Source organism: Pteronotus mesoamericanus, unplaced genomic scaffold, assembly GCF_021234165.1.
Source record: "Pteronotus mesoamericanus isolate MK-2021 breed Mesoamerican mustached bat unplaced genomic scaffold, CSHL_Meso_final scaffold_232, whole genome shotgun sequence".
Lineage (NCBI taxonomy): Eukaryota > Metazoa > Chordata > Mammalia > Chiroptera > Mormoopidae > Pteronotus > Pteronotus mesoamericanus.
In genome coordinates, this window is record NW_026555311.1 from 447,901 (window position 1) to 592,079 (window position 144,179).

Consider the following 144,179-nt stretch of genomic DNA (forward strand, 5'->3'; position numbering starts at 1 on the left):
GCCAGGGAGTTAAAGGGTGGTGTGCTTTAAATCCATCACAGCCTGTTATTTTTTTTTATTGGACATGATTTTCTAGTCTATTGATAATAAGAAAAACTGGTAGAGTGAGTATATACTAAATGGGTAATTAAAATTAATCAGCTCATGTTAATTATGTAAGAACCATTATTCTTTCACAGCTTCTATTATTTTGAGTTCTGTGTTTCTACAGTAGGTAGCCTTTTAAAAAGAGTTTATTTCATTGAGTTTTTTGGAATGCCTTCGGCTTGTTTCTATTTACTTCATGGGTTTTGTCATTCTTTTCTTCTTTTTTCACCTTTTTTTCTTACATTATGTTGAATAGATCCTATGCTTTTTTTTTCTTTCTTATTAAATGTATCTTTTAATAGAGGACCAGCTATTGACACAAGATACAGAGAGGACCAGGTCACAGTTTCCCCTGGTTCCAAATGAAGCTCCTTATGACTTATCCCTGTGTGTGTAAAGGTGCATTTGTGTGCATGTGTATACATATGTATGCAAGAGTACTTGTGTATATGTGTGTGTGTTTGCATGTGCATTACATCTCCCCAACAGAAAATAGTGGTTGTGGGCTGCTTAGAGTCAGAAGTCTTGGTCCCTCTGGCCTCACTACAGAGGTCACTTGTTAAAGTCACATCTAAATGCTTAACATAATATCTGCCACATGGTGAATTCTCAGAGAATACAATTACTACTTTTTTCCTTTGTGCAGTATCTCCTGCTCCTGTGTGGTGCCAGGGGAAACTTCTGCAGCTCCTTCACATCAGATCCCACTCTTCCCAACAGAGACCATGCTTTCTGCCCTGAAGCTGCAGCATCATATGAGAAAACTCAGGGGCTGCTGGATCCCTGGGGTCTCAATAGAGGGCACCTGCTCTCAGGGTCATTTAGTTCCCCATTTGATCTCTCTGAGTCTGGTGCCCGTGCACATGCTCCCTGGTTCGTGGTTACACTATAAGCTTCATGGAAGATCGAATTTGCCATCTGGCTTTTGTTCGTCTTATTCTCTGGGGACAACATTATGAAGGAGAAAAAACACAGATGCCTTTACTCTGCTATCTTAAAGTGGAAACAGCATCTTGTTTTGTTTGTTGTTTTTAAGAGATAAAAAAAGACCAGCTATTATAGGACATTAATTTATTCATATATCATGCAACAAAACAATTTTATGTTTATGTCAGTAACTTCACTCAGTGTTAGGTGTACAAAAATGAAAAAGACTCTAAAGAATCGAAAGCAAGAACATGAGAAGGTAGTCTAGCTTCAGGGATCTGGCAGGGCTCACAGACAGAGCCCAGAAAAGAGAAGTGAACATCTTGGTTCAAATTGTAAAAAAAGAGGCAATCAAATTTCCAATTATAATGAGGATGGTTGAATAAATTATGATACTAAAGAAAAAAATCAGAGACTCAAACAGATATTTGCATACCCATGTTCATAGCAGCATTATTCACAGTAGCAAAAATGTGGAAACAATTCAAGTTTTCTATTCCAAATGAATGAATAAACAAAATGCATAAACACATGATGGAATATTATTCGGTCTTAAAAAAAAAAGAAGGGAACTGTAACATATGCCACAACATTGATGAACCTGGAGGACATTATAATGAGTAAAATAAGCCAGTCACAAAAGGACAAATATATGATTCCACTCACATGAGGTCCCTACAGGAGTTAAATTCATGGAGAAAGTAGAATGGTGGTTGCCAGGGGCTGGGAGTTGGGGAAAATGAAGAGTTATTGTTTAATGGGTACAGAGTTTCAGTTTGAGATGATGGAAACATTCTGGAAATGGATGGTGGTGATGTTTGCACAACAATGTGAACGTGCTAAACACCCCTGACGGTACACTTAAATATGATTAAGATGGTAAATTTTATGTTATGTATATTACCAGTGTTAAAAATAAGTAAACAAAAATAAGTAAGCATGGTTCAGTTGCAGTTCACTGGGAGGAGGCTCTTGCTCTCCAGCAGCTTATGTAGTTCAGAGATGTCACTTACCCTTCTGGAGCCCCAGGTACTCCATCACTGAAACAAACGGTGGCACTGCATCCCCAGGTTCTCTGATATTTTATGATGTTATGACCTTCCTTATATTGCACCCATAGAGAGACTGTAAGTATAACGAAGTTGTTATGGCAAAACCCAGGATTTCCCATGTACAGTTCCCAGCAAGTGCAGACAGGTTTGTGGACAGGGATGCAAATAGAGAGAGAAGGCGAAAGGGTTTGGAAATCTATGTGGCAAGTAGTCCAGTGGCACCTTCACAGCCTTGCAGCCCAGGGATGAGGGCCAGCCTCCGGCCTCAACCTCAGCAGTCACAGGGCCCTGCCATCCACATCTTGAACAAGGGGGCCCGCATTTTGATGTTGCCATCTCTGAGTGGGCCTTAACCCACAGTGGTGAAGACTACGTTAGAGTTCCAATTTCAGAGAAATCTAGCCCTTTGCTTTGCTATGAGGAAAGCTGAGCAGGTTTGAAATACCCCGAAGGGCAGCACCTCAGGAATCCATAAACATGTCAGAGAAAGACAACTGAAACCCTGCTTTATGACACTAGAACACGCAGCCCAGGACTGGAATGAAGGATGAGTCTGGGAGTTGGTTTAAAATGACCAAACTCAGCCTAATTTACATCACTTTTTGGCCTACAGTCTTGGCTCTTCATTAGATTTTAATTCTGTTCCACTTACCCCTCCCCAAAAGGCTCTTCTCTCTGATCACAAACAGGCTTTCTTTTACAAGCATTTTTGAGAAGAAAAAGGAGGAAAAGAGAGAGGTTAGGATGGTCCACATTGGTCTGGCTCCGCTTGAGATGGCCATGACTCACTGAAATTTAAAATATAGTTAATCAACTGGAAAGTGAAGAAAATAAAAAGCACAGCACTGATTCAGCATCCCTTAGATGCCGACTAGGGGCCATGCATACTCTGGGGAGCCCCTTCATAACTTGAGAATTGTGATGTGCAGAACTGAAAGATTGGGGCTATAGAGACCCTCCCAGCCCAGCCACCTCCCACCTCCCAGGTGTACAACCTGCCAGCATTCAGAATCTCCTCTGTCTGTTTCCTACTCTGCCTCCAACAAGCTGAGTGGACGTGAGGTATCTGAGATGTCTCACAGTCCCAGTTTTCCCAGTTATAAAGTAGGAATCATTCCCAGATACCCTATGTGCAGGTTAAATGGAATAACACACAAAAGAAACCACAAAGACCATACATGCCATACTTGACAAGACACTTGAAAGACACTAGAGCTTTTCATGAAGATAAAGAATAGTTGTCACCTGGGATGTGCATGTTCACAGAATTCGTGTGTTAAACTCCTCAACTAACCTTTAAGACTTAAACTCTGGCCTCAACCTACCATTGCAACCTCTTCTCCGACACCTTGGCCATTGATGAGTATTCACCTCCATGGGGACCTGTACCTTTCATGCTGTTTTCTAAGCCTGTAACTCCCTCCCTCTGACTTCCCGATGTCCTTCTCACACCTCAGGGCCTGTGCGTTTGTTTTGTATGACTGCAAAGCAAATGAGCACAAACTTAGTGTCTTTAATCAAGGCCTCTTGATTAGCTCTTGTCCTCAAGCCAGAAGTCCAGGTGGTCTTGGTTGGGTCTCTGCGTGGGGACTCCCATGGCCAAAGCCAAAGTGACAGCTGGGCTTTGGGAAAATATGCTCTCAAGCACAATGGTTGTGGATCGTGATGGTTAATTTCATGTGTGAACTTGGCCAGGACATGGTGTCAGGTATCGGGTCAAACATTATTCTGAGTTTTTTTGTGAGGGTGTTTGAGGATGAGTTTAACATTTAAGTTGGTGGACTATAAATAAAGCAGATTGTTTTCCCTAATGGGAATAGACCACATCCAATCAGTTGAAGGCTTGAAGAGAACAGAGACCTCCATGAGCAAGAGGGAATCCTCCACCAGATGCCTTTAGACTCAAACTATGCCATCAATTGTCCCTGGTCTCCAGCTTGCCAGCCCACCCTGGAGATTTTGGACTTGCCAGATTCCATAATTGCACAAGCCAATTCTTTATCCAAATCTCTTTCTATACACATGTACACATCTTATTGGCTGTTCCTCTGGAGAACTCTGCCCAGAGAGCTTCCTTCCCCCTTCCAGCATATGAGGTTACAGTAAGAAGACACCACCAATGAGCCAGAGAACAGGCTTTCACCAGGCACTTAGTCTGCTAGCACCTCAATCTTAGACTTCCAACTTCCAGAACCATGAGAATAAATGTCTACTGTTCATAAGCCCCTATATTGTAGTGTTCCATTGTAGCATCTCAAACTAACTAAGACATGGGTTACACATGTATTAAAAGGCAATGAATAAGAATGCCATGAATATATTACAGAAGACAATGCAGGGTAGGGCTGCTCTCAAAAGTTCTGCAAACTCCTGGAGCTAAAAGACACTATTAATTGTTGGCATCGTGCCACAAATAAGCATTTAAAAATTTATTAATTTTTTTATCTGATTGAAGAAACAATGTTTTCATTTTTATTTTAATATACCAAACACATATCTAGGTATCTTTGGACCATGACATGGGGCTCCAAAGTATGTTTTAATAATGATGTAACAACTTCACAAACTGGTGGGGTTGAGGTGTATACCACTCTTCATAAGCAATGCTGAGGATATTTTTTTCTCTTTAGTGTTTAAGGCAAGCATTAACTACAAGTTAATGGGACCCAAAATATCTCTATTTTATGTTATTAAAGGTAATCTTCTTTAATTAACACAACCAGAAGAAAATAATATACTTTGGAGGCCAAAAATGTGGCATATCTTAGATCAAAGTTTTTTTTCTTGGTGACTCTGATTATCTTTTAAAAACATGCATTTTTTTGCATGTAGACTGTGTACTTTCTTAACATTCTGTGAGTAGAATCATTTCCAGAATGGTAATTACTTGTTTATGAACAGCTTCATTAAGAACAGAGCCATCCACATTCCATGATGCTCACATATGTGTGCCTTGAAGAATGAGAATCCTGGACATAGGTATCATTTTGCATGTCACATGGAAGGTCTCTCAAGTGAGGTCTCTGTGTCATCTCCATCAGCCTTTCAGAGAGCCTCAACTGCCCTTGATGGACCTCATTTCTGCAGAGAATAGTGGGTGCAAAGAAGGCCCTTGTTAAAAGAAATGTTATAACATGCTTGGTGTGGGCCCTACCTGTACAGCACCCTACAGGTAGTAATATCAAGATCACACATGAACTAAGGCTCACATTTCCATGGATGGATGTCTTAGAGTAGCCATCAGTCACTCATAAGAGAACAGAGTTTGGGCAAAGTAATATATGGGGGTGAAGTATATCTTTGGGCCTGGGCATGGCTGGATGGATGCATCAGAACAGACTGGGACCCTTGAAGGGTGTGGTTACCTAGAAAAAAAATCAATTGATTAATAAGCTTATAGAGGTTGTCCCATAACCTACAAGCAATCTAGAGAAGCACTGTTATTTATAAAAGAAAATGTTCAGGACCTAAGGAAGCTTTAAGGTTTAACCTCACACTCAACCAGTTTGATCTGTTGCAGTGGCCTCATTCATGGCTTTATTGTGTGTTTTGTTGACCAGCCTGATCTAATGAGACCACATGGAAGGCTTTGATAGAACATAGAGACCCAAAAAAAATCAAGATGACAGAGAAGTGAGTGGAAGTCACACTGACCTCACCCCAAGACCAATCTGAAATTACAACAAAATTGCGAGGAAATCACCTGGAACAAACAACTGAACAATAGAGAGAGAGGAGCCTTATAACTTCTGACAGACAGAAGAATCAGCTTTAGCACAACCTAACTGGTAAGGAATGCAATAGAGACTAGAGAAGGTGGGCAGGACACCCACAGGAGGCAGCAACAGAGGGATATTTAAATGGCCGGTTGGATCCCCCTGACAAGAGCAGGGTGTAAACCATATGCAGAGATCTCCAGCCTACAGCACCAGAGCCCAAAAAGTATACAGATAACAACGAGCTGCAAAAAGAGACAGGACTGCTGTCTGCCAGAGACAGGTGGCTGGAGATGCAAAGAACCTTTTCGAGGGCCAAGGCATAAATTTTTATTTGCAGCCACTTACCCTGGTCTCTGGCAAAGGCGAGGACAGAGTGGGCTAGAGATGCCTGAGGAGAGACTGGGGAAGGAATGTTTGGGGAGAGAACTGAAGGAATAGCAGGCAAGAAACTGGTTCTGACTCCTCCCCCATATGGCACCAACCATCTTGCTCAGACAGACCACTCCCCTGAGTGGTATCAGCATGAGAGGACACAATACCCCTGCCCCCAGGAGGGACTCCACCTTGGCCTAGTGGTGGTAAAGCATGACATCTGAGTACAGAGTGGATCTCTGGCTAAAAGGGGCACAGAGTGGTCTGTAGACACTTGAGGAGAGACTAGAGACAAAGGCTTTGGGGAGAGAACAGAGGAGTAGCCAGCGGGATCCTGGTGCTGACTCCTCCCCCATACAGCAACAGCCATCTGGCTCAGGCAGACCACTCCTCGGAGTGGCGGCAGCATAAGAGGACCCAAAGACCCCACCACCAGAAGGGACTCTGCCCCTGCCTATGGTGTCTAAGCCTGAGTGCTGAGTACAGAGTGACTAGATTAACAGCTGAAGGAGACAGCCATAGACAGTAGATTCCTGGAAGTCTCTCCCAAGGTCAGACAGGGTCAACACCTGACATCATCAGAGGCAGATCCAGAAAGAAAAACAGCAGTCTTCTACCATAGAAGTTCACACCACAAAGTCAGGAAATCAAGACAGATCAATTTAAAAAGCAGAAGCAAAAAAAGAAGAGTCTCACAAACAATGAGAAGACAGAGAAACACCACCCATTCAAAGGGAAAGGAAAATCTCCAGAAAGAGAACTAAATGAAATAGAGGCAAGTAAACTATCAGATATTGAGTTCAAAACGATGGCTCTAAGGAAGCTCAATGAGCTCTGAGAGCTCAGAGAGAATTACAAAAAACTACAGGGAACTATGAGGAACTTACTTGCAAACTATATCAGCATGAAAAAGGACATAAAAACTATCAATAAGAGACAAGAGGAAATGAAGAATACAATTTCTGAATTGAAGGACACAGTAGAAGGAATCGAAAGCACACTAGATGAAGCAGAGGATCAAATCAGCGAGCTGGAAGATAAGGTAGGAAAAAAGCTCCCACGAAGAGCAAGAAAACCAAAAAAGATGCAAAAAGAATGAAGAGGCATTTAGAGAACAGCAGGACAACCTGAAATGTAATAATATCTGTATGATAGGAATACCAGAAGGAGAAGAGGAGGAAGGAGCAAAGGATAGAGATCCTGCCTGAAAAAATAATGATGGAAAACTTCCTTAATTGGAGGAGAGAAAAAAATCACACAAGTCCAGGAAGCACAGAGGATCCCATTCAAGAGGAACCCAATGAGGACCACTCCAAGACACATCATCATTAAAATGACAAATATCAAAGACAAATAGAGAATCCTAAAGGAAGCAAGGGAGAAACAGGTAGTAACATATAAGGGAGCCCCAGTATAGCTAGCAGCTGATTTCTCAACAGAAACAGTACAAGCCAGAAGGGAATGGCAAGAAATATTCCAAGTCATGAAAACCAAAGGCCTGCAACCAAGACTGCTCTATCCAGCAAGGCTCTCAATGAAAAGGAAGGCTAAATAAAGAGTTTCCCAGACAAAAAAAAGGCTAAAAGAATACACCTCCACCAAACCAGCATTGCTAGATATGCTAAAGGAACTGCTTTAAGAAGATGAAGAAAAAGAGACTATGAATATCCAGTTCCTTTCCCAGTCATCAATACTTGATATTACCAGTATTTTTAATACTTATTAATCTGATTATGACAATGATATGCTATTTTAATGGTTATTATTTGATGAAACTAAACCTGTTTTTGTATATTTCTTACCTATTTCTATTATTTTTAAAAAGCTTTAAGTGACTTTTTGGTATTCTTTATCCATTTTTTGATTAAATGTTTGTAGAATTTTTTCCCTAAAAAAAAAACTATTAACCCTTTTTTAAATGTGTTGTAAATATTTTCCTATTCTATTACTTGTCCTTTAACTTTTTAAATATGTATATTTCTGTACAGTCTTAAATGTGTAATATAGTCACATTGTCAATATTTTACTTTATAGCTTCTGTGTTTGAAGATTTTACTTCAGGGTAAGAAAAATATTATTTTGTATTTTCTCCTGAAACTCCTTAGATTTTGCATATTGATTTTTAACTCACCTGAATATTTTTTTTGTATAATGTGTGAAATAGGGCTCTATATTTGTTTTATTTCAAGTAATAATGGTCCCTGTGCCTTATTTGTTGAATAAACCTTATTTTCCCTATTGATCTGAAATATCCATTTAATCATATATTACATTGTTAGATATATACATTTGTTTCTAGAATGCTCATTTATTTCATTGATCTACTTATTTCTGTGCTGATGTCATGTTGTTTTAATTGCTGAGATTTTATAATGGATTTAAATTTTTTAATATTTTATAATGGATTTTGACATTTAAAAAATAAATAAATAAAATCAACCTGAATTTTAAAAAAAGAAGGAAAGAAAGAAAGCAGGAACTCCTACCTTTTGCAACAACATGGATGGAACTGGAGGATATTATGCTAAGTGAAATAAGCCAGTTGGTGAAAGACAAATACCATATGATCTCACCTATACGTGCAATCTATTCAATAAAATAAACTAACAAACAAAATAAACCACAGGCATGGAAACATGGAGCAGACTGAAAGTGATCAGAGGGGATGGGCAAAGAGGACAATGGTGGAAAGAAGCAGAAGAGACTAGACAAAGAACACATATGAATGACCCATGGACATGGAGAACAGAGTGGGAATTGACTGTGGGAGCGGGGATGGGAGGGTGGGATGGGTGGAGGAGGGCAAAAGGGAAAAAATTGAGACAACTGTAATAGAATAAACATGATTTTAAAAGATAAAAAAAGAACATAGATACCCAACCTTAATGTAAGAAATTAGTCCCAGCAACTGGGGCACTATGAACACTGAGGAGATGAAAACTAATTCAGTGAAGGTCTATTTTACAATAAAATTGTTAGATATATGCAAGTGCACTTACAGGACATCACTAGGGTCAATCTGCGCACCACAAGAGGCCTCACAATACTGGTGTTTCTCAATGCACATTTAAAGAACTCACAAAAAAAAAAGCAATATTTGGACAAAGTTATAATGCGGAACCTTGCCTTCAGAAGTTATGCCTAACCTTGACCGTGAAGCTTGGCGGTGTTTTCTGTTGCGGGCTGACTTAAGAGCTGCATTTTATGAACGCTGAAGCTGAATGGTTCCTCCATAGCAAACAAAGTCAATAACATGATGGACATAAAGCGTCACAGGGCAGAAGTGAAGACAGAGCAATACACCTTCTTACTCTCACATGAGGACAGGCATGTCGCTGTCCAGAGAAATACAGGGGCTCCTGCACAGCCGCATCCCAGAACAGGTAGAGCATACCTGCAGGAGCCAAGAGGTCCGGGGGAGAGAGCGAATTCCACACCAGCCTGGAAAGATAAGTGATGGGAAAACATTTGAATGAAAGCTCCAACTTGGCAACAGTATAAATTGGGTAAAGGAGGGAATTTCTGATTTAAAAGGCAATTGGAGGAATGCCTTTCTATGCCATAGAAAAATGATGAAATGCATTATCACAGATATCCTGCAGCAAAAAAGACAAATGTTCTGGAAGTGTGTTTGCGTAAGATAATGAAAGATTGCTCCACAGCAGACTGTTATCATGCAGTGTGGGATTTGGGGATGGAAGAAGAAAGGAAGCCCTGAGAACACTGGGCTGGATCCTCCATTGATCTGTTGCCATGATATTCCTCATGCTCCTTCAGATCACAGAGCAAAGCAAACCACTTTAAATGGAGCAGTGTCACAATAAGATGTGGCCAACATGTTCAAAGCAAAAAGCACAGTGTACAACCTGCATACTCCCACATACAATACAGGATGTAAAGAACTAGCTTCTAGAGCCATGTCTGATTCATATGGCAGTCACATCAATGTGGTTTCCTGATAGATTTGGAATTTATTAAACACTTCTTTCAATACCCTCATTTATCTTTGGCTTGGATATGCCTGCTTTCTTTCAAAGGAATTCTAATACGCCCTCTTCCGTTTTCATAATATTTTTATTAGACATGATCCCAGACTGGAAGGCACTGAAGAGCTAATCAACATCTGCCTTAGGTAGGAATGACTGGGAACCTCCTTGCACTGGGATTTCCAGTGACGGGGTCCACCTGAAGAAAATTCTCATCCTCTTTAGTTGGGGAAGTGTCCTGGGTCCTTGGAACAGCTCTTCACGCCCTCTCCAGCAAGGCAGCAAGGTTTCCAGGACAGGGGAATTATTCTAACAGAACACATGTAATACCTAGGACTTCAGCAACCAGAGGTTAACACACCATTCAGCTGCTGTCATTCTAGTCATCTTTGTTAGGTTATCCTAGTGAGTCATTAGAGTGCTGATTTTTGATAACAGAGACTGCGATTAAAGCTATTTGACCCTCTTCTTAGAAAAATGTGGATATAGGCACATGCAAAAAAAAAAATTGCAGCTAATTTTAGGAAGTTCAGGGTCCACTGAGGCTTGAATAATTTTTGAGATTTCCGTATTGAAATAAATTGAGTAAATAAGTTTCAAACCCCTACAAACCTTTAGGAAAATGTTTTGCTTAATAGTTTTTTGTGGATTATCAGTGGGTTACAATAAACCTTTAGCTGGTTGCTACCGACTAATTAACCCTCATGTCCACCATTGCCTGGGAGGTCTTAGAACCACCCGCTGTCAAGAATTATAGCTGTGAGCGATGCACAGTTATTGAAATATTGACCGTAGCTGCTGGAATGTGTGTGCTCTGCTGACAGCATTTATTGCACGTGAGAGCAGGTCAGCACCCCAGGGAAGTTGCCCACAAGGCTGCCGGCTTCTGCATAGTTCTTGTCTGAGTGCAGAAGGATCCTGGAAAAATGTGTTGTTTTCTGATGCCAAATCTTCTTCGTGACCACAGAGTTTTAAGTCTTCCATTTCTGCCCCTAAGATACCCTCAGGTTGAGGAGACAAAAGATTGCGAGGGAAAAAAGTGGATCACTAACTAGCTGGGGTTTCCAAGCATTTTCTAACCTAAGAAAAGAAATCATAAATGAAATTCCAGTAGATTATCTACTTACTTACTTAATTGGATCTTTATAGCGATTAGGACTTCACATGTTTTTAAGAAATGTATTTAAGACTGCGGCTTCAGTTAATAAAATATTTGTTTTTAATAAAATTCAACAAACTACATCAATTTCGGCATTTCCCTAGATTATTATTTTATATTTTGCTGCATTTGGTTTCTTTATGTTCTTCTTGTGGACTGGCAGAAAAAGCAAAATCATCTATTAGCAGAGAGAAAATTGGACAGGTAATTAGCTGACTTCTTGGAGGTTTTGTCAACAGACTGGCCTGGCCTTTGAGGACGGCCTTCTTCATTTTGTGCTTATCTCTTTTAATTATGCTGCATTAATCTTGCCTGATTTCTGTATTGCCCCTGTGGCCGTGTCTTCTCAGGGTCTGTGCTGCAGTCAGAGGCTTCCAGATATCCCGTTGTTATCACCTGAAAGAAACATTCTCATTCTTGTATCCAACTTGGGACACTGAAGAACGAAATTTTCCGAAAAGGAAGAAATCTAGGATATATTGAGCTCTCTTATCTTTCTGTTGCACTAACTTTTTAGTGACCATTCCATGAAATGAAGTCTATCCAAGTGGCAAGAATTCAAGAAGAAAAAAAAAAAAAACCTTCGGACAAGCAGATAAAAAGAGTCTTTGGCCACAGAGGGCTTGGCTGAACTGAAGCTCGGAACGTGTGTCCCCCAGGCTCACCTGTGCTGCCCGTCTCCCATCAGTGACATGCTGTTATCGGCGAGTATCCAGATCGATGCTTGCGCTGTTTACGTGAAATCTTCTGAAGACCAAAGCATAATTGCACTTCAGATTTCATGGCAAACATTTTCAAAAATGATGTGTAGGTTCACCTGTGCTTCCATATCAGATATTCTGTCCACACATTGGCTTGAAAGCTAGTCATGCCACAGCCGAATAAGGACTATGGTAAGGAATATGTTGAGACACCTGAGCAGCATCGTGAAGGCAATGCACTGCACCGTCATTGCTCCGACACTGTCTACATAGAAGGTCGCCTGTGGTTCTTTGTGTGGAACAGGGTTGGCATGGCTGGCTGTGAAGGAGCAGCTAGCAATTGCCATCATTGCTGGAATGTCGTTGTCAGCATAACTGGGAAGTTCATTATCACTGATGCTTTTTGCAGGAGTCTCAGCCTCCAGACTTCTTCCAAGTTAAACACAACCTTCTCTGCACTCCCAAAGCACTTCACACATATCTCTAATATGTTCTCAGTCAGATTCTCAATTATCATCTCATTTTACAAGGCACTTCCCCTGCCCCCACTGGAATGCAAGCTACTGCACGCCAGGAACTCACTTATTTACGTCCGTATTTCCTGCATGTGTTTGTGTTCTGATCTCCTTCTCTTATAAGGACACCAGGCCTATTGGATCAGGGCCCCACCTAAGACCTCATTTTACTTTAGTCACATCCTTAAAGTCCCCATCTTTAAATACAGCCACATTGGGGGTTAGGGTTTCAACATATGAATTGGGTGGGGGGGGGGGGGGGGTTCAATAACACGACCCTTTAGTGTTCACTGGTGTCGTGGACTGAATGCTTGTATCTCTCCAAAATCCATATACTGAACCCCTAACTCCACATTGTTGGTGCTAGGAGGTGGGGCCTTTGGGAGCTGATGAGTCTTTAAGGTAGAGCCCCCATAATGGGATTAGTGACCTTATAAGAAGAAACACCAGTGCTCTCTTTCTCTTCCAGGTGAGGACACAGCAAGAACGCTGCCTTCTGCAAACCAGGAAGCATGTCCTCCTCAAGAGCCTGACCCCGCTGGAACCCTGATCCTGGACTGCAAACTCCGGAGCTGTGAGAAATAAATGTCTGTTGTTTAAGCCCAGTCTGGGGGTATTTTGTTACAGCAGACTAAGCTGGCTGAGGCCACCAACCACTCATAAGTAATGACTTCCATGATAAAACTGGTGCTTCTTGGAGCCCAGCTGGGCCCTCGGCACATTTCATCTGAAGAACAGTTTAGTCCATTCCCAGGCAGCAGACAGTCAACTGTACTTTAGATCTTGCTTATATGCCAAAGAATAAATAAGGAAATGCAACAGCAAATGAATGAACAAAAACACAGAAAAACTCATAGACACAGATGACAGCAAGGTGGTTAACAGAAGGAAGGGGGGCCGGGAGGGTAGAAGGGTAGAGGCGTAAGGAAGGCATAAGGTGAGAGAATGAGATCTGACTTGGGGCGGTGGGCCCACAGTGGAATGCACAGACCATGTATCACAGAAATGTGCACTTGAAACCTGTATAATCTTACTAACCAATGTCACCCTGATAAACTTAATTTTAAAAAAGTAATAAGAAAATAAAGTTTGAAATATATCAATAGCCCACAAGTATCCAATTGGCTGGATTTTCATTCTCAAATAAGTATTTGGCTGCATACACATGGTGGGAACTGCAGTCTTAAGTATTCGAGAGAATTGTGAACAACTGGAGACAACTTCATGAGTCCTTTAACCAGCACCTAGTTTAAAGTCTGTGTCATATAGTCAAACAATTGGATGGACAGTGGGATGTGCCCCAGTCATGATGCCAGGAGAATGAGCTCATGCTGAAGGTTCTTCCTCCCTCTCTCCAGTGACCCCAAACACAGACCTTTCTCCCTAATAAGCCTTGTTAGGTAGCATGACTCAACTAAGAAATCACCAAGTAGGAGAATGCCTCTAAAATCACCTCACTTTTGAGAAGGAGAAATTCTGAACCACAGTTGCCCCAAAGATTAATGAAGGGTTAACCTTCGTTCTGAAGGAGGACCCAGCCCAAGCTAGCCCTATTAGATCACAGACGCCCTATCTGAGATTTTTCCGAGCATCTCTCTGCCCTCACCCTGGCCAGCAGCAGCCAGTTACCTGGGCCTCTGCTGCCACCTAGTGTCCTTTAACTGGAAGGTCTAGACAGGGGAGTCCAACCTTTTGGTGTCTCTGGGCCACACTGGAAGAAAGGCTGTCTTGGGACACACGTTAAATACATTGTGACATGTAATCACACACACACAAAAATCTCATAATGTTTTAAGTAAATTTAAAAATAAAGGTTAAATGTGTGGTCATGGGTTGGACACCCCTGGTAGAGACACCTGTTGATGGAGACCTTGGGCTGCAAGACCTGGTCAGATGTACTAGATTCTCAGGGGCAACATGCTGGGGCATCCCTAGAAGGTATGGGACTAAAACAAACCACTGTGCTCTCAACCTGTGGTTCTCCCTTCTCCCACACTTTTCTTCCTTGGTGAAACCACATGAAACGAACAACAGAAAAAACAGAACAGGGTGCTGATATCTCCAGGTTGGCCAGGGACGACATTGCAGGTCAGCACAGTCCTGGGCAAAGTGAAAAAGTAAGGCATGGTTGTCTGGGAAAAGATTATTCTGGACCAAAGGAAGATCAAGCAGAAAGCTACGAGTGTGGGGTGTGCTTGACGATAATATTGATCAACCCATACAGTTAATTTTGACGACTCTAGGCTGTCACTGAGAAGTCACAACACAGATGATGGCCTTCAGGTGTCACTAAGATGACCAAAATCAAAGGGCTAATCTGATAAACACGTGAGGCCTCAGAAAATAAGCTCCTCCACATGCAAAAGGCACGTTCTCAATCTCTCTACTCTCATTTCTCTTTATTTCCCTCCATGTTTTATGAGACATGGAGCTGTCAGGATGGTGAGAGGAAGCATTGCACGTACACACCTGGGTCAGACTGTACCCAGGGAATGGAGGTGGGCACACTCACTCCTGAGATGCCAGCAGAGCTGATTCTGTGAATCGACTAAGAAGTTGTCACTGAACACTTAGGTGCTCCATTTTGTTGCCCGGGACACACCAGGATCTTACAAACATAAGGGAGTGAAGGACAAGGAGAGGTATCATTGTTCAAAATCACAGCAAGAAACTAGTCAGAAAATCAACTAATGGATCTTGATTTTGAATCTCCAAGAGTTTTGGTTGCCATTAAAAGAAACGGGTTTACAATGTTAAAACTGTAAGAGCCATGAATGAAGGTTGTTTGGGCCTGGCTAGATGCAAGAGTATAAAGATCATCAGAGCCAGCTTCACTGAGGGAACCCGAGTCTGTCCGCTTCACCCACGTGGAGAAGGAAATATCTTTCCCTATAGTCCTCTCAAAATAGTACTAGAAAAATGAGTTTCTACTGACTTGCGTTGTTTGTTGATTCCTTTAACAGTGCCTGCCGCAGGACGGGTGAGCTGTTCTGGGGGGCCAGGCATGGGGATGGATAACCTCCACCTGCATCATGCCTGGGAGGTGTGCATCCTGAGAAGGACCAGAGCAGGTGGGTTCTTCTTTCAGACCTCAAGTCCAGGATTTTCCGTCGTGAAAAATGGGCTCTGCATGTTTCTTCACTGTAGGAGAAGATCAAAGAGCAAAGCCCAAAACAAGTTCCTGGTTTTTCCCACACTCTTTGTCACTTTTCATTGATTTGCAGGGACATTTGCTTTGTTTCACTCACCTTTTTAAAAAAAGCCAACCAAACAGAATGACATAGTTGTAAGTGTGAATAAATATCACGCAAGCAATTTCAGTACAAATAAATAAACCACGTGAAGGACAGATATACACAGAAGCCAAGGACTTTGCAGATGTTAACGGGAAAGGCGCCATCTAGTGGCATCATCTGTTTACATTGTTCTTGAAAATCGAATGAGAGGATTTGGGAATTCAGCTCGACTGGGGGGGGAAAAATCATTGTATCAGTGAAAGAGATAAAATGACTAAAGAATAGACATTATTTTGCAACTTTGAGTAAATCTGAGATGTAACAGAATAATGAGAAAAGTCACTGATATGATAGTTACACGGAAAACTATTTTCATGTCATTTCATTGTGTCTATGATAAATTAAACGCTGTCCCTGGTTTTCTACTGGAGGCTGAAATTTCCAATATGACTGGGAAAGTCTCCAACTACTACATTTAACTGATTGTAATACGTGTGTTTCTCATTCACATTCATTTAACCCAATAAAGCCACCACTGGTTTGACTTTGAAAGCTAACAAAGTGAAAAAGTCTTAGTAATATAATATTAAAAGGAGAGGGCAATTTTCCAAAATTTATCTACAATGTGATATCATTTTAAGTGATATCATCATAAAAAATAAGGTTAAAATCAGTCAAAATAAGAAATACATACGTTTTTAAATGAGTTACATATGTAATAAAAATCTATGAAAAGTAAAACAAGGGAACAGTTTTCCTGGGTCAGGGAGTGAGGGAATATTATCAGGGAACAAAATTATTGTCAGGATTTTAAAATAATAGAGGACACACAAATGTAAGTGTATGAAATATATTTGTACAATAGAAGTCTATCCATCAAGACCATTTCTCAGCAGATTCTGTGTTGTTTCTGATGTTAAACCAGGTTAAAGCTGCTTCAGGATAGATTGTGGAGATCTTTTCCTGCTGACGTGTTCAAAGATAATGGTGGTGCCTGTCTATAAGCTGGGATTCTCTCCCAGCCTAATCATGCCTGCACAACAAAGTCTTAGAATAACATAATGTTCGAACAGAAAGGGACCTTTCTGCATGAATCTCTTTATTTTGCAGAGAAGGAACTGAAGCCCAGAGAAGGCATGCACATTTCCCAGCACCACACAGGATTTGAACCAGGTGCCCAGAGCTCATAGAAGCACCCTGTGCTGCCCTCTGCCAACCACACTCCAATGTCAGAATCATGTCCATGACTCTGTTTTGTGTGACCACATCAACATTCAAATGGCCCTTAGAAAATGGCTCCCAAAAATCTGGGAGAGAAGAGTTACCTATGAAATCACAGATGGCACACATGCTATTCATGAAACAGCTCTCCTTCTTTAGGGAACTAAATTGAATTTATGGTTCATAAACAAAGTACTTTTCCTTATTAAATTTTTTGTTAAAATATTTCAAATTACACATCTATTGGTGTTAGAGTGCCTATATTAGATTTTTATATGAACTGTCGTTTACCAACTATCCCGTGGTTTATTTAAATATTCATCATTGAAACATGCCAAAACATTTCTTCAGAAGAGACAGCAAGCAGCCTATCATAAACAATATTCTTGAAAAATAAAATAAAATGTTACTGAACATAAGGAACCAGGTAATAGGTGACCACCAGCCATAGAGACCTGCCATCTATGACTTTATAAAACAGGCTGAACATTGTGTGATTGAAAGCACACAGAAATTTCATAATAGAGAATGAATTAATAATTTGCATTGCCTTTATTTTGGAAAAAGATATCTAAAACCTCCAAAACGAGGAGAGCTCCTTGTGCCCTTGACTGACTCAGAGCTGACCTTTAATAGAGTCACTCCCGCAGGATCAAATAAGGAAGGAAGTCCATCATGAGCATGCGTGAGAGGCAATAAAGAAATTGAATCTCAGAGACATATTTTAAGAATCATAAGGGGGCCAGAGCGTATAGAAGCCAACTGTGTTATAGTTCAAGGAGGACCCTGGGCCTCCACTCTATGTTAATAGAATTCAGCTCCTCTGTATACTCTAACACAATTTCTCTTACTTCCTACTGGCTTACTCTTAGGTTTTCAATATAACAATTGAGAGAGGGCTTCTGCAAGGCTCAGTTAATAACTGCCAATTAATAACCTTTGGGTAGAGCCATTAGCATGAAATCCTATCACAGACTTGAGGTGAGCCTGTGAAGGGACAGTCATTGATTCAGGAGCCCATTTCTAAATCGGAGAGCAGACCTATTGAATAAAAATAAGTCAAAATTTTGAAACCCAGTCTTATTTCACATAAAGGTTGATTATGGACAAGCAATGAAATCCTAATCAGATTTTCTCATGTAGTAAATTGATCTATAAACTTACCACATACTGATTTGGAGGCTGCCTTTAAAACGCAATCAAGAAATTGTTGGAATTCCTTTAGAAGATCCTAAGGCAATTAATTTAACCTCAATTAGTTGGTCCAAATCATTTATAAAGACAAACCAAGATAGCTCAACATGTTCACCAATAACACATACTTTCTCTGAATATTGGATTTCATATTCCTCTAAGAAGTTGGATATTCAAATGTATTTTAAAAGTCAGTTCTCTGTTTAAATAGTTTATATACAATTTATACTAAAAAAGAGAAAAACCTGAGATATATCCAGTCAATGTTTAGATTATCTACTACAAATGTTGAGTAAATAAGAATATAACAATGATCATGGGGACTCATGTAGTGATTAGTGGAGAACAATCCATGGGCTACAGATGCATTTCTAGTAGAAAACAACTTATTGAACCCGGGTGATTTTCTACATATACCTCTGTATGGTAACATAGTAACTATTGTCAGAGAATAATTCTGAAGCCTTGGTAAAGATACTCGTGGAGTGGAAACCCTCTAGAGAAGCTAAAATACTAGAAGAAAAAGATGATTACAAAAGACTTTGCAGAGTAACAAATAAAATATTATTACAACAGCTATTTGTGTGGCACTTTGGCTAGCACTTCAGATACATTATCTCCTTACATTTTAGCAAAATATGGTGAGATGAATTCTATAATGGTTAGCCCTATTACATTTTACAAAGGAGAGTAGTTGTATGCAATGAGCTTTAAAGGATTAACTATGTGCTGGAAAGGCTATAGTAACCTATTCCTTTGGGTACTGAAAATACCTCTAAAATATAAATTTCAAATTTAAATCTTTCCAAGAGAAGAAATCCAATCCTTTTTTGTCATCTATCAAAATTGTGCAGAAACAACCAATCACAAATGGTTGTGTTCTGTTTATATGAATTCTTTAAAATTTTTTAATCTTCACCTGAGGATATATTTTTTTCATTGCTTTTTTTAGAGAGAGAAGATGGGAGAGAGAGAAATATCTACGCAAGACAGAAACATTGATTCGTTGCCTCCGGTATGTGCCCAGATGGGGGATGGCACTCACACGATCACCCCCAATCTAGGAACCTTCCCTGACCAGGAATCAAACCCACAACCATTCAACTACCTGAAGACCCACCCACCAACTGAACCACATTGGCCAAGGCATTTTTGTGTATTTTAAAGTGATTTCTTGCCCTGACCGGGTAGCTCAGTTGGTTAGAGCATCACCCCAATCAGCCAAGGTTGTCAGTTCAGTCCCCCATTAGGGCATTTTATAAGGATCAACCAATAAATGCATATGTAAATGGAACAATAAATTGATATTTTTCTCTCTCAAATCAATAAATTTTATATATACATAACATATATATATAATTTGTTTATATATACATAACATATATATAAAATTATATATATACATATATATATAGTGATTTCTATACTAAGCAGTAAAGCCCATGAGAAATCTGGAATATGTCAGATTATTACAATGATGATTATCACCAATAATGGTAGTAACTGGTAATACAGGATTTAAAGTTTTTCAAGTACCGTTTATTCAGTTTTTGCTATCTAAAAGACACTATGCTAAGTAGTTTATATTTTCTATCGATATTATTGATAAAGGAGTAATTTTAATGATTAGTATGTTGAGAGGTTCTTGAAATAAATCTACTTTAATAATACATTCTATGATTTTAAAAATAATCAATTGAGAAGTAACAAAGACCGCTTTCCCCATTGAGCTGTATGCTGTATAAGCATGCTATTGTTTCTGGTTTGTTTTCACTAAAAAGACATTTCACTAATGAATATTTATTTCGCTGACACAAAACAATAATGCATAACAATGCTATATAAATGCCATCATGGGTAGTTTTTCCTTTCCTCTGTCCTCTAATCCGTACCCATTTATTTTTTCTCTGACACACATTTGTTTAAAAGCTCCAGAAAGTGTTGTCTGAAAAACCTGTTGTAATATTCATTTCCTTCTGTTTCTGGCATGTTAAAATTCCTCCTTTGTACAAGTAAACTAGAATACTGTAGAATATTTGTCAGAAAGACCAACATTTGGCAATAAAACTTCACATTGATTCTGTGAAATAGTGATTTTGACCAGTAAATGAAACTCAAGAAAGAAGCTCAGGGGAAAAACTAGAAAATATGTGTATAATGAGTGAATGTAATTAACAATAAGCCCGACAATTTTATACTAAAATATCAACAACAGATTAGCAAGACATTAATTTTATCAAGTAAATATTTTATTTTTAAAGACTCTTCTGGGATTTCATAATACAGGGAGGAGGTTTATTTTAACATTATGCTAGACAGCAGCATAATGACACCTGAATATGTCCACATCCTAATCCCTGGAACCTGAGACCATGTTATGTTACAAGACAAGTAGGAATTAAGGTAGCAGATGGAATTAAGGTTGCCAATTGGATGACTTTAAAATAAGGGAGTTATCTTAAATTATCTGTGTGGGCCCATTGTAATTATAATGATCATTAAATAGGGAAGCAGGAAGCCCAGAAATACGGCAGCGGGAGGAAGACTGGATGGAGGATGAAAGAAAGACTGATAAAGGGGCCGCAAGAAGTGTGTATAGCCTCTGGAAGTTGGAAGAGGCAAGCGCACAGAATCTCCCAAAGCTTCCAGAGAAAGTGCACTCGGGTTGATGCCTTGATTTTAGCCCAGTGAGCCCTGTGTGGGGCTTCTGACTTCTAGAACCATAAGAGAATGAATCTGTGTTATCTTAAGCTGTGACATTGATGGTGATTTTTTTCTAGCATCAACAGGAAACTCTACAGACATGGCACACTGTTATTAATTCACCATTTGGGGAAGATCTCCTTTGACTCCTTCTTCTCCAGGAAGTCTTCACAGAGCCATCTTTTTGTGACAAGATCTTCGCCTTAGTGCTCCCCTAGAGCATTGCATTAGGTGGCTCAGTAATTTTCCATTTTCTTTTCGGTAGTATATGCTATACTAAGGGTTCCATAAATGTCAGGACTACGTCTTTAATCTCTGCCTGAAGAGCTAGTTTCTAAACTTTTATGTGAAACTCAGAGGCAGCAAAATATGTAGTGTGTCCTGGAAGCTCAATACTTATTTATCCAACCAAAGAGTGATTCTGAACACATTGCAGTCCTACCTTGGAAACCAATGACAAAAGTATAAACTGTTACAAGTGTTATAAAATGTCTTGTCACATGAATGCTGTAATCCATGAGCACAGAGCAAACACAAGGTCAAACACAATAGTTCTGTGTTGTAACCAACTGAGTGAGCTGTGGATTAGTTACACCAGCTATCAAAGTATTCACAAGGAAACCGTGGCATTTGAGTTGCCATTAAAAATGTTTGAACCACACAAAATGTTTAGAATTTGAGTAATAGTTGGCCTTAGGAAAAAAATATTTGAAGCAAATGCATACTGTCTTTGGAAGTTTTCAGGTTTTATTTTTCCCTTTTCATTTTATCACTCCCACCTGGTGATGATATCCTTTTCTCATATCCTCTGATACTTGCTATCTCTTTTCTCTATCAATAATTTTCCTTACAACATTATTCAATTCACTCTCAACATAAATATAAGAAAATGAGTATTTGCATTTCAAGCATTTTTGCTCAATTTGGAACAGAATTCTTCTGTCTCCTGCTAGAGTATTTCAGCCATCAGCAAACACATGCTAAGGGTGATGTGTGGGTGCAGGTCCTCTCTGTGCCTGAATCCCAGCCCTAACATTGTGCCATGAGTTGGGGGGTCCAATTTAACGAGTTATTCTGAGGTTATTTTAACCTTGATGATTTTCTACTACAGGAAGGGAAACATATTCAAACCATGTGCAAAAAGCACAAGTAAGAAAAGTAAAACTTTCAAGCCCTAAGAAGACACATAACATTACTCTGGCCTTGGGGTAGGTGCAGAGTGATTTTTACTAGCGATTCATTTTTTTTCCCCATATAATGAGAAGAATTATTGATTCTGTATAGACACCTACTTCTAGATGTCTATTCCTGGCTTTCTCTACATTTCTTTAGCCTCTTTGCATCTCTCCGTGCTAGTACACACTGTCTCATTTGCCGTAGTTTTAGGACTTAATAAGTCTAAAAGTCCTGAATAATAAGTTTTGTCTTAATTTCTGCTAAGTTTCCCATATTGTCTTTCTTCAAAATCGTCTTGCCTGTTCTTGACTCTTTTCTCCATCAACTGTATTGTAGAACTACTTTGCGCTCCTAATCTGTTGGGATTTTTATTGAAATTGCACTGCATTTTTTAGTGACAAATGACATCTTTATCATACTGGGTTTCCTATCTATGAACATAGAATGTCTTGCTGTTTATTCAGGTCTTCCTAAATGTTTCTCACTAAAGTGCTATGTTAGGTTCATAATTAAAATCTCACTTTGGCTCATTCCACTCAAATGGGAGTATATTTTTTTACACTCAAGTGAGATCTTCAGCTTGCATCTGGTTTCCTTCCCTTTTACCAATTTATAATATATAAATATATATCATATATTTTAATGTCTGAATAGTATTTAATTATATGACAGTGTTATATTTTATTTTTTATCCTCACCTGAGGACATTTTTTCATTGTTTTTAGAGACAGAGGAAGAGGGAGAGAGAGAGGGGGAGGGAAAGAGAGAAACATCGATGTGAGAGAGAAACATTGACTGGTTGCCTCTTGTAGGCTCACCAATCAGGGATCAAACCCACAGCCTAAGTATGTACCTTGACCTGGAATCAAACACAGTAACCTTTCAGTGTACAGGACAACACTTCAACCAATTGAGCCACACTGGCCAGGACAAACATGTTGACACATGTTTGTAGACGCATCACCACTGTCTCTGCCTTCATGTTCAATGTGTCCAAATAGTCCCTTTTTATGAATACACCAGTCATATTGAATTAGGGCCCATTCTAATGACCCCGTTTTTACTTGATGACCTCTATATTAACCCTATTTCTAAATGAGGTTCTATTTGGAGGCTGTGGGAGTTAGGACTCCAACATATCTTTTTGGGGAGACATAACTCATCCCATAAGACTCCAATATTCACTTGATTGCCTAATCCCAGTCACAATCTATTCTGACCAATGCTTACTTGCTAATCTTCCTGAAGCAATGAGTTTCATTATAACACAGGATATATTTTTATAATGTAAGATACTGCATAAACAATTTTTCATTTCACATTGCAATTGTGTTAATATAAATCGAGGTTACATGGGGGTGGTAAAATGTTGGGTGCTCCTCAAAATGATCATTTATAAATTTTTATTTTGTAGGTATGTATATACATAAGTATGTGTATTTGTGTAGGTCAGCCAACCATCAATGAGGATGTATCCTGTGGGAACATATTAACAAGTGGCAATTACTGGGTTTACCAGCATCTATTCTTCAGAGAGATCAAAACAGTCTAACCTCCTACCCAGTGCCTCAGTTTCCTACACAATCACAGCAGGGTTAATAACACCCAACTGTCTCCCCCAAGATCACAGAATGGCTGTGATGAGTCAGAAACAATTATCACCCAAATTCTCACTAAAATTAAGGTTTATGCAAAGAGTATGTTTGTATCAGTAGCTTCTCATCATCACTGTTGTTCTGGTTCAGTTGGGTTGTCCTCTGACTAAAGAGGTACTTGGTTAATTGCAGAATCTGCTGCACTGTGGACAGGTTTGGGAAAACTCACTGTGGCTTTCTGTCAGGTTATGGTCCTCTACACTGCTGCCAGTGTTTATATATTCAGACCAATCATAGCTGGCTACTTAGCCTTCTTTCTTTTTGTTTTAAATAGTTTATTTTTAATGTATTTTTTTCCATCATCACTCATCCCTCTCATACCCTCTTCCACCTACACTCACCCGCTCTCACCTGGCAATCCCGCACTGTTGTCCGTGTCCATGAGTACTTTTTCCTTTTTACTCAGTCCCTCCAACCCCTAACCCTCTCCCCCGTACCTGTTGCCGGAGCTGTCATCCTGCTCTCTATCTACAAATCTGTCTCTTTTTTCTTGTTACTTCAGTTTGTTCATTAGATTCTATATATGAGTGAAATAATTTGGTATTTGTCTTTCTCTGACTGGTTAATTTCACTTAGCATAATATTCTCCACGTCCATCCATGCTGTCACAAAGGATAAAATTTTCTTTTTTTTATGGCTGAGTAGTATTCCTTTGTGTAAATGCCCATAGTGGTTTTATCCATTCACCTACTGATGGACACTTGGGCTGCTTCCAAATCTTGGCTATTGTAAGTAACACTGCAATGAACATGGGGTGCTTATATTCTTTCAAATCAGTGTTTCTGGTTTCTTCAGATAAATTCCCAGAAGTAGAATTGCTGGGTCATAAGGCAGTTCCATTTTTAATTTTTTGAGGTAATTCCATACTGTTTTCCACAGTGGCTGCACCAGTCTGCATTCCCACCAACAGTATAAAAGGGTCCCATCTTCTCCACATCCTCACCAGCACTTGTTTTTTGTTGATTTATTGATGATTGCCATTCTGACAGATGAGAGGTGATATCTCATTGTGGTTTCAATTGCATTTTTTTGACGATTAGTGATGTTTAGCATCTTTTCATATGTCTATTTGCCACCTGTATGTCCTCTTCGGAGAAGCATCTACTCAGTTCCTTTGCCCATTTTTTAATTGGATTGTTTGTTTATTTGCTGTTGAGTTTTATAAGTTCTTTATAAATTTTGGTTATTAACCCCTTATCAGAGGTATCACTGAATTTGTTCAGTGTAACCCATTCAGTGGGTTATAGCAGGATACAGGATATCCAAAAATTAGTTGCATTTTATATGCCAATAATGAACTATCAGAAAGAGAAATTAACAATCCCATTCACAAATGTTTCAAAAAGAATAAAATACCTAGGAATAAATTTAACCAAGAATGTAAAAGACCTGTACTTGGAAAATTATAAAATACCAAGGAAATAAATTGAAGAACATGTAAATAGGTGGAAGCACATACCATATTCATGGATAAGAAGAATTAACGTCATAAAAATGTTCATACTACCCAAAACATAGATTCAATGCAATTTCTATCAAGGTACCAATATGTATTTCACAGACCTAGAAGAAATATTCCAAAAATTTATGCAGAACCACAAAAGACCCTGAATAGCAACAGCAATCTTGAGAAAAAAGAACAAAGTTGGAGGAATCACGCTACCTAATATTAAACTATACTATAAGGCCATAGTAATCAAAATAGCATGGTACTGGCATAAACCTAGACACATATATTAGTGGAGAAAAGAGCTCAGAAAAAAAGAAAAAAAACCCACACCTTTAGAGTCAGTTGACAGAAAAGGCAAGCATATACAATGGGCTAAAGATACTTTATTCAATTAATGGCACTGGGAAAATTAGATACGTGCAGAAAAATGAAACTAGACCACCTTCTTTTGCCACACACAAGAATAAATTCAAAATGGATTAAATGCTTAAATGTAAGGCTCAAAACCACAAAAATCCTACAGGAAAACATAGGCAGTAAAATCTTGAACATTGCTCTTAGCAATATTTTTCTGATATTTCTCTGGCAAGGGAAACAAAAGGAAAAATAAATGAAACTACATCAAACTACAAAGTTTGTGCACAGCAAAGGAAACCAACAAAATGGGATAGCCTTCTTTCGTTAGAGCCTGGAAAATGGTGCAGGAAGATTTGAGTCCATTTGCAGCATTATGTCAGGGGAAGAAATGAGGGAGACAGACAGAGGAGGCCAAAGCTCTAAAAGCTGAAGTCAGAAGTGGGTGCTGTCTTCTTCCAAGTGCCCACCACAGCAGTGGCCACGTGTGGTTCATCCCAGATGCCCCTCAGACCCCACAGAGCAGTGCCAGCCCGCCCAATCATTCTCTGCGCTCCTTAAGCGTTTTCGTCTCTGTGAGGTTCAAGGACTCATGGGTATTTTGGAAATTTTAGAAATCATGTGTGTTGTCTTCTCAGAACAATGCAGGTGGGGAGAGTAGTGGGTTAACCTCCCTCGCCTGAGCAACCCAGTTCCTCATCTACGCAACCCCCACCCCTTATCTGCACAGGCCCGCCCCTCGCCAGAACAGGCCCGCCCCTTATCTGCACAGACACGCCCCTCGCCAGCACGGGCCCGCCCCTTATCTGCACAGGCACGCCCCTCGCCAGCACGGGCCCGCCCCTTATCTGCACAGGCACGCCCCTCACTAACAGGCGCCCGCCCTTCAGCCGCCTTTTCTTCGCCAGCCTGTGAGAGAGGGCGGCGCTCCAGGCGCCGACCAATGCGGTCGTGGCCGGCCCTGGCGTCGGGATTAAGTAGTAGGTCGCAGCGCTGACCCCACGCTGGTCACGAGCCATGTGGCGTTGCATCGGGCATTTACCGGGCGCAGTGCGGCGGCGGAACTGCGGGTGAGACGCGGGAGGAAGGAAGGAAGGAAGGAAGGAAGGAGGGGAGGTGGAGAAGAGGGGCGGCGAGGGCCCTGGGTAGCTGGCGGGCGGCGGACGCGAGCCTGGCGGCGGGGACGGGGCGGGAGGCTTCAGGGTCTTGTTCGGGCAGGAGGTGCCACACCACAACTTTCTACTCTGGGGACTCGCTCGCCCTTATACCCTAGCCTGGGACTTTTGTACCCCGAGACCGTTCTTCTGGGGCTCCTGTACCCTGCGATCTCTTGTTTGGGGCTCCAGGGCTCCTAGATTTCCGCTCATGGGGTTACCAGACTCCCAGATCCCCTCCCTCGGGGCTCTCGGATCCCAAGATCTCTCGCCTGGGGCTTCTGTATCCCAGGACCCTTTGTCTGTGCCTCCGGTACCCTGAAGCCCCTCTCCTGGGGTTCCCGCATCTCGAGACTCCCCTTCTATGGCTCTCACATCCCAAGACCCCTCTCTTGGGTCTCTCTAACCCCGAGACCACTTTCCTGGGGCTCTAGTGCCCTGAGACCCCTCACCGGCGGCTCCTGGACTTCTAGACCCCTCGAGTGACTGGAGCTCTCATACCCCGAGATTCCTTGCTGTGGACGTCAGTACCCTTAGACTCCTCATCTGGGGCTCCTGAACTCCAAGAACCAGGACCCCAGCTTGAAAACCGTTTCGGGGTCTGGCTGACAGACGCTCTTAGCCCCTCCTGATTGGGGGTGCAGCTCCCTCCTATGGCCTCCCCTACCCAGTCAAGGCCAGGCCCAGGGAATTGTTCTGTGACCCCCTTTCTCTCTGGGACCTCAGAGTGAGATTGTCAAGGCTTTAGAAGTGGAGGTGGTCATTGATGTGGATTTTAATAATGTGATAAAAGTAGCTGGTGGTTTATGGGTCTCATTAATATGTCCCCCCCCCCTTTTTTTGTGGGTGGAGAGTCCTTAAGAGACCTGAGGCTTCCACAGGAAGTACTTGGATTGAAGCTGCTATGTTTTAATAAAATTGTAGCCTCCAGGATTTGAACTTCTTAAAATGACTATAGTTATGGAAAAAGATTACATTTAGTTTTCATCCGTGAACGACTGTCATGTCCTATGAGCTTGTAAAGTGTAATGTTTTACTTACTTTAAAAAAGCAAAGTTTAGTTTCATGGGAATTCACAAAACCTTGTTTCATTTAAGGTGCTGTTAGCCCAGGAAGGGTGTGTGTGTTGGGGTGCCCGCATAGTGCTGGAGCGTCATTCATCTGGGTAGGCAGTTACCAGAAAGTGGTATGGGGAGGAGAGTCCATGCTGCCCCCGACTATTCATACACTTGGCTGTTTTACTTTTCAGGGTTGAGTTCTTGATGATAAGTCACCTCTTAAAATATCCCACAGCTCTAGAATTTGCTTAATCAATAGGGAAAATGTTGGTCGATTATAGCAATCTCCATAATATTGTCTGATATCGACTGTTTCTTTTCTGTACATATCTTTAAAAGAAAAATTTTTGTGAGATATGTTAATTAGAAAATCGTCTAAAACATGTAATAGAGCTGAGAGAAGTTTTATTTAAATACAAGTTGTGTTACCATTACCCAGTTTAAGATGACCCCTAGTCGGTCATAATTCTCCTTACCTCTTAGATGTACTCTCTCTCCTGGTTTACAGAAATTACTTCCTTGCTTTCCTTTATAGTTTTACCATGTATATACATTCCTACAAGACAGTGTCACCTGTTTGGAATAACACTGTTTATCCTTTGTATTATTGATTCATTGATTGATTGATTGATTCAGCATTACCTTACCCACACTTTTGTTACATGTAGTTGTAGCCCATTTATTCTTATAGCTGAATTTATTGATTGAATAGTGTCTGTTGGTAGACTCTTAGGAATGGTGTTGGCCTGGTTGTATATGTGTGCCAGTGCTCCGCTACTGGTTTCCGGGACATCTACAGGTTTCCCCCACGGTCCTGAAGTAGAACATTCCTGTGAAACCTTTCCTAAGCCATAATGTCATAAAGCAAAAAGGAATTTTTGAGCAGTCTTAACCCCCAAAATAACCCATCAAATCATACCACTTAACGCGTAAAGCCCAAAATAACACTAACATATAGTCAAAGCCAGAATGCACAGAATAAGTTGAGATACAGTATAGATGTTCACCGACCGGGCTCAAAGCCCTGGTGGCTTGATGCTGAGATGCTGAGTGTGGTCCCCGCGGAAGGAGCTTGGTGGAGGCCCCCTCCCCGCTCTCTGGGAGCACGCTGCCTCTGTAATGGCTCCTGAGAAACAAACGCAGGATGCTACTTCTGATTTTAGCCTTTTTTTAAAAAATAAAAGTGAAAATCCCTTCAGGATTTCTTTTGTTTAGTGAAACATACTAACGTAGGTCTCCTCTAAAGTGAAGTGGCAGAAGGCAGTCTTTGAAAAGCGTGGGATACTTGTATGTCAGGGTGAGTGAACTGCTACCTAAGTAATGCCAAGTGCTGTTCCACAGTCACTGTGCCAGTTTCACTCCCAGTAGCTGTGTGAGCTTCTGGTAACACTAGAGTCCTTAATTTTCACCATTTATTAGGTGAGTTTTGGACCTTCACTGTAGTTTGAGTTTACTGAGATACTGTGATGGAAAAGTCCATTTTGACAAGTTTTTTAAATACAACTAAGGGAAATTGGTGCCATAATTTTTTTATAGGTTATTCATGAACCTGTACAAATAAAGGTTTTCAATGTTTAATTATTAGCTGATGCTATGAAGCTTTAGCTGAGTTTAGATAAAAGTTTACTCAAATTGAAAAAACTGCTAGAAATCAGTTTTCTGGAATGTCGTTGGAAGATGCAAGGTTTACTTTTTCTCGGAATTGTCGTTATTACATGACAGTATTTTTCTTACGTTGCTGAACCATGTGAGCCCATTTTCCTGCGAATCCTCTAACTTCGATGACTCTCTGTAAATGTAGCAGTGCCAGCCTCAGAGCATGGAGGTGGAGAAGTACCAAGGCCTGTGAGAGGGCGCTGCAGTACGAAGTTGGAGAGAAGATCCATGGATTCACCGTGAGCCAGGTAAGGGCTGCTCTGACTTCTTCAGTGAGAGACTGTGAGGACCTTTGGAGTGGATCCCTGATCTGTTTTCATCTTTGTGTCCTGGGCCCTGGCTCCCTTCTGCTTCACTGTAGCTGCTCAAGTGAGTGGAGTTTGCAAATGAAAGGACTTCCTAAGTACAAGTGCCCAGTCCTTCCTCTGAACTCCTTCGGATGTTAGAAATCAAACTTATCAATGTTTCTATGCCCTGACATCTGACCGTTCACAGTGAGTGTGATATGTAAAGACTCTGGGTGCCCCACATCCATTCCGGTCAGCTTTTACCATCAAATGAGTTTGCTGCAAAGTTACACAAAAACTTGCTGGTTTTGAGCCATTTGGGCTTCTGAACTATGGAAAAGAGAGTGTGGTCCTATATTTACTTAAGTTTGTGTTAAAATGGATTTTGATTTTGTTCTTGCCTTGTTTAAACTTTCACATTGTTTTTTCTTTAATGCAATGATTGAGAAATCTGTGCTTCACGTAACTGCCTGGCTGTTGGCTTCCTGCTGTGCTTTACGCACTGACACATACAGAGGCAAGCAGCTCACATCCTACAGGACTCCTGCTGTCGTACAGGGATAGTGAGATGAACTTCATGGTGGAAGTACAGGGGGAGCGAAAGGAAGACAGGAGGAGAGGGTGGCTGCTCCCTGGCAGATAGGGAAGGTTCCTGGAGAAGGAGGTGTTTACAGAGAAGGCGGCAATTACGTTCAGAAGGATAGTCACCATCTCTCTCTAAGGCATCATAGGCAGAGCTGGGGGGCTGCTTCAAGGCAGGGTCCTAGGAGGGTGAGCCCTGACAGGGTGAGCCCCAGCGGCCATGCCAAGGGATCGGATCTCTAATACAGTATGGTGATGAGCGCCTTACTTGGAGGAGTGGATTCTTTTATTTTTCAAGGGTTTTTTTTTTTTCCAGTTTTGTTGAGAAATAATGGATATCCATCACTGTATAAATTTAAGGCATACAACATGATGGTTGGATTTATATGCGTTATGAAATGATTGTAACAATAGGTTCAGCTAACTTCCATCTTCTATTATTCAAGTTTTATGGAAACTGTGATAAACCATGATCATCTTTATCTGAGAAATAGTTACCATGAAAGTTGTTATGGGGCAGATATCTCACTGTACTACTGATTTTAACACATTGATCATCTCTTATAAAGTATAGTAAGTTCTGAGATAGAAGTAATTTAATAGCTATAAATTACAACTCAGCAACCCCTGCCCTCCGGGTTCTAAGCTCTGCCCCCCAGTAGCTTGCCATAGTCAGTGTGGACAAGCTACTGTCATGCCCTCTGAAAAGCGGGGATGATAGCAGTGTGGTTGTCACAGTGACACAGCAGGTGTTGTGACTGAAGGAGAGAGGCCCTAGCACAGTACTGAGGCTGTGGAGATTGATGTGAAAGCTGACACAGAAAGAGATGGCCGCCTTTGAGGAGAGAGTGCTCCTTTTTACTGGATCATCCTGGACTTCGCCACTAGGAACAAGTAACTGGTGATATTCCCAGCTCAGCACTGGGAACTTTTCCTGAATCAGATGAGACCGAGCATAGTCCCCCAAGCATCCTAGCTGCCTCAGGCTAAGGCCCATTTGAACATTTACCTCTTGGGAGTGTTCTTGCTGGGGTTCTTGGTTTCCCCAAGATAGAAATTGAGAGGAACCCCCAGAGAAATTTCCAGACAAATTTTATTAAGCTTATGCTCAAGCACAAAGAAGGTAGCACACAAGAAAGGAAGGTCCTCTGAACTGGTTCTGCGGCTGGCTCTGTTTGGCTGCTTTTTTAAACTGAGGACAGAGAGGGCTTGCATGAAAAGGCTGACTTTTTGGGAAAAGAGGCTGACTTGTAAAATTTTCCAGTTAGGACTTCTTCCTTTTATCAGGTTGCTTGGTAGCTATCTCCATGTCTGCACTGTAGGGGCGAATTACTCATTAACACCACCCTAGGAAGGTTGTGTAGAGGTCAAACCTTGATCAACTGGGCATGTGCCTCAGTAGTTTAAGCAGGCGAGTTAGAAGGGAGATAAAATCAGCTACCTCTGAGATTTGAGTAGGGAATGGAGGGATGGAGACATTTTTGTAGTCAGCTTATCCCAAATTACTTCTGACCACCTGATTTTAACTCAGATTCTGAGCCACCTGGTATATTCTATTCCTGGACCCAAGTCCCTATGCTGTCTCATTTTGACATCCCAAGTGAAAGCCCTCATTCCTCAGGTGGCCTGGTGTGACAGCAAGCGTCTGAGTCTTGGAAAAGTGGCTCTTGCTTAGTGTTCTCATTTTTAACAGGGGTGAGAACGTCTCCCCTCACCGGCTGACCGTGAACTGTTTAGAAAATGCCTAGCAAATACTAAACATTCTAAAAAGGAAAGGTGTGTATTATTGTCAGCCTAGCTCTTACTTTCCTCATTCGTGAGATTCAGGGTTTGGACAAGGTGGTCCCTGATGTGCCTTCAGCGCCCACGTGCCAGTGTTCCGGTATTGTCCTGGTTTAAGGCAGGTCAGCCAGCTCAGAGGATTTAACGTAACCATTCTGAAAGCCTTTCCAATAGAGTTTAGTTTCATGTTCCTGTTGTTGATTCAGGTCACATCTGTCCCTGAACTGTTCCTGACTGCTGTGAAGCTCAGCCATGATGGCACAGGAGCAAAATACTTGCACCTGGCCCGAGAAGACACAAATAACCTGTTCAGGTGAGTGGCACTCTGAGAGCACATTCTTCCCTTTTTTCCTTAGAGCAGCACCACAGTTTAAAGTAATGGTACTGACACTGCCCTGAAAATACAAGGAAAAGATTAAGTGCATTTACATTCTCAGATATGTAAAGTTTACAGTTGCAGTCAGTGGTTCTATATACTGTAGTTGACAGACATTTTCATGAGAGATTACCATGTTAAAACAATGAATTCCAGTGATCGAGGTAATGGCACATTTAGAGACTGTTGGATGGCGTGAGCTAACATGCCCCTCCGTGGCTCTTTCCTGGCTGTAGCGTGCAGTTTCGCACCACCCCCATGGACAGTACCGGGGTCCCGCACGTTCTTGAGCATACAGTCCTGTGTGGCTCGCAGAAATACCCATGCAGAGACCCTTTCTTCAAAATGTTGAACAGGTCGCTGTCCACTTTTATGAACGCCTTCACAGGTAAGACCGACATTCTGGCCCGGAACTGCGGTTGGGTCTGTTTTTAAGATGAAGGGGAGTAGTCGGGCCCTGGAGATAAGAATAAACTTACCATTCTCAGGTCTAGTTGAAAGATGTTAGAAATTTAACCCTTTAGGAAAGCTGCATCATGATTAGATTATAAAAACTGGAGTTTTGGGAAAAAGGCATCCAAGGTTTTTCTGGAAAAGGTCAGAACAGTGTTTTTTGTGGAACATAGCTGTAAACTTTAGCCTTTGTACCAGTATGTTATGTTGACAGTCATGATGTCAGAGTTTTAATTTGGGGAAATAGAGTAAATAGGCTGATGGCGTGCACAGAAGTGCTACTAACAAGCGCAGTTAAAGTGCAAAGAAACTGGGTTCCCTCACAGACAGGCCACCTTTCTAGGCCTGTGAAGTAGTAATTGGTGCTGGACCAATGGTTCCTATGGAAATCTGATGTTTTAAAATCTTCCCTTTCTTTTGCACTCAGCTAGTGACTATACTATGTACCCGTTTTCCACACAAAACCCCAAGGACTTCCAGAACCTCCTGTCTGTGTATTTGGATGCGGCCTTTTTTCCATGTTTGCGAGAACTTGATTTCTGGTATGTAATGACTAATTGATTGTAGCCTTTAGTATTAGAGGCACTATCGTTGTATAATTAATTATTCATCCTTTTTTAGGCAGGAGGGATGGCGACTGGAACACGAGAACCCGAGTGACCCCCGAACAGCCTTGGTCTTCAAAGGGGTTGTCTTCAACGAGATGAAGGGAGCGTTGGTGAGTTTTTTCCTTTTTATGTTGTGTTAATATCTTACTCTGTAAAATACTGAAATATAAGTAGGTTTGGAAGATAGTTGACATTCTTTGATGTCATTTAATATTCTCATGGTATGGGACTTACTAAATTAGCGGGGAGCCAGGCTCCTGGTCATCCCAGAACCCGCTCTTCTAAGAGCAGTTCTAACTGCGTTCTGGGGACCCTGAGTATGATCCGCGGGGGTCTGTGAGAGAACTGTCTTCATGGCCGTACCAAGACGTCCTTCCCACCCTCGTTCCTGCTGAGCACGCAGTGGGGTTTCACGCACATCATGTTACGTGGTGTGTGATGTCAGCACAGAAGCAGAGAAGCCAGCTGTGTTCTATGAAGCCCAACGTTAAAAGAGATTCATAAAATATATAAAACAGTGTCAACTTCCTCAATAACTTTTTTTCGTTACGAAAAGTATTTTTTAAAAACATACAGGTTAACACGTTAGTTTAAGTTAATGAATGAATAAGTAGTTTTGCAGAGTTTTCAGTTTTAATTTCTAATATAGAAAAATTATACACACACCCCTACAAGATCAAGAAACCCACATCACCAGAAGCTCTTTGGGGAGCTCATTAATGTTGGGGAACAGGAAGGTCTAGGCCAGACAGTTTGAGCACCTCCGTCCTGGGCCTTGTCCTCCCAGCCCCCTGACTTTGGGGACCTGCCCCTTTCCAGCCACTCCTGCAGCTGGCAGCTATTTCCCACCTTCTGTCCTCGGCTTAGGCATCATTTCTTCCCAGCATCTTAAAACTCAAATTAGCATGACTGTTTTCCCTCTGGATGCTCGTGGGACCACACCTCCCGCACAGCCTGTGGGCAGAGGGAGCGTAGGACATCTGTCCTGCGGCCCCCGCTTGTGCATTTGTTCACTACCCAGTGCATATTGCAAAGTGGATGTGCCTCCTCTTCTGAGAGAACCAGTTCCTACATCCCACACACAGATCTTGAGTGAACTGAGTGCTAACAGTATCCGTGTGGATGCCCTTGCTTACCGTTGGGATGGTTTTACTTGCAAGGTGTTAAAAGTATATGCTCCCAGAATGTGATTAACTTACTGTGCTGTAATAATGTGTGTTATGTTACATATATGTATATTTTTTTAACTTGAAGACAGACAATGAGAGGATATTCTCACAGCACCTTCAGAACCGACTCCTTCCTGACCACACGTATGCGGTGATCTCTGGCGGTGACCCGTTGTGCATCCCAGACCTCACATGGGAGCAGCTGAAACAATTCCACGCTACACATTATCACCCCAGTAATGCCAGGTGGTGTTTTGTTTTTAAAGTTTGATGCTGGGTTGATTAGGGCTTGACTTGTTTGCATATTCTTCCACTAAATGATAAGCTTCTCACATTTAGCAAGGAGATGTTTGCTTAAGAACCATGTGAATTTAGACAAGCTTCTTCACTTCATAGATTGCCTGTCTAATTTCCTTGGGCGCTCAGTCTAAAAGTGTGAAGTGACCACTCCTCCACCCCAGCACGGTGGTGACTCCACCTCCTGGAGGAGGGCCCGGGCCCCATCCTCTCACAGGGCCCCGTGACAGTGGCCTGGGAAGCTTTCTGCCCAGTCCCAGCAGTGCTCCAGGGATGGCGGCTGCAGGTATATTAAACCTTGCGTACTTACTATCTGATAAATGGCTTGTGTTAGAGAACACTAAAAATAAAACACTAACGTAAAGCCAGTTCGCAAGATTAAGTGTAAAAAATTTAAATTTTAATTAGGAAAATTTTCATTCATACAAAAAAGTAGAGACTAGAATAATGATTTTTCATACATTTATCACATGGATACCTCCTTTACCAACATAATTTAAAGGAAATTACAGACATGAGGGTTTACCCCCAATACATGGATGTGTGACCCTAGAATATAAGGTTATTATCTTACATAAGATTAATACCATTTTCATATTTAAGAAAATGAAAAAACTTGCTTAAAGCCATCTACTGCTTATCTCAAATTCAGACTTTCCAGTTGTTCCCCAAATTTGTGGTCTCTGTGAGGCCCACACATTGCCTTTTGTCAGTGTCTCTTAAGAGCCCTTTCATGTAGGACAGGGTCCTGCTTTGTTTTCACTGAAATAGAAGAGAGTAGGCAGCTTGCATCTGGATTTTGTCACCTTCTAGGGTGCACGATTGCCAATCTGTAGCATTGGTGGACGTGTTCCTGTGTTTCCTAAAAGCTGGACTCGGCTCCAAAGACTTGGTTCACATTCACTGGTGATGCCTGCATACCTGCCGCATCAGTCTTAGACCTGCTTACCCTAGTGGGGAAGCTGCAGCTGGTTTGCAGGTTCCTACATTGATGGGGACCCCTCCACTGTAAAGTTGTTTCCTAAGAGCCCCAGGCCAGTAATCAGGTAGTCCTTTAATAGATTTAAAATAAAGAGCAATTGTTGCCAAATTTACATTTAATTAATTCATTCTGTACAACTTGTGTTCTGTTTGAATCACCTGTCTTATAAAAAGAGCAAAAGCTTCTGTTCTGTGGACTTTGAGTTCCTTATCACCTGTTCATGGTTCTCATACTCATTCATGATTGTTGCCTGGAGCAGTCCCTTCAGTGGAGTTTGCAAAGATTTCTAAAGAATTCTTCTATGTATATTAGCTGGGCTTCTGCAAAGAAGAGCTTCCCCCGGAGGCAGGGCTGTGGGTTGCCCTGAGGGTAGGATTCTGATGGGAAAGGCAGGGTGCCTGCTTCCCTTGGCTCTCCAGTTTTGGGAGAACATGGTGGCAGTCGCTCCTCCAATGACAATATGCTTTTCTTTTTAGCTTTGTTTGGTTTATTTTATTTTTAATATCATTAGGACCTCATACACATATTTGGAATTCCTATATTTTGATGTATGTATCTGAGGTGAGAGACCAATTGATTTTTTGAATTTATTTTTCTATGCTCACATTGTCCCAGCTGTGGCCCAAGGGAGCTCCCTTAGGCTCATCCTGCCTTTCTGACAGTTTTTAGTCTTCGGTAGCTTCTTTATTTTCTGTCTCCCCACCCAAAATCCAGGCTCCTTTTGCTGCAGATGTGCAGGTAGTCCTTTCCCAAGGTGCTCTATGACTAACAGGGACAAGCAGTGACAGGCCAGTGTGTGCACGGCATCAGGGCGGCCACCGCTACTGGGCATCATTTTCTAAACCTTTCCATGGACATTTTCTAAGGATCTTTAAGATACTCATTCCCAAAATTTTAGCCATAGCTCAGACAACATTATATCAGAGAAGATCAACTCTGTCATTGTCACCTTTTTCCCCTGGATGAACAAATGCAATGATTTCAAAACACATGTAACCTGAAATTTATGACCTAAAATAGAACTTTGTGACATTCTTTATCTTTCAGTCTTAGATGGATTATTGTGTTGCTGTAGCCAAGGTCACAAAGCAGCTTACCATGAAATTTATTTGTGACTTATAGCAGCTTTATAATAGATTTAAAATAAAGAGCAATTATTGCCAATTTACATGTAATTAAATTCATTCTGTACAACTTGTGTTCTGTTTGAATCACCTATCTTATAAAAAGAGCAAAAACTTCTGTTTGGTGTTTATAGTTAAACTAAGTAGAAAACAAATGTATTCCTCTATAAAGTTCATTTCCACTTGAGAGTTTGCTTGTTGTCAGCCGCTGTATATATGCATACCCTCTGCTTATACAAAAAGCCATCTGTATTGATTTCTATTTTTTTGAACTAAAATAGACTAATATGTTCTGTCAAATTCTTAGGTTCTTCACTTACGGTAATTTCCCACTAGAACAGCATCTGAAACAAATTCATGAAGAGGCCCTGAGTAAATTTCAGAAAATTGAGCCAAGCACCGCAGTCCCAGCTCAGAAGCCTTGGGATAAGCCGGTGAGTGCCTGCCCAGAGGATACTCCGTGTTTTACCAACCCGTTAATAGATGGATATGAGGACTCCAACTGTGTGTTAATAACAGGATTTCAAATGTGGTTGTGAGTTCTGCTGTATCTGTAAGATATTCTCAAGCCTAAGGATGGTTATTGTTTGAAAAGAAAGTTAATTTAGTGAAAAACATTCCTTAGACCATTTTATTCCCCTAGATAATCTGTACTAGTTTAAACCCCTTCGTCCATACGCTGTGCCTACTTCACGCATTGTGTGGTTTTACAGAGGGAGTTTCAGATCACCTGCGCCCCCGACTCCCTGGCCTCAAGTTCCTCTAAACAAACAACCGTCAGTGTCAGCTTCCTCTTACCTGAGTAAGTATCCCTGTGAGAGTGGGAGAAATGCAGGTGAGCAGGGCTGGAGTGAGTTCTCCGTCAGGTATGAATGGGCAGGTGTTTAGGATTCAGGGTTCTAGCTGGTGATGGACGTCAGCAGAGTTTTTAACATCTGGGGTAGTATGAGGGGAAATCGCTTTGGGTGGTCATTCCAAAGAAAAGTAACTTACTTCCTCATTGCATTATAAAGCTCATTCCTAGAAAAAAGTTGGCTCTGAACAGCAGTTGGTACCATTGGGGTCACAGGTGCCTCTGAGTGTGAGCGCAGCACTGTGAAGGCTGCCTCAGAAAAATATGTGGCATACACAACTCCATGTAATTGTCGAGACCTGGACACCTGGAGGGTGTGTGTTGGGGGGACAGGAAGAAGCCCTGTCTCGCTCCATCCAGGAGGGCCGTCTGCCCTCAGAAGCTACACGGCTGAGGGCGTTGCACCATCTCTGCACTGTTTCTTATCTGCTGCGCAGTGTGACAGTGCGGTTAGAACTGAAGTCATAGGTCAGAGTGCTGGCACCCTCTCCTGCCGTAGCATTTGATGCGCAGTTAAACTGACTCTATGGCCTGGAATTCCCAAGAAAGCCCCAGCGTATAAAAGCGTTCAAAAAAATAAAAACTCTTTCGCTGATGTAACTATTAAAATAGAAGTCGAAATGCAAGAATTTCTAGTAGAACTTCAGCTTCTTTGGAAATAAGTGTCAATGTAGTAGTGATTTTAATAATTTCAAAAACATTTATAAAGGATATTGGTTTTCTCTTTTTCTTGCACCCCTTGACTGACCCCCTTTAAATGAAGCATCACTGACACATTTGAAGCCTTCACATTAAATCTTCTGTGTTCACTCTTGATCGGTGGGCCCAACTCGCCCTTCTACAAAGCCTTAATTGAATCTGGACTTGGCACAGACTTTTCTCCTGACGTTGGGTAAGTTTTATTGTCCGATTGGGTGAGTTGTTCACCACTGGGGGCAGTTCTGACATTTGACAATGTCTGGACACACTTTTGTCTGTCAGGACTAGAGCGAGGGTTACTGCCATCTCGTGGGTGGGGCCAGGGAGGTAGGATGCTTCACATCCCACAGCAACAGGATGGCGCCTTCCTGCCCCAGCACAGACCTGTGCATCGGCGTATGGTTTTAATAGCAGTTACTTATGTCCCCTGCAGGGGGGATTTGGAAAAAACAGCTAGTTAAAGAACGCAGAATGGCACACTGCTATCTGTTTTAAAAGTCAGGTCATTAAATATTCTTTGAAATCTTAAACTTTTGTAAAACTGAGCAGTTTCCTGTTTTTAGATTTAATTTGTCATAGCTCTGAAGTTTTAAGTTGTAGGGAGTTTAGAAATGTTAAAAAGGTGTGATGTCAGTGTAACCACTCATGTCTGAGAAGCAAGTATATGAGGATACTTTCATTAGCTTTGCCCTGGAGGACTTGGGAGTTCAGTGTTATTAGCTCTGGCCTGCAGCGTATTTGATCTGTAAATGAAGCACAAGGTAAGGTAGTGATGGAATCCATGTGGACTCTAATGCATGATCAACTTTCCTGTTCTAGATACAATGGCTACACGAGGGAGGCCTACTTCAGCGTGGGCCTGCAGGGGATCGCAGAAAAGGACATTCAGACAGTCCAAGACATAATTGACAGGACGATTGATGATGTCATCACGTATGTATGGCCTTTTGCACCAATTCGCTTGCCTTATCAGTACCTGAATACTTTAGCAAGGAGCTAGGCCTTCTCCATTGCGTAGTCATCTCTATATAATAAAACATGTATTTCTTTACAGTTGCTTTAAATATTATCTCTGCTCCCTTGCTGCAAAAACATTTATTGTAGTACTTTAGTCCATTTTATTACTAAATAATATTGTGTGCTTGAATATACCACATTGTTTATCCCTCATCACTTGATAGACATTTGGGTTGTTTCCACTGTTTTTGGAGGCTAGGATGAATAATGCTGCTGTAAACATTTATGTACAAGTTTTTGTGTGGAGACATGTTCTCTTTTCTCTTGGCTAGATAACCCAGATAACCCAGAGCGAAATTTCTGCATAATGTGGTACTGCTATATGAGGGGCGACCCCCCCGCCCCCCGCAAAAAAAGGAATTTATTTATAAAAAGTTGTGCATTTATTCTTACATGTTTAAACTTCAGTCACCTTTAAAGTACTCTCCATTTTATGTAATACACCTATTAAGATGTTTCTCCCACTCCTCAAAATACTTTTCGGACATGTCGATTTTGATGCCTTTATGGGCCTCTCCTGCTTTTTGTTTCACATCTTCCACATCAGCAAAATGTTTCCCTTTGAGGACTTTTTTCAGCTCGGGAAACATAAAAGTTGCTCAGGGCAAGATCAGGTGAACATGGAGGGTGGGGCACGGGGGTCATGCTGTTTTTTGGTCAAAAACTGCTGAACACTTAGCACGGTGTGGGCAGATGTGCTCGTAAGTCATCCACCATGAAAGGGGCAAATGTGTTGAAAGAGTCTTCAAAAACATTTCACCGAAACTGAACACAGCTTCTCACAACACCAGCTGGTAAATTGGAGGGTTCCTAGTTCACTTACCTAGTACGGTAGGCTTGTACTGCAAGGGGCCCGCCCTCCAGAAGATAATTAGGTTTTGGGGGGGTTCCCCCTATGTTTAATTTTTAGAGGAAATTTCTTAGCAAACTGTTTTGCAATGTGACTACACCATATTAAACCCCACCCAAAATGTATGAGAGCTCCAAATTGTCTAACCTTTAGGACAGTCAAGTCCTTATGGATCTAATTTTTTGGTTCAGCATTGTTATACCCATCCTGGTGGATGTGAAGTTCTGATTTGCATTTACCCAGTGATTAATGATCTTGAGCATTGTTTCATGTGCTTATTGGCCACTGTGTATCTTTGAAATAATGTACATTCATATTCCTCATCCATTTTTAAATTGGGTAATTTGTTTTTTTAGAGTAAATATTTCAGTTGTAAAAGTTATTTAAATATTTGGGATTCAAGGCCCTTATCAGATACAGGTTTGCAAATATTTTCTCCCATTATATTGTTTGTTTGGTTTTTTTGCTTTCTTGATTGTGTCCTTTGAAACACAAAAGGTTTTACTTTTGATGTTGTCCAATTTACCTGTTTTTTTCGTTAGTTACTTGTGCTTTTAGTGTCACTTAAAACCATTGCCTAACACAGGATTATGAAAAATTACTCCAATGTTTTCTTCTGAGAATTTTGAAGTTCTTTTTTTTTTAAATTAAATTTATTGGAGTGATACTGGTTAATAACATTATATAAATGTCAAGTGTACACATCCATAATATGTCATCTGTATATTATGTTGTGTGCTCACCACCCAAAGTTTAGCCTCCTCTCAAATGGGGACCATATTTGGCCCCATTTATCCCATTCATCCTCCCCTCCACCTACCTGCCCCTCTGGTAACCATTACACTGCTACCTGTGTCTGTAAGTTTGTTCACTTGTTTTCTGTTTTCTCTCCCACATGTGAGTGAGATCATGTGGTTCTTGTCCTTCTCTATCGGACTTATTCTGCTTAGCAATATACTCTTCAAGATCCATCCATGTCACAAACGTCAATATTTCATCTTTGCTTATGGCTGAGCAGCATTCCATTGTATATATGTCCCACGTCTTTATCCTATCAACCATCAAAGGACACTTTGGTTATTTCCGTGCCTTGGACACTGTGAATAACGCTGCAGTGAACATAAAGGTACATATATCCTTATGAATAAATGTTTCCACATTTTTCAGGTAGATACCTAGAAGAGGTATTGCTCACTTGGTAGCTCTATTCTTAAAATTTTTGAGCAACCTCCAAACTGTTTTCCTTGAGTCTGTACAAATTTACATGTCTTCCAGCAATGCACGAGGGTTCCCTTTTCTCCACATCCTTTCTAACACTTGTTATTCTCTTGTTAAGGATAGCTCTTCTGACAGGTGTGAGGTGGTACCTCATTGTGGTTTTGATTTGTGTTTCCCTTCTAGCTAGTGAAGTTGAACATCTTTTCATATGTCTGTTGGTTATTTGTATGTCTTCTTGGGAAAAGTGTCTGATCAGGTCCTCTGCCCATTTCTTAAATTGGACTGTTTGGGTTTTTTGTCTGTGTATTTGTGGAGTTGTATGAGTTATATGGAGTTCTTTGTATATTTTGGATATTAGCCCTATATTGAAGGTTTGCAAATATCTTCTCCTATTTGATTGGATACATTTTTGATTTGTTGATGGTTTCTTGATGTACAGAAGCTTTTTAGTTTGAGGTAGTCTCATTCATTTATTTTTGCTTTTCCCTCCCTGCCTTGGGGTCAAGTTCATAAAATCCTCTCTGAGAGCAAGGTCCATAAGTTTAGTGTCTGTGTTTTCTTCTATGTACTTTATTGTTTCAGGTCTTATATTTAGGTCTTTAATCCATTTTGAGTTAATTTATGTGCATGGTGTCAGATAGCAGTCTAGTTTCATTCTTTTGCATTGTGGCAGTCCTATTTTCCCACCACTATTTACTGGAGAGGATTTTCTTTCTCTGTTGTTAAATGTTTGGCTCCTTTGTCAAAAATTAGTTGCCCATATACATGTGGGTTTATTTCTGGGCTCTCAATTCTGTTCCATTGGGCTGTATGTCTATTTTTCTGTCCGTACCATATTGTTTTGATTATAGGAGCTTTGTAGTAAAAAAACATTTATTTCTTTTCAATGTCTTTGTTTTTAATATTTCTTTAGGAAAGGATTTGAGGATGAGCGAATTGAAGCTTTACTTCATAAAATTGAAATACAAATGAAGCATCAGTCTGCCAGCTTTGGACTCGCCCTGACATCTGTGTGTAATTTCTCAGCCATCTTATTTCTTTTATTTTGGTTACCTTTGAAATTAGTGGTTTTTAAAAATAGAGGGTGGGGCAAAAGTAGGTTTACAGTTATGAGTACACACAACACAGAGCTTATACTTACATTATTATTTATTGTATTATTTTCCATATGAACAACTGTAAACCTACTTTTTGTCCACCCTATTCCTTTAAAGTTATGCTGTTTTGCAGCTGATACAATTTACTTTTAATTGAGTTTCATATTATTTTGTCTTTTTACTAGGTTGCTTAATTGGCTTTTTGGTATCTTATAGTTGTATGTAAATTAGATTTATACAGAATACTTTAATTTGTTAGTAATTATGTTCTAAAAGTAATTTTTATACTTTTTTAGGAACAAAAAGGTTTAAAATGAGTTTAGCTTTTCTTTTTAATGAAAGAATGACTTTTCATTATAATTAGTCATGTGTGGTATTTTTAAACATAGAAACAGATTTTAATAAAATGTCATGTTGGTGATATTTAGTGAGCCGATGTAGAGTTCATTGTGTAATGTGCTTTGAGGATTTAAAATTCTCTGTTGCAGTACATAGCTTCCTGCTGGAACCACGATGGGGACCCCGTGGAGCTCCTGAAGCTGGGAAGTCAGGTGGCTCAGTTCAGGCAGTGCCTTAAGGAAAAGCCACAGTTTTTGCAAGAAAAAGTAAAACAGTATTTTAAGGTAAGAAAATTGGAGAATATACGCCTATAATTTTGAAGTTGAATTTTATAATGAAAGGAACATTAGGAATATAATCTATGTTATGTAAGTCAATTTCTGTTAGTGAATAGGGGACATGATTTCTTCATTATTAATTAATAATTTAAATGCCCTTATTAACTTAAAAATTTGGTTTTCCAGATTCACATGTGAGTTGGCTTTGGTTTATGACTGTATGTGTATTATTTTTTATGTATGAGTATTTGCGTGTGTATGTATTCGCAAAACACCTGCACATATTTTTGTTCTGTTTTGTTAATAGAACATATAGAATATGAGAACAAGTCACCTACATGTGTGAATATTCTGGTTATTTTTGTAAGGATGTTTTTGATGCTTGTTCCTTGTTTCTGTAGATTTCTGGGCATTTGTACTTGGTGTATGTTCCCTCTTAGATAGGCATCAATATGGTAGAACTTCTATAAGACCTTTACCATGGCAGGCGGTGGGGTAGGGCTGCTGTCTGTCATGAAGGGTGACTGTTGTATTCAATGCCATTGTTTTGGACATCAGGCATGATTTGATCATTTGACTTGCAATCTCTCTAAGTTATGTTATTTTTCATAACACTTTTGTTGTACTAATTCACCCACCTCTTTGTAGTATTACACATGAATATTTTGTATGTGAGTGTTTTTGGTTGTGAAATAAATAAGGGAAGCACATTAAGTCACCTAACATGTGTACGTTAGGTCCACATCTATTTTGTCCTCATAATTTATAGTATACTGAGTGAAGATTTAGCCTTTGAGAGGTTAAGAGTATAATGAGGACTAGATAAAAATAAAATTGTTTTCTATATTATCTTCAATCTAAACTGAAGTAAAAAAATGTATATTAAAAAGTACATTTTTTTGCACAACTAACGTGTGAAGAAAATGTTGAGTACTGATGCATTTATGGTTACAAAATCATAAAAATGATGCTAATAACAGGAATAACAACATGTATGAATTATGCAGTTTCTACGTAGCAAGTATGAGTGTAAGAATTGTATCTGGCTCACATGCTTTCTGCAGGGCAGCCTTTGGGGTGAGTTCTGTTGTCGTCACTGTTTGAAATGGAAGGTGGGACTCAAGACCGAGAGCACACAGGCAAAGAGAAGCTGATCGGGATGTCAGGCTTTAAAAACATCTTGTTTTAATTTGGCTTTTTCGTTTGCTGTGGTTGTTGCAGAATAATCAGCATAAGTTGATTTTGTCAATGAAACCAGATGACAAGTATTCCGAGAAACAAGCACAAATGGAAAATGAAAAACTGAGGCAAAAGGTCAGCGCCCTTTCCCTGGAGGACAAGCAGCAGATCTATGACAAAGGTCAGGCACTCAGTTTTGTTTCCAGTCATTCCCTACCCTTTGCTTAACCCTGGTGAACTTCTTACTGAGGAAATAGTTGCAGGAAAGTCTTACTTCAACCAACAAATATATTTTGGGCATCTGCCAAGTTCTGCGTTGGGTGCAATGGGTTCAGCCCCAGTAGGATGGACCTTATTCTCAGAAAGGTCACCCTATAGTTGGGCAGGAACAGCAAGAGTAGTGGAAATGAGGCAGCTTTAGAAGGTATACTCACTTACTAAATTTTAAATGTACTTCTATTTATTAGGTGCTGTAATGCACCACTAACGTGTGTGTTGTGTCGCAGTGCGTAGTAAACTGCCCCCTAGCACTGGGGACTGTGTGAGCTGTGAGATAAGAGGTGGGTCTCGTCTCAGTGCTGGGAGAGGCGTGAGCTGTGGTGAAGCCACACTCGGGTCTGTGTGGTGCAGGCGCAGGGACGACGGAAGTTCGTAGGATTTCTTACGGCACTGAACATAAACTTCCTGTGAGGCCCAGTAGTCCTACTCTTGTTTACCCAGGAGAAGTGAAAGAGTATGTCCACGCAAAACTGGAGACAACTCACATCTCCACCAACATGCTTTGTCCACAAAAAACTCCTTGGCCATAAAGTGGAACAAAATATGGATACACTCATTGTTGATAAATCTCAAAAGCCTTGGCAAAGGGAAATTGGCCAGGCACAAAGAATTCCTACTGAGGGAGTCCATTTATGTGAAACCCTACAAATGGCAAAGGGACAGTGACAGAAGGCAAGTGCGGTCTGAGTGGGGACAGGGAGTTTCCCGTAGAGAACCAAGAGGGGACTTCCTGGGATGCTAGAAATACTCTGAATCATGACATGGCACTTCCATTACTTTATACATTTGTCAAAGCTTATTGAATTACATCTTTAAAGCCATGAATTTCAACATACATAAATTATGTATTAATGAAGTTTTATTAAAATAAGCATATAATACACACACAAATACACACCCTTTCATTTTGATCAAGCTCAGTTTGAGGTGATTTAACTAGCAAAGGCAAAATTAGTGCCAACCTGCAACCTGTTATTCTTTATCTCTGAATTCTTTCGACATACTGTTATTTTAGATCTGCCCATAAATTCAACATGCCATTTGAATAATAAACACAAACTTTTGTTGTGTGAGTGCTAGTTGATAAATTTCATCTTTCATTCTTCTGATTTTTATTTGTTTTTTAATCGAGATGTATTTGACATACTAATTTTGGGTGTACACATAATGGTCTGAGGTACGTATGCACTGCAATGGCCACCACATTAAGTCTCGGTAACATTTGCCACCACACGTGGTTTTTCCTTGTGATGGGAAATTTGAAGATTGACTCACTTAGTAACTTTAAAATATGCAATATAGTATCATTAGTATTTTTTCTGTCCTCTCCCAAGGCATCCTTACTGATTTTAGAGCGAGGGGAAGGGAGGGAGATGGGGAAGGAGAGAAGCATCAGTGTGAGAGAGAAGTATCGATTGGTTGCCTCTTATACATGCCCTGACCGAGACCAAACCTGCAACCTAGGCCTGTTCTCTGACCAGGAATCGGACCCATGACCTTCTTGGTTTACCAATCGACACTCCAACCAAGTGAGCCACACTGGCCACGGCTGCAATGTAGTATTATTAACTATAATCACCATGCTGTGCATTACGTCCCCATGACATTTATTTTATAACTGGAAATTTGTACCTTTGACCCCTTTAACTCATATTTTCCACCTCTCATCCCTTCCTCTGGCAACCACCAATCTGTTCTATCTATGAGCTTGATATTCTTTGTTTCTTTTGCTTCTATTTTTTGACTCCACATATAAGTGAGATCATATGGTGTTTGTTGTTCTTTAACATTTCATTTAGAATAATGCCCTTGGTTCATCCATGTTGTCACAAATGACAAGGATTTCTTTTTTTTATGGGTGAATGATATTCCATAATGTATATATGCCACCTTTTCATTAACAATTTAAAAATATTTTTTAATTTATCTTTCAATTACAGTTGACATTCCATACTACATTAGTTTTAGGTGTCCAACACAATCGTTGGACATTTATATACCTTTCAAAGTGATCCCCTGATGAGTCTAGTAACCACTGGACACCATACATAGTTCATATAGTATTATTGACTACATTCCCTGTGCAGTACTTTACATCTCAGTGACCATTTTTATAACTGGCAATTGGTTCTACTTAAGTCCTTTCACCTTTTTCTTCCAGTCTCCAAACCCCCCTTCTATCACGCAACAAACTTTCTCTGGATCTAAGATTTTGTTTATATTTCATTTATTTATTTTGCTTTTTAAGATGAATATAGAAGTAAAGTATGGTATTAGTCTTTCTCTGACTTATTTCACTTAGCATAATATCCTCTAGGTCCATTTACGTTGCTAACAAATGGCACCTTCCATTCTTTGTTACGGCCAAGTAATATTCCATTGTATATATGTACCACATCTTTATCCATTCATCCATTGATGGATGCTTAGGTTGCTTCCATACCTTGGCTATTGTAAATAATGCTGCAGTAAATATAGGGGTGCATATATCTTTTCAAAGTAGTGTTTTTATTGTCTACAAATGAATATCCAGTAGTAGAATTGCCGGATCATATGATAGTTCTGCTTTTAATTTTTGAGGAACTTCCATACTGTTTTCCACAGCAACTGCACCAATTTACAGTCCCACCACAGTGCAGGAGACATCCTTACCAGCACTATTTTCTGTCTTTGTTTTTTTTTCCCCCCTCATAGTAGCCATCCTAATGGGTATAATGTGGTATCTCATTTCTTTAATTTGCAGTTCCCCAATGATTAGTGATCTTGTGCATCTTTTCATGTGTCTAATGGCTCTCTGTATGTCCTCTTTAGAAAAAGATCTGTCAAGTCCTCTGCCCATTTTTTCATCAGATTTTTTTACATGAATTCTTTCTTTCTATATCTTTTTATATTTTGGATGTAAAACTCTTAACAAATACACGATTTGCAAATATTTTCTCCCATTCCATAGGCTGCTTTTTCATTTAATTGATGGGGTGTTTTTGCTATGCAGGTTTTTAGTTTGATAGTCTCACATATCTTCCACTGATTGTTTGTTTTAATTTTGCTATTTCTGTAGAAGATGTTTTTTAAAAATTAAATTTATTGTGGTAACATTGGTTAAAAGCATAAATTTCAGATGTGCACCATTATAATTCCATGTCTGTGTACTCTATTTGTATTCATCGCCAAATGTCTAGTTTCCATTTGTTACCTTAAACTGGGTGGGTAAATTTTCCTATGGAAAAAGACATGCAGGTTATGATTTAATAATAATACAAAAATAAACTTTCTTATACTCACAATTGTAAACCTACTTTTGCCCACCCCTGTACTTGACCCTTTGCTCACTTTGTCCTGCCCTCACCCCTTCTCTCTTTCCCTTTTACCCATCATTCTGTTATCTGTGTCCATGACTGTCTTTTTGGGTTTTTTTGTTAGATTGTCGCTTTCTTGTTTTATATTCCACATATGAGTGAGATCATTCTCAGTCTAACTTATTTCACTTAGCATAGTACTCTCCAGATCCATCCATGTCATCACAAATGACAATTAAATTGGTGCAGCCATTGTGAGAAATAGTACAGAGATTCCTTAAAAGATTAAGAGTAGGTCTGTCATGTGATCTAGCAGTTCATCTTCTGAATATTTACCCAAAGAAAGTGAAAACACTAGTTCACACAGATATGTGCACGCCTATATTGACTACTGCATTATTTACAATGGCCAAGATATGGAAACAACCATTCTTACTTGAAGCCATTTGTTCAGGAGACAATTCCACGCCTAAGCCACAGGACAGACGCTCCCCAAATGGCCCGAGTCCTGGCCTGGCCATGGGGGTGTGTGCCGTTTTAAGGAAGCAGTTACTCCAGTCCCCATCCGTGTGTAAATAAATGGGAGCCCGTATTACAAAAGCGTGCTTTTATTTTACAGATCACTGCAGAGTTCATCAAATAGGAAACAGTGCTAGTGCACTTAGTGGTTATTTCATCTCATTAAGTCTTACATGTGTACTTCAGTGTGAGGAATCAAAGTCCAATCTATAGATAAGCACCAAGGAAAAATGGGAATGGGAGATTAATTAATTAAAAACTCTAAATAACCTTCCAGTTTGGGGTATCTATGTGTAACATATTACGTACTGTGAAGGGGCATAGGCCCTGCTGTTGGAGGGAGTTCACCGGATGAGAGAATAAGATGAGGCCAGAGGTTTCTCCGCATTCAGAGAGGAGCAGTGGGTATTTCAAAGGATGAAGGAGCTGGGTCCTTGAATGGTTGCCAGGACTGGAGAGGCAAAGAGTCAAGAGACCTCAACTTTTTCAGGCCAAGTGCACATAATTAGAGATCATCTGAGGGGCAACGGGTCAGGAGACCTGGTTCATTGGGGTGTGGGTGACAACCAGGTGAGGAGGAACTTGAACGTCCAAGAGGTTTGAGTGTGAGGTGCGTGGAGCCCTGTCCTCCGTGTGCCATGGGATGAGCTGGGAACGGAGCCGTGGAGGTGGGGTGTGGGTCAGCCTATGCTTGGACCTGGTACCCAACTTCTGCAGGGCCTGTAATAAGCTGCCCGGAAGCCCATCTCCGTCTAAGGAGCCAGTGTCATGGTCTCGGGCTCTAAGGGAACTTCGGGGAGGCAGACACACCAGGGGATCAGTTATCTTGTGAAATGAGGCATGCAGCTGTGTGTTTGAATTGTGCCGTCCGTCCACACAAGCACTAGTGAGCTCTGTCCTTAGCCATACACTGAGCCATTCGGGTCCTTCCCCTTATGGTCAGGTGGTTCTATACGGGCTCCAGAAAAGAGCCTCTCCTCTCTCATCAGATCAGTGCAAGAGCAGGCCCAGAACATGTGTTTTTAAGCATGTCTATAATTTAATCAGAGCATGTGACGGTACAAGTATTTTGCTAAGGTTATTGATATGAATCAATATAAATTTAAAATCAAATCAATCCAGCAGCAAATAGTTTGAAAGCTCTAAAAACGAGTTCTATCAGTCTATGTAGTACAAAACCTGGGGGGCCGGAACCTACCTGAGCAAAATTCCGCCCCCACCAGCACAGTTGAGAGTGAGGATTAGGAAAGAGCACCTGCCAAGCAGTGAGTGTACTCCTGTGTCTGGTTTGATTGGGGATGGTAGTGCTCATGGCCCCAGCACAGGGTGCCACTGAGTGACAGGAGAGATGAATGACATAAGACCCTTCAGTTACTATCATCCTGATGTTCACCCCCACCTCTTTTTTCCCTAGGTTTGGAATTACAGACTCAGCAGAGCAAAGCTCAGGATGCATCTTGTCTGCCTGCACTGAAGGTGTCAGACATTGAGCCCAGAATCCCATTCACGGAGCTGGCGGTGGCCCTGGCAGGTCAGTGTGAGCTCTGGCAGGCGTAGTGCCTGAGCCCATCCGTGAACCCGCAGGAACAGAGTTGGGTGTGCTTGTTTGTCATAAACCATGGGAGCCTCCCTTTAACTTTCTGGTCCTGCTCTTAATGTTTCCTTAGCTGGTTTTCCCACTCAGTGACAACAGATTTCTCTACTCAGGAGGCGGCTGTCCTTTCCTCCCAGTGTGTGTGACCAGACCAGCAGTCTAGGAGAGGTGACAGCATGTGGAGGGCCCGAAAATGCGCACGGCGCCTTGTATTGAGGCGTGGGGTGCCAAAGGGATTGCAGGCCACTAGCACCTCACAGATCATCCCGGAGTGTCCCGTCCCCCCCGGCCCCCGCCGAGTCTGCCACTCTGGCTTCTGGTTGGAAGCCCAGGAGGCGTCTCTGGAACAACATCCACCTATCAGGGTGGATGTTTAGCTTCCACAGGGCATGACTTGTCATCATTGCTCTGCCCTGAGGCAATTCTGACAGCAGTCTTGCACTTTGACTTGTCTCCTCTAGGAGTGTAGAGCAAATCCAAGCATCACGTTGACTTCTGTGAAGTATCTGTCACTTGCCTTCCGATCGTAACAGGGTCTGTCCTGTTGGCCATGTCTGAGTTATTTATGTGCATGTGCGTGCGCACACAGGGGAGGTCCTGTTCTCTGGAAAGTGGGGTTAACATCTCATTGCTCTTCTAACCCCCCACAGCTTGGGTTTATCAGTGAAGGTCATTGGGTGATTACTATAAAATTAGTGCAAACAGGTCAGTCATCATTGAGTGCCTTAGTTCCTTTGTTAGCTTAGGGTGCTAGGGATGTAAAAATAGGATGCAGTACATCCCCCTTGGGGGAATTGGGACTGTGGAAGCTGTGGGTGCCAATAGTTCACAGATAGCCTGTGGCAGGGGCTTCACGGTGTGGGCATCAGGGTCCTGGGGAGGGACGTGTTCGGGAGGGTGACCGGCATTGGGCTGGGTGAAGAGTGTTGCAGGAATGACAGTCCACTCTGAGTAAAGCGGCGAGGTGCACAGAGGCCAGCAGGGGCCAGCTTGAGTGCCAGGCGGTCGTAAAACCCAAGCCACCATGTTTCTCTCTCCTAATTCTTCGGAAAGCACAGCGCACTTTAGTACTGAAGATTGTTTAATTTTCGCCATAATAAAAGTACAATGGAGAAATATGTCTAAATTACAACCAATGAATAGTATTTCTTTAAACTTTCATCCTGGAAAAGCATTACCATTTTAAAAATATTAAACATGGTCACATGATTAAAATTGTACTGGTAAGAAATTAAAAATTAAATGCCTCTGTTTGTTGAGCAGGAGACATCCCTGTGCAGTACTGCGCCCAGCCCACCAATGGCTTGGTCTACTTCAGAGCCTTCTCCAGCCTGAACACCCTGCCCGAGGAGCTCCGGCCCTACGTGCCCCTCTTCTGCAGCGTCCTCACCAAGTAAGGCACACGTGTGTACAGTTCAGCACACACTTATATATTTTGATGGTGGATATCCTCTGTGTGTACTTACTTTGTTTAATGCATCCATAATCACTTTTCAGTGAATCATTTTTACAAAATCCATAGCATTGTTACAGTGTATATAGGCTACTATGTTTATATTTTCTTACTATAATATAGTACATTAAATATGTATAAACCTTGGGTATAAGTAATAAGCTCTTTAAGGTTGTGAAAAGAATGATGGCTTTGCATCAGAAAATCTAAGGAATTCAGTCTGACAGGTGGGCCCACAGTGGCCTTGAGAGGCCATGTCATGTGCCCTCATCCGCCAGACTGGTTTTGTGATCCCGTCATCGTGGGTGAGCAGATTCGAGAGTGCAGGCAGGACACAAGCACCAATGCGTGCCCCTGTCCTGTGTCCCCTTTCCTCTGCTGGGTTTTGAAGGTTGAGGGTGGCAGGCTGAGTGGGAGGTGATTGGAGCTGTCAGCTGGGTTCCCATCCTGTATTCCCAGAACATAGAGGGAAGGGAAACCACCTCAGCAAATGGGCTGGGCCCCGCGCCCTGTGTTTGTGGGTGCTAGATGCAGGGAGAGCTGCGCCCCCACCCCCCCACCCCCTGCCGCCGGCTGAGTGTCGGAGCACATGAGAAATGGCTTTGATCTTGCAGAGCTCTCTGCCTTTGTTTTTTTTTTTTAATATGGCTCCCACTGCTTGTCTTTTTTGTAGCTATCGTTTTAGAAAACCCTCAGTGTCACCTTTGCTTACATTACTTCTCCCATTAGGAGCAGCAGGTATGCTTCTACCAAAAGCAACATCAGTGTTGAGATTACTTCAGCTTTTCTTGAAAATGCAAAAAGGCTTAGTTTTAGATTTCACCCCCAGCACTACCAAATATTTGAGCAGATAGACTATGTCTGATATTTTGGAAAACAGAGTAGGGAAGACACATAAAACATTTGAAAGCAGCTCAGTATTTTACTGTTAGTGCTGGACAGCAGCTGCTTCCTCGTTTTGGTGGACTCGCCCTGGTTTCCCCTGGGGGGAGGGCCCATGATGACATGGCCTGCGGTGTGCATTTGAGGCATAAGAGGTTTGTGCAGGCTGTGTGCTTCGTGCTTCTTGATTGAGTTAAGCTCGTAATTCAGGATGATGGGCAGAGATCGTGTTTCTGATTTGGGAGCTCTTTCTGCTCTTCACAGGCTGGGCTGTGGCACCCTCGACTACAGGGAGCTGGCTCAGCACATAGAACTGAAAACGGGGGGGATGACCGTGTCTCCCCACGTGCTCACTGATGACTCACATCTGGACACCTATGAGCAGGTAGCTTTTGTTGCTTCATCACTGGGTGCTTGAAGTTTGGTTTTGCTGGTGTCTATTTTTTTCTTTTACATTATGTCATAACTAAATTTTTCTCTTTTCATTTCTGATTTAGGGTGTGCTTTTTTCATCCTTCTGCCTTGATAGAAACCTACCAGACATGATGCACCTGTGGAGTGAAATATTTAACAGGTAACTTGATTTGCAGAGATGTTGATCCTGGCCGCATATCACAGATCTGGTCTGAAGTGTGCTCAAAGGAGGTTTTACTCTCTGGTGGGTTTATTTCAGAGCCTAATTTTACTTATAATTCCTGTGGACTTGTAAAATTTCTGAGGGTGTATACACCATCTGAAAACTTACACTTGATAACATTTTTCATGCTATTGAAGGGGGTCTGATATGGCTCCAGGAGCTTAATATACTTTCCTTTGTCTGTAGCCCGTGCTTTGAAGAAGAAGAACACTTCAGAGTATTGGTTAAGATGACCGCCCAAGAGCTGTCCAACGGAATCCCAGATTCTGGGCACCTCTACGCATCCATCAGAGCGAGTAGGACCCTGACACCTGCGGGAGACCTGCAGGAGACCTTCAGTGGGATGGATCAGGTGACAACTGAGGGGGATATTGGTTTTTCTAGGTTAGCCAGATCTTGCAGAGTTGCTAATTTCTCTGGTACAAAATTGTTTATATCTCAGAAAAGCTAACTCTTGCCAGATTTCATGGGGAAACTTCCCTTCTCTTTCTTCCCCTCATTTTCCCCCCTCCCCAAGGCAGGCAGGTGCCTTTCACACACAAGCACAGACTCGTGGTTCTCATTATCAGGGGTGTCTGGCTTCCAGGCTGGGGAGGAGTGTCTGGTCCTGGCTCCGCCCCAGGGGCTCCCTGCTCTGCCTGGGGTGTCTGGCTCAATGTGTTGGTCCCTTTGGCTTAGGTGAGGTTGATGAAAAGAATCGCAGAAATGACAGACATCAGACCCATCCTGAGAAAGCTCCCCCGCATCAAGAAGTATTTGTTAAACTGTGACAATATGAGGTAAGCGTTCGTGGTTTGTTTCTGAGCAAAGATCTTACAATTTATTCTATTTCATTAAGTGTAGTTTGGGGATACTCTTCACATGGAGTTAAGTTTATATAAATACAACTACAGTTCAGAAAGAATACTTGATGTAGGTTATGGAATTGACCATAGGCTTCAGATCTAATTAAGAAATAATTTCATATAGAAAAAATAAAAAGAATATTTTAAGTTTAATAAATGTTAAGGGAGGTGGGGAAGAAAGCAAGCTAATCTCATCCTAGAACTCTGAGGTAGATTGACTGCATATATTTAGGTGTATTGCTCCTAAAACTGAACAGCAAATCTATAAATGAGCTATCAGTGAGACCCAGCACAGGTTAGCTTGCTCAAGACCAGAGTTACACTGCAAAGTTCTTGTAAGAATAATTATTACATAATAGTTTAAGGAAAACACCTAGTAGCTCAGCCATTCACATACAATTAGCCTTTTAAGGCCTCAAGCTTGTGCGCATGAACAAAATGTAAAAATGATGGACGATTGCATTATCAGTGACATGGATTTAGATAACTTGTAGCTCTACATGGAGAAACCCGGTACCTTACCCGTCCGCTCTAGGAATCACTGGCAGTCTCCGCCAGACCATCTGGGTGGCAGGCGGGGAGCCCTGGTTGGTTCTGGGCCTTGACCTGGGAAGAGCTGACTGCCAGTTTCAGGCCAGCACTGACATTTGTACCCATAGTGTCTCAGGCAGCTTGACCACTTGAACCTTCTGTTCCCTCGTCCATAAAACACTATTTTGCAGATGCTGATTTATGGCAAAAAAGGAAGAATAAATGCAATGCAGTTGGTATAGAGCCTGGAATGGTACTTAATATAACTGAAATAAATTTAGGATTTAGGGCCAAAAGAAGAAAAATACACTGTCAATTTACTGTATAGTTCAAGTAACTGTTAAGTATTATCTGTGATTCTGTAGAATTTAGAAGACTTATATAAAAATATTTCTTTACTTTTGGGTGGCAACTTATAATTTCCTACTTTAATGACCAGTTTACATCTTTAAACTGTTGATTTCTCTACTAGACAGGAATTACAGGTTTCAGGCTATGACAGTGTAAGTCTGAAGGTGTTGGCAGATGTATTCTCCTTGCATCTTCAGGAGAACAAAATTTAAGAGTCAGAAACACTGTCTTTTTGTCTTGACAGCTGTTTATTAGCTGTAAACCACTGAAAGACAGACAGGCTTTCTGAAACTTGAAACTGCTGTGATGAAGTATTAGCTTTGTTATTTCCATATTTATTTATACAAGATGTAAAGGTTTTCTGTGCATATGTGATTGTTTTAAACAGATGTGCAGTGAACGCGACCCCACAGCAGCTGTTTCAGACAGAACGAGCAGTAGGGGACTTCCTTAGAAGCCTTGGGCGAAGTAAGAAGGAGCGGAAGCCAGTGCGCCCACATGTGGTGGAGGTGAGAGCCCTTCCAGGGAGGCGCGGGCCTCAGACTGTCCTGTGTGCGGGCGCCATGTCCTGTCTCTGACGAGGAGACCAGGTACAGGAGTGTTCTGTACAGCCCCACACTGACCAGTTAGAAGTGAATTCAAACCCTGTAGTTTGGACTTTGGCCGGTGCTCCTATTGTCACTGGAGCCCTGCAGCGTACGGTCTCCTGATGAAGAAGGACACCGGGGTCTGGGATATGCTCTTGTCACAACGGCCCAACACAGGCACCTGAGGAGGCGGGTCTCAGTGCCATCAGGGAGGCTTTCGCCCTGACTCAGTAACGCATAATATGTCTCTAGAATAATCACATCTAGTAAGTTCTAGTCAATGTGATTAACTTACAAAGTGGGTTTAATATAGCTCACCAGGATCAGTACAGAAGCCTTGCTTCCCACATAAAAGGCTGAAAAGTTGCACATTCTACAGGGGACCAATTTCTGCTTTCTCCTTCATTATGTCCGTGGGTCCCTCATCCCTGACTGGACCTGCCTCCCTGCCTTCTCGGAGCACCGCCTGTGTTGGGGGAACCACATGGAAGGGGTGTGGTGCGTCAGCTCCCAGACCATCTGAGAATCCATAAGGAAATTCTATGTGTAGTTAAAACATTGTTACTTAAAACACTTAAGCAAATGTGTCCTAACACTTATTAGTTCTATGAATTTTCTGGAATATATCTTCTTAGCTGTTTCAAATGAGGTTAGAATTTTTCTCATTTCTCTTGGAATCATTTTCAGAAACCTGTACCTAACGGATCTGGAGGAAGCCCACACGTTAGTGGCTCCCAAGTCATCAGGAAGCTAATCACAGTGAGTTGACACAGCCCCTGTCCTTTCAGAACCAGCCATTCCCAGCTAGACCATGCCCGACTGAGTGGCTGGCAGCCTGGCCTAGATTGCCAGTCAGCTGCCTCACTCAGCCAGACTGCAGGACCAAGATGTCCTGTCCCTTGTCCTAGTGCCCATGAAGACCCTTGTCTCCCATGCGGTCTCACCAGTGTGCCTGTTGTAACATAACTGCTAAATCGGTATTGATTCCCCTCCAGTTGGTCAGTGTCGTCCTTTCCACTCAGCTTGGGTGATCTGGGCGTTACTTTGGTTCCTCACAGGGAAGTTATCTGACCATGTTCCTGAAGAAAAATGGGAAGAAAAAGAAAGCTCACACAGTGAACAAAATAGAAATGACTCAGAATGAAAATTTCATTGTACTGGTATAGAATTCGTGCCTTGCTCTCAAATATGAGACCATGGCTGGTGATGCCCACCGGAAGCGGTGCATTCCAAAGCCCACATGGCCTCTTCGTGGGTAGCACCTGTGGGCCACCTCACCATGGCGTAGCCTGACCCGACCTTCCCTCCGCAGGAGCCCACTTTCAAGCCCTGCCAGGTGAAGACGCACTTCCTGCTTCCATTCCCTGTGAACTACGTCGGTGAATGTGTGAGAACTGCCCCCTACACAGACCCTGACCATGCCAGGTACAAACGAGGCAGGCGTGAAAGCCTTGACCAAGGAGGGGAAGGGGCCGCCATGGAGAGAGGAGAGTCGGAGGGAGGGAAAGGTCGTGGGTCCGTAGAAACTCAGAAACCCGAGGCTGCCAGTGGGTTCTAGAAAAAGTTTATGTAGAAAATGTAATCACAGTATGTTGCTCAGTGTTTTTTTGGTTTATTTCCCTATTTGTAGGAAAAAGGCATTCTCTCCATGCTAAGCCATCAAGATAGGAATGTGTATTTCTACCATTAATAGAAAAATGTAGAGTTACACTATGAAAATATTACGAGAGGTACCCCAGGGTAGTATGATTATTGATATTTTTGCCTCTCTTCATATTTTATAATTTTCCAACAGTGAATGTGATCATTAGGTAACATAGAAGTAATAGAAATCTCTAAAGAAAAATACATGGAGGATAAACCCCAGTCCCTGTGGGGTGAGCAGAGCCCGCCTACCTCGGACCCTGGGCTGGGGCTCCCCTGGTGAGGACGGCACAGCCACCCCTCTCCCCATCTTTAAGACCATGTGTCCTGCTCCTCCCTTTAGTTTCTCATCTGGCTTGTGTCACCTGCTCAGGAGCAGGCGCTAGGCCGAGTGCTCACACAGAGCAGAGCAGGCCTGTGCCCCCTGCAGATGGCAGCCACACTGGGCTGTGGCCCTGCCCGCTCTGTCCTGGCAAGCTGCTTTCTGGAACCTTCCTTTTCCCTCCCAGGGCATCGCCTGTTAGCATTCCTAACGGAAGTTAGTAGGAACGTCAAAAATATATATTCCAACAGAGTGAAACCTTAGGGAAGATGCCTGTGGAAAGCTAATCAAGAGCTTTCCACGTGCACATCCACACAGAAGTTGAGAGAGGTGGAAGTATGTGAGGGAAGGTGTCCCCTCCCCCCCACCCGTCATCCAAGCCACTGCTTCTTTATTTTTGTTTTCACTCAGTTACTTGACATTCTTTAAGACTATTTTTTATTATATACTTCCCTGCCAGCCATGTTTTTAACTTGCATTTTTTAATCATTTATTTCAGTCTTAAGATCCTGGCACGTTTGATGACTGCTAAATTCTTGCACACAGAAATTCGAGAAAAAGGTGGTGCTTATGGTGGAGGCGCCAAACTCAGTCGTAATGGAATATTCACTTTCTACTCGTATAGGTGAGATTCTTTCTGATCATCTCGTGCATGTGGACACAGCCTCACGTCACTGATGGTCAAAGGCTTTGTTGAGGCATCAGTGTCATCATCTCCTGTACTGGAGTGAATTTGAGAAAAATCATTCCTACTTTTTCCCACCTCTTCAGCACTTAACGATACCCAGCCCTGTCCTTTCGGTTTTAGGGACAACAGCAGGAGAGAACAAGAAACATTTTGCCTTAAATGAATCCTGACATTTGGTGACAAGCATATTTTAGTAGAAGGTGACCTGAGCTTTCCGGCTGATGTAGTTGTAGAGGCTGGGATCCTGGGCTACACAGACTGCTTTTGCCCTTTTAATTTTCCGTGGCCCTCTGCCTGAAGACATGTATTCTAACGCTCCAGGGAAAGAACAAACTGTCTGTGGCTCTGAGGCACTCTCCTTGCTCCCAGCTGCTGCCAGTTCTGAACACTTTCTGGTGTCAGTGCTGGGAGCTGCAGGACAGAAAACAGCCCCTGAGCCCCACCCTCCACGTCTGCCAAACCATTCAGTGCTGGGTCTGTTGTATGAACAAAGGCCTCTGCAATTCTTTCCACTTAGTGAAGGCTCTTAGAAATTGGCCTAGATATGGGGGATTATTCAGCTATCCTGAGTGCATCCTTTGGAAACGAGGGTTTTCATTTAACCTTTCTTGGCGTCTCTCCACGAGTCTTCCATTCAGTCTCACTTTCCTTCACTCGCCTGACTCCCTTCTCCCCGGGAAGCCTGGTGGTGAGGCTAGGTGAATGGCCACGTCTCCAAGAAGGTCGGGTGGCCTGTGTGGCCAGGTATAAATTTCTAGAGCATTGATTTTTGGACTAAGCATTCAAATAGAGCTGTTAACAATTGTAAAGTGTTGAAGCTGTAAAGTCAGCACATGATTGTTGCCTGTTTTTTTTTCCATTGGTAAATGTGTGAGTAGCTAACTCTTCGGGTCTCCTAGGGATCCACACTCAACAGAAACACTCCAGTCTTTCGCAAAGGCCGTCGAATGGGCCAAGTCTGGGAGTTTTTCACAGCAGGACATTGATGAGGCCAAGCTCTCCGTGTTCTCTGCTGTGGACGCTCCCCTGGCTCCTTCGGACAAAGGTATTTGGAGTAAAAAACAAGCACCTTGATGAATGGCGTGACCAGGCAATTCCAGGCTGAGTTGCTGAGTTGTGTGTCCATCCCACTCCCGCTACCATCTCCTTTATGATACACAAATATCCACCTTGAGAGTGAGCATCTCAGTGTTTGCCGCGTGGAAAGGGTCACATTCCATCATCTCAGAGCTCAGTGGGCTGTGAGTGCTCTGGGCAGTGTGACCGGAGTGGGGCAGAGACTGTCCTGACTTGGCCCTCACTCATCCCCATCCTCGTCTCCAAAGGGGAGCGGGTCAGAGTCAGCACCCAAGGAACAGGCCACCACGTGCTGCCCCCGACCAGCTCCCCCAGTCACCTGTGTTTCCTTCAGGGCTGGACCACTTCTTGTACGGCCTCTCAGATGAGTTGAAGCAGGCGCACAGGGAGCAGCTCTTTGCCGTCCACCGCGAAGGTCTCATTGATGTGAGCAACAAGTGAGTACAGCTCTGGGGCCTGAAGTGTTCAGAAACTTCCTGTGACCCTGATGCCCCCTGACATGGAGACGGCCCTGATGCCCCTACCTGCCTTTTCAGGTACCTTGGCGTCGGGAGGAGCACTCACGGGCTGGCTCTGCTGGGACCAGAGAACTCCAAAATCGCCAAGGACCCGTCCTGGATAATCAGATGATGAGTAGCTCCAGCTGTGCTCAGGGACTCAGCTAACATAGGCTCACAGGCCCCTAAGAAGTAAGCCAGAGCCAAATTTAATTTGAAAGGTTAGAGAAGTGATAGTTTTCTCCAAATATCTTGATCATGTATCATCCTTAAAATTTTCCCAAAGGTACATACTTGCCTGGGAAGTCAGACTCAAACTCTTCGTTCTTAAAGAAGGAAATAGGCAATCATGAAGGAATTAATTGCAATAATTATGCATTAAGTGCCAGAGATGAACAGAATATTATTTTAAGACTCTCGAATCATGGTAGAAATGCTTATTTTACCTTATTAATCCTAGAATATTTATTTAAATGTTTAAAAATAAAAGGCAACTCTGACCTACCTGTGCATTAGTCATTTTTAAATGACATTTTGCTAAGTAGTTCTTCAGACCTTTATTAAAATACAAGTGAAATGAACAAAGGTATTCCAACATCGGCCTTGATTTATAAAACAGCCTGGTCACCAAGGACCTGGGAAAATTCTGAACAACTGCACCCTAGGCAGGGCAGCCCGATGGGGTCCCCTCCAAGGACTGATGTGTTTGGAGTTAATAAGCATTAATTTCTTCCCATATTGTCTTTACTGAAGGGCTCTATCTCATCTGTTACTGACTTTACGTTTTTCAGACGGAAAGTAAACATCTCAGAGCTAGTCCTTCCTATATCATGTGATCCTCAATTCCTAAACCTGGCCCACAGTCAGACCTGGTCCTGCTGCGTTTCGCGGGTGCTCTGTGTCTTAACAGATTGGAGATTTGTGGTCACTTTGCATCGAACAAGTCCATCAGTGCCAGTTTTCAACAGGCTTGGGTGATTTTTAGCATTTTTAAGCAATCAACTATCTTTTAATCGAGGAACATACTTTTTTCACATACAGTAGATTACAGTATAGTGTGAACATAACTTTTATATGCACTGGGAAACCAAAAATTTGTACGACCCGTTTTATTGGGACATGTTGCATGGTCTGGATCCAAGCCTGTGTATCTAAGGCCTGCGTATATTTCTCATCATCCACGCTCTCTACACACAACTCCTTCCCCTATGGCTGATTGACAGGCTAGTTCCTCTCATCTCAGACGTGAGAGCAGAGGCTGGAGAAAAGAGGTGGAAATGCTTTTCACTCCCAACACTAAGTAACATGCCTTACCTTCCTCACGGCACAAGTAGGACTGCGGTCAAGTGTGTAAGCTCGCCTTGTTCTGATGCACACGTTCAGGGTGTTTTCAGTTCTACACTTTGGAAGGAGCCCATGTGGTTGGGGTTGGGTCACTTCACCTAGCGTCCTGGTCTGGGGCCTTCTCCACACACTTGACGTGTCCCATGTCTGTGTGTCACAGCGTTGCCTTTCTCCTTTATGACTGTGCTTCTGCATGGCCTATTTCACTAATCCCTACAAAAATACGTTGCTAATACCTGCCCACAACACTGCCACACAAACCTATGGTAGCTGCCCACAGATCCTGAGGTTTCACACCTACTTAAGAAAATCAAGGAGCCTTAGCACTGTGGTTGGAATTTCAGCCAAATGTTTAATTCCACTGGAAACACACATTTGAAAGCAGGGGACAGAGTATGCGATACGGCAGACAACTCACTGGAGTCTCACGATCCACTGGAGTGTGAAGGGTACAGGACAGGTGCATCGTGATTAGGGATTAACGTCAACAGTACTCACGTAAAGTGCTGATAAATAACTTAAGTGTTACAAAACCAGGGGCAGAGTGGGTAAACAGGAAGCCCAAAGCATCACTGGCAGGCGGTGGCAACTAGATGGCTGCAGGCTCCTCATGGCCGTGGAGCACATGCTCCAGCTGGCCTGAATCGGAGACATCAAGGCTGGCCTTGTACTTGGCCAGGATCTTCATGAGGGGGCGAAGCTTCAGCCACCACTGCTGTTTGGGAATTCTGTGCCTGCAATCAGGAGGTGAGAGAGGTGAGTACAATGCCTACGACAGCAGCATCCCTCTGTCCTTGACTCCTGTCCTCCATTCCTTCTAACTGCAGTAAGGCTTAGATGTGCACTATTTTACTTACTCAAAGTCTGTTTCCTTCTTTAGCTCAGCCACAGGTTGGAAAACAAGGGTTCTTTTGCTTATTCCCAGCACACAGATAGAATCGTCAGTTACAAACTTTTTTCCTGTGAAAGACAGAACAATGACCTGAGACTGGACACTGGGTCAGGTTGAACAGTCAGGTGAAATGGCCAGTGAGACCAGGAAAGGGGAGAGAGGTTTGCTGATGGGAGGGAACAGAGTCCTCACACCCTCTCTGGGCAGGAGCCAGACTCCCAGGATCCCCTGAGACTGTGATGAGGCAGGCGGAGAACCCCCGCTGAGTCCCCTTCAGGATGAGGCAGAGGTGATAGTGCCCTCACTCCACATTCACTCTGAGAGGAGCTGTTATCTGTCCTCAGCAGTGAGACACCCCCACCCCCCTGCCACAGGGAGTAATGTGGTGAATCCATATCTCACTAAATACTGGAATAGGAAAATTGGCTTAAACTGCAGAGAGATTTCAGATACATGCTAAGAAGAACATATGCTCATGACTGCACACACTGTGAGTGGCTGGAAATTAGTGAGGTAATCCTTAGATGACCTGTGAAAATAAGGAAAACATAGGAAAAAATAAAAAAGTAGAAGTTGATGTAGAAAACAAACTCAGTAGGGAAACAAAGTCATTTTTTTGAAGTCTAAAATTAGTTTGAAAATCTACATCACTGTGTGTGTATTAGTCAAACACTGGGAATAAAATTAACTATACCTATCTGGTGGGAGGGATCAAGAAAACTGAGGGGAGTAAAATAGAGGTACCAGAACAAATAACCTAAACTTGGAATGAACGAGGACTAGAAATGCTGCCAGAATTAAAAAGGAAAGAAAATATGATGAAAAATTTTCATTTAAAATATTTTGAAAACTTAGATGCATTTGGAAATTTTCTATAAAACATAATAAAAGGGATTCAAGAAATAAACACAAGTAATTCTAGAAACAGTTAAGAAATTCAGCAAAGAGTCAGCTCTCCCTGTAGAGAAAATGGTTGCGGAGGGGCACCTTTGATGGAGGTGTTCGGCAAGTTTTATCAAATATCCATAAATTGAAACATCTTACAAATTATTTGAGGGGAAAAGCTGGACTTCTTAGAAAGTTAGAACAAGCCCACAAGCCCACCCAGCACCTGACAGGGACATAATGAGCAGGAAATGGCCAAAGCAAAAGACCCACCAGTAACTACAGAGAACAAACAGAGCTGTGGGGGTAGGGGTGGGGCTTGTCCACCAGGAAGGCAAAGTGGGCTCAGCACCAGGGAATCCATTAAAGAAGACTTAAACAGCCATCTCATTCAATGCAAAAAAAGTATATACAATCCCTTCATTACTGGCATACAGGGTCCAGAAGAAGTAAGGCTTGCTTTACTGTGGTGGTAAGGTAATAATATGGGTATAATAATTTATAGTTTTAACTTGAATATTTCACCTAAAATGTCATATGGTGTGCTTGAGTGTGATACTATGTTGTAACAGAATTACATGCTTACGATTTTGTGATAAAAGATTTTGTAATAAAAGAGAGGCTTTATATGTAATGGACATCAAATAACAAATAGAGGAAAGACAGACTTCAGTGTAATGTTATTAAGAATTCGTAGCCAGAAAACATGGGAGGCATTCCCTGTTCATTGGGGGCCAGAGAAGACGGGAGTTCTGCCATCACTACGTCTATTCAGGATGCCTCTGGAGTAATATACACAAAAAGTTAGCATGGGAAAAAAATCAAAAGCTCATACCCAGATGATAATGTTTGTGTGCATGTAAAATCCAAAAGATGAATCTACAAATAATTATTAGAATTAAAAATGTGCATAAAAAGTTGCTAATTGCAAATCAGCTTGGCAAAAATTGTGTTTTTTTAAGACTTTATTTTTAGAGAGAGGGGAAGGGAGGGAGAAAGAGAGACATTAATGTGAGAGAGAAACATTGATCAGTTGCTTCTCACACACCCCAACCAGGGTTTGAACCTACAGCTCAGGCATGTGCCCTGACTGGGACTCAAACCAGTGACCTTTCACTTCGAGGGACAACACCCAACCAACTGACCCACATTGATCAGAACAAGTAATTGTGTTTCTGTACACCAGCAATAAGAAAAAAATTAAATAGCACTTACAGTAATATATTTTTAAAGGAGTAAACTTATACCAATAAATACACAAGATCTTGAAGGAAAACAATGCTTTTTAAAGATAATAGAAGGTCCAAGTATATGGAGAGAGATTCAATGTTCATTAGAAATTTGACTTTTTAAAATGTTATTTCTTCTTCCAAATGATTTATTGATGAAATGTAATCCCCTCCAAAAAGTCCAACAGAATTCGTGGTGGACTTGGACTATCTGTTTCTACTGTGTTTATGCTGGCAAAGAAGGCTGAGAGCCGCCAAACTGGAAGGTCCAGGTAGGCTCTTTGATACCAGGTATCAGTAATTGTAAAACTGGAATACTGGCAAATAGATAATTACATGCCTCAAAATGAACCAAATAACTGAGAAATAGTCCCATATGTTTGTAGATACCTGGTTTATGATGGAGATTATACTGCAGAGTGAAGGGAAAAGAGTGACTTTCTCAATAAATGGCACCAAAGTAACTGATTACCCACATGGAAGAAAATGAAAGTAGACCTTAAATTTCACATCAATTCAAGTGAATTAAAGAACTAAATGTGAAAGGAGAATGGCAACAAAAAGCTCCAACCATAAAGGAAAAAAGTCAATTGGCTGCATTAAAATTAAGGCACTTCAGACCCTAGTTGGTGTGACTCAGTAGATTGAGCACTGGCCTGTGAAATGAACATTCAACTCCCAGTCAGGGCACATGCCTGGGTTGCAGGCCAGGTCCCCAGTTGGGGGCATGTGAGAGGCAACCAGTAGATGTTTCTCCAGCACATAGATGTTTCTCTCCCTCTTTTCCTGTCTCTCTAAAAAGTAAATAAATAAAATCTTTTTTAAAAAGTAAATAAAATTAAAAGGACTTCATTAAAAGGTGCCTTGCAGAAAGTGACAAGCTATATATAAACATAACCAAGCCTTAGGAAAACAGTCAAAATAACTTGAACAGTACACTGAAGCCACTATGTATATAAGCATGAAGAACCTGGCCTCTCAGAACTACGGTGAGATTGTAAGGTCCCCAGCATAGCATTAATTCAACATCGATGGATCAGATAGATTGTCACCCAAAGGGGAATGAGGGGCTGGAGAGTCTCACAGGTGTCGTGAGACTAGTCTGGAGAACTAGCCAGAAGCCAGTGTCTTGCCCCTGGGTCCGCGTGGCCCTGCACACTGACGCACTGCCTGTCAGCAAGACACCAGGACACTCAAGACAGGGTCAGGATTGGCAGATGTCACAGCGGATGCGTTATAGACGGCTACCTCTCAAAACCTAATACCGCATCAACGATGACAGTCCCAGGAGATGCACACTGTGCATCCATTCACATAAAGCACAAAAACAAAGCTAGACTAAGTAACATCCTGGAAGGTTTAATCAGGCAGTAAGCTCGCAGCAATGGGATGGCTTATCACAATTCCGAGGTTCTGCTGGGGCGGGGCGTGGGGTGCGGTAAGTATGGGAGAAGCACACATGTAGGTAGTAAAGGAGGAAATGGTCTAGATACCTGCAATCCTTCCTTGTTTTCTCTAAAAAAGAGAGTCATGAGTGAATCAATGAGTAGCTCTTAAAGTATCCTAGGTAAAAGCCAATCCAAAGTGTTCCATGTGGCAAAGAAATAAAACAAGGAAAGATGACATTTTAGGGTCTTTCAGAGAAGCCAATCTCCTGTTTATTAAGAATGTCACTTTTACTTGATGCTTCTCATCACTAACAAGCAAGACTAAAGCACTTTGTATTAATTAATTACCTTGTATGTTGTAAATGGCAACTGCAGAGTCTGGTAAGAGTAAAACTGTTTTGTCAGGTGTAGCTCAAGGCTGGATTTAAGCAGAGCAGAAACCAGCACCCAGCTCCCGGAGCAGAGCGCAGGCCAGCCTCCAGCCCAAGCCACCTCCCTCGCGTCACCCGATACCTTTTCCCTGAGCCTCCTTCAGTATCCAGGTGATCCACTGCATGGCTCGGGCAGAGATTTTGGTTCCAAAGTTTCTGTCAAATGGGGAAGGTGCTCCACCCTGTTGGTGGTTAGAAGTAGAAATAGAATTACTATTATTTAACAAAATCCACATCAAATTTGTAACTATGGGCTTTGGGGTTTGCTTTTTTTTTTTTTTTTTTTTTTTTGGTTTTTGTTTCCCAAATTTTATCTCCTCATGTATAGTTGGGACCAAAGAAAAATAAGCCCAGTGGCTTCTGTGGCTGGAGCTGAGCCTGTGAGGTGAACATCACAATGCTGAACCTCCTAGCAATCTTCGTTATTTTAACATTTTGTGTCAGGATTCCTTAACCTTATTTTGGGATGCGGAGGGGGTCCCAATTTTCTTTAAGAATCTGATCAACTCTGGGCTTGCTTTCACAAAATACACACCTGCCTAGCATTTCATGACAGATTCAGGAGACTCGGGGTTGCTCTGAAATGCACACTGGGCCCAAGGCCAGCAGCTCCTAAGACATGGGAGTGGTCAGTGGCGATGGGGCGAGGGTGGGCATGTGGTTAGGAGGTGGGGCCTGTGATTCTAACCCACCTCCCGCCTGTGGAGTGTATCCCAAGAGTCTTTCCACCTTGTTTTGATTCTGTGCAAATCTCAAGTATCACTTGTTTGCTATTCCAGTTTGAATGGTTATTAAGGCCCAATGCTAAATGAGATACTTAATGTAAATACATTTTTCCAATTAACTGGTATCACTATATGAAAGTTGACCATTTCCCTGAAGTACTCAACTACCCCAAATATCACAATGGAATTCCTAAAGCTGGTGATATCTGGTATGACTTCTAAATGGCACGATAACATAGTTCAGACGTTTTTAATCATCTTGGAATTTATGAGTACACATTATTTTTCCCACAACGGCTAACATAAGACACCATCTAAAAAGAAGTCACATGAATAACAGCCTCCCTTTCTGTTTTGTGGGACCCACGCATGAGGGATGAGATGTCAGGCCCCTACCTGCTGCATGTGGCCCAGCACGTTCTTCCTGCAGTCAAACACCCCTTTGCCTTCTTCTGAGTAGAGCTGGTAGATGAAGTCGGTGGTGTAGTTTTCACTGCAGCTCTCGTTTCTGAAACACGGAAAACATCTCAGGGCTGGGGGAGAAGCGCCCGCCCTGCAGGCGCTGACCGACTGGCTCACGTTCACCTCCGTCCTAATCCCATAAGTGACTCAACCACATTTTCTTCTCTTTATAAATGTCAGTGGCTTAATTAAAGAAATGTCTTGGAGATATCTTTTTTAAAATTACAAAGCAAAATGAATTTTTAGAAATTACCCTTCAGTTATTTAAGTGCATGCAAGTCATTTGCACAAAGCACAGCTACTCTGTGATTTTGTCCCTTCAGTATTCAGAGTGAGGGTCCTGGTGGAGAAGTGATGGCTCCTCACGTTTCAGATCATAAAACGGGTTCTTGCTGAGAAGCCAGGTCTTAAATGAGAACTCGAGAGAGCCTGCTACCTGAGCACGAGTCCCCTCTGGATGGTGGTCTTCATCTTCTCTGTCAGGTGCTCCACGTTGGCCTAGGAAGGAGTGCTCTGTTAGTCACACAGGAAACTTACTAAGTGCCTACTGTGTGCCAGGCACCATGCAATCCTAAGTGCTGAACCTAGCAGCAACTTTCGAAGTTTATGCTTTGGTGGCAGGGACAACAGAAAATACATCAGGTACATGACCAGCGAGCGGTGAAGAGGACAAGTTCATGTTACTGGGCATATGTAGTGAGTGGAGCTTAACTTCCATGGGAAGCACTTTCCAAAATAAATAGGTTTCATGACAGGCATCATGACGTAAAGATGTATGTTAAACATTATAAACCATTAATTTAAGTCACCCTCAAACATTAATTTATGTAGTCTGTGTCCTTGACTGAAGCTTATAAATGTATCTATTGCTTCTTTCCTATTTTCATGACCATATTTCTTATCTCAGAGGAGAATACCTGTCACCTCACTTTGTATAGACCCTCATATACACAATTGCTTAATGAGCATCTCCAGACCAAGAGAAATTTTTATAGACTCAACCATGTGCACAAATTCTCTAAGGAAAGGAATACTGTACCTTGAGAGAAAGTATGCAAAATAAGGAGATATTTACACATAAGCACATCCCAGTTGTAATTACATTTATGAAGCACCTGCTGTGTGCTGAGAGTGCTGACATGGGTTGGTGTTTAGGCAGGTGTTTGAAGTATAAATATTTAATTCAGTTTGTAGAGAAATTCATAGGTCAAGATAAAAAAAAATCACAGATAAGTGAAAACATCAAGTATCTGCTTGATTTATTTGGTGCAGAAACATAACAAAATCATAGCTTTTACAAAGCTATGTTTTATTTGTGTTTTTGTATATTTTGGTTGTGTTTTATTGGCTAATGCCTGTCCTGAACAGGCTGACCTCCAATCCATGCCTGGGCTGAGCAACCCAACTAACCTCTGCTTACCCAACTAGCCGTTCACCTAAAAAGCTGGAGGGCCTGAGAAACCCTTATCCATTTAGAAGAATAGGCATCATGATGTGAAGATTTAAAAGAAGCAGTGAGTCCTGGCTGGTGTGGCCCAGTGCATTGAGTATCACCCTGAGAACCAAAGGGTTGCCAGTTTGCCGGTTCGATTCCCAGTCAGGGCACACGCCTGGGCACATGCCAGGTCCCCAGTAGGGCGCATGCAAGAAGTAACCACACACTGATGTTTCTCTCCCTCTCTTTCTCCCTCCCTTCCTCTCTATCTAAAAATAAATAAATAAAACACTTAAAATAAATAAATAAAATAAAAGAAGCAGCGACACCCAACAGACCTCTAATGCCAATCCTAACATGGAATGGGGGTGTGGGGGTGCTGATGGCATGTGAATGTGGGTCCATCGACTCTAACAACAGCCCCACTCTGGCAGGCTGTGTGTGCGAGGGCATGAACCTAAAACTGCTCTAAAAAACCAAAATCTGTCAATTAAAAAAAAAAACAAGCTGCAGGGAAGAGCGTTCCCGTTTTGTTTATAGTTGGCAGTGCCCACAAGGTGTATTGAGCCCACTGCTCTGTCCCCAGCGGGTGTGCCTGGCAGTGGGGGGAGGGAGGACGCCATGCACCCCCTCATTAAACCCCACATTCACATGGATAGAGCTGCTTGTCCTGGGCGGCCTTGGGGCTCCAGGAAAGGTGTTCTCCAACTACCACCAGCCTTCCCAGGCTCGGACCACAGGGCACCGGAGGTCTCGGGAGCCCGAGTGCCCATCCTGTGAAACACTAGATGCCCTTGTTAGATGGCTGATGACCCACCTAAGGAAATGGTATCTGCTTAGTGGATGAGACAGGGCAGCGGACAAAATCGTATAAGGCCGGTGAAGAGTGAAGCTGCCCCGAACAGCGTATCGCACTGTCGCTGTGCACAGGGCTCCAGCACCAGAGTTAGTGCATCTGCCCGTGACCCGCATTCAAGGTGATGGGTCACTGGAAGTGCCTGAAACCTAGTATAGTTTATGACACCATAAAAATAAACAACAGGGTTAGGCAGCAGCACTGAAGGACCCTCAGGGATGAGCATGCCGACGTACCTGCAGGTCTCTGATGTCAAACGGCTCCTCAAAGATGTAGGCAGCATCGGCACCAGCCGCCAGGCCCCCCATGTTAGCCAGGTAGCCGCAGTAGCCGCCCATGGTCTCGATGATGAACACGCGGCGCTTGGTCCCGCTGGCTGACTGCTTGATGCGGTCGCAGGTCTGGCCACAGAGGAGGACATGGGTCATTCCAATGCATGGCCAGCCAGTGCTGGGACAGTGCAGTCAAGAGCCCAGCAGGTCCTGAGTGTGTGGTCATTGGCATCACACCCAGGTGCGTGCCCAGGGCCAGAGACCACTGGCCTTGGCCCTGACCTTAGTCCCTGTGAAATTCTATTTGGTTTTCTTTTAAAAGGCTCCATGTGACCTTGGGTTTGGTCACACCTATCCCTGTATGTGAGCTCATGTCAGGGCACCTCTACAGGAGATGGACAGTGGCTCCTAGACAAAGGCCCCACGAATCTCCCAAACCTACACAGTGGCCTCCTAAGGAAATGTCAGCCATCACCTCCTTCAGGACACAAAGAAACCCACACACTGGCGTCCAGGCCATTGTCCTCTCTTCTCAAGCCCTGCAAAGCCTCAAACCAGCTCCTTGAAATGCTCCGATGCAGCCCTTGTCTTGCTCAGCCTTGAATAACTTCACCTTCTTCCTGGAGTATCTCAAAGCTCTTCTATGGGTCCCCAGGGCCTGCCCGCTCCCCCGACCCCCCGGAGCGATCCTACTCCAGGACAGTGTATCCAGACCTCCCCGGGGCCCTAACACATACTGCCCATATGTGTGGGCTGGATAGTAGCCCCCAGAGGCACCCAGAGGGAGGTCTGACCTAGGGACAGATGGAGAAAGATGCTGTCTGCAGATCTTGCACATGAGGAAGGGGCCAGGGGTCAAGCAAGGCAGCTGTAGGAGCCCGAAGAGCAGGACAGGTTCTCCCAGAGCCAACAGAGGGCGGCAGAGTGCCGATGCTCTGACCTCAGCCCAGTGAAATCATCTAGCAAGTCAGGCAGCAAAGGAACTTAGCGCAGGCCCCTTCTTGCCTCGTCACCGACACCATGACACAGACTTAAGTGTCATTTCCTCAGGAAAACCGCCTGATGGCTGGGCTGGGCAGCTCCCGCTGTGGGGGCTGCACTGACACTTCATGATCTTTCTTCACAGAAACCACCCCAGCTCATCTTCCTGCAACTTTCTGTGTCATTATTTGATTTGGGGTATCTCCCTCACCAGCCACAGGTTGGGCTCACATTCGGCCAGGCCAGGAACACAGCTGGCCCTCAATAAAGAGTTGGCAGTGAATGGAGTAACGGCATCCCGCCCACCCACCAGCCAGTCAAGGCCGTGGCGCAGGACTCCCTGGACTAAGCAGCCCTGCGTCTGGAGTGAAATCACAGGGGGCTGGGGAATGGGGTGCCAGAGACCAGGGGTCATGCATCTTTGGGGGCAAGAAGAGAAGGCTTGTACACAAAACTGTATCGATTCAGAGACTTTCACTTGAGTACTTGGAGTCACGTGTGAGAGCATTTTTATTTTCACACACAGGGCCAACTGCTATCATTCCTAACTACGCTGTCAATTTCTTGGATGGAGCCTCACCTTTCCCCAATAAAGTTAGATTGATTTATTCCAAATTCAGCATGTGCTTTAGTTGGTGGGCCACTTTGCAATCCCTAGGAGCTGAGATAGGAGGAGGAAATAGACACCGATGTGGCCAATCCTTGTCTTCCCGGTTCCGACATGGGTGGGGATGGAAATAGACAGGCACCTGAAGACCCCTGAGCAGGTACAGAACTCTGGGGGGCTTGTCGGGGGGCTTGCTCTGGGTCTCTGATGCGGCATTCTAGCACTTACACTGTTCTGCACAATCTCTGTCTCAGAAGAATTCTGGGAGGGCGGAGGACAGGACAGGGCTGCGCATGTGGGCAGGATGCCCAGGTACCCCCAGAGCTATGGCGTCATGGGGTTCTCCCCAGCAGGCCACCTAAGGTGGAGATCACTGTCACCAGTGTGGAGGACAGCTTTATAACCACTGAATGGCAGAAGAATGTGCCGACAAAGAGGCTCTCTTGTGAGGCCAACATGAAAGGGAACGTCTCTTAGCACCGAAGCTGCCATGAAGGAGGTCAGGGGCCTGAGGGACCCGGACGACTGGGCCAAGGCCTCAGTTCCCTCTGAGCCACTGAGTGTCAGAGCAGGGACGGCTGGCTGGCGCCCTCAGCCTCTGCTTGCAGCTCAGCTGCGCATTCCTAACTTCTCCCTCCACATCACCGTGGTTGGGCCTGAGGGTCTGAATTCCTTTCTTCTAAAAATAGGTCGTCATTTCAGCCCATCTCATTCGGTTACTAAAAGGAGTACTGATGAGTGAGAGGCCACAGCAGCAGATGCGCCCCTGCCCCGAGCTGGAGTCTGACTTTGGGTGAGAGAAAGGTATCAATGAGGACAGACACCCCTGTCTGGCCTGGACACCCCACCAGCCCTACTGGCCGTGTTCACTGTGGGAATGTCCCCTCCTGCGAACGCTGACACTCACCAGTGGCTGACAGATGACTCTTCATGAAAAATCTTTGGGCAGTGTCCCACTGGAGGAAAAACTTCAAGTTACAGTGCCAATGATGCTAATTTTTTGCCATATTGGTGTTTTAAAAATATAAGTGGAGTGTGGAAAGATAAAGTGGCACTTAGGATGATGTGAAGATAGGAAAAAGCCTGTGGACTTGTGGAGACACGGTCGGTCCTGTCCTGTAACAGGCTAGGTCAGCCTCCCAGGACTCGTGCTCCTGGGAGGGGGACTGTAGGCTGAACTAGGGCCGGACGAGGCTAGTCAAGGCCAGGAGAGGTCCCCCTACCCCCTGCAAAGCGCCAACCAATGGCAAATCTGGAGTGACATGCCAGGGGCAGCCCAAGGGCAGAAGCGGGGTGAGCCACTGGGAGATGCTGCCTGTGCCTGCAGAGGTGGGAAGGGGGACACTTGGAACCTCTAGCACCCAGCGGCCAGTGGCTGCTTTAAGGGTCTATGACTGTATTTTATCTGCAAAGAAGCAGAACTACAAGGAGGCAAAGTGCGGGGCCCATAGGAGCCTCCAAATTGGAAAGAGGCCATCGCCCCACTGGGAGGCTGAGAGCAAGGCCATCTCCCACCGGCAGCTTCAGTGAGAAAATGAGCGAGAAAGCAGCTCAAATGTGGCCATCAGTTTAAGGGCCAGAAACTCAGGCAAGTGGGCCTAACGACAGCCCTTGCTGGCCTCTCCCTGCATCTTCCTTCAACTCTGGACAATGGACTTGGACCCAAATGGCTGACTTTTCAGGGCCTGCCACTCTGAAAGGAGACCTCTGCGACCGAGTCAGGGCTTTGCACAAGAAGTGGCTATCTAAAGGACACTCCACGCCTCTGCTGGGTGGTCACTGTCACAGCCCCCAGCCGGGCCACTCTTCCCTTCTCTGGGTGGGGGGAGGACTGCACCCCCCAGCAGGGGCCTCAGGTCCACTCACTGGCCACACAGACCTGACAATGAGCAGAGCCTGGCACTGAGTGGACACCAAGTGGGTTGGTGGCTCAGAGAAACGTTGGTTCCCATGACAGAATAGGGACACTAGCCCAGGTGCAGGACTTGCCAGGTCCCAAAACTCCAGCAGAGCACTGTCTTAGCCCCTGAAGCTCCACCTACTCGGCGAGAAAAGACACCTCCTACTCTTCTAGAACATTCGCACTCGCTCATCCCCTAACCCTGTCTCATGTCCTTGACTTGCTCTGAGATCCTTAACAGACCTTACATCTGGCCACCACAGCACAGGCCTGTGAGCTCTCGGGCTTCTCTTTGAGGTGGGACAGAAGCTGGAAAAAATACCCTGTTTTTTTTTTCATTATATCACATTTGTTATATCACATTTGTGATATATAACATTTGTGTTATATCACAAATGTGATATAATCTCCTGATAAAGAGGGAAGGGGGGAAGGAGGAATAATAAATTTGGCTCATTCGTTCTGGATGGCTGGCCAAGTTTCCCTGTTCAGTTTCCTCTGGCAGGGAAAGACCTTCCAAGTTCTTCCTGCCGGCTGTGCTCCTGGGGCAGGAGAAACAAATGGGAAGGCAGACACGAGGGGACGTCCTTACCTCTACTATCACATCTAGGCTGGTGTCACAGCCAATGCTCAGCTCTGTGCCAGGGACATTGTTGTTAATGGTGGCAGGCAGGACACACATGGGGATGCAAAGCTCCTGGTGGTCGCCACGTGCCTGGGCGAACGTGATCAAGCTCTGGAAAGCCTGAAGCAGCAGTGTGGCTGGTCAGCAGGTGTCTGGCACCTCACCTGCCATCAGCAGGTGGGGTTGAGCTCCTTTGTGTGTTGTCAGCAGGGAAAGGAAGCTGCAGGCTAGTGCCATGTGAGAGCAGGGTGGCCTGATGGGGCCCGGGTGCTGGCCTCGGCATGGGGATTGCCAGTGTAGCAGGCGTGGGGTGTGGGACTCAGCAGGGCGCTCACCACCCAGCTCAAGGGGATGCAAGCAGGAGGCAGCAAAGCAGGGCCGAAAGCGGCATCGAGGTTAGTAGTGGCCAAACAGCTGGCCTTTCTTGGCATCTCCGAGGTGAGGCAAACCAATTAGGTGGAGAATCTAAGGGCCCCCCAATCTGGTGACTCCCTGCAATAAGCAGGATGAGGGTCTGCTGTTAGGACTCTACAAACGACCCACCGTTAGTGATGTGGCCACTACGTGGCCCTGCTGGAGACAGTCACCTGTCCCTGTTAGGAGGAAAGCCTCCCTGCTTGTCCTTTTGCAATTTGTACACAAAGCAGCATAGAGGAGCCAGAGCCCCAAGTTGCTTTGGAACACCATGGTGAAACTGTTCCATTGTGATGTTAAAAAAGCCAGCTGTTCTTGGGGACATGGCAGAGATTTGGATCACCTGCCTCGAGTGTTAATAAAAGCAGTTCATTAGTACACAGGCCCAGTGCCCACCGTCCTCAGGTTCACGAAGCTCCAAACACAGCCACAGCTTGGTGGACATTTGTGGGCAAAGAGACCCATGTGTGGTCTTTATCCCCTTAATGTGACCACTGTACACCCTGCTACAGGAAGGTCAGGTAAGAGGCAGGCTGGGACCCAGGCCCCCTGGAAGGCAGCTACCTCTGCTGTCCCGTGGTTCTCTTGAAACGGGTTCAAGGGCACCTGGGGCCTGAGAATGTGTGGATGGTGGACCTGTGGTGGGTTAGTCCAGGGAGCCAAGAGGAAGGTGAGGAGGGGTTCATTAACTTACCTGACACCTCTAAATGACACGCCCTTCGACCCACCCATGTCCTGCCTCAGGGTCCAAGTGGAAACATGTCACCATGGCATAAAGTGACATTGGACACTGGAGCGGTCCACTCCGAGAAAAGAGACTGGATGGATTTATGGGGAACAATTCTGGTTTCCAGTCTCTTCAATCATAATCCTGGTTGATAGCAGAGCTGTGATCCTGGCCACCTTTACAACCTTCCTGGCTCCACAGAACTCAGTGCACGTCCCTGTGTTCTAACTAAATAGTGTCTGGTTCTGGGGCATGGACAGCATCCATCTGAAAGCCTGAAGTGACTCCAAATGCTTGCTCTGCCCTGGACGCCCTTCGCTTCCCTGCTGCAATAAATGCACGGGGACCTGTTTTCTGCAATGGACCTGTGAGTTAAGTGCTGGCAAGAACGAACGATTGTGAGGACGATGACTAAACATGCAAAGATGCAGCAGCTGATTGCCTAAGACTATCGCAGGATTTCTCACCCTCGGCACTTTTGACATCCTGGGCCAATAGCTCCTTGTTTGGGGGACGTCCTTACATTGTAGGGGAGGTGTCTTTACATCACAGGGGCTCCACCCACCAGATGCCAGAGGTACCACCTTGACTAGTTTTGAGGACCAAAAAAGTCCTTAGACACAGGAGATGTCCCTCGGGGCAAAACTGCCACCAGGTGAAAACCTCCCTGCTCCCTGACCAGAAGGAGCCATTGGCAGTGGAGATGCCCCAAGTCTGCACCCTAAGTATTCCCAGGGCTGAGCTATTGGCACTACTGTCATCAGAGCATCAGGATACCTGCAGGTGACGTGTCTGGGAAAGAGTGACTGAGCAAGGTGGACACATTGATGCTGCACTTGTTCTGGCCTTGATCCCCAAGGGCTTCCTGGACCCTCTGTGTAGATCAGGAGGGACAGAGAGCACTGTGTCACATTGGCTCAGGCCCCAGGCCCCAGGACGTCCCCTTTCCCTTTCATGGCAGCCAGCCCAGCTGAGTTCCGACCTAAATCTCAACCTAAGAAGGAGTCAATTTCATTCTGGCCTTAAAAGACAGAACTCTGGAAGAAATAGCAGTTTCTACATGCCACGCCCATACCTTGTTCCCTGAAGGCTTAGGGGACACAGACCAGGCCCAAGAGAAGGTCCCCCTGACTTCCCCCCATCCTGGATCACCAACCAGAACCAGAGCCATGACACCACCAAGACCTCCTGGCTCACCCAGCAAATGTGGCCTGGCATGTCACCAACAGAAAACCACCGACAGCATGGTGGTTACACCGCCTTCGAGAAACTGAATGAATGCAACACCAAACTCAAAAGGCCAAGGAATAAACCCCAAAGGCCCTCCCCAAGGGAAGCAGGATGGGTAATTTGGAGCACTTTTTCCTATATATATTGGTTTCCAAATTTTCAACAACACACATGTAAGTATTAGGTTTTTGTAATCTTGGAAAAAATTCTTTGTAGCAGAGGAGCCTGGAATTACAAAGTGGGAGAGTCTTGTCTTCATGCCTGATAGCGTGTACCAAATCCCACAAGGAATAAATGCCAACAACAGGACCTGCAGATGACACCCTTCAAAGCACTGCCCCACCAGGGTTCTGTTTCGGTAACAATGAAGGAAAACGAACTTCCAGTTGCTTTTACTACAAGCTCAGCATAATCAGATTCAAAATTCAACAAGGGAAATAAAAGAACGATACAAGCGAAGATGAAGTTCAATTTGCGACAGACAGGACCTTGCAATTCACAGTTTGAGATCCATCGGGAGAGGAATTATTCCAGAGCAGGGGAAGTGGGGATGACAGGCACAGGACGGCAGGAGCAGGGCCAGCAAGCAGGTAGGGGTGCCCACAGGACGGACCTCCGGTACGGGGGGCACGGCCACAGAGGGCAGGGCTTTTTAGTAAAAAAAAAAAAAAAAAAATTGCAGAAAGTTTAAGAAGCTCAGAAAAGCAACAAACAAGCAGTAAGCATTACTTACCGTGGAATTTTATTTTAAAAGCTTTTTTTTTTTTTTTTTTATTTACCAGCACTGGAAACAAAACTGATGCAGTGGGTTTAAGGAAAAATAATCTTAGAAAGTCATTCATGAGATCTGGGTCTCAGAATAAAAATAAAACTTCAGAATTTACTGAAGGAATTTAGGCACCAAGTTCTCTTTTAAAAATGCATTCTATGTTAGATACTGATCTTCAGACTCCCACGTGGTTCCCCAAGTATCATTTGCAAATGTATTTCTCTGCTATCCCCATTTAGCAAAGAACATAAAACAACCCTTAAACAGCACCAACATTGTATAGTTGTGATTTAACATCCCCAATCTACAAAGGGGAGAGTGATGCTAATGGGCTCAGCCAGAAGGACAGCAAACACTAAAGGTGGATTCAGGTCAATGGATAAAATTACAAAATATTTAGCTCAGGCTCTATCCTCAAACATCAAAGCAGGGCCATCGGACCCAGGATTCACCACAGCAAAGTGACAGAGGCTAGAAGTAGATTTGATGCAGCAAAAATAAAAAAACCCACAAAACTAATTTTAATGATTATCCAAATCACAAAACAGTGTGACCCATGAGTACCTAAGTGGCAGATGCTCACTGTCACTTCGGGGCACATCACCCTGGCCGCAGCACAGGAAAGGAGAGGAAGGAAACTTTGGGAGCTGGATCAGAGATGATCAGACTTTTTAAAACTACTTTTCTAGAAGCAAGCAAACAACTGAGACCGGGTTCGGGTCTCTAGGGTACTGGTAGATAAAAAACGGGCCAGGAGCCCTCAGTTAGTAGCCACTTCAGTTATCCTGCTTTGCTGCCACACAGACTTACATCAGTGATGGTGTTCAGAGCGGTGTCGGCACCGATGCTGAAATCGGACCCCGGCACGTTATTGGACACGGTGGCGGGAACCATAACCATAGGGACACAGAACTCCTTGTGTTTCCCACGGGCGGTGGACAGTTCCAGCAATCCCAGGTAGGCCTGTGGGGCAAGTGTACACAGTTGGGGGGCGGGGAGGCAGCAGATGGGCACCGATAAAGCTGCTGGAAAGTCAGCGTGGAAACATGTTAACGTCACAGCAGGGGAAGCAGTTTTTTAAGCACAAAAGGGCCCATGGGATATCGTCATGTACATGCAAGACTAACTTTCTTATTGACAAACTGAGAAGTTGAGACTTCTGCATTTTCTTGAAAGGAAATCATAAGGTTTTCATGGGATTGATCTTGGTTGAACAGGAAAATAAATTAAGGTCTACAGTCCAATATGGGATAAAAAAAAATGATCTGGCCATATAACTCCTTCCATCTCTGTCTAGCCAGTAGGCTTCGAATTCCAGAGAGAGAATTATTTCTATAGACTTGGAAGACACGATAACTCACTGAACTGCTGAGCCCCAATCAAGGAGGCAAGCGTCATTTCCCTCTGGGTGAGTCTTGCCACCTGCTATGCTCGGTGTCACAGTTGTCCAGTGGCAGTTGGGCTTGGGGCTCTGTGACTCCGGTCCATGAGGAGCTGGGTGGAGCCAGCACAGGCCACCGTTCAAGCCTACGGCATGGATGAGCCAACTGGTGAACAGGGACGGTGACGTACCTCAAACCCACCAATGATCAGCAGTGCGTTGATGCTATGGGTGCGCATCTGCTCAGCAATTTCCTCCAAGTACTTCCCGGGAAGTGTCCTAAAAATAGTTCAAGAGACATGAGGTCAGAGAGGCCTCACACGGTGGGCAAAACACCCACCTCCGCGGTGGAGCTGGGTGGCACTGAGCAGTGGAAGGTCTGTCCCCTTCTCCCCGTGGCTGGTGGACAGCAGTGCCATGGAGCCACCCATAGTGGGAGTGGCCAGGGATCAAGTCCCAAAAGAGCATAGTTTCAAAGAGAAACAGGGAGAAGCTTTACAGCTGTCCAACACCTTCATCTCAAAAGAATCCTACAGTTTCGTTAGCAAAAGAAAAAAAAACAACAAAATGACCCACAGTAACTTGCAAATATTCGCAACAAATACCATTTAAAAGGGAACTTCCAGTTTGTACTTTATCCAACCTAGTGTTTAAAGTCACACCCAGTCCTACGTGCTGTTCTCCTGTTTCATCACCTGTTTCAAATATAGCCAACAAGTGAAGTCAGACCAATGTTAGTTGGCCCCACCCCAAGGGCCACCTGACAGTCTGTCATGTCGACTGAAGGAAGCAGAGAGTTCACACTGTTGGTAGACTCATAAGAAGCCATAGGGTGAACATACTCAGGCCTGGCCATCAGGGCACACAGTTGGCATGGTGTCAACGACAAGGTCCCTCCCAGTGTCTACAGTAAAGTTTTTGAAATATCATCAGGAGCTGCTACCAGCTCACCCAGAGCTATGACAAGATGGCACATAAAGCAAACGGTGCCTGAGGTTCACCGACAGGCTGCAGAGGTTGCTTCTGATTAGGGCTTTGCTGCCCAAACACCAACGCTGCGGGCGCTTGGGAGGACCGGACGGCAATGACTGGGGAGAACCAGCCCTGCGGACCATGCGAGCAGCTGGGGACACAGGTGCCCTGGTTTCAAAGCAAAATGGAGGGTGGGGCAGTTTCTGTGGGACAATGAGCTGACGCTCATATAGGACCCAATATGTACTAGACTTACATACAAATTATTTTCCTTCCATATAAAATGGAAGGAATAGTAACAACTGATATCAACTTGCACTCCTGACATCGAAGATGAAAAGACTCAGACTTAATATTAAAAAACTGTGTCTGGTTCAAATACATATTCTCCCCCCAGCTATGCTGAAAAACAGAAAGCTTACTGTGATTCCGAAACCTGTGTTTTGAGCTAGAATCACTCAGGTCACACCTCTGGTGAGGGGAACTGGCCTCTAGCACCGGGGCCACTCCGGCCTGTTTCCAGCGACACTGCGACACTAAGCCACTACCGAACATGCTCTAATTCTGGTTCACACAGCACAGTCCCCATGGCTCAGAGACGTTGCTCATCTGTACCCCCTCAAATGAACTGGAGGATTTCTGCCCGCCTTCTGATTCTCCAAACCAGTGGATAGATGAGGTTTGGGGAGGAAACAGCGCATGAGTTATCTGCTGTGTCTCCTTTCAAGGGCACGGGTCAGCCTCAGACCCTAACATCACCCAGCACTTTCCTGGGTGGGGCCAGGATGTGCACCAAAGTCATCTTCCTTTGGGACCCTTTACAGCATGTGCACCAGCTGCTCCTCTAGAATATGGCCTTTCTTCCTCCTAAAAGCAGGTCAGAATCAAGGAAGGAAATTACCGCTTTGTCCCAAGAATGGAGCCACCTTGTCCGGTCCAGCCTCCGACATCTGACCAGCCGATTTCTTTTATCTAAAGTGCAAACAGGGAATGAGATGTCTCAAGTGAATAAGGAAGGGAATTAGAAGTTTTATGAACAGCTCAGAGGTCGACACCTCCAGCGAGCTGCCTGCCTGTAGGAGTTGTGATGTGTTAGGGGACGGCCTCCTTCACGATGCTGAAGGAGTCAAGACACAAACCAGATGCTAAGGTCCAACCATGAGACAGAAAGCCCTCCTGCCTGCATAGTGTCTCTGCATCTTAGTCCTCTGTCAGGGGAATAGATGAATTCTTTAGCTGGCCAAATTCTACCATGGGGAATGAAAAGAGAAACTAACATTATTGCTTTTTAATTGACATAAGATTAGAAGAAAACTTCTTTAATTAAAATTTTAAAAAACTAAAAGGACAGTTGATACCAGCTAGGTGTGTGTTACCTCCCCTCAGCATGCCTCAGCCTCCTGCCTGCTAGGGCTCCCCTCTCTCTTCTTAACAGAAAAGCCCTCTTTTTTCACAGTCTGGGGGCCTCTCTATGGCATAATTTGAAATACCATCTGTAATCAGATGCCCCCCCAAATGTGCATCTTTAGCACACATCTCTCGAAGATCCAGATCACGCTCTCTATCTGCTCACTGGACACCTCCCCCAGGATGCCCACCAGATACCCCAGTTAACATCTTGGAATCTCAGCGCCTCTTATATTTCCTCATGTCCATCAGCTGCAACTTGGACCAGAAACAGAGTCATGCCCATCTCCTTTTGTCACCCCTGTGCACATTTAGTGACCACATTCTATTGGCTCTGCCTTCAAAATACATTCAAGATCCCTAGGGGATGTCTTTCCACTCGACTGTTGCCAGACTGGCAAGCCCCCCACACCTCCTGTCTGGGTTACTGAGGAAGGCCCCTGACTAGTTCCCAACTTCCCACTTCTGCTCTTTGTAATCTGTATGTGCCAAACCCCTGCTCATAACCCGTCTTCTCAGAATAAAAGTCAAACTCCTTACAATTCCTATGAAGGAAGGACTTGCCCTGTCTCCTTCCTCCTGCTCTCTCCCCACCCCTCACTCTCCTGCTGCAGTTACACCAGCCCCTGCCATCTCTGAACACCTCAGGTGCCCTCTGTCTGCCTGGAACAGCAGCTCAATGTCCCTGTGGGCGGCTCACTCAGCCCTTTGACCTTGAGTCTGAAATCACCTCCCAGCAGCATCTGCCTCTAGTGTTTTAGTGCAGACACCCCCCCAAGGGCTCACCCAGCCCCCTCCCTGTTGTCTCTCTAGCACTGGGCACTTCCCAGGATGCACTTGGTCGAGGGTGTAGGGCTTGCAGCCTCACCATGGTGTTTATAATCCTGTATCGTGTGACGGCGGTCAAGTTAAAGTCTCTGTGTCTAGTTTTCTCATAAGGAAAATGGGGATGATATCCCAGATGTATTGTGAGATTTAAACTGGATGACACATGTCAATCCTGTAGGAGCAATAAGGCCCTTTCTTAGGATGGTGTCCTAAAGCAGCAGTTGTCCTTAAAGAGTAGCTGCTGTGTTCCTCATGGACCCCCGAGTTCCCCCATTTCCCCACGACACCCCCATCCAAGACATCCCTTCGCCAGCTGCCTCCTGAGGGACCCACCTGGCCTTTGGCAAAGCCCTCAAAGCCATCATAGACGGCATACATCTTGTGTCCTTCTGAGATGCCAAACCGCACGGCCGACCGCACAGCCGCGTTCATCCCAGCAGCTGGTGCACCCACATTGATTACAGCCACATTGAAGCCACTCTGCAAGACAGGGGGCACATGGCACCTGTCACAGGTGTGACAACACTCCATGCACACACCAGAGGTGTCCCTGCCCACCACCAGGTGCCAGGAGGGCATGGCCTAGTGCAGGAAGGCTACACCACTGTCCAGGGCAGGAAGGCGGCCCAAGGACAGGGTCAGTGGGGACTGTCAGGGACACCTCTGGGAGCCAATATGCAGCATCGTCACCCACCTTTTGGATCTTGGAGTCTGGCATCTTGATGGCGAGCCGCTTGTAGGTGTTGAGGTTGCCCTCAAAGCTCCTAAAAGAAAAAGACGTTGTTGGGCCAAATTTAGAATGTGTACGGCACAGGAGGGAGCTCGCAAGAGGCAGGGCGCAGGAAACAATGGTGCCGGGGGAAGATGGTCTACAAATGCTGCTCTGCCCCTCAGGGGCAGGGGCTCCTGTGTCCCCATGTCCGGCCTGCCCTCACGGGGACACAGGTACCTGGGACACACATCATGTAACTGGGCTAAGGGACAAAGGCATCCAGTACTTCTCGGGTTTCTTTGCCTACACGTTAGCCACTTGTCACTTGCTATCTTAATCTCATTACATTCTGATGACAACCCCTTCTGCAAATAAGCAAAGGTATAAACCATTTCCCCCTAACTAATCATCCAGGCCCTCAACCTGCCAAAATGGCACCTGCCTGACACCTTTGTTCTGACTTCTTACAGGGAGACACAAGCACAGCCTTGCATGGCCTTGTGAATGGACAGCCTCGCAGGGCCTTGTGAAGGGCCAGGCTGTCGAGCACATGTTCCCGTAACGGAGTCTTCTTTCAAATAGTCACCTTCCTCGGAGCTTCACAGCATCCTTGAACCTCCTCTCATCCATCGCCTTTTGGACGTCCTGGGTCTTTAAAGAGATGACAAGAGGAAGAAAGCCAGATCAGGACTCAATGCAGCCTCAGGTCCAGCTCGGTGCCTCTACCTTGTTCCTCTCACACCCGACTTTCTAGGCAGGTAGGCAGGCCGTCTGAGGTCAGCAGCCCACACTGGGCGGCAGCCGGCCTGCCACTGCCCAGCTATGAGGGAGACACGCAGGGCCGTTAACCCAGGTCACTATGTAGAAAATGGTGCGGTGGCCCTGCCAACCATCCCAGGGCAGCAAGTCCTGAACCTGAGGGATTTGGCTCCATGACAGCAGAGCCAGAAGGAAATGCATCTCTCAGACAAGGTTTTGGCCAATCTCTAGTTGGATTCTGGTGAGGAAAAAGCAAACAGGACCACCTGTGCTTGGAGCTGGGGGACCCCGATGGGGTCTCAGCAGGCAAAGGAGAGTGGTTTGGAGACAACACATACGACTGGGACCTGGGCTCTGCCCCTTCAACCTGAGACTCTCGGGCAAGTTATTTAGTTTCCCCATCTGTACAATAAGGAGGACACCCCCTACCTCTAGTGTTGCCTGTGGCTATAAAACACACCAGACTCTTAGGAAAACACCTAGCAAACAGCAGATGCCAATGGAGGGCTCACTGTGGCTTTTGTGAGCCATCTGGCTGAATCGCCATAATGTATGGCCATTTGGCGGACAAGCCAGATCATACCTACATGTTTGTCTCTGAAAGAACAGACACTAGACATGAGAAATAGGCTCAGAACAGACTACGGCACATAGTTCAATGTCCTGATTCTCTTAAGCCTGTCATCTCACTCTCTCACAAACACATGCACACAAACAACACATACAGACACCCAGGTATACACACACATGAACACACATGCAGACATATACAGGGACACAGGCTTAGACAAAAAAGCACAAACACATAATACATGAAGACAGACACACATGCAAACACATATGGATATACACACACACAGGCTTAATTTCCTCCCATAGGCTTTTGGAAGTGATGTGTCTAAAGTAACTTCCAACATGCCCCATGACTTAATTAGTTAATCACCTCTCTGTATATGTTATAAAATGCATGTACTTTGGAGCAATGGAAAAAGACCAAGTAGGATGATAGTCATCAACAGACTTGGAAAAATAAAAGATAAGAACAATTTCTAATGCAACTCACTGCTGCCTGCCTTAGCGGACACTGAGGTGGGAAAGTACAGCCCAGGGCCTGGAGGAGGTACATGCGTGTTGGAATGCCACCTGAAGTGGCCATGTCAGTGTCATATCTTAAGAACAGACTCGAACATCACTGGGACAGGATGGAAGGAGCAGCTGAAATGTGAGAGGCCAAGGACTCCCTGTGCAGCCCACCCTGCAGGTTTCTCGCAGCCATTTTCCTGCATTTCCTCTTCAGCTGTTGACAGAAAGGCTCATGGATCCTCCCAGCAATCCATCCTGAAGGCATAAGCTGCCCGAAGGGAACCAGTCCAGGAGATACAGAGCTTGTTGCCACACCCACAGGGCAGTTCAAAATGTCCTGGATAAGGTCACTAAACTCCCTGCGTGGCTTGTCGGCAGCAGACAAGGGACAAAGGTGCCTGCGGTGCTGTGTGCCCCCTCCTCCCGGCTGGCTCACCATCTGCACACACTCCATCAGGGGCAGGCGCACGGCCTGGTTCCCACTCAGCGACACCACACAGGCCGGGGTCTCTGGAGTGGCCTGCAGAAGGGCAATGACGGCTTCTACCCCCATGCGGCTGGCCTGGAAAAGACATTCACGAGAGTCAGAGATAGCCCACCGCCTGGCCAAGACAGCGTTCTTACAGGAGACCCCCTCGGTACCCCCAGACACATGCATTCATGGGCCCTGGCTCCTGTTGCTGAGACAGCCCCACGGTGTCCTAAAAACATCCAGCCTCAACTTCCCTCCTGTTCTCTGGAATTGAGTTGCAATTAGGTACCCATCTGCCCTGCTTAACCCACCTCCGGCAGAGAGATTTGGGCACTAAGAACTGGCCAGGATGGGAAGGAGAGGAAAGGAGGGGAGGGGAGGGTCTGCAGTATGAAGAGCAGTGAAGATTAACAATCCAGGACCTGGACTCTGGGTCTGTTCCTAGAAATCTGTGCATGAATGCCACACTCCCACATTCTGGGCTTGGTATTGAAGTCGTTGTCATCCTCAACTGTCCATGTGGGGTGGGGTCTCTCAGAGTCTGGGCAACTGGGGTCCTGGAAAGCCGTGTGGCCTGAGTCTCACAATGACAACAAGGGCTGGAGCATCTCGGAGACCAGCCATCCCACGCTGCAGGCAGATACGTTTGCCGCATTGCACTACCGAACAGCTGTCAGTCTTTGGTGCAAGTTGCTTCCTTTGTGTTCCCAGAAATGCTCCTTTCCTTGTGATTTGCCAGACATTTTTCACTCTCACTTACCAAAATCCTGTCAAAGGCTGATGGCGTCCCACCTCTCTGCACGTGTCCAAGTATGGTCACTCGCGTGTCATATCCCAGCTGTGTCACCACCAGCTGCGGGAAACAACTCCGTCAGGGGACAGAGAACACATGCAGGCAGATCAGCTCCCACTGGGGGACCAGGGCTGGATCTGAAAAATAGTTTTCTACTCTTCCTTTAGATCCATGTGGGAAATGTTCTAATTCCTCAACTTTGGTTCTTGAAGGAATGCTTACTTTAATGGCTAGCTGAAAAGTTTTAAGATAATGCCTTTATTATCAAATAGAATTTTGATGTTACCTACCTCACAAATGAGCCCATATGACTTTTTTAAAAAAAGTTTCTATAGCCTGTGTTGAAAGCATGATTAATACTTTATAAAAATGTGAACATTCCCTGAATTGCCCTACATTTGTATAGCTGTATTTGGAAAACATGTGCCCCCTTGGGCCAGATCCCAAACAGAGCTGGGTGGCTGGAACAGGCCACATATCTGGACCTCATTCCCTCCTCTAAAAATAATGGAGTTGGGCTCTGTGAAGGACCATGGTCCTTCTTGCTAATGGTCCACAGTTCAATCTCAACTTTGATTAAGCGGGAAAGCAAATTCTTTGCTCTGACTTTATAGATTACTTCCTGTGATATAGGAAGCAGTTCAGAAGGCAAGAGCAGAGTAGGAATCATAAGCCAGGTGCAGAAGTGCGGAAAGCCCGAGGTACCTAGCAGCAGACAATTGGACCTCACTTCCAGGGTAACCCTTCCTCCCCTAACATATCACTGGTCATGTAGTTTAGACCCCCTGAACTTCCATATTACTGGTCATGCAGTAGACCCCCTTAGAGGAAGAACAAGGAAGTCTGAGGAAAGCCTCATCTAACTTTCATACGAGCCCTTGCCTGATCACTCCCTTAAGCACTAAGCCCTCAAGACACTGACTCACATCAAGTAATCTTAGCAACAAAGCCTTGAGCCTGTTAATCACAGACAGAGAGGTTGGTCAAACTAGAGATAACGTCTAGACCTCAGTTGCATTTCAGCTCCTGGCCCAGAAAAGCAGCAAAGCCAGGCAGGGTGACACCATGGCTGGTATCAGAGCCACTTGCAATGACTAATGATCCTCTGCCCTGGTGCCAACCAATCAGTGGAGACCATGACCCTGAGGTGACACACTTGAAAAGCTAATGAATATTCTACTGAGATCGTCCTTGACGGCCTCCAGATCAAAGCTCTCAAAACAAAGGACTTGGCAAGGTTCCCTCTCTCTCGAGCACATCTGCACCTTTCTCGCCCCCTACTTTCCCCAGCATTCGTTCTCTCTCTCTCTCTCTCTCTCTCTCTCTCTCTGGAGCATGTCTACACCTTTCCCTGCTTTCTTCACCCAGGTGCATTTCCTTTGTCTTTTCTCTCTCCTACGGTCCAAGGGCCCTTCTTTAGCCTCAGTAACTTGTTTCCTGGGCCCATGCAACCCAGAGGGCTTGCTTCTCCTACAGCTCACTTCTTCTGCCTTTGTAACTTTCTAAATAAACTTTTGCTTGTATTTGAGTCTTGGCTCTGGATTCTGTCTTAATCAAAACTCAAGAGCTGAAGTCTAACATCTGGTGCTGTTTGCCATTAATACTTAGAAATATTGGCTGATAACTTTCACAGGTCTCTCTCAATATTTTAAAATTTAAGTGTACAGCTGGTATGGGAATAAAGAAGGCAAAAGAGAGAAACCAACTTGCAAAGCCAAGTTGATAACATCCTTTGCCCTGATGGGTGGCTTCACCCAGAGCCTGTCTGTCTCCCTGGTGTGTCCAGCACATGCCCAGTTGCCTCTATGACTGGGAAGCCCTGCCGATCCTGTCACAGGCCTGACAAGCCAGCGCCCGAGGTTGAGCTTTGCAGATACAAGACTGTGGTGTCATTCCCTCTGTAGGTGGGGAGGGGCAGTGACTCATGTCCAGCACTTGGCTTTCTCTGCAAGAGCACGCTTAGCTGGTGTTCCCCGGGGAGGGAGGGCTTGCTGCTGGGAGCTGACCTTCCTGGCTCTGAGGGCAGCGGGCGCCCAGAGCTGGACCCTTCATTCCCACCCTGTTCTATTTCCCCTCTCTCTATTTGGAAGCTCTGGCCCTTAGGGATATTCCCAAAAATAACACGAGCTTCACTGGTTCTCCAGAAGCCGGGAGTTGTACAACTCCATGCCACTGAAGTTATGAGTCAGTATGAAAATAATTTTTACTATTGTGAAGAAAAAATTTTCAGAATAATAATGCCAAATCCACCCACCGCCAGCTGTGTTACCATCTCCCCTTTCCAGGCAGGTGGCGGCAGAGAGGGGAGAAACTGGACACACTCACGTCCTTGATTTGCTCCGAGGTAATAGGTTTATTTTGGGCATCGATTGCTCCTTCAGCCACAATGATGATGTTCAGCCTTTTTTTCCGGGCCCGGTTCTAAAGAAATAGAAAATGAAAAGCCTCTAATGCCTAAAACATTTTTAACAAAACCAGGGCCGGTTTGTTCCCATTGAACTGGCCTCTTGCCAGGTAGAAACTGTAACCTAATTTCCTAAGTGCTGTTTACTAAGGACACAGGAAGAAAGTAAAGGTGCTTTGTGGGCAGGTGCAGGAGGGTGGGCGGGGAAGCCTCGAGGTCTAGTGGCATCACCACAGCTGTTGGCACCGAGGCAGCCCCAGGCTGGGAGGCTGTGCTCACTGACCTTAGGCTGTGACCCCACACATCGATGTCCCCGCAGTCTGGCTCCCCCAGCAGTCTCCACTGCAAACTACACTGCCCCTCTCCTTGGGAAGCCAGGCTTCCAACCACCTCTCAGGAATACTGCCCCAACCCAGGAATTCTGGGCCATTGCGATCAGATGACAGGGCCCTGCCCAAGCAGGAGGCAGGAGGGCACAGGAGAGAAAGTGGGAGAACTCAGAGCCCAGCCAGGCCAGAGGCCCCCCTGCGTGACACTTGGGGCTGCCGCCGCCCACAGGCTCAGGGCAGTCCTGCAAGGATGCCCTGCAGTCACTCACCACAGGTTTGCTCTCTGTAAAGTCCCCCATTAAGGACCCTCCACTGGGGGGTGCAAGTGCTGTGGGGCAGTGAGGCACCGAGGGGGCCGTGCTGGAGCTGCCCAGCCCGGAGCCCAGGGGACGTCACTCAGAGCGGGCTGTCCTCACAAGGCTGCCCATCTGGCAACTGAGATCACAAATACACATGCCCTTTGGTTGTTTTTTTTTTAAAATAGATATTAATAGATGTACTTCGCTTTGGAAAATGTATTAACCAGAAATTTTCTAAAAGGTGTAAAGATGTGACTTCAAGAGTGATCATTTTAGCATCATTTGAAAAACCATTATCAGAAGGAATGACATGTCCATAAATGTGGGCTCAGCCAAACAGCCACACTTCCTCTGTAAAATAGTACCCCCAAGGTGGTGAGAAATATTGGAGTCATCTGCACACTGAAGTGGGGAGATGGCCTTGTTTATGTGGGTCACTGGACGTCTGATGGCTCCCCAGCTGGACTCACTCACTCATTTGTCACAAAATTGCTAAGGAGCAACGTATCCCCCACATCACAGCCCAGGAGCTTAGGGCCCGGGAAGGCGAGGTGCCCAATGTGCCCCTGGGGGTGGCAGGACCAGGACTCAACCCCAGGCCTTCCGATTCCGCAGAATCTTTCCTAATTTTATACGGAAATGCCTGCAGTGGGGGTGCCCTGGGGTCTGCGTCCTGGGCCAATTTACGCAGAAAGATATTTGGAAAAATCCTCCCAGTGCCACATTAACAACCAACGAAAATGAATTACAGATATAACAATATCAAGTGTTTCCACGCACAGGCGAGTTTCAACGATCGGTCCTCACTCCGTCAACACTCAGGGGGGCGGTCTATTCTGACTCATTTCCTGGCTGAAAGTGCAGCTTATAAAGTCTGAAACGCATGGAGTTTGCAGGCAAGACCACACAGTTACAGTTGTGGTCAGTGCTGCAGACTCAGCACTGACCTCTGACCTGCTACGTGCATACTTCCTGACAGGGAGGGTGTGTTTCCATCTCCGAGGGCTGCCGTCAGATCTTGGCCTGTGACAGCGTTGTCCTGGGCCAGGCCAGAGGCTGTCTGAGAGGTGGAGAATAGCTCACAGAAACAGGCACAGGCCCTTGGGGGCTGTGATCTTATGCCGCGTCCCATGTGATGGTAATTAAAGGCGTCCTCAGCGGCACACAGAGGTGCCCATCTAGAAGGAGTGCCGCCCTCGTCTCATGCAACCAGCCACGTATCTCCCAGCACCAGATGGTTGGCGGAGAATGGCCCACGTGCCTAGGCAAGACCAAGCAACTGGGAACCCGTTTATCACTTCCATACTAGCATGTGTACTTTGGACATTCCCTGTAATCAGTGGTCTATTTCCAGCTAAGAGCTCCAACTTCCAACAGGGGCCTGGCTCTCCCAAGTAAAGAATTCCCATCTTCAAATCTGGTACCATGAAGGTGAAGGCAATGTCTTACTGCATGTGTGTCCTTGCTATGCATAGTGCTTATATGTTTGCTGTATACAGCTGTGACTAGCCAATGCCATCGACTCATTTCCCTGTAGACCAGTGATAAGAGGGTTATAAAAATAAAGCACAAGGAATTCCCCCACATACTGAGGTTCCTCTCCTGAAAGCTGTTGTTTCAAGTGAGACCTCACAAACCTTAATGAGAGGGAAATTTGCCTTACGTGTATAATCCACAGGGTGAAACACGACCATGCCACAAACTACGGACCTGAGGGAAAAGTCTGCTTCAAAGTAATTCGTCAACCTGACATCAAGCCCGGCACAGCGGGAACACACAGCGGAGGGGGACTGTCGTTACACATGTCAGAGTTGTGGGGGAATTCAGAGTCGAGTCAGAACACAGGTCTGTCCATAGTGGTATGTGGAGATAAAACAAGAGACAGGTTTTCTTCCCAACGTCAATTTCTTTCAATAGCTGTGACTTCACACTCCCTCCTCCAGGTAAAATTAACTGTGCTTTGCATGAGAAACAGAACGGTTGTTACCGTTTCTCCATTGCCTCACTCGTCGCAGCATTGGGAAGCAAACCCCGTGTGAACAGCCAATCAGCCCATATATGCAGGTCCTATGCACCCAGCTTAAATTCACTCTAGAACCCAACAGCATTCAGCTGTCTAAAACTCTGTCCAAACTAAAACCCTACGGGCATTCACAGGGCACGGCCAGCACGGGGCAGGGAGGATGGTTGGGAGTCGAGGGAGGCAGAGAGCAAGTTACCTCTGACAGCTTGATGCACATGGTCTCCTGCCAACCATCTTCTGGTGGAGATTCCGGAAGGAACACCCAGTCCGCCCCACAGGCCAAGGCGCTCACTAGGGCTAGGTACCTACATGGGAAGAGCAAGGATCCCATTAGGCTGCTGCTGGGCACCCAGGACTCGCCTTGGGCAGACGGAATGCTGAACCTGCACGGGGGCCCCTGGCCCCTGGCAAACCTCCCCCGCAGCATGTGCACTGGGCTGCAGGGCTGTCCAGGGGGCTGTGGGAGGGTCCCTTCCACCCGAATCATGTCTGCACACACATACCCGCAGTGTCTCCCCATGACCTCGAGAACGAAGGTCCTCTGGTGGCTGGAAAACAGACAAAGGAGCATCCTCTTACCACCGCTGGGAAGAGCACAGGACACACAGAGACAAGTGCTGGCGCAGCCAAGTCAGACGGAAAGGCTGCTCCAAGATTATGGCAGGTGCCCGGGCTTCCAGAAAAGGACCCTCTTTCTACAGAAGCAAATGCTATCACAAGGGAATCTCAAACTTTTGTGAGTAAAGGGGTGCGGAGGGTGAGTGCACTCCCCAGGCCCACGTTTTACAGCATTTGTTGGATGGAGTCTGTATCACCATGGATAAAGCGCCATCGCTTCATCTGCACTTCAGTGCATGGCAGGTCACAGATGCAACTGTGTGAGAGGATGGGGACCTGAATGCGTCCCCACATCTCTAGCCCGGGCTGTGGTGACATTCACACAGCTTTGCTTGCTGCTATTTCTACAGGAGAACTCTGGGCAAGACTTCAGATAATGATGATTTTTGTCTTCTAAATTCTCTCCAATGAACACATTTTTCTTCTATAATGGGAGGGGAGAGGGAAGTAAGTTTATAAATCTGAAAGTAAAACGTGAACCTAAGGACAATTTTCTTGCACTGTTTCTAATACTTAAGTAACAGGAGCTGCACCAGAACACCCGCTGTGGAACCTTCCAGAATCAGCATGAGCACCTAGCCACAGTGCACAGGGTGCCCCATGCTGCCTGCCCGCCCACTGGCTCCTCTGTGTCTACCTCTGGGCCGTCGTCATGATGGCATCAACAACTTCGATGATCCGGTGCAAAGCCGAGTCAGTGCCAATGGTCATGTCTGTCCCGCAGAAGTCATTGTCAATGGAGCCCACCATCCCCACGACGTTGAGGTATCCATGCTTCTTTACCTCCTCCTTGTTGATCTTGCCTGTGGGGGACACAGACACACCCCTCATCACTGGGAGCAGCCCGCGGACCCGTGGCACGCGAGGTGAGGGACAGGACAGGGGTGCATAGAGAAACCCATGACTCCGAACACACTTTTCCCATCTGTTGTTCTGTTTTTTCAAAATTCTCCATGACCTAATTCTCTACACTCCTGGAAATAAATGCCAGACAACAGTGGAGGTGATGATGAGAAGGGAGACGTCATAGACGAGAGCATGGGACTGTAAAAATCAATGGCGGGACGGTCTGCATACTACAATCTGTGGGTAAAATCTGACTTCTGCCTGGTAATGGCCAGAGAGGATAACATAGCTCTCAGTAAGGAGACATCACAATCCCAGAATTAAGCACATAAAAATATTTTATAACCATGATATTGATTTCTAATAGGCCTTGGGGGGCTAGTCAGTTGGTACTGCCTACTTAACTTCCTCAGAAAAGACCGATGAGTAAGTAGATCCGCTTAAATCCAATCAGAGTGGTCAAGGATGGGGGCAGCCCAAGCAGGGACTCAGGCGGCTATTCCTCCTCTTTGTCACCACCCAGCCTGTATCAGACCAGAGTACGTGGACAGAAGCTGCTGTGAGGCCCCTGCTGCTGGCACCTGAGAGCGACTCTCCTTCCAGGACTGATTTTACAGAACTCAGGACAAGTACTTCAGAGCAAGTTTAGGTCTTTCATGAAGTGGCTGTTAGTTCCAGCAATATGATTCCACTGGTCATATTTTGTATTAAATTGGAATCAACACTTTTACCATAGTACAGCAAAATAAACGTGATTCTTATTATTGTTATTATTTGACGTCCAATGTAAGTCCTGAGGTGGTGACTGTAAAATCTGATACCACGAATACCTGAGCGACAGTTAAATAGGCAGGGTGGATGAGGTCGAAGTTCTCTGCAGGGAAAAGAAGATGAAGAGGGGAAAAGAAGTCAGGGGAGGGACGCAGGGGATGTGGACACGCACCGCTGTGGGCCAGCTCCTCCAGCAGCCCACTCCACTCCTCCCGGAAGATGTTGGCCCCGGTGAGACTGCCGTCCCCGCCAATCACACACAGGTTGGTGATGCCCCGCTGCACCAGGTTGTGAGCGGCTTTCAGGCGGCCTTCTCGGGTACGGAAGGCTTTGCACCGGGCACTGCCAATAATGGTCCCACCCTGAAAAAGAAATGAAATCCTGTTTATCTGTCTCCTAACAACTAGGGGGGACAATGGATAGATCGGCACGTGTGAGTGCAGATGTAGATATTGGACTTTCCAAAGTTAGGATTCCCTCCTTTCAATCTCTTCGGTTGGTCCACTGCAAACGCTTGTTTTCCCATTTTTAGCTCCATCCTGGAATTCAATAGAGACAATGGCTTCATGCCCAGGGGGAGCCAAGTAGGGTATGGAAACAAGGACCACTGCCAGCTAAACATGCATAAGAGAGTTTACAAGGCGATGACAGCCACCCAGGAGGCTGTGCGGCACGGGGCAACAGGACCCCTGGGCCCCGTGCTCCCTGAGCCTCAGGCAGGCCCAGTGCTGCCATCAGCCGGTAGGTCAGGGAAGTGCCACGGCCAGTGGCCCCAGGTAATAAGGCTCCCCTTTCGTTACTCAGAGCTCACCATACATACAGGCAAAATAGGAACCTGTGAACCAAAGAGATTTATTTTTTGACTACATCTCACCAACCCTAACCCTTCTTAAAGATTAAATCTTAAAACAAACAAACAAACAAACAAAAAACTTCTGTTACGTCATTCCAACTTCCAGAGAGATAAGTCATGATCTTTCCTACTTGGTGCTTCAGAAATGAATTGCTAGTTGTATTTAGAAAATGCAGGGTTCCCTTGCATACACCAGGGATGCACTCATAAAACTGGAATTTGCATGCGATCCTTCAAATACATGCTCACTTCAGAGAACTCACTCCTCAACAGTGATCCTGTGTTAATAAGAGTCATTATGACAGGAACGATCATATGACTTGCCCACACAGCACAGGTGAGCCTGGGTGGCAGGTGCAGGGCACAGAGCAAAGGTAAGCTGGTTCTCTGCACTTCGATTTGACCAAGAGCAATTAATTAGCCAGTGATGTGCTTTCTCACAACTGGAAGTTAAGTCAGCAGCCCATAAACAGGGAGGAGATAATATGGCCGGGGCCTCAGGGATGAAACCAGAATTGAATAATTCTGGCAGAGAAGTAGGCAGTGCATGCACACATGCACACACACTCTCCACAATCACATTTGTATCTCCTGTCTCCTGCACAACCACAATAACAGAAATGAAATGGGGTTTTTTTGCACACACAGTTTGCTGTCGGGAATTTGAACAACACCATCCTGATTTTTTTTGCAAATATCATTCTGCCTAAGTATTGATGGGTGCAAATCTTTCCTTTGGTCTCTTTCTAGGAGCGGTAGAGTCAAGGTTTACATGTAGACTTACGGATCTGTGACTGGTATTAAATCATACACCCTGCTGTCATCTCCTCCAGAGTTACCAAGATATAATTGACATACAACATTGTGTCAGCTTAAGGTCCACAATCTGATGCATTGATACGTGCATATATTGTGAAATGATTACCACAATAAGATTAGTTTATACATCTATCAATTTGCATGGTTACCTTTGTTTTTTGTGGTGAAAAATCTTAAGATTTACTCTTTTAGAAACTTTTAAGTGTATAATAAAGCATTGTTAACATTTTTAAGGTATGTGATATGATGACTTAATATATGTATACACTGTGAAATAATTACCACAATCAAATAAATGAACACATTCATCACCTCGCACAGTTACCTTTTGTGTGTGTGCTGTGAGAACACTTACACCCTCTTAACAAATTTCAAGTGTGTGACACTCCATTATCAACTATAGTCACAATGCTCTACATTAGATCCCAAAATGTATTCATCTTATAGCTGAAAGCTTGTACCCTTTGGCCGTCATCCATCCATCTCCCTGACCCTCCAGCCCCTTGGAAACACCACTTTATTCTTTGCTTCTAGGAGTTCTGTGTTTTAGATTATGCATATAAGTGAGATGATACAGTATTTGTCCTTGTCTGTCTGACTTATTTTATATTTAGCACAATGTCCTCAAGATCCATCCATGTTGTCCCATATTGCAGTTCTTTTTTTTATAAGACTAACTAATATTCCATTTATTTTTTATATATTATTTCATAAACTTTTCATCCATTCATCCATTGCACTAGCACCTTCATAGGGAATGTATCTATTTGGTTATTTCAATTAAAAACTACTCAACAGGAGTCACACATTAATACATACGTTACAAAAGATAAAACCGCAGGCACATTTCATGAAGTTCATTCTCTCCATGTGATCTCTTTAATTCTCAACTGTTTGGAGCTTTTGCTAAGCTACACAGTGTTCTGGAAATTCTTTTAGGCATAATTAAACACAAACATAAAATATCGGGGCAGGTGTCTTTTAAATTCAAACTAAGCAGCTGTTTCTTTGCCTTAAGTGGTGATTACCTCACCCTTGGACACATTGAGGCAATCCATGCAGCCTGGAGCAGGCAGGGCAGGGTGCTCTGTGCCTCTAAACCCACAGCCCTTGGAGCCGCTGGCTGGGGTCTCTCCCAGGTTGTGATACCCTGATGCCAAGGACCTTGAGAAAACCCAGCAGGTGCAGATTTTTGCCACACAGCAGCATCAACAAATGAAAATGCCTTAACATTTATCTGGTATAAAACATACACACACACACCACACACACACACACACACACACACACACCTCCAAATCTGCTACAAGTACCATGAGGAATGGTATCTATTATGCATGACTCTTTATTGCAAGGATAATTCCTCCATTTGCATGATATAAAGTGTTTTTGCAAAATGTAATTAAATGACACATTAAGAATGTTTTCTTTCCTGTTGAACAGGTAAAAATAAGGCCAGGCAGCACACTAATCTGTTTTAAGTCTGATTGGCACATAAGGACCAAAGATTTCAAACAAAGAGAGTTACTTAGAGAGGGAAACAATCTATGGAACTCGGCACCTACCACTTGCAGAATGCTGGACACGCTCTCCCAGTCCGCTTCCACAATATTGCTGCCACCGTCCACCATGCCTTGGTAGCCCTGGGGGAGAGAATCAAACTCTTTTTAAAACTGGGTAAATGTTGTTGCAGCATTAATTCATCCTAAACTACATGAAATGTAGATACAAGTGACAATGAAGCTAAGGGCCTAGGAGCCTAGTGTTTTGCAGACACAGCTCATACGTGTGTCACGCACAATAGGGGTGGCGGGAAAGCCCCTGGAATTTAACAGCTAAGAGTGGGAATGCCAACCCAGACTCGTCCAGAGAACCGTTGCCTAATGGTGCCTGAGAGATTGAAAAGGGACACACCCTGAAACTGTTTGTCCTTTAACACACATGTACTTGGTGCCAATCACACAGCATACATGAAAGCATTCCTGCCAGGGTCCCCCTCTGCCCAGGCCAATTCATGCTGTTTTTGATATATATGAAATATTGTTTATAAGCACAGCTGAATGTTACCCCAATAATTCAGCCTCCTTCTTCCATATTAGTGACATTTACTTTACCAAGGGGAGGCTGGGATTGAATTAGGATACACGTGCACACTTTTGCCTAGGACAACAAAATAATCACTTTTTGACTCTAAAAAGCATCTCTCTTTTACCCATAGAATATATAAGATCAAGAAATACAGAAATGTTCATTCACAACTTTATTTAAGTGACTCACTTTAAATAGCATTCACCCTTAAAAAAGAATAAGCCTTAATCATTTACCAAGGTTCATCACAATAGATTATTGTTGTGAATTCATGTCCCCTACCTAGTGAAGGCTAAGAAAAAAGAAAAAAGGAATTAAGATTTTAAATAATGAAACTCCCACTGAGTACAGAGCCTTGTGCATAGATTAACCAATAATGCAGGGATCTTTATGATTGATTAATTTGTATACTCATAAATATAGTATTTATAATAACAGCACAATGAATATATTATATATCATATAATATATTGGTCTATTATTATAATTACATGATAAATATTATATAACACTACATTATACACATGCACATATATGTAGTCATATTTATATTGCTATACTATAAAATATTATAAAATTACATTTGGTTATTAATTATGCATGTATAATATATATGTATTAATGTGTATATGATATTATTAGATATTATATTCTATATAATACATGAATATATTTTAATATATAAATACACATATATATATATGTACATGTGCACACAGCCTAGTGTTATATATACACATATATTATATCTGTGACAAACAGGAAAGGGAATACCAGCATGAAATGACACAGAACAAAGAGAAGCTGAAAGCAGGTTTGTCTTTGAGTGGCAGGCATCTCTGCAGGTTGTAGTTACTGAGGGTCCCAGCCCCTGGCCCCTCCTCACCCTCTGTCCTCAGCCCCAGAACAGGCTGGTTCAGGGTGGTTCACAACCTTCCCACTGTCTGCGTGGGGAAGCCATGGAGGTTCTTCCAAACACACCTCCGTCTGACTTTAAGGATCCCTTCTATCTCTTTGTTCCCATAACCCTTCTTGTGTAAGCTTTACAGGGTGCACAGTTTTAGCCTATTCCATTTACAGCATGGAGCCGGCGTGGCTGTCATTGTGGATGGCAGAGTGATAAGCAAGAAAGTGACTGGATCCAGGCTCCCTCTGGGAGAGGAGCACTTATCAGAGCCGCTATTTATGCTCCGTCCTGGTGTGTGAGAGACCTCAGGGACAGAGGCTGCACCGGGCACAAATTATCCTGCTGCTCCAGGACCAAATGCAAAACCAAGCTCCCTCCTCCATCTAAGTGATCCCCAGGGATCTTATTTCAACAGAATATTAAAAATAAATAGATATGTAGATAGGTAATGTAGGCAGATAATAGATGATTGATAGATGGATGGATGGATGATGGACAGATAGCTAGATGACAGGGAGACAGTCCATGGATGGAGAGATAGATAACAGGTGAGATAAATGATAGAAAATTGAGAGAGAGAGAGAGAGAGAGAGAGAGGGAAAGAGAGAATATCTAGTCTTAGGGTTGCCATTTGAATTATTTCTGCCAGCGCACACTTGCCACTTCTCTGTTAAGAATGCCCACACTGCAGCGCAGCACGGCATGCCACCTTAAGAGAGGAGACCATTAGGAAGCGACTGCAATCAGGGGCAGTGCTAACTTTCTGGCCTTACTGCTGCAAAGCCTGGGAAGTGCACACAAGCAGACCTGTGGCCCAGCTCCAAGTTTCAGATGCTTAACCCCTGTGCTGAAACAGGCCCTACAGAAATAGATGATGTTTTATCGTCCAAACATGCATACTTCTGAGAAGGAGAGAAAACATCACCATTAATTAGGCCAGAACAGCAGTCATCAACCAAGACCATCCTGGATGAGCAGGAGGAAAACCCAACTAATTGCACGAACCGCAGGCTTTGACAAAAAAGAGAGTGCGAACCTCCCAGCCTTTGCTAACAGCCACCAATTTCTTTTCTTTTTTTTTAATTCTCACCAGAGGACTTTTCCTCCTTGCTTTTAGAGAAAGAGGAAAAGGGAAAAGAGAGAGAAACATCAATGTGAAAAAGAGACATCAATCAGTTGCTTCTCATAGGTGTCCCAACTGAGGACCAAACCTACAACCTGGATATGTGCCCTGACAGGGAATTGAACTCGCAAACTTCCGGTCCATGGGACGACGTGCCAAGAAACTTAGCCACACCAACCAGGGCATCTAATTTCTGTACGTTCACTCATTAGGTAACTCAACAGACAAGGGAATGAAGCAATCCAGCTTCAGCATCAGCAGCAGGGATGACACAAAGGATGCTAACAGATCCCGCAACTGAGGGAATAAACTTCCAGATTATTCCTGCAACACGTGCTTCCCCATAGGACACCACATATGATCTGATGCTTAGTACATGCCACACTGGAAGTGGAAAAAATTCTTTCCCTTTATTATGCCTCAGAATTGAAATACTGATTTAATAAAAAAAAACATTTATAAATCATTTTTGTTTCCAGAGTTAGAACATGGGAAACAGTTTCACAAAACATAACACATATTTTGAAAAGTAAAATTGTTCTCCAGACATATTTGATTATTCCATGTGGCATAGATACATATGGTAAACCAGTGATGAAGAATAAAAAGGATGATTTTGTGATGATTGCATTCACAGCATCCTCCTTATTGCACACATGGGCCAAGTTATAGGAAATGACTCCTTCAATTGGCAAAGTCGTTAAACTCATGTGACTTTGAAAAATAACTACCAACTGCAGCTTTGCGCTGTCTTTTATGAGAAAGATATTACTAAATTGGGAAGTCTGATTTTACCCAAATGTACCATTATTTATAAATTCAGGTAATTCTAGTGAAGCTTCGTTGAAAGGCTGAATACTTATTCCAGTACTGCGAGAGCCCAACACATATTCTAAAATTCTCCTGTGGAATTTGCCTTCAGAGCCAGTTCAATGACTCACATAAGAAAAACAAACCATAAAAATTTTAAAGCCACACTTAGTTTATGATTTAAAGTAGCACTACCTTTCTTGTCGGTCCTAATGCATAGGATGAACCCAAGAGTCGCTTAGGCAGATATATTAAATCCATCATCCCACAGAATTTTTTACATGGGGTCATTTGATCGCATTGTGTTCATCTTGACTTGTGTTTTTAGACATCTGTTAACATTAGAGCTAGTCCATCAATGGGTGGAGTTCTTTTATAAGAGATCTGTGTTTTTTGTTTTTGTTTGTTCTTTTTTTGTTTTTGTTTTGTTGTTTTTGTTTGGAGACCCAGAGGGAAATTGCAGCCTCGTCCTACAGTACAGTAGGCCTTTTCTTTTAGGATGTTTCTGTTCCAGGTATTGATATGTCTTGTCAACTCTGCAATGCTTTCTCCAAATTGGATTTCCTGCATTCTTCAGACGACACCTCACCGTTTAAATGGCAATCACTCCAAATACCTACTAAAGAGAATGCACTTCACAAGTATTTTCTAGACATAGTTACACTGGCATTCAGAGACTTATGCGGGGGTTCTGCTGCTTCTGAGTGAATACATACTTTTGTTTCCTATAGGGTTAAGGTTTTCCTGGTTTATTCTTTAGTAAATTGCAGCATTTCACTTACAGAACTTAAGAGCAAGCATGTGGAGAGGTCACCTCTGAACTACTCTCAAGTGTCAGGTTCACTAAATGTCACTGTGCAAAACTAGGTGCACGTGAAAACGAAGCTGGCCAAGGTTCACCACGTCAATGGTTTTCAAAGTTTAGGAATTATGAGTTTACTTTGCCCAAGGGAAACTCACATGCAGAACCTCTGATCACGCATTTCCTCTCCCCCCGCCCAGAGCCTGCTGACACCACCCCCTCACCCCCAGGCTCTAAGGGCACAAATGCTCCAGTCTAGGAAAATAAGTCACCCGTGCTCGTCGATTTCATGACTTCCGGGTAAAGGCCTGTACTGCCTTTGGGTTTGTCCTTGGCAAGATTCATCAGCTCCAAAACCCTAAAACAGGTTAGAACATGACAGATCATTGTGCAGCCCTGATCCTGTGTTTGTGAAAACTTCGTAATACACTGACATGACTTATTTACCCAATTGGCCTTCCTGGATATCTTGAAGCTACAACTAACAATGCATAATTCTGGGGAGTCACACAACTGAAAGTCACAGCAGGACGAAGCCAGACCCCAACCTCCGAGGCAGAGAGAGCCTGTCACTTCACAATAAATTATTTAATCAGCCCACAGTGATAACAGTGGGGGTGGGAACAAAGGAAGGGGAGGGAGATGATCGCTTCTGCAATTTGAACGCTAAAATGTTGACAATCACTAGATTTTATCTCAAGTCAAGAGCACTGTGCTGATGGTGTCAAGGCCAAGTCACAGATTCCACAGGAAGCATCCAGTTGGGGGCTCCGTGCTGTCATCTTATTTTTTTTATTAGTTTTTTTTTTAAGGTTTTATGTATTTATTTCTAGAGAGAGGGGAAGGAAGGGAGACAGAGAAGGAGAGACACATCAATGTGTGGTTGCCTTTCACACACCCTCAGCTGGGGACCTCGCCCACAACCCAGGCATGTGCCCTACTGGGAATCAAACCAGGGACCCTTTGGTTTGCAAGCCAGTGCTCAATCCACTGAGCCACACCAGCCAGGGCTGAGTGCTGTCATCTACTCTTCAATGTACCCGCCAACATTCCTGTGGAAGGGAGGGAATGCAGGGACCCAGGTCACCTGTCTTTCACTAATTAACTTAAGAAACTCAACCAACCTTGTACTGTGCATGCACAGCAGGGGAGGGGTGGGCCCAGTGTAATTTAACCTAAACATTTACCCATCAGCTGCACAGAGAGACACCGAACTGTACATTGGAGCATCACTTTGACCATTTTTAGACAGACGTTTAGTGGTTAAGTAGCTTTGCCTCTAAGGAAGTTAAAATGCAGAAACAGTTATGTGTAAAACCGCCAGGAAAGGAGACAGTGTGATTCTGGTCACCCTGCTTGGCCTTCAGGGAACTGTAGCAGGGAGGTGGAGCTAGTGACAGGAGGGGTGAAGAAAGGATGAACCAGATAAGTTCCCAAACGTCACCACTGACATTTTAACCTGCTCTTGGTCCCTTCAGGGAACATCAGCATCCATCACTGCCACATGGTCCAAGACACAGGGCGAACCCAGATCTCCAACACCCACTATGTCTCCTTGAGCTGCTCTCCTTGGAAATGGTGGAGGTTTTTCTTGTTGCTGTTTTTTTTGTTTGGACACAACATTTCTCACTTTAAAAACTGGCAGCAGGTGGTTCATCGTATCTGAGAGGGAAAATAGTGAACCCCATGGCAAAGAGACTGTTTCTATTAGGAAGGGGATAATGATACCAATCTATTAACTGACAACGCTTATTTATTAGTGTGTTAAGTCAGGCCATGATGCTCAGGGTTCCAAGCCCAGTGCAGCTTGGATTAAGTGCGGTCATTCAAATTCAGAAGAAAGGAAGGAAGGAAAGGAAAGAGGGAAGGAGGGGAGGAGATAGGGGAGAGGGGGGAGGGAGAGAGAGGAAGGAAGAAAGAAAACCAGTCTGGAGGTGGGGGCAGGGAGAGTGAGAAAGCCACTCACTGGACCTCCAGGGAGAGTGAGGCTTGGCACCTACAGCAGCCAGCCTGTGAAAACCTGGCTATTAGCTCCTGAGGCTGTCGTTCGAAAGCCCTTATCCTTTAACAATAAGAAATCATGTAGAATGCCTTATTTCTAACACCAAAAAGAGCAGCTGCTGAAAGGGATAGGCAATCGTAGCCTTTCTTCAATGCTCCGAAGACGACAGCAGAGGAGCCGTGCTGACACACTCACAAACGCTGTCCCTGAGCAGCACCCAACTGTTAAGAGGTATTTCACAAAGGAAGGATTTTCCATGAGTCATATTTAAAGAGCTGTAATAATAATGGTTTTTTAAGTCTACAGAAAAACCTTTGGGTAATGGGACGTCTCATGTCAAATCACCTCTAGCCGACTGTGCCTGCAGCCAAGACTGCACCAGCTGCAACGTGGACTCTCCCACCAGGTGTCTGTCTGGTCCACCTGGACCCAGGGCAGGCCGCCCCTGTGCAGTCTTTTACAAAAACATGTGATGCACTAGCCCTCACCACCTCCAATAAGCTGAAGGCACTTACTAGGAAAAAAGTCCTATCCGAAAAGAAAAGCAAAAAAAAAAAAAAAAAAAAAAAAAATCAACAACTGGCTCAGTAAGTGGAGAGAACGGGTTAATCGCACCCCGCCCCGCCCGTCCCTGAACAGGCCAAGGGCTCTGCAGGCAGCACACGTAGCACTGCTCCCGATCCACTGCTCACCCAGCCAGACAAAACAAGTCGGTGCCAGGCCTCCAGCAGAGACACCACTGGTTTCTGATCAATACACTTCCCACACATTTTCTGCTCAAGGAAAAAACCCCAAACTCCCTTCTTTCAATAATTAATCCTGACTGTTTGGGTGTGCGAGTCACCTTGAAAAGTCTAGGTAGACTTAGAAACTAGACTATAAACGGCCAAACATGTTGGATAAGTTACTGAATGAGGCTTTAAAAAGTAAAACCAAACTTCTCCTAAATTGGAGCCCAAATCACAGGAGAGTTGGCTCACAAGGGACACCTGCCAGTGTCTGGAGGCATTCCTCATGGTCACTGCTCTGGGGTAGGGGTGTGGTCCTGGATCTTGATTGGCAGAGGCAGGGATGCTCTGAACCACCTGCCCCCACAGGACACCCCCTCACACCCTCCCATCATCCCCTGCAAATACCAATAGCGCTATGGTGTGTGGTGTAGAAGGAAGCCCTGTCTGTCAGGGCAGGGTCCACAGAAAAGAACATATGGACATGTTTGCAGTTCTGAGAAGGTATTTAGAGAAGTGAATTCAGTTCAGAGCCCTCATCCTCCCGATTCTGTACCTGGAGAAAACCAACAACACCAAAGGCACACCCACCATTGCACCCCCACCCAAGCCCCCTTGCCCAGTTTGAACTCAAAGCTTTCTAACTGCAGGAAAGGCAAATAAGATTTTCACTGGACAGATGAGGAAACAGGGCCAGAAATGTTAATTTCTTTATCCCCCGTCACTGGGATCTCTACATAGGTAATCACTTCCCCCAACCCATGGGGTGGGAGAGGTGGCAGAGTTGAGAAGGCTGGGATCCTGAACACCACAGACACAGAGTGAGCCCATGTGAACTGGCACTGTCAAGAGAGGGAGTCACCTCCTCCTATTTGAGGGATGGTCACCCAAGGTGGGTGAGAAAGGATTGCACACAGCATCAATGAGGTTGGTTGCCCAAGTGACTTAGGAAAAAACTGGCAGATTTTAGACATTTTTGAATTTCAGAATAGCAGATACAGAGTCACTAAATCTGTCATAGAAAAATGATGGGACCCCAATCAATTTCAATTCAATGAGATAATACTGATGACCAGTGCGAATTCCTATGGGTCTGAAGGGACACTAGGCGAGCCCCAGGTAGGGTGGACACTAAAGGCCCCCGTCAACTCACTGGTACAATATTTCTCTCTTTTGGGAGGATGGGGGTGGGGTGTCATGGGAAGAATTGCATCATCTCCAGACAGGCGATTTCAGTTCCAATGCCTCTGTCTGCAAGCTGTTCCCTTTTCCCTCCATATCTAAGAACGTCAGAGGCCTGATCTCTCCTAGTGTTAAAGCACACACACTGCAATCAGCTGTGTGCTCTGAGACGCCTTCCATCGGAGGTGCTGATTACTGATAAAAGAGTTATTATGAAAATTAGAATCATCCTAACACCATTCCACACAAGAATTCTCCATGGCATTTTCCCAGTGGAGTATCCATAGACATTTCTTGTTTTCCCTAACAGAGATGGATCTACTCAGATTCAGGACTCCTCACTGCCCACGTGCTGGGAGGGGCAGGAAGCAGAGCTCACCTCCCTCCAGAGAGGACTTGAAGAATGTAGCCGCCTTGGTTTAATGCAGGTTTCCAGACCTCAGCATTACTGCCATTTAGGCAAGATAATTCCTTGTTAAGGGTCTGTCCTGTGCACTGAGGGATGTTGAGCAGAATCCCTGGCCTCCTCTCCCTAGATGCCAGTAGCACCTCTCCCCATAATGGGATGATCAAAATGTCTCCAGATACTAATGAATGTCCTTGGGGGTTGATGTGGGATTCCAGCTCTCTTCCCAGTCCTGCTAGTGATGAACGGTGACATGGAGAAAGTAAACTGTCCACAAGGACGAGTCAGTTCCTTTAACTATGAAGTAACCGAAATGACTTCCTTCCCTTCCCTCTACACACCGCAAAGTCATCATGAAGACAAAACGCACCTCTATAGAGAGAGATCTTCAGCTCATTACACCTGCAGCGTCACCTGGAGGGTCACAAAAGGTGACGGAGCCAGCAGCCAGTGAAATCAAAGGTTCCCCGGAGAACATGCCAGATACCACAAGACCAAGTAAATTAATCTTCAGAGAAGTTGAAATCATTTTGTTATTCAGAACAGAACGTGACCTGAGGGTGGACCAACCCCCAAAATATTTTTAAAAACATGTGTTAAGAACTGCCATCTGACCAAGTGTGGTGTCTTCTCTCAAGTTCAAAGGCAGAATGCAATCCTCTCTTCTCCCCAAAATAAAATTAAAAGGCAGAGGAAGCTGTACTCATGCATGCACACTCCTCAGCAGAAGCAGAACAGTCATCTGAGTGCAAACTCAAACATCAAAGGGAGTAGGGACGTGAGAGTGGTGAGCGTGGCCCTGTGTCTCGTGTGCTCATTCCACATCAGTGAACAGGGGACAGCAGCTGCAGGGCCAGGCCTAGGACAGACATCCACAAGGGCAATTTGACCCTAAATACATCCACATAGAAAATGACAGAACAACGGTTTGGGGCTGTTTTGACTGGACCCATTATTTTAACATTACCCAAATTAGATGGATACAACCCTAGACCCATAGAACCACAACTTAGAAAAGCAAACCAAAGCACTGGAAAAAAACATCTTTTCAGCAAACAATAAAAAAATGGTTATTTAGACTAATGAGCAAAGACCATGAGTGGCCACATCACAAAAGGAGAAAGGGCTTTAGCAAACAGCCTTGGAACCCGCACCAGCTCTGGTGAGTCAGACGAGGGCTGTGCACACAAGACCACTGGATTTGGTGCCACTTTTGGGTGCGGCGTAGGGGTGCAGAGTGGGCTGGAACACGTTTCAGAAATCACTGGTGAGACACATCAAGACCCATGATAAGGGCCGTGTTTTCTAATTCAGTCAATGCCTTGGGACCACATTAATAATACAAAGCATAAAAAAGCCTCACCTATTAATATGGATCTTGCTGTGTTACGAGAGTTGAGAAATGGGCAGTGACCTAAATAGTCCAGTGGCGTGGCAATGGAATGACCCAGTAAATAAATGGTCAGGTAAATGTTAAGGCATCAGTGTGACAGAGTATTATATAGACATTGAAAGCAACAGTTTTGAGATGTGTGTAGCATATAGTAAATCACCGTAATGTAATGGTTGGTAGAAAATGTACTATACCAAAAACACTTACTGAAATTTTTAAAATGTACATATTTTCTTCCAGTCTTTCACATATATAACACTGGGAGGAATCAACATAAAATATTAACCATGGTCTTGAAAGAGTTAAGTCATTTAAAAATATATTCTCTTATTTCCTTTGTATACGTTTTATTATGTTTCATAAATTGAAAATCTAAATATAAATTATTTTTTCCTAGTAGTTTTTGAAATAAATCATGTGGTCCAAACTATTTCGAGGCCTTCCCCCCAAACACTACTCACTTCTAAATTGCCAAGACCGCAAATGCAGAAGATAATGGGCTATAACTGCTGTTGGATTTGACCCCTCATTCTGAAGTAAACAGATAAACAGACACCAGGGAGGCAGTCTGGGTGTCACATTAATAATGAAAAGCTCAAAGTGGCTGATTTTTCCCATTCATCTTAATGTTTATTCAAATTCAACTCCATTTTAAGTGAATATATCACATCTATAAGGAATAAAAACAACGAATAAGTACAACCAGTTTGAGATCATTAATCCTGCAAGACCAGTTGATACCAAAATGGCATTTTGTGCCTGTCTCATCCACCCCTCGCTCCCTAACACAAACCTCAGAGGTGCATCCGGAGGGGGAGCACATTCTCCCAGGTAAGCTCTGGTGGGACCTTGGCTCCCCTGCTGGCCCCCTGAGCACGCTGTCACCACTGACCCTGGGTTGCAACCCTGGAAGGCGTGAGAGCACCGGGTGAATGCAAGACAGGGACACCTGAAGATCAGAGAAAGCAGGACTGCCGCAGGACACTGACCTCATAGATGAAGTACACCTTGGCCCCCGCGTAGATCCCCATGCGCACGACTGCACGGACAGCGGCATTCATACCTGGAAAAGACAGGACGGCATTTATAGAAGAGACTAGGCACACAACTGGCCATGACCACAGCGAAACTGTGGCCTCTCAGAAGGCGCCTCAGATGAAAGATGGGCCGGACGCATGCGTCCAGGATTAGCATCAGGACTGAGAGAAAATGCAAAGTGGAGAGCCCAGCATTTATGGGCTCATCTACAAATGAACATTTTTGGAGGAGGGGCTGGCGCACATTTAATTTACAATAGCTCTGCTCACAGGCTCAGGACATGAGCTACCTGGATTCCCTCTAAATTTGCAGGCAACTCCTTCCAATTACAAAACAACACAAAGGACAGTCATTTATTTATAGTTAGCCAAATTCTAAGAGAGTAGTACTGAAAAGGACCATTGGTCTGTGATTTGAGGAATTGAAAACCAGCTACCAATGGCCTTAAATACAAAACAAGTCATGCAAGTTTATAAAAAGAAAAATTAGACCAATATACTATAAATAATACCTGATCAAGATATATCTAGGACATTTCCCACACTTTCTCAGAGGACGTCAAGGAAATTAAACTCAGCTTTGTGTGATGCATGGGGCCCCAGTCTGTTCACTCCCTCCTGCTCTCTGCATAGAACTGCTGTCTAGAGCTCAGTGACTCTCACATCTGTCAAATCCTGTACCATCACCTTAGCTGATGAGTTAAGGCCAGGAGGAAAGAAGTGACAAGGGATGAGGGTCACTTCTTTCAGAGATGATGCAGTCCTGTGCCTCAGGAAGAGCAGCAAAGCTTATTCAGTCAAGCGGCTCCTGGACACCCAACAGTTCCAATCCACTGTCTTCATAAATTTAAATTTGGGGGGAAAAAAAGTGAGGACAAAGGATGTTGGAGAACATGGACCATTGAGTGAGTGATACTTTTGGTGAATAAAAAAACAAAAGGCACTGTGGCTCCAGGAGTCCACTCAAGAGACACAGAGACTGAATTTGTACATCATATTTGAATGGCAAACCCACTCAGAAGACAATTAAAAATTTTCAAATTACAGATGCGTGTTGAGCCAGTTCTGAAATACTAGAATAAGACTGTTGCCTCCAAAATGTGACAATTTTGGAAGGCTATATAATATTCATGTAGCTGATAAAGCTTGGCGGGGTACATATCTTGGAAATAAGTCCATGTTTAATATCTATCTAATATCTATGTACATGTGGACATACTTATATTTGGTAGTCTCATTACTTCATGTTCAAACCTAGTTTATTACACAAAGAATTTGAACAACTTACTAATTAATTAGTAGATATCTCTCCAGAACCTCAAGTTCAGTATCGTAAGATGCAGTATTGCAATCTTATTTTCTCCTCCTCCTGTATTCTCTCTCTCTTGCTGAACAACACGACTTTCTCCTCTGTTGCTCAAGCTGGATACTACTAATGCCCTCAATGACTTGTGCATGTAAAGCAGACGTTTTCTGCCAACATTTCCCCTGAATCTTGGGGCCTTCCTCTAACATTATCTTCACTATAGTCAGAATCATTAAAACGGATTTTCCTCTCTTGTTTGTTATTATACCAGTAATTTATAAGCACATTCTTTCAGTTAAAAAATTTAAATATTCTGGAAAAGGTAAAAGATGGGTGGTTTCCAAGAGAGGGAGGGACATACAGGCAGAACACGGGGTTTCTAGGGCAGTGAGGCTGCTCTGTGTGATACCGTAATGGTGTGTATATCTCATTAGACCTTTGTCCAAAACCGCAGAATGTACAAGATGTCATTCATCTTGTACACAAGATGACATCTTGATGTCAACTGTGGACTCTGAGCGATGATGATGTGACCATGGAGATTCATCAGCTGTAGCGAATGTTCCATCTAGTATGATGGGGGAGGCTGTGTGGGGGGAAGGATAGGGGGAATATGGGAACTCACTGTATCTTCCCCTCAATTGTGCTGTGAAGTGAAAACTACCATAAAAAATAAGGTCTTAAAACAACAATTACAGATCAGGTAGAAGATGTTCTTCTCCCCATTTGCCTACTTGCCCCTGGGGAGACAGCTCACAAGCCCTACAGAAAACTCCATATGAGTGTGTTGTCCCTATGCCCCCTGAATGCCCCCCCCCACCCCGCAGCACGACTTTTTAGATGTTTTCTGCATCAACGTTGGTGTTCTGTCTCTAAAACATGAATGTGCCCATGCTCCTCCCCTAGGTCTGGATGCATAAAACCAGACTCCTCAGGGGGAGATCTCCCCTCACAGGGACTGTTCCTACCTGCTTGGTCCACAGGGATGCTCCTCCTTGAACCTCATGCCTCATCTACCTGCACAGCCCATGAGCCCCAGGGCTGCCCCATGTCATGTCCTGGTGTCAGGACCAACGGTGCCCTCTTTGAAACTCCAGGGCTAGGGTCCTGCATCCCCAGGAAGGGTTCCTGGCACTTCCCTGCCTGCCTCCTCTTGTCAGGGGAAGAGGTGCCCTGCCCCAGGCTCACACCTGACCAAGATCCCGGGGTCCGGTGTGCATGGAGCTTCCTGAACCCTCAGGCTTTAACTGATAAACCAGCTCCTCACCGTCCCTCCTGACATATTCCATGAGTCTAGGCCTCTGTTCTATGGCCATTGTAACTGGTAAGTTAACCACCAGACGCTGAACCATACCAATGCTTTGTTGCCAGGAGATTCGAAAGGTTAACACTCCACTTCCCCCTTCCTGAACCCCCGCTCCTGGGAGAAGATGGGGGAGGGGATCTTCATAAAGACAGGATAAAAGAAGACAAATTGGTGGATTTAAAAAGTGGATAAGAAATGGCAGGAGTAAAACCGTGACAAGGGGGACATGACCCAGAGGTGAGCCCAGGAGATCCCCATGCAGGGAAGGCCTGCCCCAACTCTGACCTCTGTCCCATGAAGTCTGAACGCCCTTCACACCAGCCCTTTGGCCTCAGTCTCACTCAGCCTCTGGCAGTGAACCCGCACTTGCCGAGAAAATGGCCTGTCACACCTCAGCCTGCAGGGGGTCCCAGGTGGTGGGGGGCTAGGCCCCCCGGGGTTTCCCAGGCAGGGGAGGGCCCTGAGCACCACCTTTTCACCAAGCTCTGGGGCTAACTGCAGTCTGAGAACAAGGCCACAGCCTCACAGGCTTTGTTCACTTGCCAGTTCCTATGATTTAGTAAAATCAGCTGGCCTTTGCCCCAGCTGGGAGCTAGCAGCCTCCTGATAGGGCCTGAGCAGAGTCCTCTGCTCCCAGCACAGCACAAGTAACTGAGGTTAGTTAGTGCCCCAGCACCTAGGCTAATGCACAAGGCAGCCCGCAGGATCCTGGGTGTTTCCAAAGAGACAGAGAAGCTGGGCTGAGCAGAAAAAATTGAAAGCCAAAAGCAAAATTAATAAATGGCGGAGCTGGTGTATATACCTTGGTCTTTTTTTTTTATTTTATCTTAAAAGATGACCTAATTCCCTCTAGGTCAATGGCTGTGCATTAGAAACACCAAATGGAACTTTAAGATAAAAAGGCGTGCAGGCTCCCATTGCTGTTTTGCTTTTTGAGGTGAGGTCTATTCCATTAGACAGCTCTCCTTTTCAACGTGGTGCACAGCTGGGACACAAACTGCTACGGTGGCTGTGCCCTGCAGGTGGCTGCCTTTGGAGGAGAAGGGACCCTGGAGGACAAACACCAAGGAACACAGAAAAAGCCAATTTTCACCCATGGCCTCTTACACACAGGACCTGGTTCAAGACACGGGTCCTTTGTGTTAGAGGCTGACAGTCTTCTGGATGAGCAGGACCAGCACTTACTGTCTTGCCACCAAACACTGTCCTGGGGCCCAGCTCGCATCCACTCATAACACAGGCGGTTCTGAGGCCTTTCCCTCTGCACACAAACTGCTGTTTTTAGTAACAGCTCAGACACTGTCGGGCCCATTCATTTACCTTTTGTTTCAGTTTTGGTAGCCAGACCTGGGAAATAAAACAGCTCATAATTATTTCCATGGGACAATGTAATCCTGCTACCAAGTAATAATCTTAATATTTGGTAAATAACGTCTTCATTATTTGCAAAAATGTAAATCCTAGTCCTCAGGGGATGTACAGTACTCTGATGGGAACCAAAAATAAAATAAACCTTGGAAAAAACTAGGAAGGAGCTAAGTGAGAAGTGTGTGGTGATTACTTAGGATACAGTAAAACAAGTAGATTGTTAAATTGTTTTCTTGACATTACATATTCATAGTTTCTTGATAAACTATCATGCAGGTAAGCTAGTCACTAAGTGATTTCTTCCTTGAATTCCGGAATTAAGGTGGACTCCTTGTTTCCAAATGTTTCCTAAGATTCTGTTCTGGTAAAATTTAAACTTTGAGTAATTTGTAAGAAACAAGGAATACGCTGACTCTGACAAAATAATTGGGATTCATTCTTTATTTCTTATCTATTTTATTTCTTATCTCCTTACGACTCCTTCGAGCCACGCTCCCTGCATATTTCTCAGTACTTATAGCCATTCTCTAACTAATTTTGATATTTAAACTCCTTTTTGAAAAATAAAAGCTAGCGCTGGTCTTTGGGAGAAGCGCTGTTTGAGGGAGAATTGAAGATGGTGAGGGAGGCCAGCCACGAGGCCCTCTGGGGCAGAGCACTCCCAGCCTGCCGAGGCCGCGGGGGAAGCGTGCCTGCCGTGTGCTGCGTCTCAGCCTCCACTGCAGATAGTCCCCTGCGTGTCATTCCAACGTCAACGTCAAGAATTAATAGAGACCCTCTAAACAGGAGCAACATTGAGCCAGAAGGCTGCTGTCAAGTGAGAGAAACACTGAACTTTCACGGAACAGGATGAGAGTGGGGGCGGGGGAAGGGTGAACTATCTAAATACTCTTTATATTGACTATGAATTGAGATATTGGGTTAAATAAAATATACATTTAAAATTAATTTCACCTGTTTCTTTACAAACTTTATGTTTTAACATGGTGACTAGACGGTTTAAAGTCATGTTTAGGACAAGGGCCTTGCACCCAAGCCTCATTTCTACTGCACAGTATGCTCTGGAACCTGCTCTGGAACACTGAACATTCTGTGTAAATCTTGCCACATGCATTAGCACAAATTAGCACTCCTGAAGGGTGATGAATATTCCATTCCAAGTACCCAATGTGGCCTGTTTCCTGTGGCTGGTTTTCACTGGTCCTCCCCTTGTCACTGGAATAAGCACTGTTGTAAAGGATGTCCTTTGACCACACCCTATCTGCCTCCATCTCTGCTCACTGCATCCTCTGTGCTTTCTCCTGCTGCACGGACAGGTCCTATCAGAGCCAGACCCTCCACTTAGAAATCCCATATCAGGGCCCCTTAGCGTCCTTCTCCGCGGGGAGAGGGTCCTGTCAGGTGCCCAGTTCCACCCCCGAAACCCTCAACCTATGGCCCAGTCCTGCTCCTCATGAGATCCTGAACTTGGCCTCTTCTCCCCTCTGCTCTCCCCTACGTAAAAGACCCCCTATATCCAAGGCAGCCGGTGCTTCCAGGGGGCTTCCAGGTCACAAAAGCTGAATCCAAAGTCCTCGCCACCTGCCCCTCCCCAGGAACTTTGCCCATATGGCCCTGACCTCTTCCTTGAAGCCCCTGCAGGCTCCCCTTCAGCCTCCTCAGGCTCCCTCCTGCCCTGGGGTCAGATGGAGGTGAGGAAGGATAGGGAGGAGCTAGGAAAACTCCTTGGCAAATGGAATAGGGAAACTGAGACAGATGAACAAACTGGCCGAAAAATTCATAGCCAGACACAGAAGTTCACCTCCCTAGAGAAACATCTAGGCCTCAGTTGTATTTCAGCTCCAGGCCCAGGAAAGCAGCAAAACCAGGTGGGTGATACCAGGACCAGCAGCAGTGACTGATGACCCCCTACCCAGACATTGACCAATCAGTGGAGACTAGGACTTTGAAAATTGACAACTGGACAACTGATGAATATTCTGCTGAATAAGTCCCCCAAGACTTCCCCGAAAACTCCTGCCTGCAAGACAGAGTTAAAAAACCTTCAAGACAAAGGACCCAAAGTGCTCTCTCTTCTTGGGAAGCCTGGGCCATTCCCTTTGTTCTTTTCTTCCTTCACTTCTTCAGTCACAGGCACGCATCTCCCAAGCTCTAAGGGTCCCCACAAGACTTGCAACCAGGGGAGCAATGGGCAGCAGCAGCTCCTCCCAGACTGACCCGCTGAACCTGTCTCCAAGGCCCCCTTTTTTTCTGACTTCCCAGTGAACTAAGGCAGCCCAGCCTAGGCTCTCCTCTTGCTTCTTGCATGCTAACCCCTTCCTTGTTTCACTGCCCCCAGATTTAATAAACAGCCTCATAGTCACCTGGACTTGTGTTGTGAAATCTTTCCTGCACAAAGTCAAGAGCCCACATACTGACGCCATCCCTAGGCAGACCCACTCAGGGCCAGGTCCCCTGTTTGGTTACAGAGGGTCCCTGATACAGGCTGCCCTGGGCCTTTCAGGGACCAGGACCTTCCCCCAGGTTTGCTTCCTCCTCATGTTCATCTGCCCCCCAGTCACAACAGTGCCACTGCCCAAGAGGAGGGGCCATGTCTGCCTTCACCTAGGAGCCCATCATTAATTCGAGTAACAGTTCAATGAAAATGGAAACAAGACCTGGCATACGAAAGCAGAGCTGAAAAGATAAAGAGTAATGGCTGCACAGGTTACCCTAGGGCACCCTTTCCCACATCATCTAAGCAAAAGAAACTTCTGACTGGGCGACTGGTTTCCACCTTTGTATAGTAGACAAGGTCCTATATTGCAATCCAGTCAAATTCCTGGTCAGAAAACCATTGTAAGAAACTGCTTAAAGGGTCCAAGATGCCTGGGTTTCAAAACACCCCATGGACCGAGGACTGAATCATGGTCCTCAGCTGACCAAAGGGACCAGCAGCTCAGTGGTTCTCAGGCCTCCCCTAGACCTTCTAAACCCCAGTGTACATCTCAGCAAGGCCTGCAGGGGAACTCAAGCCTCAAGGACAGAGAGGAAGCCATGAGGCCTGAGCAGCAGGGCCAGAGGCAGACATCCTTTCTCTTTTGCACATCCTCCTTGTCCTCCTGCAGCCTGCAGCCTTTTATCAAAGAGAAGGGCAACCGCGAGGGCGAGGGAAGGAGAGAGATAAGAGTTGAGTGATTGTACTTTCCTCTGGCCAAGTGAAAGATGTGAGACCCGCCCTGCTGGCTGAAAGAAGCACGGACCAAGCCCGGTGAATAAGAATTAGACCTGCTACTCAAAGCTCTGCTCCACCAGGGCCCTTTATGCCTTCTCCCTCCTGACAAACACAAGGACTATAGTCCCCAACATGCAAAGTATTTGGTGGGAAGACATAGGGGATGAAAGGGGCCCTACAGACACTCTAACAAATAAAAATACAGCACTATAGGAAGCTGGTTGAAAAAAGTAACTAGAAAAGTGACCCAACTACTTCCTTAACATATAGCCAACTGTTCTTTATCCAAAGACACATTTTTAGCACAATCGCAATCACAGTGAGTGGACAATGTTGTGTTCTGATGCCTGCCTTTAGAAGGGTGCTGCCCTATCTTCATTTTTTCTAATTATAATAGCTTCTGACAGCCCACCAGATGGGTACTGCACATTCAAATGGCCCCAATTCTCCCTGATAATAGGTTTGAGCTCTATAGGAAAGCTTTTCGTTTTCTGTAGCCAAGGGGGAAAACAAGCTTTTCTGAAAGATGACAAAATGTCACAAAACCATGTTTGCATGTGTAGATAACTATGCAATTGCACAGACTTCCCACAGTATACATGAGGTTAATACTATCGTTTTAATACACTACCTCCTAGACCTAATCGCTTTTGCTAAATTATTACACTGTAAACACAGAAGATCCCATGACAGAATGTATAGATACAGAGTTCCAGGACCATAAGGGGTTGGCACTGTGAGGAAAGATTCCCACTGTTCTTAATTGCCCTTTGCATCTTATGCCAGCAGAGCTCCAGGTGGGCACAGAAGGAACCCATCAAAGCAGGGCCCCAAAGGAATGTTCAAGAAATACACGTTCTGTGAAGAACCAGCCAGGTACCTGAGCCCCATCCACAGTCCCTCACACTACTGTCTACTAATCTCCAGTCATCCATCCTCTCCAAACATTACTCAGGAGATGAGAGTGCTGTGGATTAGAAGAGATTTAATTCATTGACATGGCTTCATGAAAAGTAAACAGCTAGAATGCCTAGAGGGAAGAATTGGTTCACACTCCTTAGTAAGCTGCCAACGCCTGTGCTGGGTGCCAGAAATGGATGAGGAAACGGCACCTGCGTCCCGGTGCCCCATTTCCACTGCTGCCCTACCACCTAGCAGATGACATCTCATAGTTCTGAAAGGTACAAAGTACACTTGGTTCCTCTCAAAGCTCCCTCACTCACTTGTTAAATGAGGACGAGTTAATGCATGGAGCATTAATGCCTGCAACATAGCATCGGTCATTAAATGTTAGTTATTCTCACTATTAATGGGAAGACACATAGACTCAATTTATGTAAACTCTCTGTTTACTTTGCCATGAGCAAAAAAAGGGCAAAAAAGGACTCTGCCCTTAATGTCCACTCCATTGCTAAGAACTCTCAGCCCCACCTTCCGGAAGCCCACAGTGGGTGTCTAAAACAAGGAGTCATTTTTAGTCTGTGACACAATCCTGCTTGAGGGTGGGTACCTACTCATGGTTAAGCCTGTCCATTTGGGTTAAAATGGAAGCCAGTTTAAATTTGCAGCTTGTGGCAAAAAGAAGAAACACACACAAAAAGAAAAATAATTAGCCTTAGAAATATCGTTCCCTAATGGGTGGGGATAGGGGGTCAGAAATATAGAGAAGGGATTTATGGTTTTTTAAAAAATAAATATATAATATAAATTCCATTAGGGGAAAAAAAGAATTTCAGCACTTTGAAATCAAGTGTTACATCATTTTAGACACTCTGGCTGTATTTTAAGGTGATAGCCATCACTGTAAAAATGCACTTACTGTTCCACTAACAGGCTGCTTAAAAGCTATCTGTATAATTTTGAGCAAGCTGGGTTTTGCTCACTTTGGGGCATTAACTAGACTTTACAACCTTGCCTGAGAAAGGTCCCTTAAGAGCACGGCCGACTGGAAACTATTTAGATTGAGATCTCATAAAACTTAGTTTAAATCCTGCCACTGCCACTTATGAGCTGCATAACCTTAGCTAAGTCAGTCATCTTACTGTGGGTCTTTGTCCCCACCTCCGAAATGAAGACACACGTCTTGGAGCCATGTATAATAACAGGCCTGGAGATAAGAACTGTAAAACTCCTAGTACATAAAATGTGCCAATACACAGCAGCTACAGTCACCTCAAAATGAAATTTTACCGTAATTTCACATCTGACTAGAAAATTACCAGGAAATTAAGACATGAGTAAATTGTGTGTGTGTGTGTGTGAGAGAGAGTATGTTTTTTTATCTCTTTTAGTATCATCTATAGCTATGAGAAAAATTCTTTTATCTTGGAGGAAATCCAACACATATAATTTAGAATCAAGATAAAGTGGTGAAAGAGCAGTGGGCAATAGAAAACATTCTAGGAATAACCTACTCTAAGGTGTTGGGAAACGCCCTCTCTGATTTTAGGAACTGTAGCCCTACCGACAGGAAAGAGGGCCCCAAGGCTGGAAATCATCAAGGAGGCCTTGGGAAAACAGGCTGCTGAGGAGACAAAACCTGTCCCCCTGGCAGAGGCGCAACCCCTGCCTCCCTCACATCACCCTGCTTGGCCCTGCGATGGTTGGTAGTGAATGATGGGTAAGGTTCCTCAAGAAGACGGAAAACCTAAGCCAGACGCAGCTGATATGGGCAGCAGGTCAAGGACTTGGGGGACATGGAGAAAGGGCAAAAAGGCCCACACACCTTGGCTTGGACATGGCCGGGGTCCTCATTGTATCTGAAAGCAGTCTCCTTGTCTCTTGGCAGCTCCCTCCCCCTGCCTGGCTCAGGCTCAAAACAATACTGGAGACAGTCCTCAACTGGATCTGGTGGTTCCCAGGGGAAACCAGGTCTAGAAGTAAATTCCTTAAAGCATGCTTTGTTTCTCCCTCGAAAGCTACGATAGCCAGCTCATGCTGGGAAGGAGGTTTACATTAGTCACAGACCCTGACCCTAAACACTTTGGCGCACTCATGCTTATGCTCTCTCGTTTACTAGTCTCCTCTCGGACCCGTGTAAATCGGTGTGTTCCTGCCATTTGTTTTCTTCAAAATATCATCTGTTACCTGTAAACATTAACATATTGATGTAATAAGATAACCTGCACATTTCTACTACCTGGCCCCACTGATAACCCTTTCAATAAAAACCTTTGGACACAGGGGCTCAGGGCCTTCTCCACTAGAGGGAAGAGCCATGCCCCCTCCTCTGGCAAACAGAGAAGTGTTTGTGATAACTCGTGTGTATTCCCCCTCATCCGTGACAACCCTGGGCCGGGCTCTGCGGGACTCAGAGCCCTGCACCCTCTTCAGCTGGCTCCGGACAGTGACCCTCAGATCCAGGAGCCCCGCGCTCCCCTCAACATGGTGCTCCCTGCGACACTAAGGGTTTTTAAATATGCTGCCGCCAAGGCCAGACCCCCTGAGCATGTCTCAGGGTGAGCTTTCTTGGAAAGGAATGCATCCAAATGCTCAGATCCAACATGGAATCAAAATAGAAGATCTGACATTTTGCATGAAGTTCAAGAAAAGAAACAACAGCCTCAGTCCTGCCTGGAGGCCCCAGACAATCTGGCAATGGTGGGTTGTCAGGAATGTAAGACAGCCCATATGCGCCAGTTGAGAGGATCAGGCCATCAAATGTGATGTTACCCACCTGACATGCCACCAACCAAGCAACCTTCTCCTAGAATTTTTGTTCTCAGAGTATCCTTTCCACTGAGAAGAGGTGTGGATTTACTCTTGAGCTCTTTTATAACTGCTCACAAGTGGCAGAGCCAGGAAAAGTAACAGAGGAAATGTTGGTTCCATTGCACCATTATCCGGAGTACCAGTATGCCAACTACCAGGTAGTTGAACAAAATTTTGAACAAGGATTCAAAAGATTGACCCATATATTCTTTTCAACAGACATAGCACCTAAATTGTAAAATAACCTTGAAACTCTAAACTTGAAGCATGGAGGTTTAAGACCAGTTAGTTCCCCTTCCTGTGCTAACTAACACTTTATTCTCTTTCGAGGGTCAGAATGCCTTTCATTTAAGATGTTTCCTCATTAGTGCTAGCATCTCCAGACACACGTGTTTTTTTAGCCTTTGACAGGGAAGCCACTCTCAGCCCCACAATGACCCCACCTGGCTCACCTTCTGGTGTTTATTTAAGTGAGGTGGGTAATGTCATCTATTCCACTCTGTCATTCCCCTACTCCTGGCCTCTGCTATATCACGTTTTCTTTCTCTGGAATGTTTACACCCTGAGTCACTTTACTAGGATACCAAGTCATACAGCCTACTTCCCTGTGATGCAAAGGCACCGGCCTGTGAGGGGAGGGGGGTGGGGGGGCTGGCGATGGTGTGATTGATGCTGCTATAGACACCTTCAAGAGGGCCGGGAGGGTCTCGCCGGAGACCTACGCTTGAGGGACCAGTTACCTAGGGCCGAGGGCACAGGGCCAGCGACAGGCTGGGCATCACGTAGGCGCGCGCCATAGGCGCCAATCTGCCGCACCCGCGCCAACCCCGCCCCGCCCTGCTCAAGGGCAAATAGAAGGTCGCGAGAGGGTGGGCACAGGCGAGGGCGCCAGGCCCAATTAGCATCCCTCCACCCCTTTAGGCCTCGAAACAGGTGAAAATGAGGCCTCAGGGTCTTTGAACTAATCTCGGGGGGCGGAAGTGGGGAGAAAACAAAAAAAAAACAAACGCCAGCCCCGGGATGCATCTCGAGCTTGCGCGATTCTTAAGGCTTCAAGGACGGATCCGCCTGGGAAACGCCAATCCACTTTCTAGCGGTTGGTTCGCACCACCCAGGGATTTGCCTGGATCGGGAAAACCCACCGCTTGGGAATCCCTGCGCCCCCACGTGCACCCAGCGCGACGTTCTGGGCGTGGCCGTGTCACCCTTTCCCCCATTAAATTGAAATATTTTCTTGATGCGTCCACGGGACCCGGTCTCGAGTCCCTATCTCCCCAAAATCTGCCTCCACATTGGGTGTGGGGAGCCTGGAGCCTGCGCCCCGTGCGGTGCTGGTGACGTTCCGGAGTCCCCGCTTCCTGATCCTTCCCACTCAGGGAGGCTGGCGGGAAGGCCCAGTGACCCATTTTAGTTTTAGGTTTGGTCACGAGCCGGAACGAGACAGGAGATTAGAGTGGCGGAAAACCTTTTTAAAAATCTCACAGCGGAAACGTAAAGCGTGCCACACGTCTGGCAGCCCTGGGCGGGTAGCCTCGCGCCCCACGTCGCGTCCCGCAAGCAGCAGCGGGGAACCCCGAGCGCACCGTGCACAGGACACGAGTCCTCAGGACGCGCTGTGGGGACCTGGTCGTTTCTCCACAACACAGGGCGGGAGCCGAGGCATCGGAGGTGGCCGCGGGGGTCCTCCCGCCCCATCCTACGACTCGGATGAGAAATGACTACGAAGGCGGTGCAGACGGCCTCGTCGCCAGTCTCAATTTAAAAAATGAACGTGAAGGTGGAAAATTAATTGATCTTCCTGACGAAGGATTTTGCTACCGTACCCCTTCCTTCCGCGTCCCCCGCAGTGACTCCGGAGGTTGCACCGCCCGCTCGGTCCCCGGAAGGTATCCCCGCGGTTCCCAGGCGCCCATCTGTTCCCCGACCCCTGGCTTCTCCCCGTACCCCCATCGCTTGCCCTGAGTCCCCACATTTTCCCACTGGTTCCTCCATCCCTTCTTTCCTGTTTCCCCCTCCGCCCCGGCCCGAGGAGGCGGTCGCGCACCTTGGGCATCCCCGCCGCTGGTCAGCACGCCGATGGCTTTGCCAACCCCGGAGAGTTCCTCCAGGAACTTTCGGAAGAAGCCCCTGGGGGTCGAGGGAACACCGTCGTGGTCCATATTGAGCAGGCCGGAGAGGCCGGAGATCGCGGGCCGGGCGTTAGGCAGTCAGCGATCCCCGCCTGAGCAACGCTAGGAACTGCTAGGTCCGCCCTCCCCGCGCGCACCAATCAGAAGCCGGGGGCGGGCACGCGGGGTGGGGCCTTTGGTCGAGGCGCGGCGAGCCAGACGGAGGGCTCTGCGGAAGACGAGGAAGGGAGCTTCTTAGTGGGGGCGGGGAAGGGCGCACCGCTGGTGACCGGGAACCAGAACGTCGCAAGCGGGAAAAGAACCAGGTGGTAGGAGGTTGCTTTACAGGGAGCAGAGATCGCTAGCGGACGGGAGAATCATAGGTGGGAGGGATGATCACAGTTATAAGAACCTTCAAGTGGGTAGAATCTTCACTTTGCGGGAGCGCAGGAGGTACGCGGGGCATCACAAGGGGGCAGCACCGCGGGTTGGGGGTAAACACCGTGGGTTGGCAAAGCATTATAGGTGGCAGAGAGCACCACGGGAAAGGGGGCAGTGGACCACTGCTGGTGGGCTGGACGGACCACCACATTTCAAGGGCTCCCCACTGGTGGGTGGGAGCATTGGATGGAGGACGCCGCCACAGGAGGGGGGCGCCCGGCCGCGGCGGTTGGGGAACAGAACCTCAGCCGAGGCGCGCGCCCCACTTCCCACAGGATTCCTCCCTAGGTGTCGCTCGGTGCCGCGGGAACCCCAGCCGTTATTTCGACTGCCCCGTTTCCCCTCCGGCCTTAAGTCGGGAGGATGGACTCAGAAAGGATGATGCTCTAGTTGATGGGTCAACTTGGGTATCGCTGCCAACGATGCTGAAGCCCTGACCCCTGTCTCTACAGAGACCCTGGAGTGCCCTCCCCCTTACCGCATGCGCTGGGGCGGGGCGAGAAGGAATGTGACTGTAGAGGGAACCTTAGGGACCCCCTAGCGCCCAGCCTGGGAGCTTAGCGTGGGATGGAGCGGGAGGAGGGCAGGAAAGGCTGGCGGTGGAGATAAGACCCAAGTTCCTACCTAAGGAAACCGAGTTCCTGCGCTGTCAGGTGGTCTCAGCCCTGCTGGGAGCTCCAGACCTAACACACTCCCAAGGGGGAGAGGGGACTGATGAGCAAGCTTACTCTTTGCGGAGCTTAACCTTTGCCAATTACCTGCCACGGACAGGCAGACAGACCCCTCAGGGACGTGGTCTCAGGAGGCACTGTGGTGGGGTGCAGTGACCTCAGGAGTTTCATACAGGACACCATCCATCCGAAATTCATGGTGGGGATGGCACAGCGCCTGAGCCTGCCAGATGCGCAGTAAATGTTTGTCAAGTGGATACGAGAAGGTTAGGAGACTAAGAAAGGCTCCTTCTGCCCACCCAGAGAAGCTCGTGAGAGCAACACAGTCAAGATGTTTGCTGTAGGGCAGCCCAGACCAAAAAGCGAGTGGGATGCACAGACTTAGGTTGGGAGATTTCAGTAAACACTCTCATCTTTCCTCTCATCTCTTTGAGAATCAAAATTTTATTGTAAAAGGTGTGTTGGGGGCGGGGGGGTGTCTGCTGTGGACAAGTCTGGTGGTCTGATCTCTGCCCTCTGCTAGGATTAATGGAGAAATTCTTGAACCCCCACAATTATGAGAATCACCTGGCCTATTTTTTCTGGCTCCATTAGAAGCACTGAAGTCCAGTTTCCTGGAATGCTGCCAGGAAGTATGTATTTTTAACGAGCTCCCAGCTGTTCTGATGATTGCAGGGTCTGAGAACAACTGGCTGATGGATTGAGCCCAGCAGGGCCAGCGATGCTGGAAAGGACACTGGGTGTTTTGATGATGGCATGCAGGTGGCCTTGACTCTCCAAGAACAGGAGAGGAGCCAGGCTCTAAGCACCTCCACTCAGAGGTCTTCGGTGCCCCCAGCCCAGAATTTGTGCTCTAGAATAACCCACCCCTTTCTAGAGCATCCTACACTTGGAAAAGTTGGTGCACACAGAGTTAAATCTTCTTAAAAATTGATGTTTTTATACTTTAGAGGCCCAGTCATTTGTCATTGAATTGTCTATAATATAAAAAATGATAGATGCAAGCTAAGAGTTTAAACACAACAGTAGATTATGTAAATTTTGGTAAAAATATAATTTTCAATTGCTGTTTTGATTATGAAGGTAAATATCTATTGACATGTAAATATGTTTGGGAAAAACTAATAAGAGACAGGGTTAGAAATAATGCAGGCCTGTGTGTGCGCATGTGCGTACATGTATGTGTAAATGAATCTAGACATTTTTATTTCCTTTCTTTTGCTTATTGTGGACATTGTTTTTTCCTCCATTGAACTAGTATTGTTTTTGGAATAAAAATATTACAGTTAGATGAAAATAATAAAGTTTAGGGTTGCCAGACCCTTAAGTTTATGACTGTTTTGGAAAAGCTTAAAAAAATCCAAAAACCTGATTACGCAGAGTTGTGGCTCAGAGAGGAAAGGCATCATTCTGCCCCAGCTAAACCATGAGCTCTGATCCGTGGCTCAGTTTCTCAGAGAATAATCTACAGATCTCAGCTAACCTGGAAAGTCAGAGCCATCTCTCCTTCCTTCTTCTTTTGCAATACATGTATTTTAATAGGTATTATGCTTTAATTTTGGCCTTAGAAGAGAACTCTCTGATACCTGAGGTCAGAATTGCATGTCCTACTGACTGTACAGCTCACCTCCAGTAAGGCATATGTGCTTTAATTCTCTGTTGCTGCCTCATAAATTCCTCCAAACTGTGTGGCTTATGCCAACCTACATGTATCGCAGAGTTCAGGTGGGCTTCACCAGACCCTCTGCTCCAGGTTTCACATGTTTTGGCCCTGGGTCTGAAACTCACCACAGGAAGGGAAAGTGAGCGCACTCCCGTGCAGTGGGCAGGATGCATCCCCTGAGGGCTGCTAGACAGAGAGCCTCTGTCCTTCACACGCTGTGCTCTACCTCTCACCTGGGCGTTCTCCCTGGGTTCCAAGCAGGAGCTAACTTTAAGCTAATCTGCAACCCCAGCTACATTTCCATCTCCCTTTTCCTCATGTCTCCCCTGTCTTCTCCTTCTACCCTAGATTTTGGAAAATCCAAGAATGAATGAAAAACCATTTGCTAGACTAGGATAGCTGCCTTCAACCCATGCCTCCTGTGCAGTGAGCAGAAGCAGGCACCAGTGCCCAGCGGGCAGTACCTAGGGCCTTGCACACATTATTTATCAATAAAGTGAACACCCACTTGCTTTTCCTTTCTTTTCCATGCATACCTGTTCTTGATTATTTTTGATTTGGCAAACTGTCAATAGTAAAAAATGAAATCTTTTGTTAGCATCCCCCTTCCCTATTAATGGCATGCCTGGTGGGTAAGGGAAAGAGCCTAGGATTTTGATGTCAAAACCCGAGTTTGAACCCAGTTCTGCTGGTCAGAGATGGAAGCTCTGGCCAATACTTTAACTAGAATATCTCTTGGAATGTCTCCTGCGTTCTAGTGTCAGTGCTGTGGTCCCCGCTTTCTTTACTCTGTGATGATGAAACAGCGGTAACTTATCTGTTTATTCTGCTTCCACCATCTGGTCTCACATCTGATATTAAAAATACTTGAGTTTAGACCTGGCAAGAGGTCATGTTACAGACCAAGGCAGTATTACTTTTAGCAAAGAAGCTAAATTATTCTGGAAACAATGTAATTGGTCACTGGAAACATTAATGTAATTCATCTAGCTATGGGAATTATGGGAGATTCATTTAAATGGCAATATTTAACAGCGTCAGCAACTTTAATGACTTCAGCCCTCACAGACATGGGGAGGAGGGGTGGTTCTGTGGGTACTGAGTCTGAATTCTCCCATGAAGAGATTCTGATGAATTCCAGCTTCACTCTCCCACCCGTGGGCCACACACCCAGTCCCAAAGGCCTGGGAGCAAGAAGCCTATTCTGTGTTATTGCCTTGCTTGACCTCTGCCTCCTCAGCTAAAACACACTGCTTTCCAAGATTCTTGACAGTGGAACTGATATGGAAACATTTGTTCCCCCGGCCGCCTGGTTCTGGCTCAGGAAGCACCCCTCTCCTCTCAGGCTGCTTGGCTACTGGTCTGCCTCTACCCTAGTATTTTGACCTCAGTGGAGGGTTCAGAAACTTTCTTTTTAAATTTACTCTCAGATTTGTTTTTAAAGTCAAACAACCCCCAAAATTAAAGGACACATCTAAAGTAAGGCGAATAAAATGCAAGTGGGAAGTTTAGATGAGGAGATGTTATAGGCACATACACTAATAGCATGGCTTCTACACTCAGGTCAGGTTCTGCTCTCAGCTTCTTAGCACCCAAAACAAAAAGAAAACAAAATTTAAGAAAAAAAATTAAAAAAAAAAAAAAAAGAAATGCTAAGATTCTCTGTAAGGTCCCGCTTTTTGGTGAATGGGTTTTATGGAATTTTTTCCCCCCTAGTGATTTGGAATCATAGAAATAGCACAACAGGATCTCTTGGGAGTGCAGGCTTTTCCTGGTGGGCAGAATAATAGGGAACTGTTGTGCAGATAAGAGGTTGTTTTAGTGTGTGTGGAGAGAGTACAAAGGATGTTGGGTTATCTCAAGGGAGTTTTCCAACACAGTGTTAAATGGTGAGAGAGGAATGATTCATCTTTTTGCCCGGAGATCCTGGCCAACTTTCCAGAGCTTCCCCTTGAACGTTTTGGGGACAGTCTGCTACAGGTAAGGCACCAGCTCTTTTTCTAGAATGTGACCATCTCTGGCTGTTCTGGTTCTGTTCTTTACATCCATTAAAAAAAAGAGAGAGAGAGAGAGAGACTCTTGTGATTTGAGCTTGTTTTCCCGTCTTGTTATCTGTGTCCTGGTGAAACAGCTTCAATTTTAATAGCAAACGGGTCCTCATTTCTTTCTGTGAAACACGCTTCTGGAATCTTCCCTAGAGATGGCTAATTTTAGATAGTGTTTATGAATTCCTGAACTTTGTTCAGGTTCCTTCTCTTCCCTGCCTGTTCTTGTCCTCCTTGTCATTACAAAGTATGTGGGCAGACACATGCGCACACACTGTAGGCAGGACATGAAACAAGCTTCATTTGTATTCCCAGCTTTTATGAGGCCAAGCAGTGGGAGCTCCAGCCTACATTTTTCCTCGGTGAACATCAGGCTCCCAGCCACAGACCAGCCTGTGTCCCAGATCCTGGGACACAGATCTTCAAGGACTTCTACCTCATCCCCGGCCTTGGCCTCCTCCATCTCATACACTCCCCTGTGGTACATTTGATACACCACCTCTCCGCTGGCGGTCCTGGGCTAGCACTGGGTCTGCAACAGTCTGATGACCCTTTTCTCTGGGGTGATGAACACAAAGTCTGACGGAATATTTGAGGGGGTCAAACTAAGTCCCCTGGGGCTTAAAGCCCGATTCTGGAAATGGTGATGGGACATCACCCCTAGAAGGACAGATGAGGGGGTTTGAAATGTTCTGAGCAGAAGCCTTGAGAAAGAAGGATGTGTGTGGAGTGAACACAATGTGTGTGTGGACACAGCTGGGTAGTAACCAGGAAAGGGGTCCAGGAGCTTTGGGGAGAGGCTGCAGCTAAGTAGGGAGAGAGAGGGAGTAGAGAGAGCAGGAGAAGAACAAGGGGAGGGAGCAGGGGGAGAGGGAGAGCAGGGGGAAAGAGCTGGCAGGTCCTGGATGAGGAGGGGCCCTGAGAATTTGAAGCTTAGACTCATTATGAGGGTTAAGTTAGAAATGAGAGGTTGCCCTGGCATTGTGCACTGTACAGCCAGGGCTTCCCAGTGAAGATGGAGTTGTCTCTAAGCCCTGTTGGCAACCCCTGGCAGCCTGGACAGAGCTGGACTATTTACCCCTCAGTGTCAAAGGTGATGTGCTGAAATTAGTTCACAGCTCGCTCCTTCTCCTAGACCTTGGGTCCCCCTTTACTGGTTCCAGGGAGAAGGAATAGCACATGATCACTGAGTGAGGACCCACAAACATACTGTGAGCTGGCCCTGGACTGCCTGGGCAGTGGGGCAGGTCCCACAGGCCTGAGTGGGCAGGCAGGCAGCGGTCACCCACACAGGCTCAGGCTGCAGTCCCCGCAGTCACAAAGCAGGACAATCTGCATCCTCTTTCTAGTGGGAATTGACAAGTTTAGGGCAGCTTGTAAGGCCTTGGTGTCCTGGCAGTGACATAAGCTTTGTAGGCAGTAACCAGCATGTTTCCTTTAATACAGTGAAAATAGAAAATATCCAAATGCATCATATTTAGTAAGAGTGGCTGGAGCTCTCTGAACTGGATTTCAGCTGCGTGCGGGTCACATAAGGTGCGACATTGGAGTAGTTTGAATGAGTTATATCTCAGCAAAGCTGTTAAGCAGCCGTTTGCTGTTTGTTCCCCTAGCTAGCTAATGTTGGAATTTAGAAAACATGGACATGTCTGAAAAGTAATTTTAAATAAATAAGTTTTATGTGTTACCATGAATGCAATACTGACAAAGCAAAATCCTGACCAATCTGACTTGGGATTTTATTAATTTCTGGACAGTTGACAAGTCATTTTTATTCACAGATTCAAAAATTAGGAGAACCCTTATTAACTTCTCCTAGCCATTTTTAAGTAGACAATACAGCATTTTTAAGTAGAGTCACCATGTGGGACATTAGATCCTTGGAACTTACTCACCTTATAACTGAAACTTTGTACCCTTTGACCAACATCTTGATCAATTATGCCTCAATAAAAAAGGAAAAGAAGAAAACAATGAATAATTTCCCTAAAAATAGTTTGGACATCTTCCCAGGAATGTTCTTTGCCACATGTCTGCTGATTTACAGGTCCTAGGAATGTGGTGTGGCTTTTCTTCCTTTCATTACAATATACTTTCTCAAGGTAGCATGGTTTCAATATTAATAATAACCAACTCTAAGGACTTGTTCCTTTCGTAGGACCCCCAGATTAGCTGGACATTCTCCCTGGTTCTGGAGCGGACTGCTTCCCAGCACACATGGTGTTGTCCTATTAAGAAAAGTCATTATCCATCACGGCAGGGGGAGAAGTAGAAACAGTGATGCCACACTGAGCCCTCTGTTGAGTGGTTCTCAGTACACATCTGGTCAGCCAGTACGTCAACACAATCATTGAGTCTCAGGTGTTTTATGACTGTGTTTAACCCACATGACACTGAGCTTGAAATGATGAAACAGTGATGCTTTTGCGTAGGGACTGGTGTGTGTATGTGTGTGTGGGGGGGGGCAGACAGATAAAGGCAGAAAGAGACACAGACACAGAGGGATAGAACATGTCACAATGCTACTCAAACAAATGATTATTTTCAATTCCTCTTCTAGATAAGAAGTGGTTTCCTGGTAAAAATGGCCCTCGAACCCCACCCTCATTTCCATGACAGAAAGAAGAAAACAGATCCCCCACAGGGAATGGAGGGAAAACGCCCAGATGAGAGATGCATCATTCCTATAAGCCACATCCCAAATCTAGAACACCTAGAAGAGGAGCACAGTTTAGCACAGATAAACTGTACGTACAGACTATACTTGGAACAGGTTCATAAACAAAGACTAAACTTTGGGATAAAAACCTTGAAAGAAGAAATGTCCATCTCCGGTTGGATAAGGTCTGATAGTGAAGTGAGACCCAGAGAAAACATAGTTTTGACTAGCAGAGAATGTTCCTGGAGAGATAGTAGGTAACACTGATCACCGATTCCTTATTGAGAAGGAGTGAGTGACCGAAATTAGTCTATTGAATGTCTCTACAGCTCAGCTTCCACTGAGTACTCCAAATAATTTGTTGCTTTTCATCTTCATGAATTGCTTTAGATGTGCTGAGTTGATATTTCCTTACAGTGAAGAATGTGGTGCCAAATGATATAAAACATCAGGTTAAGATCCTCTAATTGAAAAAGACATGTGTGCCCTATGTGTATTGCAGCATTATTTACAACAGCCAAGGCATGGAAGCAAACTAGGTATCTATCAATACACAACTGGATAAAGATAATGTAATATATATACATTGTGTGTATATATACACAATGGACTATTACGCAGCCACAAGAAAGAATGAAATCTTACCATTTGCCACTATGTAGATGAACCTCGGTACTACATTAAATGACCTAGGTGAAACAGAGAAAGACACATGCCATATGATTTCATTTGCATGTAGAATCTTAAAAAAAAAACCCACAAACAAGCAAACCAAAACAAAAACATTCACAGAAACAGAGACCAAAAGGATGGCTGCCACAGGGGAGAGGGTGGGGGACGGATAAAAAACATGAAGGAGAATATAATCAATGATATTGTGATAGGTTTGTGCAGTGACAGATGATTACTAGGATTAGTGTAGGGATCCCATTGTAAGGTACAAAAATGCCAGGTCACCATATCCTACACCTGTAACTGATATAACTAATATAATATTCTATACCCACTATATTTAAATTTTAAAAATAATTTAAAAAAGAATATGGACTTTAGAAAGATGCTTCTAATGGAGGGAGCTGTGTTACATAAGTTTGCTCTATTATTTTTCACACTGTCATGACTCAGGATTGTATTTCTCTGGATTTCATAAAGGCCATATTTGCTTTAGAGAGATGTGAATTGATCATTACTCCAAGCACTTGGAATAGACTTTTTGAGTGATGCCGAACCATAAGGAATATTTTTTAATGCTGAGTGCTCCCTGTGGATATGATGTTCCCAGATTTATAGAAAAATTTGGCCTGTTAAATATTGAGATGAGAGACGGGAAAAAAAAAAAAGATGCCTAAGGGTTTCTAAAAGGATGAGTTGATTTAAAACAATACACACAGAAAATGTCCAAAACCTTGGGAACAATCAGTGTAACAGTGAAAGGAGTGACTGGGCTCCAATGTCACCATTCAGAACACTGGGGATTTTGCCCTTCATTAATTTTTGGTTATTTTATTTTTTAAGAAAGGGCACTCTCAGCTTTAGCTGTTTCAGTCACAGTGAGAAAATGGGATTCAGTGTTGGCCAAAAGGATTGGACAGTAATATCTCCACTCTTTTCCCTAATCCTCAGAGTAATGGGGTAATTTTGACTCACTCAACTCCTTCAGGTTCCTCAAAATTTCTTATTTAAACAAAGCTATTTTTAAAATTTTACGATAACCCAGAGGAACTTCCAAATACAAATCAACTGTATCTTAGTTTCCACTTCCTTGAACAAAGATGCCTCATCTATCCGCCTTGAGATAATCAACATTTTTCCTAAATATATGTCATACTCACTTGATCCAAGAAACAATTTTTATCCTTAAAATATGTTTCCACCAGGAATCATAAATTTGTGGATTCATTCTCTCTGGCAACCTTTTATTTCCTCTCCTGATGGTTATGTTTATAAATCACGTCTAACAAGTACGATGCAGATCCTGATGTAATGTAATACAGAATAACACAGGTCAGCAGTGGGAAGTGGGTCTTGTATTAAAGAACCTCGCATTGGCCAGTCCTGAGCTTCAGTAACATGATCTGGGTTTGAGTGCAGTCTCTTGTATTGAAATCCTTCCATCCTACTGAACAGACTTTCAGTGAGTGTTGTGCTATGTGCTGGCTACTACACGAAGCCCTTCAAGCATTTTTAACTCATGTAATCATCCTAAAAACCTTATGAGGAAAGTCCTATTAATGTTCCCAGTAACTATACAAGGACACCGAGTGACAGGGCCTGTGGGCTGAGTGACTTGCCCACAATCACTCACTGGAGAGGCAGGTCCAAGCAGTCTGGCCTGTGCACTGGACCACGGGCGCCACTGTGGTTCTCAGGGACCTCCTAGTAAGCAAGCAGTTTTGTGCTTTAAAATGTAACCAAAAGTGACTTCTTGATAACAAGCTTAAACGTTGCACTCAGACTTTGGTTCAGATCTAGTTCAGCCACCTACTAGTTAGGTGGTGAATTTCACAAGTAGATTTAATTGCCTTTGTTTCTGTGTCTTCTTATCTGGGAAGTAAAAGTAAGCCAACCCAGGGGGCCCCGGAGATAATGGTAACACTTAGATTTTCTTATGAACCTAAACCTCAATGTCATTGCTTTGTTGGGTCCATACCTACACCCCTGTCCCAGGACACATGGGAATCCCTCCTCTGGGCTTAAAAAAAGGACAACAAAGAGAAGGAAGCAGTCAGTTACATTTTAACCTAAGAAGCACTTTTTTCATATTTGTAGAGAAAATAAAATTACCACTTCTGTAAGCAATGACTAAGGTTTCAACTTATTTAAAATTGCTGATTAATGGGTAATTGTTCACTCGTATTACTCAACAGCGTATCATAAAGAACAGCCTAGTAAATCTCACCTGTCTGCTTAATGAGAAACATGGGGTTGGCCTTTTCTTAGGGACGACTGTACAAATTCACCTCTTGCTCAGGTTAAATGTAACACAGTGGCCATCTACAGCCGACTAAGATCTGGCTGTAGATCTTAGACGAACAAAATTTCTCTGCATGTTCCTTTATTACAATTTTTTTCTTTTGTATTTTAAAATTAGTTTCAAAGATAGATTCCCAAACAATTTAGGTTCTAGAATCAAAATACAAAATAAACATGGGTTCCTAAGAGAAGCAGTTTCTCTTGACTGGGCACCACTGACCCTATTTTTGAGGGAGTGCCCCCCTCAATGTAACAACAGTGAATGTCACCCCTTCTCCCAGGGGGACGGCACTGGGAGGTCCTGGGTGTCCCTGGGCCTGAAGACCAGACAACCTCCCATACGCGAGAAGGAAAGGCCTGCCTTCGTCCAGCCCCTGTATGGAAGAATTTAACAAGACCTGTACCTGTGACTTCTTTTTGTACCCCTTAATTCAGTCACTTATTGGGAAGATATTTGAGATCACTTAAAAATGTATTTTAGCTTCCTTTGGTTGGAGGTTAGAGCCAGGCTCACTCAGAGGTCTTTGCAGCCCTCGTTCTAGTCTCGCTTGTGACCAGGTGACTGTGGGAAGCTGTTTAATGCCTTCCTGGCCTCAGGTGAGTGAATTAGTTTTCTGAGGCTGCTTAACAAATTGCCACAAATTAACTGGATTAAAACAGCACACATATCTTGCAGTTCTGGGGTCAGAAGTCCAAAGTGGGCCTCCCTGGGCCGAAGTCATGGTTTCGGCGTGACTGGCTGTTTCACAGGCTTCAGGGAGAATCTGTTTTCTTTGCTTTTCCAGCTTCTAGAAGCAACCAAATTCCTCATCTCGTGGGCCCCCACACTTTTAAAGCCTGGAGGGTAGCTTCTCTCCTCTCTGACCTCCCAACCACAAGAGACCTTCGGATCACATTGGGCCCATCCTGATACCTGGATAATCTCGTCATCACAAAATCCTTAGTATAATCGCCATCTATGAAGTCCTTTTAGGTAATGTATTTGCAGGTTCCAGGGATTAGCACATGTGTATTTTTGTGGTGTGAAGGGTGCATTAGTCTATTTTCCATAAGGTTTGCAGATAGTTGAGGTCCACAGCAAATCTACAGGACCACAGATGTTCTGTCCATATCGAATTTCCATGTTTTCTTTTGCTGTAAATTGTGGATGTCCTCACTTCCTCTCCTTTTAGAGCAGCTGATGGGAAAATGAAAGAAATAGGCTTACTGGGTTATTAAAAATAAGTATTTAAGTGAGAGGTGAAAGGTGAGCTTGTGCATCTTTGTGCCTAAGACATGCGTGTCTAATAACTGGAGTAGAGGATCACACTGCTGATTCCACGCTGCCCAAGGTGCAGCCTGGACGGCTCTGTTCAGGGGACTGAAAACTCTTTTCTCTCATTTCAGATGTTACAAAAGGCCAAGTCCAGGTTTACTTTGTGTGTTTCTTGGCTGATGTGGGCACGATGGTGTGGAGTGCGCAGCCCTCTGTTCCTGCTATTTCCTATCCCATCTTCCCCTCCCTCCCCACCTGCACAGGTAGAAATGCTTTCACAAAGAGTCAAATAGTGCCCTCGTGTGGCATTGCTAGGAATTTCCTCCCGTTCGTGGAATTGGGATTACCCAATTCCTAAGGATTTTACTAAACCTCTCACAGAAGCCAGGAGGAAAACCTGAGTCCTTTCACTTTCTTGTCCCAGCCTGCTGGAATAAGACCAGTGCCATATTTATTCTTTCATTTTTAAGTCCACCTTCCTCATTCTAAGGAAAATTGCACCATCTGCGGGGAGTGGAGGTGAGGAGAAGGAAGACTCATGGGCTGGGAAAACCATTTCCGTTTACACTTTGAAGGATGTGGGTTTTTGGTGGTTTCCAACTCTCCATTTTTCTTTTCTCTCCTTTCAAATGCACTTTTGCTTGTCTCCCTGTGATGATTCAGTCCAGCTAAAAAAAACAGAGGCCTAGAAATAGCGAATACGTGAAAGACAACACGATGTATTCATGTGTGTGTATGAATTCCTCTTATATTCCATTTTCCCCTTTGGTATGTGATTTCCCTGATGATACTATCTAGATGTTTGGGCAAACATTATTCTGGATCTTCGTGTGAGGGAGTTTTTACTTGAGATTAACATTTAAATCAGTGGACTTTGAATAAAGCATATCGTCCTCCCTAATGCGGTGGGCCTTGTCCGATCAGTGAAGGCCTGACTAGTGCAAGGCTGACCCCCCTGAGCATGAAGGAGCTCTGCAGCCGCTCTTCCCAGGTCTCTGCTGCCGGCCTCCCCCGCCCCTGCCGCCGTGTGAAACTGACCAAACCTCCACAATCACATAAACCAGTTTCTTAAAATAAACCTTTCCAAGTATGTGTGTATATATATATATATATATATATACACACACACATACACACACACACACACACATACACATAGATATAGAAAAATATGCACAGCCTGTTGGCTCTGTTTCTCCTGGGAGCCCTGACTAATAAACAGGCCTTTTCTCAAACATGTAACATATTTAGAAAAGCAAGATAGAGGTGGTATTTAGGGGGTTGGAAGGGGACAGGAATGTCAGGCAGAGTCAGCATCAAGCACGTGCTATGGTGCACTGAACAGGCAGCGGACCTAGGTCAAGCTGACAGGGGCTTGGGTGACCACTCCGCTGTTTTCTGACTGGGAGAGTGTGGGTGGCTCATGTGGACCCATCTGGGAGCCGACTATGGGAAATGGTATGAGCCTGAATTTCAACTGTTTTGGAATGACAGAAAGGATGTCCCATTATTAGGATAACTAGGGAAAAAATCTACCAGGTTTCACTTTAGAAAATGTGCCTTTTCAGGCATCTGAAGAGAGAACTATAGACAATGGCATTGATGCATTGCTGTGTCATGACTGTATTACAGAACAGAGCATTTCTGGTCACAGGGAAGTTGTTCGGTAAGTTTGACCTCCTACACAGGAAATTAAGTGTTTAATGGACTCGGTGCTAAATTGCCTCATTTCCTCCTGCTTAAAGTACACATTTCTCACTGGATAAAATTAGCGGTCATAACTCATGTCTAAACTTTTGGGGAGGTTTTTTAAAATAAAAATTTTTCATGAGTGAATATTTGGAATGTTTAATAGATTCTTGATATATGTTAGGAGGTTAACATTACTAACAACACAAAAAAACAAACCCAAGTTAAAAATGGGAGAAAGTATATTTAATAGACAGTTCTCAGAGAAGACATGCAGATGGCCAATAAGTGTAAAAAAAGATGCTCAGTGCCACTAACTATTAGGAAAATGCAAATCAAAACCACAGTGACATAAGCACTTAACACACAGGATGAAAAATATCTGGAAAATAAGTGTTGGCAAGGATATGGAGAAATTGGAACCCTTCCTTGTGTGCTGCTGGTGGGGATGTAAAATGGTGCAGCCGCTATGGAAAACCATACAGTGGTACCTCAGAAATTTAAAAATAGAAATGCCACATGCTCTATTAATTCCACTACTGGATAGTTATCCAGAATGATTTAAAGCAGAGACTCAAAACAGATATTTGTACACCTATATCTACACAGCATTATTCATAGTAGCTAATATGTGGAAGCAACCTAAGTGTCCATCTGCGAGTGAAAGGATAGCAAAGTATGGTCTACACACACAGCCGAATATCATTCAACCTAAAAAAAGGAAGGGAATTCTGACACATGGATGGACCTTGAGGTCATTACGTTGACAGACACACAAAGACGCACCTATAATTGTCAAATTAATAGTGACATAAAGTAGAACGGTGGTTACCAGGGACTGGAGAAGAGGGAGGCTGGGGGGTTAGCGTTTACTGGGGATAGAGTTTTAGTTTGGGGAAGATGAGAACGTTCTGGAGATGGATGGTACTGATGGTTGCACAACAACGTGAATGTACTTAATTCCACTGCGTTTTACACTTAAGAATTGTTAAAATGGTAAATTTCATGTTATGTATATTTCACCACAACAATAAATAGAAATTAGCATTATTTCTTTCAATCTTAGCCTTCTTATCCTTCTGTTAATATTTATTTTAGATGATGCCAACATCATTTTTTCAGTTCCTGAAAATAAGTAGCATTTCTTCATAAACTGACCTCACAGGACGATTTCCCAATTTGTTAATCATCTCTGTTAATGTTACAAATATTCCTCTGGAACACTTTCCAGGAAGTCTATAAATTCTAGATCAAGTTGAGCTTGTGGTCATTGAGAAATAATTGTCTCGTTTGGTTAAAGTTCCAGGAAGGTGAAGCATAGCATGTCCGCACTACATGGTCTTAGGGCGCCAACGACGGGTTTGGACTGCCTTGTCCCAGATGTGCCCAGAGAGGAAGATGCATGATGGCGCTCTCAGTAATCTCTTAGGTGCCTAGTACTTGGCAGTTGGTAGTGTAAAATTAATATTTAGTGAATGAATCATTGAACGTCCCTTCAAAGTCACTTCTGGGTGAATTAATCTTGAAGACATGTTAAATTTATTCTTTCAAAGATTTCCTGAATTCATGTGAAGCTCAGTCTGGGCTGCACACGGGGCTGTCAAAAATGACAGAAACCTGGACTGTAAGTTGGCTGGACACTCCGCATAGACGCAGAACATAGAGAATAGACCTCCAGGGACCTGGAATCATCTTGTAGCTGGGTCACTTTGGTCTGCTCTTGAGGGTCTTGCCAATGAGAGCTTTGGGGTCTTTGCTGTAGCACGGACCCCGGGGAGCAGAAGTCCTGGCGCCTGGGTCCCCTTTGATAAGATCTCTGGGACTATTGTTCCCTGAGAGCTGTGTGTAATTTTATGGAAAGTAATCTGAAAACTTTGGATTTCACTGGTTGAACTAGGAAATAAAGATTTACAATAAAGTGAAATTTAAGTCAAGGTTCTATGGGTGGTTCAAATGCAGTTGGCTGACACACAGTTGAGGCTATTATTGTGCTATCTCATCAGAGGTAAAAATAGCAGTTCTTGAAAACTGACATAGGAACCCCTTTAAGTTCATGAGTTAATTTGGGCCAGTTCTGCAGAATTGGGTAACTCTCAACTTCCTTCTAGAGTCAGAAGGAACCGTTTTCTCACTGTAAATCCTCTACTAGGAGAAGGGAAAGTGCAGCTCCTTTGTTTTGAAGCATATTTAATAGGAAAAATGATTTCTAGGCTGATGAATTTTAGGAGTGGGGGCTGGTGAACAGAATCATCTCCTCTCTGTCCCTTTCCTGTTGATGATGAGATGACCACTCAGCGTGTTCCAGGTGTGGACAGACCTGAACAAAGGTAGTGGGAAGGTACTCCTGCACCAACGCTGCCTGCCCAGGCTCTGTTGGCTGCACACCCAACACTATCTCTGCACAATTCCTTTCTTCCTGTTAGGACCTTGGTTTTGCTACAGTGTGAGGAGAGGTGATAATGTATTTGAAGATAATAGGTCCCACTGCCATGCCAGGGACTGTGCTGTGATTAGTATACATCAGTCATATTAGTTTTGTTTCCCTTTGCCAGTTTTTGTCTTAGGGATGGGCAAACAGCGCACTCTGGTCAATGATTCCCGCATGAGGTCTGTGGGGGAAGATTTCCTTCCATGAAAAAGGAGAAGACCATTTGGGAATTCTTGGCCTCCTTTTCTGCTGAGGAGATACAGTTTGAAGACGTGATGTCGGGAGCTTTGCTTGCCACTTTGTGACCATGAGCCCAAAACCAAGAGCATCTCAGAGACACTGATTTGGAACATTGGCAATATGCAGCTGCTGGGCAACCCTCTGGAACAGCCTAGTCTCTGAACATGTTGCTATAGAAACTAGTTACATGGTCTTATTGTTTCAGCCACACCCACTTGGGCATTTTGTTACTTGCAACAAAACAAAAGTGAAGCTTTCCTTGCTGGCCCAGTGCCTCAAAGGTTACCATTTAAGAAATAAATAAATCTTAGATTTAATTGACTAGAAGAAATCAGAGTATAAATTTCAGAAAAAAGTTAGTGTGTTTATAAGGCCCAAACAGCTTCTTCAAAAGTTAAACACCAATCAATTATTCAGGTATTTATCTAGAAGGTGCAGGCGGAAAAAAAGTCTGCATGGCCTTGGCCACCAGCAACTGAGTCCTGGGTGTATTTGCCAGGTGAGTAGGCTCATCCAGGAGACCAGGCCTGAGGACCTGCTTCCTAGAACCACTTCTGGTCCCAGTGACCTTACCTGGGTTTCCTTGGAAGGATTTCAAGTTTAATTCACATTGCTGTGTAAATGTGTACATATGCATGCACGCGCATGCGTGCACACACACACACACACACACACACATTCTGTTCCTTTTGATGACTCTGAAATAGCCTCTTACATGTTCATACCCAATTCTGTTCTCATAATTTTTGTTGATATATTTAAGTTGTTTCCACTCCTTCACTCTCATAAGCACTGCTTCACTGAAGAATCTTATACGTTCCCTTTTGGATCTTTGTACATTTTTTTTTCTGTCATGTGCTCTGGTATTGAAATTGCTTAATGAGTGGGCAGATAAATATTAAGTAATGCCAAAGTAAACCCATATGTTGTTATTTCTGCACTATAAGATGCTGGAACTCAGTAAAAAATTTTAGTAGGTTGTCCAGCCATAAAAAACCCTTTTAATACAGATCTCTCTTCTTCTTAATTCCCACTTACGTTAAAATGCATGGTTTTGTTACGGTAGGACCTCAGATGTGTAACTTAGCATGTTCATTGTGATGTGGTTTTGGGTACGTGGGCATGAAAACCTTTCTGCCCATACGAGAGGAAAATGTGGCTTATAAGACAAAGCTGTTTGGGCAAAATGTCTAAGAGAGCTGTTAATTGTCATTAAGAGAAAGGAACATCCACTCTTTCTACCACGTGAAGACACAGTCCGGAGATGGCTGTCCGCAGCCTGGAAGAGGCTTCTCTCACCAGGACCCGGGCAGGCGCCGCCCTGTCTCAGACCTGCAGCCTCCGGCACGGAAGGGTCGGGCCACCAGCTCCATCCACCCAAGGAAGGATCCCCAAGGGGCCCCCTGCAGAGAGTCTATCTTGCATGATCAAATTTTTTTTTTGCATAATAAAGTGAAATCTAAAAATACACAGCTTATAGTAAGAACTCATATAAAAGGGGATTATTTCTCTAAGAACTGAAGTCCTAGATCTAGATGGGTTTCCAGAGCTCCACTACCCAGTAGTGATCAGCCATTGACACTGCCCTAAGAGGTCTAAAATAAAATTTAAATTAAGAAAGAAAAAAAATAAAGAAAAAGGAATATTTTGCTTAAGGAGGAAAAGTAAAATCAGGAAAAAGAGCCATTCTATTCTCCTAGAGCCGAGAGAACTGGAAATGGAATCCTGCTACCACAGGAACAAAAGAGATACTGCGACCACCCGGCTTCTAACTGCAGAAGCCAGAGTTCCACTGATAGCGCAGCCGTGGAGTGAATGTGGAGGCGCTGACAAGGACGATTTCACTTGATTGTAATGTGCTCTGCACCCACAAGTGAGTGTTCCATTTGTGAGGTGAAGGCCGGCATGGCCTGTGGGAAGTCATTGGAGCCTCTCTGCTCTCAATTTCTCCACTTGCCATGTAGAGAAAATTGCCTTGGCCATTTAGATGCCTTGTGGGCTAGGCACCTTGTACTTTTCTAAGTGTTGTAAGCAGGTACTCACACCTCCCGAGATGATGACTGTGGTCTTTGTGCAATAAACACAGAGTATGCAGTGTAATCAAACTTGGCAATGAGTTAGTCCAGCTTCATTGCAACCCATGATTGTGTCTGGGCCCAGGAGTTAGGCATGAATGGTACTAGGTACTTCTCGAGAGTGACTTGAATGTGAGCACACACACAGTCAGAGCTACATGCCAGTTTGTCACTTGGCAAATTTCTAGTTTTCTACAAGCCTTCACTTATGAGCCATTGAATTATTACCTAACATTGCTCAAAATAATAGGGGATCGTTTTGTTAAAAAGATAAGCATTCCAGATCTGTCTCCTAGCAACTACAGTACCTAATCTGTAATCATTATGTCTTTGAAATTGGAGGTCCAGCTGTGGGACTGAACTTCAAGATGTGGGGATGCTGGAATTGGACTTTTACTCATTACTCTCCTTTGGGCAAACAGTATGCACAACAGTCTCAGCATATCAGATGAGGGGTCTGTGTCTGTCTGCTCATCGCTCCTCTCCTGTGATGTCACAGTGCCTTGCTCATAGATGAAACATGCATTGGTCACACTGAAGTTCAGCATTAAAGAACAAGAACCCCCACTGGTTAGTCCGGGGCCGAGTGGCCCAGCCTCCTTCTGTCTACCTGCCTTACCATCTTTAGTCTCCAGCCCCCTGGTGACCTCATAACCCTCACATGATTACTACAGATCTAGCCATCACATCTGCATTCCAGCTAGGAAGAAGAAGAAAAGGCTGAAGACAATGGGGTAAAGGGTGTACACAATCTGCCTTTTAAAGATGGTTCTGAGAAGCTGCCATCTCTGCTTATATCCCATGGGCCTGAATTTAGTCTTGTTCCACACCAACAAGCATGGGAGGCTGAGAATGCACTGCCTATTCTGGCCAGGTGCCCAGCTACAAATCATGGGCTCTTTTTATAAGAAGAAAGGAAAAATGGGAAGTTAGGAATAAGTAGCAGCCACTGCCACAAAACTTAAAAATACAGATTGAATGGAAGTGGAAATGTCAGCAGGAAAACAAGGCTGGATGTGTCTTGAGTGAGTGAGGGCTGGGGAAGGAGGCTGTTGCCTTTCTAACTGAGGGGACGATGGCAGCTAGGAGATGGATGGGGTTCCGAAAGGAGAGAACAATGAAATAAAGGGTAACCCTAGCGTAATGCTCTATTACCAATGGAAAGAACGAGCGAAATGATTGATGGAGAAGGCAGAGGGAGTAACTGCCTGCTCCTGCTGCTTCAGGGAGGATGGCTGAGACCGGCTGCTGCAGTGAGGACCCAGTTGATGCCCCCTATCTCTGCTATTAAAATGCCCTGATGCACTTCACCTCTGTCTGAGCTCCACATTCACGCTCCCAGAATCCGTCCTAAACTCTTGTCAGGGTCTCCCCACTTGTCCCTGGGGTCACCTCTGATCTGACCTGATAGAGGGGGCTCGCTGGGCCCCTGCACCTGCACATTCCCATTTTCGGTGGAGTGGTCCTTGAGCTCTCACTGCACCCATATCGCTTGGGGGCTGTTTGAACGCCCACCCCCAGACACTGCCATTCTGTGAGTCTGGGGCTGGCAGGAGCTTGGATCTCTAACCACTTCCCTGGTTCTTGGGAGCTACTATGAGGACCACTGTCCTACAGTATCTTGGTTTTGTTCTTTAATTTTTTTTAAATCCTCACACAAGGGTATGTATTTATTGCTTTTAGAGAGAGAGAAAGGGAGAGAGAGAGAAAAAAAAACATCGATGTGAGAGAGAAATATTGTTTGCTTCCTATACATACTCCAACCAGGGATAGAACCCACAGCCTAGGCATGCGCCCTGGCCAGGGATCAAACGTGCAACTTTTTGGTGTATGGGACAATGCTCCAGTTAACTGAGCCACCCAGCCAGGGCTTGTTGCTTACTTTTTTAAACTTAGAGTTACTTTGTAAACAATCCGACACTCAAATCTGGGCCCCAGCCAAGGCAGACAAGCTCCCAGCCCACCAGGATACAGGCATGGAGACTTCCAGACACCGTTCTGGTTGGATATTTGTGCCCTGTCAGCTTCCTGAGGAATCAGCTCTTGTGAAGTGAGGGCTCATCCATAGGTCACATGCATGGAAGACAGACGTACAATTGAATGACCATGGAGATAATTTGTGCTTTGAACATAGTCAAAGTAGATTATAGAGCCCTCAGCTTTCTGAATTCTGCCAACATTTCTATCTACTTGTATTTTGCCATATATAATGGACACTTTTTTGCCCAAATTTTTTAGGGGAAAACAAGGGTACACATTATACATGGATAGGACCTGAAATGCCTTGTATCTGTTCTTGTGTTTTGTAATTATTTGTTACACAAAATTTCATGTACCATAATATATTCAAAAATAACTGCTAAAATTCCTTTATAATGCAAAAAACAAGCATCTAAATATAAATAAATAAATAATTTAATTAAAAAATTAAAATGAAAGTTTTTTTTTCCCAGAAAGTTTGGGCCAAAAACGTGGATGTACGTTATACATGGCAAAATATGGTAATCAGAAATTTGTGAATCATGTTCCGTACACATTAATTTGGTTTCTTAGTCCATTTGAGCTGATGTTACGGAAGACCATAGACTTGGGGTCTTTTAAACCACAGATATTTATTTCTCACAGTCGGGAGGCAGGAAGTCTGAGATCAAGGCATCATCAGGTTCTGTGTCTGGTGAGAGCCCCTTTCCTGGTTCATAGATGGCATTTTCTATCTGTGACCTTATGTGGAGGAAGAGGTGAGGGAGCTCTGGGGTCTCTTTTATAAGTGTGCTAATCCCATCATAGGGGCTCCACCCTCATGACCTCATCACTTTCTAAAGGTCCCACCTCCTAACCATGACATTGGGGGTTAGGTGTCAACATACTAATTTGAGGGACACAGATATTCAATTCATTATACCTGAGTTCTGAATATCTCTTGTGTGAGCCTAAGTATAAAACTTCTTTTAATCTGGAAACTTCATGATGTCTCTCATTGGATCTGATAAACTAAAATGAGACAAGTACTTCTCAAGTGACTGTGGCCTCTGGGTTGCCCTCTCTTACTCCTTCCTGTGCGATGAGGGTGATGATGTCCACATCACAGAGCTCTTGAGAAGATGAAATATGGCACAGTGACATCAGGGCTTCTAACGGTGCGTGGCCTGTGGGGACACCAGGCAGCTTGCCCTTCCTCTGGATTCCCAGCTCTGTGCACGGTGAGCACATGGATGCAACATGAATGAAACATGTGTATAGCATCAATGATTATGACTGATTGGTCTGATCCTCCACAACTTTTTAAGTCTTGCACTAATGCAAACACTGCCCTTTAATCCTTTATGGCAGGATGGCAGGCAGCTTTCAGACGAAAATGTCTTCCCACTCTTACTCCCGCAAACACACACACCCCTCCCAGCGCCAAACCTTTTTGTTTCCCTTACCTCAGGAGCATAAGGAATTCTGGGCTACTGTAGAGTCATTCAGTGTCAAGTGTTGTTTGGTAAATAAAGCAACTGGAGTGTTTTACCTTCAGTAGCTCTCCACCTGGCCGTTGGAGATGCAGATTTGCGTGGAGTCGAGAGGCCACCAGAGGGAGACACGACACTTTGTAACTGCAGCAGAAGGGGCCTCTAATGAGTCCTTCCTAGCAGGCCCTGAACAGGATGCTGGCCCAGTTCTCAGCCCCCGATTCCCCTGCAGGCTGGGCTCAGTGTGAGGGCTAATCAGAAAATGCAAATGAATGATGAACAAGAATCATAAATATTTCACAGGGGTGTCGGATGTGGGAACAGGAAGGGTCCACACCTGTCTCTGCCAATCCCGAGCTGGGCAGCCCAGGGCAGGTCACGTAGCATCTCCAAACGGGTTGATTCATCTTGAAAATGGGGAGAACTTTTATGCTCCCGATGGGCCAAAATGGGGTCCTAATGTGGTTTGTGCACATCAGGAAGGTGGCCAGGACACCTCCAAATTGCAATTGCTTTGTCCTGTGCTACGGCAGCTCACATCACAGCTCTGAGATCGCCGAAGAGCGAAACTGTTGCTGGCTTATAGATGAAGGCAGAGAGACCCCCAGAAGGAACAGCTCCAAAGTGATGCCGCAAAACCCAGCCTGTTATAGAACATACATCCCTCTGTCTGCACGAAGCTCTTTTCACCAAGCTGCGCAGGGCTTGTTTTCCCAGAGGAGGATAAATCCTGTAGGGCCAAAGGGCAGACATTTCAACTGTGGGAGGGCAGGAGGGTGAACAAAGGCTGAAAACCCCAGATGGAGCGGCTACGGTGGGCTGAGTTCTGCCAAGTGAGCACAGGACTGAAGGAGAGGATGAACTGGAAATTAGCTTCACGGTCCTCCGCCCTGACCTCAGATGGACAAGCAATAGCTTTGTCATCTGTGAAGAAAGGATAAAAATAATCCTGTCTCAGAGGGTTGTGAAGGAGATTAAATGGGCTCATATTTGCAGAGAGCTTAAAACAGTGCCTGGTAAACAGTATATACACAATAGAAAAGCTTGTTCAAGTTAAAAAAAAAAGGAAAAAAGAAAAATCAGTGATTTGTGTATAGAAAATCCCAGGGAACCCACTACAAATTATTAGAAGTAATAAAATGAGTTCAGCAATTTTGGAGGATACAAGATCAGTATTTAAAAATCAGTTGGGTTTCTAGACACTTGCAATGAACAATCTGAAAAGGAAATTAAGAAAACAATTTCACTCATAATACCATCAAAAGAACAGTGAACCTAGGAATACATTTTTTAAAATGTTTTATTAATTTACTTTTAGAGAAAGAAGAGGGGAGGGAGGAAGAGAGGGAGAGAAACAGCAACGTGTGAGAGAAATGTCAATTGGTTGCCTCTCGCATGTCCCCAACTAAAAATCTGGCCCGCAACCAAGGCATGTGCCCTGACCAGGGAACTTTTGCTTTGCTGGATGACATGCAACGAACTGAGCCATGCCTGTCAGGGCATGAGTAAATTTAACAAAAGAAGTGTAAAACTCATGATTTGAAAATGGAAAAGTCAATGCTGGAAGACATTCAAGAAAATGTAAATAGATGGGAAAAGCTCTCATATTCCTGTTCTTACAGACTCAATGCCATCTCTCTCAGAATCCCATTCTCTTCTCTGTAGAAATGGACAAGCTGATTCAAAAATTCATGTGGAATTGAAAGATATCCAGAGTAGCCAAAACAATCCTGAAAAAGAATAAAACAGGAAGATGCACATTTGCTGACTTCAAAACTTACTAAAAATCAATGGTAGTGAAGACACTGTAGTATTGGCACAAGGGTAGATTGATCAATGTAATAGAATTGAGAGTCTATAAGTCAATCCTCACATTTTGATTTTCAACAAAAATGACAAGACCATTGAATGGGGAAAAAGTAGTCTTTTCAGCAAACAGTTCTGAGACAACTGGGTAGTTACGTGATAAAGAATAAAATTGGACCCTTACCTCGCACTATAGGAGGCCTGTCCATAAAATATCCAGCCAACTACTATGAAAAATAGAGATATTTAATGAAGATATAAGATACAAGCAACATTGTTCATAGGACAATGATGCCTCAGTCCCCTTCACAGTAGGCACCTTGGGACCTCACAAAGTTCCCCCAGTCGCCATGTGCTGCTCTGTTTTATTTTCTTGAATTTTATCTATGGTCTGAAATTTCTTCCCTTTCAAGTGGGATTTTAATTTTGGGAAAAGCCAGAAGTCACAGGGCATGAAATCTGGGCTGTAGGGGTGCTGAGTCATCTGGGTGATTTCACATTTCACCAAAAAACTCTGCACGAGGCATGTTGTGTGAGTGAGGGCATTGTTGTGATGGAGCTGCCAGTCACCAGAGCTGTGGCCTTCTGAATCATTCAAATAGTTTCTACAAAGGAATGTACAAGCTTAATGCAAAATTTGATGCAGATTTGTTGCTCTACTCACTCAGTCATTTTGAATGCAACAGCCACACAGTACACATGCTCACTCAATGACGTCTACTGCACCCACTGACTAATACAGTGAAGTTGTCATTGTTCATGCGTGTGCACATTCCAGCCCACTCGCCTTCGCTGCCAGATTATTTTGAGGTCGTGCAAACCATTCTCCTTATATTAACAATGGTTGGACTTTTTCTGGACAGACCTCATATACAAAAATTAACTCAAAATGGACAAAGACCTAAGTGTAAGAGCAAAAACTATAAAACTTGGAATATAAAATACAGAGGTTAACCTCCATGATATTGGAGTTTTCCAAGAAT

General features: G+C 44.5%; 2 protein-coding genes across 4 annotated transcripts; one reads left to right on the forward strand and one right to left on the reverse strand.

Moving 5' to 3' along the window:
• Positions 1–26,426: 26,426 nt before the first annotated feature.
• On the forward strand, positions 26,427–60,352 carry PITRM1 (pitrilysin metallopeptidase 1). Of its 2 annotated transcripts, none has more exons than XM_054591581.1 (27): positions 26,427–26,577; positions 29,521–29,623; positions 32,233–32,339; positions 32,639–32,790; positions 33,283–33,397; positions 33,477–33,573; positions 34,718–34,878; positions 37,343–37,469; positions 37,749–37,837; positions 38,652–38,780; positions 39,407–39,520; positions 42,586–42,682; positions 43,258–43,392; positions 44,608–44,746; positions 50,074–50,190; positions 51,517–51,646; positions 52,853–52,973; positions 53,086–53,162; positions 53,412–53,577; positions 53,904–54,004; positions 55,341–55,461; positions 56,227–56,298; positions 56,852–56,964; positions 58,005–58,130; positions 59,093–59,238; positions 59,605–59,707; positions 59,807–60,352. In XM_054591581.1, the coding sequence occupies exons 1-27, from the start codon at positions 26,525–26,527 to the stop codon at positions 59,898–59,900; spliced, it is 3,105 nt and encodes a 1,034-aa protein (XP_054447556.1). In that variant the 5' UTR covers positions 26,427–26,524; the 3' UTR covers positions 59,901–60,352. The 2 variants fall into 2 exon arrangements, with proteins under 2 accessions (XP_054447556.1, XP_054447557.1); XM_054591582.1 differs by having other exon boundaries at positions 29,524–29,623.
• A 1,088-nt stretch (positions 60,353–61,440) lies between these two features.
• Positions 61,441–119,918, reverse strand: PFKP (phosphofructokinase, platelet). Of its 2 annotated transcripts, XM_054591583.1 has the most exons (23): positions 119,736–119,918; positions 106,739–106,812; positions 95,874–95,951; positions 92,809–92,998; positions 91,657–91,822; positions 90,905–90,949; positions 90,598–90,706; positions 87,672–87,767; positions 85,314–85,406; positions 84,518–84,643; positions 82,826–82,890; positions 82,222–82,291; positions 81,861–82,007; positions 80,194–80,264; positions 78,512–78,599; positions 77,750–77,902; positions 73,767–73,919; positions 69,651–69,815; positions 67,560–67,621; positions 67,058–67,169; positions 66,019–66,118; positions 61,969–62,071; positions 61,441–61,845 (listed from the first exon to the last, which is right to left on the reverse strand). In XM_054591583.1, exons 1-23 carry the CDS (start codon positions 119,848–119,850, stop codon positions 61,701–61,703), a joined length of 2,526 nt encoding a protein of 841 aa, XP_054447558.1. In that variant the 5' UTR covers positions 119,851–119,918; the 3' UTR covers positions 61,441–61,700. The 2 variants fall into 2 exon arrangements, with proteins under 2 accessions (XP_054447558.1, XP_054447559.1); XM_054591584.1 differs by lacking the exon at positions 73,767–73,919.
• Between the last annotated feature and the right edge of the window lie 24,261 nt (positions 119,919–144,179).

Coding starts and splice junctions, on each gene's coding strand:
- PITRM1 (XM_054591581.1), top strand. CDS start 26,525: ATGTGGCGTTGCATCGGGCATTTACCGGGCGCAGTGCGGCGGCGGAAC. Junction 34,879..37,342: donor TATCACCCCAGTAATGCCAG/GTGGTGTTTTGT, acceptor TCAAATTCTTAG/GTTCTTCACTTACGGTAATT. Junction 42,683..43,257: donor TTGGACTCGCCCTGACATCT/GTGTGTAATTTC, acceptor TCTCTGTTGCAG/TACATAGCTTCCTGCTGGAA.
- PFKP (XM_054591583.1), bottom strand. CDS start 119,850: ATGGACCACGACGGTGTTCCCTCGACCCCCAGGGGCTTCTTCCGAAAG. Junction 90,707..90,904: donor GTCATGGGGAGACACTGCGG/GTATGTGTGTGC, acceptor CTTCCCATGTAG/GTACCTAGCCCTAGTGAGCG. Junction 77,903..78,511: donor TGATCATTGGTGGGTTTGAG/GTACGTCACCGT, acceptor CTTGCCCCACAG/GCCTACCTGGGATTGCTGGA.